General features: G+C 47.7%; 38 protein-coding genes across 38 annotated transcripts; 23 read left to right on the top strand and 15 right to left on the bottom strand.

The window, feature by feature from the left end:
* The first annotated feature begins 4557 nt into the window (after nucleotides 1-4557).
* On the top strand, nucleotides 4558-7699 carry F5891DRAFT_1098830 (condensin complex subunit 2/barren). The gene is made up of 8 exons (XM_041363548.1): nucleotides 4558-5131; nucleotides 5186-5750; nucleotides 5801-6328; nucleotides 6381-6667; nucleotides 6720-6843; nucleotides 6898-7187; nucleotides 7236-7493; nucleotides 7545-7699. The coding sequence occupies exons 1-8, from the start codon at nucleotides 4697-4699 to the stop codon at nucleotides 7578-7580; spliced, it is 2523 nt and encodes an 840-aa protein (XP_041233286.1). The 5' UTR covers nucleotides 4558-4696; the 3' UTR covers nucleotides 7581-7699.
* On the bottom strand, nucleotides 7700-8735 carry F5891DRAFT_996666 (uncharacterized protein). The gene is made up of 2 exons (XM_041378390.1): nucleotides 8258-8735; nucleotides 7700-8202 (listed from the first exon to the last, which is right to left on the bottom strand). Exons 1-2 carry the CDS (start codon nucleotides 8322-8324, stop codon nucleotides 7934-7936), a joined length of 336 nt encoding a protein of 111 aa, XP_041233285.1. The 5' UTR covers nucleotides 8325-8735; the 3' UTR covers nucleotides 7700-7933.
* Nucleotides 8736-9121: 386 nt separating this feature from the next.
* On the bottom strand, nucleotides 9122-10284 carry F5891DRAFT_974371 (uncharacterized protein; the record flags this gene model as incomplete). The annotated part of the gene is made up of 6 exons (XM_041376451.1): nucleotides 9122-9295; nucleotides 9349-9471; nucleotides 9526-9834; nucleotides 9887-9957; nucleotides 10017-10116; nucleotides 10171-10284. The coding sequence occupies 6 exons, from the start codon at nucleotides 10282-10284 to the stop codon at nucleotides 9122-9124; spliced, it is 891 nt and encodes a 296-aa protein (XP_041233284.1).
* A 2115-nt stretch (nucleotides 10285-12399) lies between these two features.
* F5891DRAFT_938595 (uncharacterized protein) lies at nucleotides 12400-13117 on the bottom strand (the record flags this gene model as incomplete). The annotated part of the gene is made up of 3 exons (XM_041374177.1): nucleotides 12400-12603; nucleotides 12659-12781; nucleotides 12833-13117. The coding sequence occupies 3 exons, from the start codon at nucleotides 13115-13117 to the stop codon at nucleotides 12400-12402; spliced, it is 612 nt and encodes a 203-aa protein (XP_041233283.1).
* A 1924-nt stretch (nucleotides 13118-15041) lies between these two features.
* On the bottom strand, nucleotides 15042-15756 carry F5891DRAFT_938791 (uncharacterized protein; the record flags this gene model as incomplete). Its single annotated transcript, XM_041374193.1, has 3 exons — nucleotides 15042-15242; nucleotides 15298-15420; nucleotides 15472-15756. 3 exons carry the CDS (start codon nucleotides 15754-15756, stop codon nucleotides 15042-15044), a joined length of 609 nt encoding a protein of 202 aa, XP_041233282.1.
* A 1980-nt stretch (nucleotides 15757-17736) lies between these two features.
* On the bottom strand, nucleotides 17737-18456 carry F5891DRAFT_939444 (uncharacterized protein; the record flags this gene model as incomplete). The annotated part of the gene is made up of 2 exons (XM_041374223.1): nucleotides 17737-17860; nucleotides 17912-18456. Coding segments are annotated over 2 exons (669 nt in total), but the record flags the coding sequence as incomplete, so codon positions are not given.
* A 366-nt stretch (nucleotides 18457-18822) lies between these two features.
* F5891DRAFT_1124569 (uncharacterized protein) lies at nucleotides 18823-24904 on the bottom strand (the record flags this gene model as incomplete). Its single annotated transcript, XM_041363902.1, has 22 exons — nucleotides 18823-18936; nucleotides 18986-19077; nucleotides 19102-19126; nucleotides 19166-19627; nucleotides 20224-20243; nucleotides 20438-20468; nucleotides 20694-20948; nucleotides 21102-21122; nucleotides 21176-21337; nucleotides 21387-21589; nucleotides 21814-21878; nucleotides 21991-22195; nucleotides 22268-22396; nucleotides 22449-22752; nucleotides 22802-23018; nucleotides 23073-23488; nucleotides 23544-23678; nucleotides 23772-23843; nucleotides 23930-24124; nucleotides 24175-24263; nucleotides 24314-24802; nucleotides 24874-24904. The coding sequence occupies 22 exons, from the start codon at nucleotides 24902-24904 to the stop codon at nucleotides 18823-18825; spliced, it is 3732 nt and encodes a 1243-aa protein (XP_041233280.1).
* A 155-nt stretch (nucleotides 24905-25059) lies between these two features.
* On the top strand, nucleotides 25060-25878 carry F5891DRAFT_938938 (uncharacterized protein; the record flags this gene model as incomplete). The annotated part of the gene is made up of 3 exons (XM_041374201.1): nucleotides 25060-25239; nucleotides 25290-25427; nucleotides 25453-25878. 3 exons carry the CDS (start codon nucleotides 25060-25062, stop codon nucleotides 25876-25878), a joined length of 744 nt encoding a protein of 247 aa, XP_041233279.1.
* Nucleotides 25879-26405: 527 nt separating this feature from the next.
* F5891DRAFT_210453 (Leo1-like protein-domain-containing protein) lies at nucleotides 26406-28556 on the top strand. The gene is made up of 4 exons (XM_041370915.1): nucleotides 26406-26786; nucleotides 26841-27024; nucleotides 27080-27274; nucleotides 27332-28556. The coding sequence occupies exons 1-4, from the start codon at nucleotides 26521-26523 to the stop codon at nucleotides 28316-28318; spliced, it is 1632 nt and encodes a 543-aa protein (XP_041233278.1). The 5' UTR covers nucleotides 26406-26520; the 3' UTR covers nucleotides 28319-28556.
* On the bottom strand, nucleotides 28401-30480 carry F5891DRAFT_939159 (spinocerebellar ataxia type 10 protein domain-containing protein; the record flags this gene model as incomplete). Its single annotated transcript, XM_041374214.1, has 10 exons — nucleotides 28401-28546; nucleotides 28604-28852; nucleotides 28936-29306; nucleotides 29360-29425; nucleotides 29475-29591; nucleotides 29647-29733; nucleotides 29797-29917; nucleotides 29977-30047; nucleotides 30105-30284; nucleotides 30335-30480. The coding sequence occupies 10 exons, from the start codon at nucleotides 30478-30480 to the stop codon at nucleotides 28401-28403; spliced, it is 1554 nt and encodes a 517-aa protein (XP_041233277.1).
* Nucleotides 30481-30537: 57 nt separating this feature from the next.
* On the top strand, nucleotides 30538-32891 carry F5891DRAFT_996625 (uncharacterized protein). The gene is made up of 5 exons (XM_041378389.1): nucleotides 30538-30907; nucleotides 30966-31242; nucleotides 31296-31401; nucleotides 31450-31667; nucleotides 31721-32891. The coding sequence occupies exons 1-5, from the start codon at nucleotides 30640-30642 to the stop codon at nucleotides 32709-32711; spliced, it is 1860 nt and encodes a 619-aa protein (XP_041233276.1). The 5' UTR covers nucleotides 30538-30639; the 3' UTR covers nucleotides 32712-32891.
* A 380-nt stretch (nucleotides 32892-33271) lies between these two features.
* Nucleotides 33272-33712, bottom strand: F5891DRAFT_938786 (uncharacterized protein; the record flags this gene model as incomplete). The annotated part of the gene is made up of 1 exon (XM_041374192.1): nucleotides 33272-33712. One exon carries the CDS (start codon nucleotides 33710-33712, stop codon nucleotides 33272-33274), a length of 441 nt encoding a protein of 146 aa, XP_041233275.1.
* A 503-nt stretch (nucleotides 33713-34215) lies between these two features.
* Nucleotides 34216-35036, top strand: F5891DRAFT_1180726 (uncharacterized protein; the record flags this gene model as incomplete). The annotated part of the gene is made up of 3 exons (XM_041365973.1): nucleotides 34216-34552; nucleotides 34606-34616; nucleotides 34668-35036. 3 exons carry the CDS (start codon nucleotides 34216-34218, stop codon nucleotides 35034-35036), a joined length of 717 nt encoding a protein of 238 aa, XP_041233274.1.
* Nucleotides 35037-35674: 638 nt separating this feature from the next.
* On the bottom strand, nucleotides 35675-38311 carry F5891DRAFT_996621 (uncharacterized protein). Its single transcript, XM_041378388.1, has 8 exons — nucleotides 38115-38311; nucleotides 37898-38059; nucleotides 37787-37846; nucleotides 37280-37729; nucleotides 36670-37231; nucleotides 36252-36618; nucleotides 36165-36203; nucleotides 35675-36107 (listed from the first exon to the last, which is right to left on the bottom strand). Exons 1-8 carry the CDS (start codon nucleotides 38224-38226, stop codon nucleotides 35928-35930), a joined length of 1932 nt encoding a protein of 643 aa, XP_041233273.1. The 5' UTR covers nucleotides 38227-38311; the 3' UTR covers nucleotides 35675-35927.
* A 1296-nt stretch (nucleotides 38312-39607) lies between these two features.
* On the top strand, nucleotides 39608-40718 carry F5891DRAFT_996614 (uncharacterized protein; the record flags this gene model as incomplete). The annotated part of the gene is made up of 2 exons (XM_041378387.1): nucleotides 39608-40475; nucleotides 40522-40718. Exons 1-2 carry the CDS (start codon nucleotides 39807-39809, stop codon nucleotides 40714-40716), a joined length of 864 nt encoding a protein of 287 aa, XP_041233272.1. The 5' UTR covers nucleotides 39608-39806.
* On the top strand, nucleotides 40664-42747 carry F5891DRAFT_210246 (uncharacterized protein). Its single transcript, XM_041370914.1, has one exon. It carries the CDS (start codon nucleotides 40737-40739, stop codon nucleotides 42597-42599), a length of 1863 nt encoding a protein of 620 aa, XP_041233271.1. The 5' UTR covers nucleotides 40664-40736; the 3' UTR covers nucleotides 42600-42747.
* Nucleotides 42593-44484, bottom strand: F5891DRAFT_996605 (uncharacterized protein). Its single transcript, XM_041378386.1, has 7 exons — nucleotides 44242-44484; nucleotides 44080-44183; nucleotides 43973-44017; nucleotides 43415-43924; nucleotides 43132-43359; nucleotides 43035-43080; nucleotides 42593-42972 (listed from the first exon to the last, which is right to left on the bottom strand). Exons 1-7 carry the CDS (start codon nucleotides 44297-44299, stop codon nucleotides 42896-42898), a joined length of 1068 nt encoding a protein of 355 aa, XP_041233270.1. The 5' UTR covers nucleotides 44300-44484; the 3' UTR covers nucleotides 42593-42895.
* Nucleotides 44485-50548: 6064 nt separating this feature from the next.
* F5891DRAFT_974358 (uncharacterized protein) lies at nucleotides 50549-54548 on the top strand (the record flags this gene model as incomplete). The annotated part of the gene is made up of 13 exons (XM_041376450.1): nucleotides 50549-50765; nucleotides 50834-50926; nucleotides 51013-51094; nucleotides 51299-51301; nucleotides 51410-51449; nucleotides 52119-52322; nucleotides 52422-52665; nucleotides 52729-52794; nucleotides 52909-52946; nucleotides 53163-53283; nucleotides 53361-53537; nucleotides 54310-54363; nucleotides 54424-54548. 13 exons carry the CDS (start codon nucleotides 50549-50551, stop codon nucleotides 54546-54548), a joined length of 1464 nt encoding a protein of 487 aa, XP_041233269.1.
* A 9628-nt stretch (nucleotides 54549-64176) lies between these two features.
* Nucleotides 64177-65835, top strand: F5891DRAFT_1168949 (uncharacterized protein; the record flags this gene model as incomplete). The annotated part of the gene is made up of 10 exons (XM_041365475.1): nucleotides 64177-64326; nucleotides 64457-64501; nucleotides 64523-64615; nucleotides 64736-64764; nucleotides 64804-64847; nucleotides 64937-65043; nucleotides 65106-65193; nucleotides 65251-65375; nucleotides 65417-65452; nucleotides 65476-65835. The coding sequence occupies 10 exons, from the start codon at nucleotides 64177-64179 to the stop codon at nucleotides 65524-65526; spliced, it is 768 nt and encodes a 255-aa protein (XP_041233268.1). The 3' UTR covers nucleotides 65527-65835.
* A 289-nt stretch (nucleotides 65836-66124) lies between these two features.
* On the top strand, nucleotides 66125-68383 carry F5891DRAFT_209989 (WD40-repeat-containing domain protein). The gene is made up of 7 exons (XM_041370913.1): nucleotides 66125-66398; nucleotides 66449-66562; nucleotides 66618-66751; nucleotides 66800-66947; nucleotides 67000-67259; nucleotides 67317-67644; nucleotides 67702-68383. The coding sequence occupies exons 1-7, from the start codon at nucleotides 66168-66170 to the stop codon at nucleotides 68038-68040; spliced, it is 1554 nt and encodes a 517-aa protein (XP_041233267.1). The 5' UTR covers nucleotides 66125-66167; the 3' UTR covers nucleotides 68041-68383.
* A 992-nt stretch (nucleotides 68384-69375) lies between these two features.
* Nucleotides 69376-72005, top strand: F5891DRAFT_209975 (cytochrome P450). Its single transcript, XM_041370912.1, has 12 exons — nucleotides 69376-69385; nucleotides 69446-69989; nucleotides 70042-70366; nucleotides 70413-70561; nucleotides 70609-70724; nucleotides 70772-70894; nucleotides 70960-71149; nucleotides 71206-71287; nucleotides 71337-71462; nucleotides 71516-71526; nucleotides 71596-71725; nucleotides 71782-72005. The coding sequence occupies exons 2-12, from the start codon at nucleotides 69791-69793 to the stop codon at nucleotides 71861-71863; spliced, it is 1533 nt and encodes a 510-aa protein (XP_041233266.1). The 5' UTR covers nucleotides 69376-69385; nucleotides 69446-69790; the 3' UTR covers nucleotides 71864-72005.
* Nucleotides 72006-73492: 1487 nt separating this feature from the next.
* F5891DRAFT_209932 (cytochrome P450) lies at nucleotides 73493-75814 on the top strand. Its single transcript, XM_041370911.1, has 11 exons — nucleotides 73493-73842; nucleotides 73896-74220; nucleotides 74268-74416; nucleotides 74464-74579; nucleotides 74627-74749; nucleotides 74815-75004; nucleotides 75061-75142; nucleotides 75196-75321; nucleotides 75371-75381; nucleotides 75442-75571; nucleotides 75626-75814. Exons 1-11 carry the CDS (start codon nucleotides 73647-73649, stop codon nucleotides 75705-75707), a joined length of 1530 nt encoding a protein of 509 aa, XP_041233265.1. The 5' UTR covers nucleotides 73493-73646; the 3' UTR covers nucleotides 75708-75814.
* Nucleotides 75815-76305: 491 nt separating this feature from the next.
* On the bottom strand, nucleotides 76306-77443 carry F5891DRAFT_1160788 (NUDIX hydrolase domain-like protein; the record flags this gene model as incomplete). Its single annotated transcript, XM_041365240.1, has 7 exons — nucleotides 77170-77443; nucleotides 76956-77133; nucleotides 76881-76905; nucleotides 76699-76836; nucleotides 76642-76647; nucleotides 76538-76606; nucleotides 76306-76464 (listed from the first exon to the last, which is right to left on the bottom strand). The coding sequence occupies exons 1-7, from the start codon at nucleotides 77198-77200 to the stop codon at nucleotides 76306-76308; spliced, it is 606 nt and encodes a 201-aa protein (XP_041233264.1). The 5' UTR covers nucleotides 77201-77443.
* A 150-nt stretch (nucleotides 77444-77593) lies between these two features.
* Nucleotides 77594-81234, bottom strand: F5891DRAFT_996569 (uncharacterized protein). Its single transcript, XM_041378385.1, has 10 exons — nucleotides 80696-81234; nucleotides 80188-80644; nucleotides 79856-80139; nucleotides 79680-79805; nucleotides 79592-79627; nucleotides 79440-79544; nucleotides 79189-79384; nucleotides 78854-79137; nucleotides 78034-78805; nucleotides 77594-77984 (listed from the first exon to the last, which is right to left on the bottom strand). Exons 1-10 carry the CDS (start codon nucleotides 81043-81045, stop codon nucleotides 77706-77708), a joined length of 2889 nt encoding a protein of 962 aa, XP_041233263.1. The 5' UTR covers nucleotides 81046-81234; the 3' UTR covers nucleotides 77594-77705.
* Nucleotides 81235-84508: 3274 nt separating this feature from the next.
* Nucleotides 84509-85728, top strand: F5891DRAFT_209703 (uncharacterized protein). The gene is made up of 6 exons (XM_041370910.1): nucleotides 84509-84516; nucleotides 84569-84734; nucleotides 84789-84861; nucleotides 84908-85239; nucleotides 85287-85549; nucleotides 85649-85728. Coding segments are annotated over exons 2-5 (660 nt in total). The 5' UTR covers nucleotides 84509-84516; nucleotides 84569-84732; the 3' UTR covers nucleotides 85540-85549; nucleotides 85649-85728.
* A 617-nt stretch (nucleotides 85729-86345) lies between these two features.
* Nucleotides 86346-88152, bottom strand: F5891DRAFT_1180711 (uncharacterized protein; the record flags this gene model as incomplete). The annotated part of the gene is made up of 5 exons (XM_041365972.1): nucleotides 86346-86768; nucleotides 86823-86927; nucleotides 86975-87633; nucleotides 87689-87962; nucleotides 88018-88152. 5 exons carry the CDS (start codon nucleotides 88150-88152, stop codon nucleotides 86346-86348), a joined length of 1596 nt encoding a protein of 531 aa, XP_041233261.1.
* A 451-nt stretch (nucleotides 88153-88603) lies between these two features.
* On the top strand, nucleotides 88604-89665 carry F5891DRAFT_996548 (NADH-ubiquinone oxidoreductase complex I, 21 kDa subunit-domain-containing protein). Its single transcript, XM_041378384.1, has 5 exons — nucleotides 88604-88820; nucleotides 88887-88988; nucleotides 89042-89206; nucleotides 89268-89280; nucleotides 89336-89665. The coding sequence occupies exons 1-5, from the start codon at nucleotides 88676-88678 to the stop codon at nucleotides 89412-89414; spliced, it is 504 nt and encodes a 167-aa protein (XP_041233260.1). The 5' UTR covers nucleotides 88604-88675; the 3' UTR covers nucleotides 89415-89665.
* A 703-nt stretch (nucleotides 89666-90368) lies between these two features.
* On the top strand, nucleotides 90369-91765 carry F5891DRAFT_996544 (Alpha/Beta hydrolase protein). Its single transcript, XM_041378383.1, has 2 exons — nucleotides 90369-91198; nucleotides 91249-91765. The coding sequence occupies exons 1-2, from the start codon at nucleotides 90528-90530 to the stop codon at nucleotides 91499-91501; spliced, it is 924 nt and encodes a 307-aa protein (XP_041233259.1). The 5' UTR covers nucleotides 90369-90527; the 3' UTR covers nucleotides 91502-91765.
* A 273-nt stretch (nucleotides 91766-92038) lies between these two features.
* F5891DRAFT_1219780 (uncharacterized protein) lies at nucleotides 92039-92927 on the top strand (the record flags this gene model as incomplete). Its single annotated transcript, XM_041369389.1, has 5 exons — nucleotides 92039-92099; nucleotides 92153-92277; nucleotides 92328-92372; nucleotides 92439-92705; nucleotides 92765-92927. 5 exons carry the CDS (start codon nucleotides 92039-92041, stop codon nucleotides 92819-92821), a joined length of 555 nt encoding a protein of 184 aa, XP_041233258.1. The 3' UTR covers nucleotides 92822-92927.
* Nucleotides 92802-93814, bottom strand: F5891DRAFT_209589 (Oxo-4-hydroxy-4-carboxy-5-ureidoimidazoline decarboxylase). The gene has a single exon (XM_041370909.1). It carries the CDS (start codon nucleotides 93685-93687, stop codon nucleotides 93082-93084), a length of 606 nt encoding a protein of 201 aa, XP_041233257.1. The 5' UTR covers nucleotides 93688-93814; the 3' UTR covers nucleotides 92802-93081.
* Nucleotides 93815-93884: 70 nt separating this feature from the next.
* F5891DRAFT_996540 (uncharacterized protein) lies at nucleotides 93885-95605 on the top strand. The gene is made up of 8 exons (XM_041378382.1): nucleotides 93885-94093; nucleotides 94150-94172; nucleotides 94226-94370; nucleotides 94422-94443; nucleotides 94497-94763; nucleotides 94817-94877; nucleotides 94932-94953; nucleotides 95002-95605. The coding sequence occupies exons 1-8, from the start codon at nucleotides 93932-93934 to the stop codon at nucleotides 95491-95493; spliced, it is 1194 nt and encodes a 397-aa protein (XP_041233256.1). The 5' UTR covers nucleotides 93885-93931; the 3' UTR covers nucleotides 95494-95605.
* Nucleotides 95606-95749: 144 nt separating this feature from the next.
* F5891DRAFT_1180705 (uncharacterized protein) lies at nucleotides 95750-96443 on the top strand (the record flags this gene model as incomplete). Its single annotated transcript, XM_041365971.1, has 2 exons — nucleotides 95750-96247; nucleotides 96303-96443. 2 exons carry the CDS (start codon nucleotides 95750-95752, stop codon nucleotides 96441-96443), a joined length of 639 nt encoding a protein of 212 aa, XP_041233255.1.
* Nucleotides 96444-97881: 1438 nt separating this feature from the next.
* On the top strand, nucleotides 97882-99232 carry F5891DRAFT_996523 (Shr3 amino acid permease chaperone). Its single transcript, XM_041378381.1, has 6 exons — nucleotides 97882-98026; nucleotides 98083-98150; nucleotides 98204-98325; nucleotides 98378-98477; nucleotides 98528-98700; nucleotides 98876-99232. Exons 2-6 carry the CDS (start codon nucleotides 98102-98104, stop codon nucleotides 98984-98986), a joined length of 555 nt encoding a protein of 184 aa, XP_041233254.1. The 5' UTR covers nucleotides 97882-98026; nucleotides 98083-98101; the 3' UTR covers nucleotides 98987-99232.
* Nucleotides 99233-99244: 12 nt separating this feature from the next.
* F5891DRAFT_996522 (uncharacterized protein) lies at nucleotides 99245-99822 on the top strand. Its single transcript, XM_041378380.1, has 4 exons — nucleotides 99245-99368; nucleotides 99422-99453; nucleotides 99506-99654; nucleotides 99714-99822. The coding sequence occupies exons 1-3, from the start codon at nucleotides 99268-99270 to the stop codon at nucleotides 99619-99621; spliced, it is 249 nt and encodes an 82-aa protein (XP_041233253.1). The 5' UTR covers nucleotides 99245-99267; the 3' UTR covers nucleotides 99622-99654; nucleotides 99714-99822.
* Nucleotides 99823-101028: 1206 nt separating this feature from the next.
* F5891DRAFT_996520 (uncharacterized protein) lies at nucleotides 101029-102378 on the bottom strand. The gene is made up of 2 exons (XM_041378379.1): nucleotides 101320-102378; nucleotides 101029-101262 (listed from the first exon to the last, which is right to left on the bottom strand). Exons 1-2 carry the CDS (start codon nucleotides 101921-101923, stop codon nucleotides 101204-101206), a joined length of 663 nt encoding a protein of 220 aa, XP_041233252.1. The 5' UTR covers nucleotides 101924-102378; the 3' UTR covers nucleotides 101029-101203.
* Nucleotides 102379-102680: 302 nt separating this feature from the next.
* On the top strand, nucleotides 102681-105179 carry F5891DRAFT_938954 (uncharacterized protein; the record flags this gene model as incomplete). Its single annotated transcript, XM_041374203.1, has 4 exons — nucleotides 102681-102876; nucleotides 103139-103262; nucleotides 103574-103874; nucleotides 104916-105179. The coding sequence occupies 4 exons, from the start codon at nucleotides 102681-102683 to the stop codon at nucleotides 105177-105179; spliced, it is 885 nt and encodes a 294-aa protein (XP_041233251.1).
* Nucleotides 105180-105636: 457 nt separating this feature from the next.
* Nucleotides 105637-109237, top strand: F5891DRAFT_209239 (uncharacterized protein). Its single transcript, XM_041370908.1, has 7 exons — nucleotides 105637-105921; nucleotides 106088-106583; nucleotides 106635-107294; nucleotides 107362-107517; nucleotides 107586-107734; nucleotides 108652-108821; nucleotides 108875-109237. Exons 1-6 carry the CDS (start codon nucleotides 105796-105798, stop codon nucleotides 108781-108783), a joined length of 1719 nt encoding a protein of 572 aa, XP_041233250.1. The 5' UTR covers nucleotides 105637-105795; the 3' UTR covers nucleotides 108784-108821; nucleotides 108875-109237.
* Nucleotides 109238-110522: 1285 nt separating this feature from the next.
* F5891DRAFT_996479 (uncharacterized protein) lies at nucleotides 110523-112160 on the top strand. Its single transcript, XM_041378378.1, has 2 exons — nucleotides 110523-110694; nucleotides 110747-112160. Exons 1-2 carry the CDS (start codon nucleotides 110656-110658, stop codon nucleotides 111731-111733), a joined length of 1026 nt encoding a protein of 341 aa, XP_041233249.1. The 5' UTR covers nucleotides 110523-110655; the 3' UTR covers nucleotides 111734-112160.
* Nucleotides 112161-115118: the final 2958 nt, after the last annotated feature.

Below are 115118 nucleotides of genomic sequence, written 5' to 3'. Positions count from 1 at the left end.
CGATTCACCTACATTCGCCAAGAGTCAGGACAGCGCAGAGGCTCGGCCTTGGTGGTCTGGGTTTGGCAAGTCGATTCAATCCAATCAGACACAGTTTTTCGCACCATTCCTCAATGCAACAACCTTTCGGCTCATGTGTTGGTTTTATGGCGGTTCAAACATGAAGTCACTCACGGAGTTGGACCGTCTTGTCAAAGAAGTTATTCTTGCAGATGATTTTGATAAAGCTCATCTTGTAAACTTCCGTGGTGTCAAAGAGGCTAACCGTCTCGATAGTTATCAAGGTAATCCTCAAGATGTACGATCTTCGTTCTCCGCAGGAGATGGATGGATGGAAACGACAGTCAAGATCCGCCTCCCTGCTGATGGAGTCAAGCATGATTCGGAGTCTATGGCCCCAGAACTTGAGGTTCCTGGCCTTTTTTACCGGCGACCACTTGAAGTCATTAAGGCAGCATTCCGTGAAACTACCGCTGAACGATTCCATCTTACCCCCTTCAAGATGTTCTATCAGCCATCGGATGACGAGCCACCTGAACGTGTCTACGGGGAAATTTACAATTCACCTGCAATGCTTGAGGAGCATGACCGAATCCGCTCACAACCACGGGAAGGTGGCTGCACACTTGAGACAGTGGTCGCAGCAGTTATGCTGTGGTCTGACTCTACTCACTTGGCAAGTTTCGGAACGGCTTCCCTATGGCCCATTTATCTGTTTCTTGGTAACCAGTCAAAGTATGTGCGAGGAAAGCCAGCAGCTTTTGCTGCGCACCATCTCGCTTACATTCCCAAGGTACGATCATGATATACCTATTACCCTCGATATGTTCTGATAGTTCATGGATTCGAAGCTATCCGATACCCTCCAAGATTTCTATCGGAGTTGTTTCAATAGACCTGCTACTTCTGAAATCCTCACATTCTGTCGGCATGAGCTCATGCATGCTATCTAGCTTCTCCTCATGGATGATGAGTTCGTGCATGCGTACGAGTTCAGTATTGTGATAGAGTTCCTCGACGGTGTTTCTCGCAGAGTATTTCCTCGATTTTTTACATACTCAGCCGATTATCCTGAGAAGTCCATCAAAATGCTATCATTTTTTATGTATTGATTGATTTATGTTGCAGAACTCTTCTCGCATCAATTAAATTCCTTGCACAATGTCCATGTCCTAGATGCCTGATCCCGAAGATGAAAATCGGAGGCATTGGGACAAAGGCTGACCGACGTTGGCGCGAGAACGAAATTCGCGAAGATGGGAATGTAGTCTGGAGTATCATCAAGCGAGTTCGCGAGTGGTTATATGTTCAAGGTACAAACATCACAAGTGTGTATGTCAAGCGAATGCTTGCTCCGCAATCCCTTGTTCCAACATTGGTGTGTGTATGTCTGTACTGTGCGATTGATTCTTTTAACAAAGTGATTTAGAATGCATTCTCAACTCGACTTTCTCGCTTCGGCTTCAACTTTTACTCGATGTTTGTTCCTGATTTACTTCATGAGTTCGAGCTCGGAGTTTGGAAGGCAGTGTTCATACATCTTCTGCGAGTACTGTATGCGCACGGTAACGACACCATTCAGTCATTAAACCGACGGCGAGTTGCTTTTGTTGTAGAATATATCTCTTGCTCATACTATCAGAAGATATCGGCAAGTCCCTACCTTTGGTCGAGGTACCATTCGAAAGTTCAGCAACAATGCATCTGGAATGAAGAAGCTTGCTGCACGCGATTTCGAGGACCTTTTGCAAGTAAGTGTTTACTTGTACCAATTATTTGATTGACATGATCTAATCTCTCATACTACTATAGTGTTCCATTCCCGTTTTTGAAGACCTTCTTCCAGCAACAATAAATGTTCTCGTTCTCGATCTTCTATTCGAGCTTGCCACTTGGCAAGGACTGGCTAAACTACGCATCCACACTGACTCTACATTGTCCTTCCTCGACTCGTCAACAACCCGGATTGGCAAAGTTTTACGCCGCTTTGTCAGCGAGACAGAGAAGGAGTACGACACATATGACCTACCCAGTGAAGAGGCTGCTCGTGGACGTTATAAGGCACGCAAAGCAGCACAGGGACGATCCGATAGTGACATTCGTGAGAAATCTACTGTGGGATTCTCAAAATGTCGCAGACGTTTTAATTTTCAAACTTATAAACTTCATGCACTCGGTGATTATGTCAATACAATCCGGCGATTCGGTACTACTGACAACTACTCGACTATGCTGGTATGTGACAGATTCTCATGATTTTATTCGTTATACTGATCTATGCCAGGGCGAGCTTGAACATCGACGTGTAAAACGCTTCTACCCACGAGTCAACAAGTCCCAATTCACATCCGGCATTGCAAAGCAACAACGTCGCGAGAGGATCCTGTTCCGGATGGGAAATAGATCAACAGGCCATAAAAAAGGCGAAGGAAAGCATCAGACTCAGAAAACAGTTTCTTCCGATGCTCCATCATTACGCTTTGAGGACTCCGATCAACTGCCTTTCACTGACCCTCGTGCACATTACCACATTTCTACTGGAGTGCGGCACTACCTGAATATTTCTCAGTGGCTCAGAAAGAACGCAAATGATCCTGCCTTTACAGTGAATTTTTCCTTACTTGACATTGATGATGCTTACTAGAACGATCAGGACTTTCTTCCACGACTCAAGGACCACATTATCTCGCGATTGAGAGAATATGACTATGACGGCGATGAAATTTCCTTCACACCCGCTGAACGTAATCACCTCATATTGATCAATGACCGAATCTATCGACATAAAGTACTTCGTGTCAACTACACGTCATATGATCTGCAACGAGCACAGGATTCTCTCAATCCCCGCACTCATGCTGATATCATGGTCCTGTCCCACGAAAACGACAAGGTCGATGTACATCCTTACTGGTATGCTCGGATCATTGGTGTATTTCACACATTTGTTGTTTTCAATGACACTGCTGCGGGTACGTCGTCGCATGAGTCAAAGCAGATTGATTTTGTTTGGGTGCGTTGGTTTGGTCGTGATCTCGAGCATCGAGCAGGCTGGCGAGCAAAACGGCTGCATCGGGTTGGTTTCATTCCAAGCAGTGACGCTGGAGCATTTGGATTTATCGACCCCAAACAAATCATTCGTGGAGTCCACCTGATACCTGCCTTCGCGAAGGGTCACACGACAGACTTACTACCACCATCTATCATACGGCATCCAAGCGAGAACGACGAAGACTGGGTCTATTACTATGTCAATGCGTGAGTCCCCTTTACATAAATTGATTTTCATCGCTGACATGACTAGTTTCGTTGACCGCGATATGTTTATGAGATTTCGTGGTGGTGGCATGGGACATCGCACAACTCGCGAAGCAACACAGTGCTTCTTCCATGATCGTGATCCGCTTGATAACATTGGGCCGAACAGCGGAGGCACCGGGAATGACGATGACGACGAGATCGATGAGCCTGGCACTGGCTCCTCTACTACTGACAATGCCCTGGAGCCAGAGAATGATGAACTGGAGTATGATGACTATGGTTACTCCGGAATTGAGCAAAGAGAAGAGGGTGAGGACAATGACGAGGATGGTGACGAGGATGGTGACCAAGCAGACGAGAAGGAGAACATCGACGGGGATGATGACGTTGTGGATGATGAGCTGGGCGCGGAGGATGGCGAAAATGGTGATGAGGAGCTAGAAGGATTCGACGAGTTCTGACTTAATGCATACTTGGACTCTGGCCGATGGCAGACGTCATCACACTTCCAACCTCTTCATGTACCTCTGATCGTGCATCCTTCTGTCAATCGTTATACAAACTATGCACATTTTAACCCTGAAACTTCTCATTCCCCACATATCTGTGACTACTTGTATAGGACATACAACTATTTCATGCATACCTCCGCAATTATGTTAGTACCTCACAAGCTTCGCACATTTCTTGTACCAGTTTTCATTTTGTATATTTTTGCTATGACTAGCATACAGGCTACAATCTCATGCACGCCTTCACACTCCTGTTAGTTTCTTTGCAAGCTTCACGCATTTCGTGTATGAGCCCTACATTTTACACACGTCTGTTAGGATTTATATACAAGCTACAATCTCAATCATACCTCCACACTTCTGTCTGTCACTATAGCAGCTTCGCACACTACCGGTACAAGCTTTACATTTCACACATGTCTGTCACTACTTGTATATGTACTACAATCTCATACATATTATCTACCAGTCTGCTCCGGGTTTGTAACCTCTACAAGGCAGTAACCGGCCATACATGCAAGCGGAAGTTCGCATACTTGCCTTACATTTTGCACAAGACTTGTATACAGGCTATAATCTCATGCATACCTTCACACTCCTGTTTTTTACAGTACAAGCTTCACACACTTCCGGTAGAAGCTTTACATTTTCCACATGTCTGTTACTACTTACATATGAACTACAACGTACTACAATCTCGTACATACCAACTACAAGGGTTTGTAAGCCATAAAAGGCAGTACCCGGCCATACACGCAAACTGCTCTTTTGTTGATGATACACCAGCACGTGTCACGTGCTTTGAGAACATTTTGTTGAACGCAGAACGCGTTACGCGACAATCAACAGTTAGTAATCAAACGGTAACAGCGAGCTCATTTTACGACAGTGTCAAGGACGATCGACACAAAACTCAACGGGGGATGAATACCAGGCGTGCCAGGATTGCCAGGATTGCAGATACAGATCATCATGACTCGGACTCAGGCGGCGACACTGAACCAGATACACCAAGACCGACACTTCGACAGGGCAGCAAGAAACGGATCAGCGACATGTACGGAGGTGAGAGTGAAGCACACTCTGACACTGGACGCCTTCCACTAAGGGCGGTCAACATCAATGACGACGCGGCTGAGAAGCGCCGGCGAAGGAAGAGCAATAAACTAGCTGTCATAGAAAACGCGGAAGCTGGGCCTTCGACAGAGCGTCAAGATCAGGCAGAATCTTCCAAGGCTGCGCAGGCGAAGCTGAAGCAACAGCAGCTCAACTCTGTGGCCCCACCTCCTGTCATCAACGTACCCCTAGACGTCATGAGCTCCAACTTTGAGGAATGGATGAAAATGGCGACAGACAACGTGCGTGCATTAGTGTATAATCTAGATCTTGCTACTTATCATAATGATCGCCAGAAAATCAATGCTGCGAACTCATGGAACTTCGCGCTGATCGATTACTTCCATGATATGTCGCTGCTCCGAAATAATATCGACAACTCCATCAACTTCCAGCGCGCTTCATGTACCCTTGATGGCTGCGTCAAAATTTGGACCAGTCGCGTCGACTCTGTTGGCACAGAAACAGGCAAGCTGCTCAGCAACCTCGCCAACGAAGGCATGATCGGCGCCGAAGACGATGACGCGCTGTCGGACAATCCTGATAGTCAAGACGCGACACAGGCGAAGAAAAAGAAAAAATCGCACCGACCCGACTCGACGCTCGCTAAAGACGCCTCACAGCTTCACAGCAAGAAGCTGGAACTTGACCTCGGCATTGACCCCCTTTTCCGCAAAACTTGCGAAGATTTTGATGAGGGCGGCGCACAGGGTCTGCTCATGAACCACCTTAGTTTGGGGGTTGGAAGTGATGGTGGCATGCGCGTCGTCTTTGACGCGAGTGATTCCATGGGCCGAGTGGCGGAAGATGAAGAAGATGAGGAGGAGCAGGAAGAATATGTGGACATAAGTTACCTACGAGGTATGTTGCAAAAGTCCTCTTGGATGATAAAATACTCATCCTTGTGTCAGGTCAATTTTTTCCTGACTTAGATGTTCTTGACGACAAGGCGATCTCCCATTCACTGGCCGACTTCTCATTCGCCAAAGACAGTAATCACACATTTGACGACTCTCTTTACCGTGATGATACAGTTAACAATCAAGCTGGCGACGAAGATGATGATGATCCGGGCTTCGGAGACTACGGCGCAAATGATGCACCCATGAATGTGGATGGTGATCGTGATGGCCAAGATTTCTTCCAGGGCGATCAAGCTGTTGATGATGATTATGATGGTGGGGACGCCTTTGGAGGGGGCGACTATGGGGGTGATGAGAATGGGTCCGTCGGCGCCGAAGGTGATCAACGGCATGCGGTACGACCAGGAGGCGCACTTGTCCCTTTCGACCCACGACATGCACCAAACAAGCCAGATCGTGTGATAGCCATTACAGACGCGGACGGAGAAAACGCGATGATGGGTTACTTTGATAAGAACCTCATGAAAAACTGGGCGGGTCCTGAACACTGGAAGTTGAGGAAAGTCATTCGGAAACGTGAGTCCTTCAGTTCAGTCGGATATGCTATATCACTGATGTCGCGCTACAGCAGAGGCTGATGCCCCCAAACCCCGGCGGGAAAAGAAGGAAGCATTCAAGATCGACTTCCTGACGCCCGCCGAGAAAGATATCAAGACGATTGCAAACGAAATGTTTGCGAAAGTCACGCGGGGGGTTGGTATCACTTTGCCCAGCTACGGAGGTTCAAAGACTGGGAAAAAGGGTCGGGGCGGCCGCAAAGCGAAGGAGGAGAAGCGTGATGAACATACTCTCCCTGATGACATGCACTTCTCAAGCAGGCAACTTGTTACTCTTTTCCTGAAGCCCAAATTCTCGGTAAGCGCAATCATTTTTGTGACGACTTGAATTGACATCTGTACACTTCCAGTTAAAGATGCGTGGGCAACCTGTCAGGTTTAATGAGAATGGCGACGGAGAGGTCGACGAGCAATTTTGGGCACAGGCTGCGGCGGACCAAGCTGCAGAACGTGCTGCAGCTGAAAATGATGAAAGTAAGAATATTTTGTATTCACGCTCTATATGTTTTAAACTCATTGCTCCGCAAGCCGGTGATGGACTAAATATACCATTCAATACCCAGTTCTTCGACAATGACTACGATGACGGCCCGGGCTTTGATGATGGTTTTGATGGCGACGGTGCAGCGCTGCAGGATGCTGGAGAGCAGGATCTCTTGGCTGCCACGCAAGGTCAGACGCGGCGGGTTCGACCAGAATTTGTCAATTATGCCAAGCGTGCCAAACGGGTAGATGTGAGGAAACTGAAAGAGAATATTTGGAAAGGCTTGGATATCAAGGTTGGGAAGACGAAGGAGGGTGAAGAAGACGACGATATGGTTTGTCTCTTTTGAATTGCCCCTCCTTCTCTGCTCACTTGCTTCCAGGATGTTGATGACACATCTCTTACTAACCCCGAAGAACATAGAGTTTTCAGCTCCGTGATTTCTGGACTACAGAAATCGTATCCGAAGGACAAGATGGAAGAGATCAGCACGAGCTTCTGCTTCATATGTCTACTGCATCTTGCCAATGAGCAGGGACTGAAGCTACAGACTTCTCCCGGCGGCCAACTAGACCAGGAGGTGAATGAAGTCGTGGACTCTGAAGACAGAGATAAAGTGGGAGATATATGGAGTTTAAAAGTGCGCCCACTGCTTCTTTCATTGATCATCGCTGACCCTTTGCGCCCATAGGTATTTAGGGACCCAGATGCTACCTCGGCTGCTTAGTTGCAAACCGATGTAGTTCCTGGATTGTGGTCGACTTATCGATATTTTTATTTTCATATGCTACTAGACCATTTCTGTGTTCTTGCTTTCTCTTATTTTTTCTACTAGTAATCTGTTGTATACCGCGGAATGAGCGAGAAGTTTTAAAATTCTACCAAGTTACAATTTTGTATCCAGGTACTAAGGCTACAGTGTGACAGTGTGTATCATAATGTGAGGTGGTATCTAGTTCTAGCTACAATTCAGGATGGGAAGATGATAAAGTGTTAAAAATACAAGTAATTCCGTGTGGTCTTGCTCAGCTGACCACAGCACGCAAAATAAATCGACGTCTTCCATAGAACGGACCATATTCAGCGCAACTTGGCTTTCCAAGCACGCCACAAATTCTCCTGTTTCTTCTGATGCTTGGCTTTGAGTTGCAGGAACTCCTGGTATTCTTGTCCAGGTAGTTCAATCATGTCCGTGGTGGTAGTGCGAAACGGGAAGACGGTAAGAAGATCTGAGGGGGCGATGCGCGCCTGAGGGACAGATGAAGCTAGGAACAGGTGGTCGCCAAAGGGCGTATAAGTGTACACATCTAACCACCGGTCGCTGCGACGGTGAGAGTGGCCCGATGTGGCTGTGTAGGGGATTTTTAAGAGATTTGTTCTTGAGCAGTTTCAGTGGGTACGTACCTTGTACGAGTTGTATGATCATCACTTGGTGTTGCACAACAGCGATGGCGACTGTTCCGCGATTCATTATGGGCAGCGGTGAAAGATAATTGATACAATGGCAAATAATACAGCAAAAGAGACGGCTCTCTGGTAGTAAACAGAGCCTCGATGATTGAGACTTGGGAACGCTTGGGATATAAACTTGCTGAGATACCCCGAGCTATATGAGCATTTCTGTCGCAGGTCAATCATGACATGTACAAGTGTCTGTCAATTCAGTGGCCCTTGTCATACATACAACATTCGATTTCTTGTCCAGTGAAGAATAAAAACACGAGCAACCTTGTCGCCCGCCAAAGTAGTACAACACGTGACGGACAACAAGCTAATGACCAAAAGGGTTTGCTCCTTCTGAAGTTACTCTTGAAAAGAAAGTACAACGGCGTAGAACTTTAGAAGAACGCTGACTCGGAGGTTACGGGGTCGAAAATTGGGCGATAAGGATATTAATTACACATTTTGGAGTTTGACTTTCATTGAAACCGAAGATCCTCTTTCAAGAACTTTGTTGTCAAGTTCAGAATTGCAGAATAAGAATTCGGGTATGGTCCGATGGGTAGCTACGAAAACAAGACGCGGAAAGCATGATGCATAACATTGAATATGAAGGAAGAGGAAAGTGTAAATCTGCACGCGAGTAGTGGCTGCCGTTGGCAAAGTTGGAAAGAAATATTGGTCCTGTGACGGAAGCACATGAGATTGCGCAAGAGATAAGAAATCGAACTCTCGGCAGCGAGAGTTAAGTGAACTCTCCAAGTGAGCCTGAGAAATTTGAATTAGACACTGTCTCCCACCCCAAAAATGAAACGGACCTTAGGATTGTCAAGCTCTGCTGGATGCACCCCGCATCTGTCGCCGAAGTTGTAACTTGGGCTGCCAACTTCCTTGCGACACATGAATTAAACTGATGAGTATGAGATCTTCAAATTTTATGTGACGGGGACTAATCCTCCACATAGGGTCAGAGTCGGCCTCCATGCGGTGAATCGCCATTTTCTGAAGAAAAAAATCGTCAAAAGAAATGATTAGAGACAAACGCGAAGTGTCACCTCAATAAATTTGCGTATGCAGGTTGCAAGTTTCTTTGCAAGTTTGGCTTTGGTGATGGGCCCTCGTATCTTGCGACAGTCTCTGGTAGGGAGCTGATAACTCCAGGGAGGATAACCGGGCCACTGTCATTCAAGCAATCAGTTCATAAGGTCCGTATCGCCATGTTCTTGACAGACCTCTAATCTCACTGAGATAAATTGGCCGCCCCCTTCGAACACCGGGTCATCCCTATCGCTGAGACATCTCGAATTTTTGAGAATCTCTTCCAAGGCTACACCCAGCTCATGTGACTTCTCTGCGCAGAAGAGGATAGGCAAAGATAAATTCGCTGCTTGCACGTATTTCTCTCGCTCAGTTTCTCCTCGCGGCTGATACAATCTTTGAGGAATACAAGCAGAAGTAGCGGTTTCAATGGGGACTATGGCAAGCTGGAGTTCCTGTTCCGAATCGTCGACACGTTCATTGAGACTACTTTCCGCGGTATCCTTGTGCAATTTCGGTAAGAGCTCACTGAATCAAACAAGACAAAAAACTTACCCGGCTCTCCAATGGAGGCAACTGGCTGGTCTCATCGAGATCATTCACATAGTCTCCGTATACTACACGATCTGTGGTGCCGGAATCAGCTGCTGCACTTCACAATCACACTTCGATAGTGGGATGCAACCTTCGAAAGCCCTCATGAGGGTTGAAAAGGCATCCCAATCCAGCAAAGGTTCCGAAGTAGGCGGCGGAGACTGTTCCAGAAATCCTGCAGAGCGTGGTGACTTCGAGGATAGTTGGTTCGAAGATCTGACATTTCAAGAAAAGAGGCAACTGACATTACCAGCCAATGTACGATTGTCTGGCGAAGCCAGCCAAACCGTCCCGCCATTCAACGATCTGGGTACTTCAGGGTGGGCAAAAGAAAATGTATTGGCGTTGTGAAAGGACATGGATGAAGAATACTGTACGTCTGATGGTCACTTCTATGATTCCTTATGAATCTCGTCGGTCAACTTTTGTACCGACACGGAGGATTGAGTAACCGATTGAATATTCCAGATCCAGCGCACACCAAAATAGTCAGTCTCCTTGGGAGACCATAAGCTGTAAGTTGCTGTAAAAACTTCTACAGCTCATGGGATGTCGGGTATAATGGCGACCTGAAGTGACACCCTTGAAGCTGAACTTAGAAACTTAGGTAGCACGGTGATCCCAGGTCTGCCTTTGTGGATGACTCTACATATCAATTAGCTCAGACTGTAAACACATGATGTATAATTTTTTTTTTCTTACGAGTGTAATTTACGAGAAAATTGAGGTTAGCAGGGTTTCTTCACCCCTCCACTGGCGCGAAAGCCCCCACGCCAGGATAGAATCCTTTGCTGGAACTCCAGTCTTATTCTGGCATGTTATCCGATTGCCGGCACAAGACTTGAGGTTTCCTGCATACGTGACTTGGCAGGAAGGCAGTGTGCCGTGGTTATTCCGCCGAGTGACACAAATTCCGGAACAGAATCCGCAAGATGATGGGTGTATGGTGAATAGGGGCCCTGCCATTCAGCTCCACAACGGACATGAAACTATAAATGATATAATTAAGCCGCTAAGCTGTAGTAGGTGAACCATCGGAGTCGGATAAGTACCATTAGATATTCCTATTAGAGCAATTTTACTCTTGATGCTGCGGGGGTATACTCAATCGACCAAGAAAATGGGTCGCACTCCGTTCAATTTCTCGAGCGACTGGGCGGGGAAGCGGCCCGGGGAAGGTGATATCCAAGCAAGGTTTGAACAGGTCAATGTATCAGATGGCAGTACACTGTCTGGTTTCATACCTAATGAATTTGGCCGGCGTAGAGGGCCCAGGGTGCGATGTGAGTATGTGCATTAGCCACAGACTATAACCTGACAACGCGAACCACGCAATTTACACGCAGTTCTGAGCCTTGGGGGATATACACGGTAAGAGGTTACAATATGTCATTTGAATATCCATGGCTATCGGAGTTGCATCTGCCAGGCAGGGCGAAAAGAATGAGTAAGCCTTAGAATCAAAGAGGATGGGGAACGTTGCTACACAGCAAAAAGGTAAGATGTGACGATGCAATCAGACCGTCTGCACTGTCTGCATTTCACAGTCACATTCCTGGCTTGACTTTAGACGGTTTTTTATATCTTTTATTCTGACATCGGGGGGGCCTAATTAAGAAGGAACATTGTGTGCAAGACTCGGATACTGTGTCTTTAAGCGGAGTTGGAAGACAGCTGCCCATAACCTGATGATGCCCGCGCTTCCCCAACGGCGTCTTCGATATATGTGTAGGCGTGCGCCACCCAAACCATGCCTGGGGTCAGTAAGCTCACTTCTTCTTATTTCCTCCCCAGTATTCAGTGACTGGTTGTTCATGTGCATCTCTGGCATTGCACCGCTGTGATGGCGCTGTCTCTTGATCTATTGAAATGCCGACCAACTCCGAGTCAATGATCACGGTGAGCTACACTTTATTACTTTCATGTCAATATTTAATGGTTGCAAGAGCATAAAAGTTGTATTCGCACCACGTGAAAAGCCTAAATGCAAAATTTCATTCAATGTCATACACGACGAGCACGAGTGCGGCAGGAGATGGTGTATATCATGATGCATGATTCCTTGTTCGGGAGGTATCAGCAGCTTCAAACTCCGCAATAATTGAGATGCTTAGGGGCATGCAGAAATCCAGATGTGCTTCAACGTCCACGTATAAACCAATGAGCGTATATACTACACTGCATGACGGGCTATACATTAATTACAGCATAGAATGATTGTTGCACAATAATACTTGAGACAAAAAAGTCAGCCCCATCGTGAACCTCAAAGTCCGGGCATTAGTATCAACTCAAATCAAGTAGCCTGAGAGGCCCGTGCAAAACACATCTCGCGTACTCCTATAGCGGTGCAACACTCCATAGAACATTTTGAGGAAACATCGAAAGCAAAGAAATATATGAAGCGAGTTTTAATGCCTGAGCCGAACCGTAGGTCATGGTATCATCCTGGTAGGGTATTCCGTGCTTCAGTGCTATGCGATGGAAAGTGGGGCTTGAGGTTGAAGGCGCCGGAGTTGAATGTCACCTAGTGCAGTGCGTAGACGTAGCTGAGGCTGCCAACTGCCCTTAGAGATGTGGTGCAAGGACACCAAGATAAGGTCCTCCATTCTGATGTAGCGTGTTCCAACCCTCCACCTGCGGTCTGCCTCCATTTCCATACGTTCCATTTCCTTCTCCTGGAATCAATGTGAGATTGATTTACAGACGATACACAAGGATCGTGAAACATACTTCGATGAATCGTTTCACGCAGTTGGCGATAGTTTTAGCCAACTTAGCTCTGGTGATAGGACCTTTCGGACTTTTGAAGTCCATCGTGGGGATCTGCCTGGTCCATGCACGGTATCCGGGCCACTAAAGGCGTGAATGTGAGGAAACAGTCGAGCCATGGAAGAATTAGCATACCTGAAGCCGGATAGACACAGAGGGCCCGCAGTTCTCGAGCATCTTGTCATCTTTATCGAGAAGGTTTTTCATCTTAGCTTTCAGGGCGTCATCGAGTGCTATGCCCCACTGGTCAGGATGTGCTGTCTTAAAGATGACGGGCTCCTTGAGATCGGCTTTCTCGATGTAGCGCACACGATCCGCCTCTGTGTATGGTTGATATATCGACTGAGGGATGTAGATAGTGGTGCCTGTGACGGTAATCGCTTGATCGCGAATGGCCTTCCACTTTACGACATGTTCCATGGTTTGAGGCGCGTCTTCCTGTACCCATTCGCCTTAAACAACGTGTACATCAATCGAATCAATGGGTACGAACCTCGTCATCGTTGAAAGCTTGCAACAAAGACCACTCGTCAGAGCTACCCATGGCGGCGGGCGAATGAGGTGACATTGGGGAGAGAATAGGAGACAGGCCCTTCGACTTCTGACGCATAGATTGTGAGTGATTCGTATGATTGGTTCATCGAGACATACTAAATGTGAAATTGCAGGAAATTGAATATTTGAAGGAGATAATAGAGTCCCTAGGGGTGCATGGACGTGAAGGCGACCATCTGCCCAAGAGTAAGGAGTCTGGGGCATCATCAACCCTGCTGGAGTCGTCGAAGAATCAGATACTATCGATAACCGCGGCAGAGCAGCCTTCGTATCAATGCGAGGAAGCCCGTTCCTAGTAGAATCTTGACTGGGTGAAGAGAACGGTACATTGAACCCGGACTGTAGCTGTCCAGAAAATTCAACATGACCTGAATAGAAAGGACCCTCGTGAGTGGCAGTGGTACAACGTGGTAATCGAACAATAGCTGACCATGAAAGTCGTGACCTCCATTCGTGTGGCCGGTTTTCTGCATGATGAGGTGGTGAGCGAGGCAACTACCATACAGGGGAACGCGCACAGGAGTAACAGATTGTGGGGGATCTGGCAGCTGTTGTTGCTGCCCGGAATGACTGTGATCATCAGCATTGCAAAGGTCTGGAAAAGCGTCGGATGGAGGTGCGTCACTCATAGTGGGGAATGGTCTTGGATGGGAAAGAGGCAGGTCAATGAAGATATACCTAGCTAGTGGCACAGTTGTGTATAGATACTCACATGATGGCAGATTCGGATCAGCAAATCAAATGATCAGCCACATCAAAACATCATGATGTATCTATCTGGCCCCTGTGCAAAGTTCAGGATGTGGCATGGCATCGACTGCACCATGCGATGATGATTTAGTGTAGCGCGCAAGTTTTGCATCGGTTTTGCATCAGAGTTGGCAGTTGCTAAGGACCAGGGTGTCACCTTACCCGGGTCAAAACTCTTGGCTAATGATGATCTTATCACCTGGTGTGACCCAGACAGACGCCTAAGAGTGTTGAGAGGATGAAAGGTGCACGTTAGAGGGATGATTGGCAGTGTACCCTGGGTGAGAGTGATGTGAACCATGCGGCCTCAGATCGATAATAATTGAGATGGCAGAAGGGTCATCAGAGCTCCTGTGTTAGATGCATGACTACAGAACAAAAAAGCGATTCGTTTGTTAAGCCTATGAGACGGAGGCTGAGCAGATAAGTGTACTTCTATTCGATGTTTCTCGTCGCTTGAAAAGTTAAAACAGCGACACATGATGTACATGATACGCACCATATATAAATATCCTGTGACTCATACGTGCACGTGGTACCGAAATATTGACTCAGTTCTACTCTTCGGCGAGAGAATCAAGCACACAAATTTGTAGTATAGTCCTGTTGTGCAGGGTATATGAATCGATGTAGAAGGCTAGTACTAGTATTGTCCTATCGTTTTGAAGTCATTTGAATAGCTATCGAAATAGTTACAAAGCAGCAAGAAAAGACAGAATAAAGCCTATAGCGGAATTGTCACACTATACAGCAAACGGCACGGTGAGCGAGTAAGAACGAAACCTGAAAGCCCGGCGTTAAAAAGATATAAGTCTAACGGCAATGAGAGGCTCGCGCAAAGCGTATCTAAAACGTGAAACTCCATAAACGACCAGCACATTTTGATCAAAGAGCAAAAGGCACATAGAGAAATGGAGCGAATACCAAAGACTCGAACGGAACAGGCAAGAGCATGGTATCATCCAGATGGCACCCAGGCTATTCACCGCATACTATGCATTGTAATTGGCGAGATCTTTACCTCTGAATAGCTGTGGGTCTATGCGGAAGGCGGAGCTGGAGTTTGAAGGCGCCGGAGTTGAATGTCACCTAGTGCAGTGCGTAGACGTAACTGAGGCTGCCAACTGCCCTTAGAGATGTGGTGCAGGGACACCAAGATGAGGTCGTCCATTCTGATGTAGCGTGTTCCAACCCTCCACCTGCGGTCTGCCTCCATCTCCATACGTTCCTTTTCCTTCTCCTGGAATCAATGTGAGATCGATTTACAGACGATACACAAGGATCGTGAAACATACTTCGATGAATCGTTTTACGCAGTTTGCGATATTTTTAGCCAATTTAGCTCTGGTGATAGGACCTTTCGGACTTTTGAAGTCCATCGTGGGGATCTGCTTGGTCCATGCACGATACCCGGGCCACTAAAGGCGTGAATGTGAGGAAACAGTAGAGCCAGGGAAGAATTAGCATACCTGAAGCCGGATAGACACAGAGGGCCCGCAGTTCTCGAACATGTTGTCATCTTTATCGAGAAGATCTTTCATCTTAGCTTTCAGGGCGTCATCGAGTGGTATGCCCCACTGGTCAGGATGCGCTGTCTTAAAGATGATGGGCTCCTTAAGATCGGCTTTCTCGATGTAGCGCACACGATCTGCCTCAGTATATGGTTGATATATCGACTGAGGAATGTAGATGGTGGTGCCTGTGACGGTAATCGCTTGATCGCGAATAGCTTTCCATTTTACGACATGTTCCATTGGTTGAGGCGCGTCTTCCTGTATTCATCTATCTTTTAACAACATGTACATCAATCGGATCAATTGCTACGAACCTCATCGTCGTCGTAAGCCTGCAAAAAAGACCCCTCGTCAGAGCTACCCATGGCAGCGGGCGAATGAGGTGACATTGGTGAGGGAATAGGAGATAGGCCTTTCGGCTTCTGACACATCGATTGTCAATGATTAGTGTGATTGGTTCATCGAGACATACCGAAGGTGAGAATGTAGCATACTGAGTATTTGAAGGAGATAATGGGGTTCCTAGGGGTGCATGGACGTGAAGGTGACCATCTGCCCAAGAATAAGGAGTCTGGGGCATCATCGACCCTGCTGAAGCCGTTGAAGAATCAGATATCGATAACCGGGGCGCAAGAGCTTTTGTATCAATGCGAGGAAGCCCATTCCTATTAGCATCTTGAAGGAGTGAAGGGAACGGTTCATGGAACCCGGGCTGTAGCTGGCCAGAATATTCAACATAACGTGGATAGTTATAATCCATTTGACCCATTTGCTGTATGCTGGTGGTGAGCGAAGCGACAAGCATACAAAAAGATACACACAGGAGTAAGAGGGTACGAAGCTCTTGATATTTGTTGTTGCTGCTGTCCCTCAAAACCCAAACTTCCCCATACATCATTTTCAATGAAGACGCTGGCGAAGCCATTGTATGAGGGTGTATCAGTCATGGGTGGATGATGTCAAGAAAGATAGGGTTCCCCCGTTGAGAGCTCCATTTATATGACATAGAATGGGTAAATAATACAGCTAGTTGCTGTGCTGAGCCAAGGGGGGGTGGCTGATTTTGCGGCCGGGGCGCCCATTCCAAAGAGATTGTCGGGATAACGAAATTTGTCTAGTGGATCGTAGTCAGTGAAACGGGGCCTATACCAATACCACTAAGCAGTACAATTGCAAGTATACTGATCATGGAGTCAGGTTATATTATACTATGGGGGAACATAGAGGTGAGATTAAATTCCGCGATCACCTTAAGCGCGCTGGCGAGGCGTAGTTTCCAAACGAAACGTCCACACAGAAATGGGCAAGCTTCGATAAACGGCCAAGTGACAGTAGCATTCCAGATAGGTCCAAGTGACCAAGTCACGGAACATCTAGGAACGGAACCAGGCCATGGCTGAGCGCTGCGGGAAGATCACCGAAATAAGTTTGTTTGTCACAACAAATGGCAGCATGGCTAGAGAACCGCCCCGTGGCGTGAATGAGATTTACTCTCTCCAGTATAGTCGCTGGTGCTTGATAGCACAGCATTTTGAACTGCCTCTGCCACATGTCAATGCCCCAAATAACCAGCTCGTGCCAATTGAATGATTCGTCTTGTTTGGGAGATTGGGAGTAAAGATGGACGTATTGATGATATTGAACATGTATCAACGTTCGAAAGTGTGCAGACACGTACTACTACACGGCAAACCCACCATTTTGTAAATCTGGTGTCAAAAATAGAAATTATATATCCAATATCTCACACGCATCATCCATAGGGTTTTCGCGCGACATACCACGTAAATCATAAATATATATGCGATTATGTTCAAAAATATTTGATTGCCCGGTCTCTGTGCGACTTCTGTAGGATATAAATTAATTATTTAGGTGATATCTGTCCTAAGATAAGATGTTCGTATCTATGGAAATTGTCAGTTTAATGGTCGCCCGCAGATGTAAATGAGGTGTATTGATTGAGACATACAGATTATGTTTTCACCTGCATATCTGAGGCAGCATGTCCAAGTAGGTATGAATGACGAATGTCATGATACATCCGCTATACATGGCGGATATCTCTCTCGGTGATCGGCCAGTAATGCACCACGGTGGTACTCAGACTCGTATACAAAACACGACGAGACACCATGCATTCAACGAAAGTAGACAATTTATATAATGATTAATTGATTATAATTAAATGAGGACTACGAATGAATGAGCGCGCAAACTTTACCATAACAACTTTTTCTGAATTGTTTCCTGCCATACAGGCTGTGAACCTTTCACAAGAGATAGAGCCTTGCGGCGACCAGGGAACTCCTGCAGGTCGAGCTGGAGAAACTCGACCATTGCCCTATTCATTAGTCAGTAAGGTGAATAAACGGTGTACAGAGATATCACGTACTTGCGGTACGCATCTTCATACCCAGCAGTCTGACCTCCTGATTGCTCACGCGCACTTTTGCGAAGCTGCTCCAGCATTGCATCAACATAGTTCCAAAATTTTTGTTTGTTCCATTTTTTGAAGCCACCGTCGAGTCCAAAGCCAGATGTCGCACAATCAGGAGTACCAAAAGACTCGTCAGGGATTTCATTCGCATCCGCATCTGTAAAGGGACCTTCGATTGCAGTTGGATCAGCCTGGCGGTCCTCTTCGTCAACCAGATTGTTGGTGACTGCCGCTGCGGTGGAGCTCGCATCATGGCTGGTAGGATCGTTGAGGCTTTCATAGGCACCAGAGCGTTCTTCTTGATCCGCAGATCCCTGGCCTGGGTGATACTCCGAAAATTCATCCGCCAACTGAACCATATCAACATTGAGCGTTTTCTCAATATGCTCTACAAGATCTTGATGGAGCGAGGGGATGAGGTAGGGGGAGAAGGCTTCCTTGAGGGTGAGCTTTTCATGATCACAAACACCGATCAGGAAGATGCGAAGACAACGGCGCTGTCTCAAATTCAGTAAAAACAATCTGGATGCCTGAAGAAACCCACCAAAAATGCAAATCTAGTCCAATGCGAGGAGTCAACCTCCATGCCACTATGTATAAGTGGTTTGAGGGCATCCATGATACTCAATCTCTTGCTGACTGACATGGTAAGCTGCGGATAGAATGATCGCTGTGAACACTTTCTATCTTCATTCATTGAGAAAATACGTACTGTGCTTTTGATTTGGCCACGGATGGTTGACAAAAGCCGTGTGACCAATCTGCCGAGTTGTGAGCGCAACTCAGCGTCTTCAAAGAGTCCCTCAGCGATCTTGAAAAGATCATTGTGCGCTTGGATAAACTCCTGCGGTATGAACAATGAGCATTTAAGGCAATAAGAAGTAAATCCGAACTACCATCACATGTTGATGCGTATCAGTGATATAAGCAGTCAGGTTTGGAGATAGCATACATGCGGTAAGGCGGCTCTTCAGTGCACTCTGCAAATAGTCAGTTATGGAATAGATGAGAACAATCAATCAGTCGCACCTCGAAATCCTTAGAAGTCAGTAGTTTCTCGAGTTCTTGTAAAGTATTTATTTCGATCCCTTCTTCTCGTTCAAGCTGACCAGCCCTTAATTCTAGAAGCATGACGAACAAATCACCATTCTTGGTGAAATTAAGATGAAACTTAATCAAAATAATAAAGGAAGGTAGAATAGATCGTACCTCGATAAATGCCAGCAACTTCTTCAAAGGTATTCCACGTTCAGTAGCAAGCTGTTGTGCATATGTTTTGAGTCGCTTGGTGCGTCTTGGAGTGAGACAGGCTGCATTGGTGCTGGAATCCCTCCGACGCCGAACGCCTGCGCTAATAGGCGCATTGAGATCAGACGATCCACTTGGAGAACCTGGGCGTGAAGGACCGGTCAGAACAATTGAGGCATCTGGAAGAGGATTCAAAGACTGTGATTGAGAGCCTGAGCTGGTAGGCTGCCTGCGAACAACAGGAGCAGAGTGGGTTGAGAGTCCCGCGTCAGACCCAAGCAGTGAGCGAGCACGATGTCTACCATCCCGGGGTGGGGCCAAGCCCTGCACTCGTGGTCCAGGACCGATGCTATTTGCTCTCTGGGAGCCCCCAGATGTTGAGCGAAGTGGAAAGCGATTGAGCATCATCTTGGGAGGTCCTTCCTTGAGTTCTCAGTGAACACCCGGTGAACACGTTCAAGTTGCGCTTCAACATTTCCAACAAAACTTCCCACGCACATGAGCTAAGTTCAGCCACAATTCAAGTACTCAGAGTCGAGCGATGATCTGGATTATGCTATTAAAAATGTGCATTCCTACTACTGATAAAAGCGTGACGCACAGATTGGTGCCTGGCGGATGATTAGCTGCGGGACATTAATCGCTGTCAGGACCTGAGGAGTCTGCTTGGTCTGTTTTCTGTCAATAAATGCTTGCAAACCACTACAATTCGACAGTGAGCAGAAAGCTCAATATCTATTGGATCTGCCGTGAGCTTCTTCAGGGATACCTGGAGGATTCCGCGGGTCGGGGCTGACCCATCCACTCGGGGTTTGTTAGACATGTTGACTTTGAAGGTAGAGATAGATCAGTTAGACCGCTGTGTCATTGTAGTAAGAGTGAAGCTTACCTTCGTATTGAAAGTATATCATGTCCTCGTCGGCAGCTTGGGTGAGCTTCGGGGATACCTGGAGGATTCCGCGGGTCGGGGCTGACCCATCCACTCGGGGTTTGTTAGACATGTTGACTTCGAACTTAACCAAAGGTGTGCAATGTGCGACTGACCATGTCATCAAATCAAAAATGATATTAAAAATCACTAGGGGTGAAAATATTGACGAGAAGTGTCATAAGGTTGGGGGAAATGATAAGGATGTAACTGATGTGAGTTAGCTTCGAAGGCTGTAGAATACAGGGGATTATGCGCGGGTACTTGAATGGGTGGAGCAGGGTGGGTTAGAGATGAAAACTGACTATGGCCGGAAGATATTGAAAAGGAAGGCACCTGAGATGCCCAATGAGACATTTCTGGGGGTGGCGCAAACCCTGGCGGCGGGAGACGCCATTGGTGTACTGAGGATTGAGGGAATGATGAACTTGAATGACCAGGTGCTTGAGGGGGATTGGGGAGATGTGCAGTGTATTGCTGAGCGGCAGGTTGATGAAAATGAGGATGCGGTTGAAGGGGGCGGTGCAGAATATCTGGGGCATTTGACATGGATGCCTCGACAGGCTGCTGCTGCTTCGTCGAATTCGTAGACTTCACTTGCTTCCTGGATGTGGTCTTGGGCTGTTTCTTAGCTGCGCAATCAAATGCAGGACGGACACCATCGTCATCTTGGGGCACGCTCACTGCCTCGCCTCCGAGCTTTTTCGCCAGCCTCTTTCCCTGCATTTGTCTCACAGCAGCTCTTCGGACAGCTCCAGGATCTGAAACGCGCAATGGTGTCTCGGAGAGGGATTCCGGGAGAAGAGAACAGAGATGCTGGTAGTTATGGATGGAGAACATGTTAAGGAGATACTGTGGCGATATTTGGTGTTTCACGACACTTGCTGTTCGGTCAGTTTGGGTCCGCTCTTGCCACAGATGCTTGGTAGTTAACTCTGTGCATTTTGCATCGAGACAATTGTGCTGAACATTGGCGATACATATGATATCCTAAAATGCGACTTGAATTGAATGCAACAAAAATAAGACGTAGTAAGGCTCACCGTTCCTGACACAATGAGTTCCTCGTCAGTGAGGAGGAGACATGGCAGATGGAGCAAAGGGTGGCGTGCAGGCATGAAGGAAAATGTCTGAAGAGCAACAAATGCGACAGAGTGCCCAGGCGCTGTTGCAATTAATATCTCACGGATGCGTCCAATACGAGTCTGTTTGATAGTAAGTAAACTAGAAGTGACATAGTGGGGAAAGACGCACCTTCTCAAGCGCGTCTCGAAATATGACATGCCCACCCAATTGCGAAGTTTCATGCTCACTAGTCACTACCGAAGTTCCCTGGTAGTACTCGGAAGAAGGAGGACTTTTGAGACCGTTCTTCTTGAATATGTCTGCGCAGCGCGTCGCTTGCCACAGAACGGCTTCGTGCTTAGACTGGTCAGTCACTATAATTCTCCCTGTGCCTATCATAGCACTGTCAGTCTGTGAATGAATTGCAGGATTTGCCATACCTGGATCAGCTAGTTTTTGGTCAGGAATTCCAAGCAGACGAGCTTGTTCAGGATGGTGTTCAAGGTAGGTGAGAACCTGTGGGCCACCATGAACCCATCGTTCTGTATGGGTGTCATACCAATAACCGCCAGTAGCGATGTGCTTGGCAGTGTCGTTGCGAACAAATGTCATGCACGTGTCGCGACTTGGAGCTCGTCGATTGTTGTAAATGCATGTAAGACGGAATACATGATTAAACGACTCATAACGCTCAGTCGAAAAAATAATAGCAGGTCCAAAACGTCGAATGTAAGCTGGGAGGTGAACTAAAAAATGGAATTTCGGTTTGCTGATCAAGATACTGGGTGCGCACTGCGCAGTCACATTGAGAAAATCGCTTATCGTTCGAGCTAGCTTTGCCAAGTAGTGTTCGGTGTTGTCGATTTTCGTATGCCAAATGAGAACGACTAACTCTCCAATTAAGGTCCATCCATCAAGAACACTTTTCGGAACGAGATCGTAGACGACAAACGGCATAACTTGCGCGAGACTCTTGAAGTGCTTTCCGATTAAGCCTCCTTTATAGTGGCAAATGTAGTCGGCATTCAGGGATGGCGCATTCAGGCCATCTCTATCCAGTGAGTCGAGACGTGTCTGAAAACGAGTGAGTAGTTTAGCTTTCTCGAGCACAAACGCAGTCTGTCCCCAAAAGTATTTCACAACGCCGAGTAGAACCGTGTGAAGGATCTCAGTAGGAGTATCCATGTGAACATTTATATCTATGTACCAGTGTGAATTCAACAACCCGCATCAAAATCTGAGAACGCTCACTATTCATCCCTAGAAGGGGATTGATTGCGTCCCGGTGTGTCCTACCTTGCAATATATCCAAAAGCTCTTCCTCCAGCTTTGCACGAACTTCAGATTCCGGTAATGCTGGCTGTCCTACATCTCGTTTTCGTAGCTTCTTGCCCATTTCAACAAGCGTATTGATGATGGAAGATGAAGTAGAGTCCCGGATTCCAGTGGTTGATACGGCGGCCACAACCTTCCCTGTGGCTCCTGAACATAATGCGGTCTCGAACTGCTTGAGGACCTGTGATGTCGTTTCTTCGGGTGTTCGGGGTGTTCCTTCCTGTCTCACTCTTAAGATCAATCTATAGTGTTCATATTGAATAACACACCGTAAAAAGACTAACATATCCAGCCTCAGACTCTTTGTATTCCTTTGTCCCGCCAACATGACAAGTCCTGCAAAAGTAATTACAATTCAGCCCTGCGTGGCTGCATTCCTCGGCCTGCATTGGATTGTCCCCTGCAAGAAATAAACCTTCAGGAACGAGCATGACCTCCTCGTCAAATTTGCAGTCCCACGCAAAGATTCCTGAGTCTGCGGCTGCGCTAATCAATGCTTGAGTTGACTAAATGTGGGCAGCATAGCAGCATAGAACGCACCTGATAGACTCCTTCATCGCATGCATCAATTCCATCGGCGCAGCGTGTGGTGATGATGTTACGAATCGAACACAAAACTCTTTCTCCAGCATCTCACGTGGTAGGTTAGCATTCGACATGTAAATCGCGTGATGTTTATTCCACTGCTTTGAAACATTTCCGGAAACGTCGTCCATGAATATAATGAGAGGGACTGAATAGACCATCCGGCCCTTTGACTTTTCGCGTAGAGGATGTGGTGTGAGCTTCAGGTATTTTTCAGATGACACTAGGATTATGCTAAGTAGAGTCGCCTGTAGCTCAAACATGTACTTACTGGTAACCCCGCATGCAAGCTTGTCCACGAGATCCTCAAAGGAATGTCTGAAGTTTGAAACCGGAACGATCTCTTGTTCATCACTGACGATGAAACCGGCCTATTCAACCTGTCAGTATCTGTCATGATATCTACGAGACAGAGTTAGTACATACGTCTGTGTATTGTACCGCACGGCCCATAGCATATGTTTTGTTCTCCTGGCACGAATCCTGTGAGTCCCTGCCATTCACTGGTGCATACGAGGCAGTGAAGAAGCGTTCTGGGACAAAAAAGCCTCCTGAGCATTCCTGCAGAAGTTCGTTGACGAAATATATTTTGCCGTCCACACGAGCCGCCGGAGGTGACGGCAGTTCTAGCAGCATCTTCTGTCCATTGAAAACCTGCGACATTCCATCTCCTCCATCCTCTGGATAATCTTGCATGGAAAAGCGGGTGAGTGGATTCGCGTAGTCCTAAATGACATGGTTAGCATAGGATAGTCTGAGCGCCTGTAGTTTACCTTTGCAATTGCATGCCAAATATCGTTGATGTAAAAAACGTTGCCGGACGCTGAAGTTACTTTCCGCATTGGATTGCCGACAAGTTCACAGATGTGCTCGTTTGACTCCTTGACAGCCTTGAGAGACGGGACATCATGGGCACCCAGCTCCTTGGCCCAGCTGAGTACGGCTTTCTTCTGCACATCCGAAAATGGTAGTCGTGCAGAGCTAAACAATAACGCAGTCAAGAAGTGCTTTGGAAGCACAATGAGCATCCTCGAATCCTGTCAGAATATACACTTACCGCCTTCGACAACCAAGGATAGTAGGCGTCGCCCGGATTAACTTTCATATTTGCCTTTGTCTTCATACTAGAATCCACAGGAATTTCGTCTATGATTGCGTCAATAGCACGAATGAACACAGTAATGCTAAAAACTTACCCAGTAGTTCAATGCCAAAATAATCGTCATCTTGCATTCCAATCTCGTCTTCGAGAGCAGCTATGGGCGTTGCGATGATCTTATCGCCCTCGAGTAGCGAAGCTTCAAGTTCGTTGAAAAGCTCTCGCCCACCACCGATCTCGTATACATGGTGGTCTAATGCAATGTCCCACAGCGTAGACAGCGGCATTTCTTCTTCGACAGGTGCAGAGATAGATGTTGTCGGTTTGTTGTAAGCGTCGTCGTGACAGTCAGCAACCATGTCAGAGGCGTCCGAGTCAATATCGGATTCACAGTCGGTCGTCTGTGTGGGTCGTCGAGATTCTGGAGGGAAGGGGTTTTTGGACACCGATATTCTCCCAGAACGCTTCATTAATAGGTGTCGGATATGCACGGCAGTGTTGCAGTGACTTTGGATATGTCTGCGCATCATCGTCCGCAATTTACCCTTGAGCTGAGGGCAGACTGTGCAGACGACAGAAGTCCGCGCTGGATTACAGTATTGTAAAACTATAAATACAAGAATTTTTAATAACTCAATGACTCTTAAAAGTACTCACCTGTCCCATCAACAAGTTGTGATTCACCCATATTGATATTGACAGCGCTGGCTGCTGGTCGAGACTCGCCAAAATGATAAGTCCAATTGATCACGTGTCTGCTTCGAGTCACAGTTGTGACGGTCACCAAACGTTCAACATTCACTCAACACTCAACGACCAATCAACCTGCAAATTGTCGATAATATGGATCAGTGCCATTTTCCAACCACCTGTACTAATACTGCACCATCCTACACAGTTCAAACTTCAACGTTCTACCCACCGATCCGCACGCGGAATACAGAAGATGTGTTGTTGCAACCTTTGTGCATCGGAATATGTTTTTCAGGTGATCTTCCGAGACACCTTATTCGCGGTGTCGTTGTACTTCTCCTTCCTTCCCCTTCGAAATAATTCCTGATAAACCTTTTTAGCCAATCCAAATATCAGTTTCAATCGCAGAGGAGTATAGACCATATATGACTCCTGTCGTGGAAGCTCTCACTTTGGATGGATATCCCTATTCCGAATGTTCCTCGACTTTTGACGATGTAAGTGGGCAACTTTCTCATGTCGGGATCAATCTAAAAATTCTAGGCCCTTGATTCGAGCGAAAAGGGACACGAACTATCTTACAACAATGTCGATGTCGATATACCCATACCGTTCCTCCCGTTGCCGTCGAAATTCAATCCCGTGGATTCCTTTCATTGGTTGCAGCTGTCAGAGAAGATTCAGCATTGGCTGGTCACCATACCGGCAGCGTCGCAGCATTGGACATGGGGCCGTGATGCATTCTGGCTGGCCTTTGTAGGTGCTTGCCCAGATTTTCCACGCGGCCAGTGGCCAATGTGGGACCCAAGGATTCCCCTCGAGGGACAGTTCATTGAACATTGGCTTGACGCTGACAATTTGGGTGGAGATCAAATTGGGGAAAACTTACTAGATCACATATGGACCGAGTTCTGTGCTCACGCGATGCTTTTTCACCCCGACCCTTTGGTATCAGTTGGTTCGGAATAAATATTTCATCGTGTTTAACTTGTCGCGTTATATAGTGTAGATTTACTGGCGCTGTGGTTCAACTTGACAATATTGTTATTTGATACTTTGGTTAATGTGACTTGTTGTTTTGACTTGCCCAGCTGAATCCTGGCACGTGTACTTTGAGTCTTTGACCGTTGCGAATATTTTATGAGTGTTTTCATGCGCAGTTATTATGAATATATCGTGAATACGTCGTAAATTCGTGAGGCTTACATCCAATAGACGTGCAGCTCGAGATATCATCCTTACAAGTGGGATTACATCCGACTGATGACCCAAAACTGACGTGTTGATGATCTCCAAATGAGCTAATCATGATATTAGTACGATTTCTTAGTAACATTTTTCTCGCGACACTGAAATGACACTTAGAAAGTGATGCGAGATGATATATTTTGATTTTGTACGAAATTGGCTCAGAATACCCAAGCTTTATGTCTGACGTACACCCGAGTTATCCTTTTTGCACTATATTCGGATTACAAATTACAGGGTTTGCCGTGTACATAGCAGTGCACGCGATTTCCTTTTTGAGAACAAGTTTCTGTGGGGCTCGTTGAACTCACGCTCGAAGGGAGGGATTAGTACTTGGTCTAACAAGTCAAACCCAAACCTAGTATGTCATCTCTCGCTGGTGCCCTGTACCAGCCCGCAAGCTACAGTCATGGTTTCTCTACCGGACTACCACCTGCAAACCCAGGAGGATTCAATGACCGGGATGTGGACATGAAACCTCCGAGCACTGACGTTCTTCCGAAGGAGGAAGAGGACACTGCGGCAATTTCGGGGGTGCTTGACGACGGAGCACATGAGGAAGAAATGGAAGACCTCTTTGGAAACGAAGCAGACGAAAAACACGATGCCGCAGATACGAAATCAGACAGGTGAATACACTATGTTCGAGGACTCTTTGACGAGTACAACTGCTATCATCCTAGTGCTCCTGCCGTTACCCCTGCCGAATCAGGATTTGAGTCAGACGATCTCTCACAAACGGAGAAAGAGCATCGACAAGCACTAGAATATCTGGAACCTGAAGAGCCAGGTATCGTTGTGGAACAAGTCCGGGAGGCTGATGTGCGCATTCCCAATATTCCCGTTCCAAAGAGCTCAGACGGCGATGTATGTAATATTGTCTCATTATTATTTCTGTATGCTGAAGGCCATATTTCCATAGCACTGGGTAATTAGGATGCCAACCTTTGTAAAAATGGACTCAAAGCCTTTTCATCCGGACACATACATTGGCCCAGAGCACGACGAGGATGATGGCCACCACAATGAGAATATCCGTGAGAAGAGCATGTCTATTAAGCTCAAAGTCGAAAACACTGTACGTTGGCGATGGACAAAAGATGAATTTGGCCAAGATGTAAGTGATGTAAACTCAAATCCCACAAGCCTCTGACGCCTAACCTCCTTATCACAGAAAAGACAATCAAATAGTCGCGTGATCCGTTGGTCCGACGGCTCTCTCAGCCTGAGACTAGGAAAGGAGCTGTTTGATATTACGAAGACTGTTGACACATCTGGTGGTATCGTACGCCAATCGTTGGGAGGTACTCAGTCGTCGCAACCATCACAGAGCCAGCCAGCATCACAAGGTCTGCTTTCTAGCTCAAGATCTCAAGGTTTAACATATCTTGTCGCACAACACAAACGGTCAGAGGTACTGCAAGCCGAAGCTGTAGTCACAGGGTATATGACACTGCGACCGACGGGCATGCAATCCGAAACACATCGTATGCTGGTGCGTGCGGTGGGTCAGAAACATAACAAGGTGGCTCGATTACGTATGGCCCCTGATCCAACCATGGACCCCGAGCGCGAGAAGATGGAATTAATGAAGCAATCGGCTCGAAAATCCAAAAAGAAAATCGACGACACTGGATTTGGCGTACGTAAAAAGAGGTATGGCCAATCGAGGAAAAGGCAGGGACGCGATATCTGGTCAGAAGACGAAGAAGAACCAGAATATGAGGGTTCAGAAGATGATGATGATTTGGGTGCCTCCAAACGTAAAGCAGATGAACAAAAGAAAAGGGGTCCCGGCGAATATCAGGAGGACGATTTCGTGGTTGCGGATGAGTCAGATGACGATGCGGAGTTTGATGGTGAGGCTGGGTCCAGGAAGAAACGGAAACGTCGAGAGCAGGAGGAGGAGGATCCTCTGGACCAGCTTGATGCTAAAATTATTCAACGCCAGCAAGATGACCGGAAACGGAAACACCATGACATCGGGATCGATGGGGGCACAACAGAAACTGCGGAAGATGGCGCAGAAGCAGGTGAAGATGATGGTGACCAAGACATGGATATCGAAAGCGAGGAAGAGGAAGAGGAGCATAGGGTTCGGAAAGCCGGGTCTGGCGCACGGAAAAAGAGAACGATGGCGCTTGACGATGACGAAGAATAATCTTGTGGCCACCTATCTTCATTCATTGTTGTTCTATGTAGAATTACACATGGTCTGATGCTTTGACAGCTGTTGGTCGTATCTATCTCAACGTAGCTCCGACTTTCTCGCGCAACGTGCCCTCCTCATCCCAATATCCCGATGGTTGAATGCTGTTCACTTCATCCTGATTTTCCTTGTTGCTGTCCAACAGGTTCCGAAGTGCTAATATAGCATGTTCCCGAAGGTCTAGAAATTCAGCGTCATGAAGTCTCGTACACTCTCACAGACGAAAGTTTGACATACACGGGTTGCGTTCGTCCACAACACACATATTCATAATAACAGGAATGCCCCCGCATACCCTAATGCGGTCCTGGAATGTCTTATCTCGATGGCAAAGCACCCCGACTAAACGCACAAGATCGCGTTTCAAATACGAGAATCCATTGGCTCCTGCGACAGACGATGGGATGCTTTGATCTGTCGCAGGATTCAAGACGGGCTTGCCAAAGTAAATGCGTGGAAGAAACGCGTCAAGAAGCCGCAAGAGTTCTGGATAAACATGGTCAGGTGATATGTTCTGATCTAGCTTGACAGCCTAGACTTGCCTATAATGCTCTCGGCGGTGCACTGACCGTCAGTTGAGCAGGCATCTCGAAAGATCGCTCGTAATTCTACAGCGGATGGATCCATAGTCCGTCGGTCCTCGGATAGTAATGAGATTTTGACGATACATTGAGTTGCTAATACGAGTGCCTCGCATGATTTTGGCAATAATAAATCAAGTTCTTGCAGGTGTTCAATGGAACTATCCAAATTTGGCTCCAAATTGATGGGATTGATAGCTCGCTTGATAGCTGACTGAGAATATGACGAGAGCGAGAGGAAAATTTCCGACAGCATAGGGCACATATCGCAGTGTACAGGACAGGTTTGAGACGATTGTAGGTATGAGTCGAGGAGTTTCAGAAGAGTAGTTTGGTGCTGCGCGATTACCTCCCCTTCACTGCCTCAGAGCATGAGTACTTTGTCTGCGTGAAATAAGAGTATTCCACGTACACAGACAATGAGCTGTACAGATCTGGTGCAAAGCCGCCGTCAAATAAGTGGGCGAACAAATGATACCTATCAAAGAGAGTCGTTATGGAGTTTTACAACACACAGTTACAGTTACCCATAGTCAAACGCTTTTGCGCCGTCGGTGGATTCCTCCGCGTCGTACAATAGGACCATGCGGTCCAAAAGCGTTATGCATATTCGGGCTCCTCCGCGTGACTTCGTGAGTAAAGAACTGGATGCAAAAGGAACCGGTCAAGGGTTAACAGAGTAACCGAAACGTTACGTACCGACGCTCTGTACTATCGTGAATGCAATTTACCATAAGTACCAGAAGTGATAGGATAGTCTTATGGTCAGGGGAGCCGAGCAAGCGACTGGATTTGTTCCAAAGAAACAAGTCAACTCCTGTAGCTCAGCAAGTAGCTGTGGTGGCTTACATGAGAATAGCCCGTTCCTCAGGCAGAGTGAGATAAGTACTCCAAAGGCGGGATGTGAGATCCTCGTTAGTAGTAACAATGTTCGAGAGTGCTTGAACGGCCATCCTAGTAGCCGGAAAAGCTGTAGATGAAAGGCACCCTATTTGAATTGACATGTGTGTTGCAAGATGGGTGACTCACAATCCGTAAGTTGAAACGCAGACCAGGAGCTGTACAAAAGCAGAACACGGCGAAGAGCTGGCTCGACTCCACTTGAAACTCGCCGGGCCGTTAGGATATCAGTACCAACTAACATGTTTTAGACTCACAATGCATTCTGCTGGTTCACTGCAACGCCTGCGACAATATTCCTAGTAAATCTGGCGACGCTTATTATGAGGACGCGCAACTCTGCGACATCTGCATCTGCTGAAGGATACCCAGCAAGGAAATCCCACAACTGTTGGAGGGACAGCCATATCGAAGGGTTTTCGGACCCCATACGAATCCTGATTTCTATTTATTTCGAATTCATATGGAAGGTGGCTTACGGTCTCACCTCAGCTCCCCGCTCCTTGCAAGATCATCAGCGATCGTATCAAGTACCCTTGTTAGAGATGGGACACTGTCCTTGCCGTTCTTGCTGAGAAAACCAGCACAGATCTCGCAAAAGCGGACGTTGAGCGAATTTTGGTCGGAGCCCATCTGGATGAGGAACAAGCTTTGTTGAAGGGTGGAGTGGCGGTGATCACAAGTGATTCCGCGACACTCAGCCGACTACCGATAGCGCCTGAGCCGCGGCGCTCGTGCACGCTGCCGCATCTTACATTACGCGCTCATGGGCTCCTCTCGAAAGCCCACAGTATGTTAAACGGCTATCATATCCGACTTGAATTGTACAGAAAGATTATTGATGATTCACTGTCGCATCCTGACACTGTCGACACTTTCACGCCGAAGGCTTTATTTCAAAGCTTACCGTCACATCGCCCCAAATCAACTATCAGGAGGAACGCTTTATTCAACTCAGCTCACAAGGATTACAGATTTGGTCCAATAAGACTCGACTGGATTGATTTTGAGGGTTCGAATTCTGCTATGTATGCTGGTAAAGAGAAACAAGCAGGGCGAGGTGCGAGTAATCATATATTGTACGAACAAGAGTTCAAGCCGTCTGTTTGATGTCTCAGGCCCCTCTACAGCAGAGTTTATCCCTAATAGGACAACGAAGTCTGGCTCGACAAATTTGCCCGAGGGCACAGTTCACGTATACCGCCAATGTAGCGAACGGCGACATAACGGTGTGGACGAGTCTAATGAACCCTCTGCCGCAAGTGCAAGCGAGACCGTCCCAGAAGATGGCCCCATGCTTGGTGTATTAGCAGTTCCTGCGTGGATGACACCTTCAGACTTTCTCGCTTTCGTGGCACCCGCTGCGGAGGGTATGGCTCATCTTCGCCTCATTCGGTGTGCACTTACATCCAATTATTCACATCCTGAGGCTTATAGTATATTTTAAGAGATTCCCTTCCGAATCGCTCTATCGCTATTATCAAGTTCCGGCAGGCCGATCAAGCCCTTGAATTTGCAGAAGCATACAACGGTAAACCATTCAATTCTATGGACGCAAGTGGTTCAACGCTTCTCTTAGCTTGACACTGAGTGTTATCACAGGCCGAGACGTGTCATATTGTGCGTGTCCTATCTGTCGAGATAGAATCAGACACATCAGTTTCCTTCGCTACTGCTGCGCGTTTGCCTCAGTCGGTTTACGAACTCCCGACCTGTCCTGTATGTCTGGAAAGGATGGATTCGGGTGTCACTGGTCTCATCACAGTCCCTTGCTCGCATACATTCCATTGCATGTGTCTTAGTAAATGGGGCGACAGCCGGTATGCTGCAGTTCATGGCAGTTCCTCATTTAGTGACTTATGATTGTCACCAGATGTCCCGTTTGTCGATATTCGCAAACACTTCTTTCCTCACATCCCACGTCGTCAACCTCGCGTTCACGACCCATCCCATTTGCAAATGCTGCCACCACCTCTCTTTCTACGTGCGCCGACTGTTCCTCCACCGCGAACTTGTGGATCTGTCTGATATGTGGCAATATCGGCTGCGGGCGCTATGGCCGTGCTCATGCACACGCACATTACGAAAAGACAACTCATCTCTATGCTCTCGAGCTTGAAACACAACGCGTATGGGATTATGCGGGCGATGGTTATGTTCATCGTCTCATTCAGAACAAAGCGGATGGTAAACTCGTCGAGCTTCCTTCCGCTGCGTCCTCGATGGGTGTCAACTCCCGGGATGACGGCACGTTAGGTCCAAGCCACGCAGACTCTCTCAGTGCTGAGAAGATCGAGGCGATTGGAATTGAGTATTCCTATCTGCTCACATCGCAGTTGGATTCGCAGCGATTATTTTACGAGGAACAGACAACTGAACTGAAGACACAGGTGGAAGAGCTGCGAAACATGGTAGAAAAGCTGAGTCTAGACCTAGCAAAGGACAAGACTGAAGCGAAGGAACGCGAAGCACAATGTCATCGAGAAGAGGAAGAAAGATTAAACGAGGTTTACAAGGATAAGATCAAGGCAGAGAAGAAAGCGGAACGCATCGCAGAAATCGCAAGGAAGTTTGAAAAAGAATTGAAGGAAGAGAAGGCCGTTAGTGAGGGACTTTTGAAGAATCTAACCAAAATGAAGGAGACAAACGCACAATCGGAGGTGCAGCGTCAAGAATACCAGGCTAAGATCGATGATCTTCAGGATCAGGTCAGAGATGTGATGTTCTTCTTAGAAGCTCGGGCGAAGATCGAGCAGGAGGACGGTGCGAGTGCTGAAGCGGCAGGAGGCACTGTTGAATTGCCACCTGCCTCCAGCGCGAGTAGTGGCACGGGGAATAGAAAAAGGAAGACAAAGAAGGGCTGATGACTCATTGGGTTGGTACTGGTGCTGTACGACTCTCGGCCGACTCATACTCCGCAGCACATATACTAGGCGTATGACTCCTTTTTGATATCGACCCAGCCAATATCTTTATAATGTTACTCAATACTGCCTATTTGCTCCACAGCATGGCACATACGAAGGCGCTGTTAACTTCACAGGATGACATGTGAGATACTGTCGCACTACACTCGCCCGCCGAGATAAGAGTGAGTGACGGAGGATCTCGTGTCACTCGTGCAAACTATCGTGAGGAATGAGAGCAGGTTGAACTAGGCGTTGGCGTAATGCAGAGTGATGAGGGTCTGTGCTGGAAGAAGCTGCAGTGGCATCCACTATGTCAGCTTTATCAGAGTCTTTCACGAGCTTCTCGTTCCTCGATAGTATGCGCGGAGCATGTTCTGTTTTCGTGTTTGATTGGCGAGAGTCCCATATCATGAACAGTATAATTTCTGCAAGGGCAACAACGAGAGCAACAGATGTTGCGAACAAAACTCTCTGCATAGACATGTATGAGTATCAGATAACACCCAGCGGATTATTCATACCCATTCAAGGCGCAGGCCCGTACGTTCACTTGCCCACCATGTTGCAAAACCGGTTCCTGCAACGCTGAGGACGCCATTAACGATCGTAGATACTGCCTTCTTGTCATTTGCTGCCTGCCGGCGCTCTGTTTCTGGGTCCTTTGCTACGTATGCTGGAAACTTCTTTTCTGGTGATGTTCGCGTGCCAGCAAGCAGAGAGACCATGGAATAAGACTGAGGATCCAGCGAAGAGCTCTGCAGTGTTTTGAGACCTGCTGGTGAGCGAGACCATTGGGATATCTTGAGGAGAATGTAGTACGGAATGACAGTGCTTGATGGTGTTATGAAGGCTGACAATTCGACAGCCAGGTCGTCGGGTAAAATAGTCGGAAGAGCATTTAGAACTTCTAGAAGATGATCCTCTAGAGATATGTCTAATTCATGTGTTCGGTTCATGCCTACGTTCAACGTTGTGGGCAAAATATCCCAGAATGTCAGAGATTTGGCCAGCCTGGATGGGACAACTTGAGTTACTGGGACCGGAGTTCGAACCTCACGACGTTTTCCAATGCTAGTCAAATATTGGCTAGTCATCCCACTGACTTGAACGCGCCCGCTGCTGCCCAACGTTCAACCATCAATTCCACCTCAACTCTAGCCGCTCATCCACCGCTTGTCTAGGACCTTTCCTACCCACTGCCCTTTTTTTTCGTGCCCGGACCTCGATGTTGCAACATCTTGAAGGCTCTTCGACAGTCACCTGTTGCTCAACCGCCCCTCCCAAACTCGCAGCGACTTGATTACCGCTGCTACGTTTCCAAAGACTATCATCTCCTGGATATTTTCTTCGTGCCATCCCTGATAGATCTCACTATCGAGGTTCATCCTGCCAGCTTTCCCGATGTCTCATTCATCTCACCTTTTGCCATCTTTTCGGTTAAATGTACCACGAACTCATCATGGCCACTGTGTCAAATGTCAATATGAGCCTTCCTCATCTTCAGACGCTTCATTGCGATCAATTCAGCCAAGTAGCGATCACTTTCGTCGCATGGCACCCATCACTGACCGAACTGGACATCAGTATCCCGAGTGGCCTTCCATACAATCTTCCACAATTTCCGCATCCTACTCTCCCCAGGCTACCACCCTTTGCCCAGATCAAAAGCTTTGGTATAAATTCCGTTCGTCTGACTACCATCAGTGCATTTATTAAGGCGATCCAATCATCTCCTTCTCACTTGCGTATTGCGACAAGCCAGGCGTCGTCACCTGAAGATTTAGAGGGATTTTTCAGTATCTTGTCAAATCAATGGAAACATGATTTTCTTCAAATTCTTCAACTGAAGTCCTCTCCCGGGTGCACCTATTGATATAAACACCATCAAAGCCTCTACTTCACTTCTCAAAGTTGCGAGAACTTCACCTCTTGACGGGAAACCCCATCCGGGTGTTCTCTACTATGGGCGATTCTTGGCCTGACCTCGAAGTCATCAACCTCAATGACGGATATGCGGAGGCGGACCCACCCACGACCACTCTGCGTGGCCTCATCTTACTGGTAAATAAGTGCTCTCTTTTGAGGAGGGCTCACCTAGCGATCAACATGAATGTGTTGGAGGAAATAGAGGAGCGTCCCGTACCCATACTTGGTGCAAAGTATCTCGTGCTTGCGAACACCGTTGTTAAAAATCCGAGAGCTGTCGCTTTCGTATTTTCTCTAGTGTTCCCGAAGGTGAAGAAAGTGGATGGCGTAGATTCAGACATTTGGACAAGGTGATTCAATGAGCACTCGAGATGTCCAGATCGGTCTCATAGAAGTCGTTGGAGTCCTTGGACTGATTTTGTCGATACGTGCAAGTTAGTTTTTATCACCTGGGATATCGGTTGAATGGGTTATTAGCGTAGAATTATGTTGTTGGTGTTGTTACGTCCGAGAAATGTCTAGATCTACAATTGAATCAGTAGCCGATTGCAAGTCCAGCATATGAAACGCAGTGCAAATAAAATGTGCTAAGAAAAAAGAGCAATAAATATTGAGACCCGTAGGTCTACCACTCCGGGAAAGCGTGTCATCCTTGTGCAGGGGCCATGCTAATCTTCTCTGTATCGTTCCAATTTTTCGTATGTCACCCCGAAGGGGACAATCCTTAGTAAGAGGCGAAAGTCGATGTCAACAAAAAATTGCATTTGTGATGGAGGCCGGGTTCGCAAGTTACCTAAAATGGCATGCACTGGAAAGACATTTCATCAATCTCTCGTTCCTTTGCATACAAAACCGATATCGATTCGATCACTCGACTTGCGACGACTGTGTATGTTTCTACCTGACAGGTAAGGTTGGGGAACCTAATTGTCAATCATTCGGGTGTGCACATCTGTGACACCACATTCCTTGCATGTTCATGCGAGTTCCACTCAATCGATTGCTAGATATGATTGCGTCATTGGCAGATAAGAGGGCGACAAAGTATGACCATGCGTTATATGTAAGTATGTGTAGGTATTAAAAATGATGAAGAGCGTCGCGGACGAACGAACCAAAGAAAAAAAGCATCACGATCAGATCAACCACAAAGCACCCCAATAAGGAACCAAGAATGAGAAAATATCAGTAGTGAAGGATGGAATAATGTACATGAGAAGTCATTGTCAGTTTGTGGTAGGGACATTATATGACACCACTTCTATGTTGCACAGGGAAGGCAGAGGACATTGGTGAAACCTGATTTTGGTTCGCACCTTCAGTGTCGAGGGAGACGGAAGGTCCACTGCTAAGTGCGGGGGCGGAGCTCGTACTTGGCGTTGGTGGCACCGTGCCAGGGGTAGGCACTTTGCCAATGAACCATGACTGGTAAGGACAAGGATGGTTAGTGGAGCTCTACAGGTACGAAAAACGTAAACGCACAGGTACCCATCCTCGATCACCACCATCTTCTTTGACAGCCTGCATAACAGGTGAGCTGGATATCACAAACGGTAAACTATAACTTACATATGACCAGTGATTGTATTTCTTGAACACCCTTAGCGCATCATCTTTCACTAGATCCAACTCCTCTTCCCCTTTCTTCTTGTAGTCCATAAGAGCTATTCCTGGGAAACTCGTCGATATGATGCTCAAGGGGAGGATGGGCGTCTTAGAATCAGCTGCTAATGGCAATTCGGAGGATCCTGCTGCCTTCGAAAGTGCGGTAGCCTCTGCAATAGCAGATGCAACCGGGACATTGGTCTCAAGCAGGCAACCTGCAGGTACCCAGCCCTGCTTTGAGGTGTCGGTGTCGACCACACCCGAACCTGTCGGGTCCCGTTGCACCACCCACCACCCTCGTGCGCGCGATAAAATGACGAATGTATCACCACTAGATGAGACTTGAGTATAGCTAACGCTAGTCAGTAGTAAAAACACTTACACAACCACGTCAAACTCATCTTCCTGCTCAGCCATATACGGGTATATTGCAACCGCGTATGATACTCCAGACATTGGTGGAGGCATCTCCCTCCTTGCTGTGTCTGCATCAGCGGTGCTCGTGCTCCTTGTTTTTGGAACCTCTATGGTGCTCGTATGGCCAACGAGTGTCGTCGAAGTTGAACATGTGTCTCGGTTATTCACAACTTCCTGTTCTTGCTTCTCCAGTACTGGCGACATAACCTCTGGCCATCCAGCTTGTGGTGTTGTGCCTGTTAACAGGGGTGCAGGAGGTGTGATGTCGTTAACTTCCAACCTCGGTGGCCGTGTGGCTGCTCTGCCCTGTCCTGATGATGAAGACTTATTGTTCGATTGGCCAGATGATGACTCCGATGCAACGGACGCCTTGCGCAACGCGTGTTTTTGCTGTGCAACAGCGATAGGAGAACGGATGTCTTTGATGTGCTTGAGCATGAAAACAGGGTTTTTCTTCGCGTCTTTGAGCTTTTGGAAGAGTAGAAGAGGCTTTTCATCGTAACTGAGACACCGCTCGATGCGGTTTCCTGCAGACCAAATAAGACATTTCTGATCGTAGAAACTGTCCTGCTTACCAGGGGAGCCGTAACATATGAACATGGCATAATTCTGCCAATGATCGTTGTTGATCTTGTACTTCTTGAGGGCAGCGGGAAGCACTTTCCACGTCGGGTCCTCTAGACTGACCTTGAAACTCTTGAGATTGTCGGTGCTGTCTTGCCGGCTTGGTCTCGATGATGACGAAGGTGACGGCTGTACAGGTGATTCTACAGGTGCTGGTGGATGCTTGTGGGATGAATTTTGTTGGATCCCGCGACTATGAGAAATATCAGGTTCCACTTGTTGGGGTGAAGGATGGGGAGATTCAGCGTCGGGTTTGGTTGGTGACTTGGTAGGGTTGACATACTGAGCCCACTTGAAAGAGGGCTGTCGCTTCAGTGGAGTATGGCTGATCTCTTCGACAAGCAGTTGAAACCTTTCGTTCAGACGTTTGTTGTCTTCCTCAAGTGAATGAACTTTTTGTGCTGGTGCATGGAATAATCTTAGTACAGTGCTATGATGTGGAAAGGCTGATGACAGACCTTGTTCCCTGACGAGGTCGTGTAGTTTCTCCACCGTTACATTGCGTTCCTGCACTTCGGCTAGAGATAAAAGTCAATTTTTGAAGTAGTAGCCATCACAGAAGTGCGCACAAGGAGGAATGTAGTGGTCGGCTTCGACAGGCACATGGTGGGCGAGCTTAGCCTGATAGACGGCTTTAAGGATGGCCAATCTCTGACCCACTGTGCTTATCCCGATTGCCTTGAGATCCTCCGCATCTAGCATGCAAAGGACATCACCAGATATATTGTGCTCTAATATATGGGATGTATTCAACATTTGAACATTCGGAGATGACATGAGCAGCACCTTTGATCTGAGCTTCATACTGCGCAAAACCAAGACTTGAAAGCCATCGGTGGACATGGTCTTCATCCCAATCCAATATGTTACGTTCACCGTTTGGAATATCCATGGCCATGGCGAAGACAGCCGCGACTGAATGCTAAGGGGGATCAGACAAGGGCAACTTGAGAGAAGACCTGACACCGCCAGTCAATTCTTATTTACCAGGTGCAAAATGGATCAAGCACTTCCACACAATTCCACATGCCATTTTTGGTACGAATCACATGACTTTATTACTATTATAGAAGGTGCATATTGCCACTGTCTCTATTTAAAAGATTCATTGGCAGCGACCTTATACATTAGAAAGTGAGGACCTGCACTCTAACATGCTCTCCTTCAATACGTGCTTAGCCATTACAGTCAGGCTGAAACCGTCCAAATTTTTTGTGGATTCAGGGACAACCCCACCGGCTGAGTATATCGTCACGGTGGGGTTGATTGAATTTAAACGCAGGCTGTCTTCGATATTCTTAGCGACTGGCATGGAAAAGCAAAGCCCAAGCCAGAATATCCAGCAAAGAATCGCGAGACAGACCACGTCCTTAGGTTCCCGCTGCAGACACACATGTCCTAGGATAAAGATCTGTTAGCTGGGATAAGAGGGATGCTAGGGTGGCGGGGACGGTAGCGGTTTTGAACCTGCGGAAGTTCTTGTCGACCGCGCCAACTTTTTCCTTCTGTTTAGAACTGATATCACTAACCCTATATACCCAGTGGGAGTAAAAGTTCCGAGGCACGACTTATTAGTACAACCGCACCCTATGGCCGGCTAGCTACATACGGTAACTGTGACCCACCGAGAGGGTGGTTTACGGCTGGATGAGGGCTAGTGGGTGAAGGGGAAGCTTCATATCACAGATCTGGGCCTTTAGCTCAAACTGGATCCTAATCCCACTTGCCAAGGTACTGCGGCGGCCGTTTCCGGTTCGCGTCCTCCACGCAGAGACGATGGATAGTGCACAGCGAATGCTAAAATAGAGTTCTTGCTTCAATAAATTCTGCGGGGTTTGGTTGCGGTTCTCACCGTATACGATCGGCCGAGCACAGATAGCTCTCATGAAGCTCCGTATGAAAACATATGGAAGCCAGTTGATTACACCAATCCCGACCTGATGGGAATCCACTGCAGCGCATACGGTGCATCATCATGATAAGGGACCGCCACGTGTGATGGGCGACGTTCTAGACCCAAGGTCAACAAGCGGGACGTTGCACGATGATTGATGTAGAGTTGATCGGGCTCCCATGAATCCACGAACACACTCGAGTACTTGACGCAACGACACCGCCGATGGTACCGAAGTCCTTGTTCAGATCGATCCCAGCTTGACCTTCAAAAGGATAGATCGCCATCATAAACATGCGGCTGAGGTCGAACAACCCGATACTGAGCGCTGAGCAACCAGCCAATTTGCACGATCTCGACCTGTCATGACAGTGATGGTACAAGAACGAATATTAATATTCCCACGCGACCCCCCACAACTTGGGTCATGCAACTTTCACTTGAAGTGTTTGAGTTTGACATTCTTTTAGGGTAAGGGTATGTATAGCTGCATCCTGGACAAACTAGAGTCTGCCCAATATCGCGAGTGAACGGCTGAAACATTCTTCTTCAGTGGCAGCCTGAACAGGTTCAACTTACTTGCTATGAACAACCCTTGGGCCACAACCTGGGAGCAGCCAGACAATCAGCCAAACAATCGCAAGACACCCATCCCGACACCGTCCTGGAACTATACCATTGGAAATAAAACTCAGGATCAAGAGGAAGATATAGGACTTCCATCATGGTCCGCAAGCAACGATGCACAATGGCCAGAATCATCTCACACCAGCGACGCTCTCTGGACCTCTTCCATCGATGACAGTGGCGTGTGGGGCTCTTCGACGTACGCAAAGATAAACCTTTCTCGTCGGAGAATAACAGAAGCAGTTGTTGATTCAGAGACTCAAGATGAAGTCGTATGTCCCGTACCCGCAGCCAGCGAAGAAGACAACGTTGCAGGACCTGCTCCCCCAGATTCCGTAGAGCCTCACCTAGTGCCACCAACAATCGATCTTACTCCCCAAGTTCCAGACAGCCCTAATGTAGATGGTGATTTTGAAGCCAGCCCGTCTGTCAAAGGGGAAGATGAGGAAACTGAGGATGACAGTGAGGTATGGGCAGACCCAGTAAACCTCTCAATAGACGATGGTGATGAGTGGGGTGCCGCTTGGGTGGATACATCTGCATCGGAGGTATCTGTCGGTGCTGGAGAGCCACTAGATGAATGGGAATCGGCGCGACAAGAGAAAGAGAAGTTAAATCGTGCAGTGGTATGAATGGTATTTATGTGCGTGAATCTAACTTACTAGTGTTTAGCCTCCAGAAATGATGGCAGCTCTCGTTCAGAAGTGCCAGGAAGTCTCTGGTGAGCTCTGGCCAGGGACGGCCTTCGACTCGGATACTAGCAACTGGAGGACTGGTGTTGATGGACTTGAGAACATGTATGTACATAACCCGGTATTTCCCTACGGTGCAATTTACATACCTTTTACTTCAGTGCGGTTTTATTAAACGACTTAATCCCTGAGAACATGGTTTTGTCCCCTCCAACGCAGTTCTCACAGACAGCCACTGCAAAAGAGTTAAATAACGCGCTCAAGCTCACGAGGCATATGCCTTTGACACGTAAGAGCCCAATGGCCCTCCTCCTTAGTTCCAAAGGATCAACGGACTGGGAGAAATCAGTCAAAGCTAGGAAAGATATTCCTGTGGACGATGCTCCAGCGGGGTGGCGAATCCTAGAAAAAGACGAACGCGCTACTATTACTGATCCAAGTCATCCAAAGAAGCCTGGCGCAGGATTGCTTTCATTCTGGAACCGCAAGGCATCATCATCAATACTTTCTGCAGACGCAAAGGTCGAAAATGCGCGACCACCGTCTATACCTGCGCGTTCTAGCATCGATAACACAAAGCCCCAGGTGCCAGATAAACGTGATGTTTCTCCCGTTCGCACTCCAACTATTTTAGTACCTTCATCCCCAGTGGCCAGCTCATCCGCAGCTCCTGATGTCATGATTCCAACGGTCACACCTGCACCATCGGCCGTTTCGCGCTTTCTGAACCGTTTCTCACGTGCCAGAGGTACTGGATCTGAGCGCAAGTCTATTGCTCTGTCAACAGACGACCTTGATTTCCTTTCCGATATTGTGCCAAGTGCACATGACCCCGATGACGACACGGATGATGCCCCGCTGAAAGCGCTGTCGAGTTTGATAAATTCAAATCCAACACCATTGCCTACAAAGCTTCCACCCCCACTCGCACCACCACCAAAACCTCCATCTGTGAATGCCAGCCGACCCCCTTCCGTCGGTCTGAGTGGCTTGGGCATTACGCTGGAGCCTGCGCGTAGTTCTCCGCATCATGCTTCTGCTCGTGCTCTATCGCTGCCGCCACCATTGTCGCCAGTGACGTCAGAGATGTCGTTCTCGCGTCCGCATAGCCCGGCGGTACCTCCAAAACCATCTTCATCAATTAATACAACTTTTTCTGCTTACACCAACCCAATAATACCAGCTGCAACATCCTCGCCACCTCAACCATCTTCGAGAACGCACTCACCTCTTCAGCTTCCTCCGCCACCCAAGGCGCCTTCTGCACTTTCGATACCACCACTCCTGCCACCCCCTATCTCACCGCCGCAGACACCACGGCCCAGCGTGCATCCCATACCGGGAGCTACTCTCACATCATTCCCAAACACCGGCTGGGCAGCAGCCGCATTTCAGGATGATGACGATGACGATGACTCATTCTCCGCTTTCTCAAACCTCCCACGCGCAGTTCCCTTCCCAGCACCGCGCGAGTCCATAGACTCATCTCTCAATTCACCATCCTCTGCACAAGCACTGAACTCCAGCAAATCATCAAATTCGATGTCTTTCGACGACTTTGACGACTTTGTGACTTCATCGCAGATCCGTACGCCCTCCCCGCCGCCCGTCCCAGCCAAGCCCTCAAAGATGATTGGAGGAGCGGTAGCGGCAATGCCAAGCTCGCGGCCTGGCACGTCTATACACATACGCACGCAGAGTCTTCTCGAACATGCTGCCACACAGCGCGGGCAGTGGCCATCCCCACTGAATGCGCATTCCAGCCACCCCGTACTGCCACCACCATCTGCTTCTCCGTCATTTGGTCGGGATATGGATCTGTTGAGCGATGGTGGCGCAGTGCTGTCGGCGCCGAAGTTTGGGACACCGCCACCGAAGGTGCAGTCTACAATGGTACCTCAGTTGTCGCCGTCCCCGCCGCTTGCGCCGTTGCCCCAGCCGCTATTGTCATTTGCATCGTTGTCACCGTCATCGTCGCGAGCCGAGAGGCCGCCTGCGAAGCCGGTTCAGACGGGTGGGCTGACTGCACAAGATTTGTCTTTCTTTGAAGGGTTGTGAGCAGTGAGATTGAAGTATTGGTTTATCACGGCGCAGATATGTAATGATTAATGAAATTTGGAAAATTTTGTTGAGATAGTTAGTTCCTCCATTGTCAGCAGGCCTATTACATCAGTAAGACACGGCCGAGTTCTCCATAGGGAGGTAAGAAAATGGAACACAACATACAGTGGATGAAGGTACAAAATGAAAACATACAAATAACAAATATATCGCAGGAGTAAACAGAACCATAAGCAATCAGAATGAGTGGTCAGGTATGGAATAAAAGATAATTCCATCATCTTGATCGTAACTCACTTCCAGGAGTTCCACGCAGACCCACCCCGCGCATCGTCAACGCTATCGCGGCTCTTGTTCTTCTGACGATGTCCTGTGGAAGAAAAACACGACCGCGAGTCAGCGTTGGTGGACGCACGCAAACCGGATACGCACCAGGCGAATTCGGATCCGCATACTGCGATGCGTAAGGCGCCTGTGGCTGCATTGAGTGAGTATCATATGTGAGGTTAGGATCTTGGGGTTGCCTTACGTAGTTCCGGGACCTGGAATGAGCGTTCCGTAATGAGCGCGTAGATCCTGCAGCTGGCGGTGGGACATGAGCTTCATATGGTGGAGGGCCTTGACTTGGCGGCGGTGCAGCGATGGCACGATTGTTATGATGAGATGGGAGAGGGGGAGAGTTCGAGGGTTGCTCGGTTCCATTGATCAGGCGGCGCTCAGTACCATCCGGGAATGAGTAGGTGACATGCTCGTTGCCCTAATGAATAACGAATGATTGTTAAGATAGAGAAAAATAAATAAACATCACTGACATGTGAATCTCTACGAACAGCTTTGGTGTGAGTAACGCCGTTCACAGTAGAGGTTGTGTAGCTCTCAGAAACCCATCTAGAGCCATTCGAGCCACCAGCGTGTGCCCCACGGGAAGAAGAGCTGTATACATTTACGTTTCCCCCGGTGAGGAATCCAAATGGTGAACTCGTGATGGGAGACATGGACATTGGAGACATGAACCCTCGACCAAAACCATCATCCCAATGGCTGAATGGATTACCGAATGGATCCCTTGAAAATGCTTGGTGGAGATCTCCAAACATCCGATTGAAGAGTATGAAAGGGTCTGTGAAGTCCTGAAAGTGAGGATGACGTGAAGATGGGAAGAATGGGTCTGCTTGATGATTGCGACCGAAAAATGGATGTTGGGAAAAGGGGTCTTGAAAAAATGGATCTTGGAAGGGTTGTCTAGTAGGACGTTGCCAGTTGCCCTGAGTGTAACTCTCCTGGGCAGTCGGAGGAGGCCATACTCCGTACTGGTCATAGGTCTGAAAGATAATTAAAACAGAATATAAAACAGAACAATTGACACGAACCTTGCGGTTTTCTGGGTCGCTGAGGACTTCATAAGCGTTGTTAACCTAAAATATATGATGAGTTCAATCTGCTTCGAAGAAATGAGCGCCTTGCCTGCGAAAGTTACCTTACGGAACATTTCCTCTGATGCAGATTTCTGCGCTGGAGTAGCGCCTTGAGGCAAGCGGTCAGGATGAGTTTCTAAGGCTTTCTTCCTATAAGCCTTGCGAACTGCAGTAGGGTCGTTAATTGCAAGATTCGGCCTATGATTGTGTGTTTGACTACATACTCTGGTCTGGAGTAGCATCTCTGCTCAAGCCAAGTGTTTCGTAGAGGTTGGTGGCCATACTTGAAGAGTGTCTGGAACGTCAAGAGCAGTACAAATACAATGGTCGTCTGGGTAGACTAGCACGAGAAGTGGAGAAGCTTGACGTTCAACGGCAGAAGGAGCTCAGAGTCTATGACATTCTATTGCCTCCGAAGTCTCCCGGGGCCTCGAGGCATGACAATATTTGCCTTTTCCGGATTTCTGCCAAAGGTAGCCTGCAAACTCACGCGTGAACTTGGATGTACATTTTGAGTCTCAATGATATCCTAGGTGCGGTGATTTTTGCTGGTTCTGTAAGAATATCTACTATGTCATTGAACTCTGACTCTGACTCGGATATCTACAAGATCAAGTTCCTGAAGCGAGCGCAGCTCATATGATAATATTCAACAGTATGACCTTGCATGACGTTCATTTGGGAGCCCTCCGAGTCTACTCCAAGTACTTAGGTCCAGTTTGGACAATGACTCCGGGTTCAAAATTTCTGGCTCAAACCGCACGTGATGACCTGACTGCGTTAATAAGCATCTATTATCTAATAAAACAAAAGATACTCTAGTATCATCACAATGTCTGATAAATCAAGCGGCGGCTCTTCGCATTCCTTACGTTCCCGGGGTACTATAGATGTGACATCAGCTGCTGCATCTTGCGGAACGACCAGGAAGGCTCCTGCGGTGTGGACGAAGGCAGAAGAAACCACCTTTCTTGAGTTCCTTCTGCAGGCCCTTCCTGCATCAGGCGATGGGGGCTTCAAGGCGCCCACCTTCAATCAAGCATATGCGCACCTCAAGATAAAACACCCGCATCAAAGGGGCGCAGAAAAGGTTGGCACAGTTTGCAAAAATAAGTGGACATCGGTATGTTTCCAGTGAACTTTCAGCCGCCAGCAAATCAATGACATATATTTTTATAGTTAAAGAAAGCATACCAAAGTGTTGTTGAAATGAAGTGTACTTCTGGTTTTACTTGGAGTGATGATCATGGAGCGGGTATCACGGACAAAAAGGACGACATATGGGCACGCTTTATAAAGGTACGTCATCGCAAATAGACTGCATGCATACCCCTCTACTGATATTGTTTTCAGTCGCATCCTCACGCGAGGCCCTTCATGATGAAGGGCTTCGACCACTTCGATATCATGCAGCAGTTGATGCCAAGCAAGTCGAAAGGCTCTCACGTCTTCCGACCTACCACCGCCACCAATGCCACCACACCATCCTCCATCCCCACAGCCACAGACAACACACTTCCAGGGCCGCCACCATCCTCAGTGGGCCTGCCACCATCCTCAGTGGACCCGCCACCATCCTCAGTGTACCCGCCACCATCCTCAGTGTACCCGCCACCATCCTCAGTGGACCCTCCATCTACCTTTCTCGCTCCTTCCACGGAAGGGTCTACCTCTGCCGGTGGCTCGGCATGGACAAGTATAAGCCGGGGAAAGCGAAAACGCAGCGCGCTTTTGCCTGCGTCAGCTGCAGGCTCTCAGAAACGAGGCCAGCCACCATCTGCCACGCTATTGGCACAGCAGGAGGGCACCGAAACGATGAAAAGCCTCGTAGAAGTAGTACGTGAGATGCAGAAGACTCTTGTATTAGTGCCGGCGCTGCCGCCAGTGCAGCCACAGCCTCAGCCTTCCATGCATGTTGGAAGCGCCATTTCCCTCCTCAATAAATATACAGACCTCACGAGCAAAGAGCGCTTGGGCATTGCCAACTTTCTAGCTGAACACGAGAACCAGGCGATCATTTTCTACTCGTTGGATGAGGTGACGAGGCTTGAGTGGTTGGAAGAGAAGCGAGTCCTTTGCGGTGGTGCACCACGGCGATCAATTGACTCACAAGAATATATGATTGTATCGTAGCGGCGTACAGATCATTTCGTAGTACAAAATTCATGTATTACCTACAACTATGGCAATGGGAGTCCCCTTCGTGCATGTTCTGCGAGATAGTCAGTCCACATTGCTTGCGCGATTCCGTCCCTATGAGCATCTGCGCGTCTGCGCTCAGCAGCATCCGCCGGTCCCTCTGAATGTGCGCCAGATCCAACACCATCATCCTCTGCTAGATCGTGCCCGTACTCGAGGGCAAGATCAAATATATCACCGTTGTTTCTTCGCATGAAGTTGTGAATGGCGCAAAGTGCCGCTGGGATCCGGGACTGGATGTCCATGGAGTATTCAGGCGCGCATATTAAGATGCGCCATTGTCGTTTCATGACGCCGAATATCCGCTCGATGATGTTGCGAAGTGCAGCATGTCGCAAGTTGAACAACTCTTTCAGGTCTTTAGGCCTAGAAAAAAATTAATAGACAGACTGACAAAAGAAAAAAGGAACTCACGCGAGATTAGCTTGATGCCATTCCTTCAGGTGGTAGCGGACACCTCGATAAGGCACGAGAAGTGCGTCGCACGTACCAAAGCCAGCATCGGCTAGAAGATACTTGTCTTTGGGCACACGCAAATCATGAGAGCATGCGTCGTTCCAAAGGGAAGCATCGGCAACTGAGCCGTCCCACCCTGTGAGTGAGTAAATGAAAAAGAAGTCGAGGTCACAGATAAACAAGCAGTTCTGCGATAAAAAGCCTTTCCTGTTGCGCAGGACAACATGGTCTTCAAGCGGCGCAAAAACGCGGATGTGGGTGCCGTCAACAGCACCAATACAGTGGTCGAAGAATCGGAATCGAGGGTCAGCGTGAATTGCCACAGAAAGTGGGGTGTTTTGGTCCAGGAAGCGGACGTTCAAGGTGTAGAAGGGAGCCGATGAAAAGAACATGAGTAGGCGTTTAAAATATCTGCAGAAATCAGCACAACTTGAACAATAGTTATATCAAAAGTTAGGCACTTACCTTGTAATCGTATCGGGAGAGCGCTGGAACCTTTCTCCGACGTGGCGAGACGAAAGTCCAGTAACACACGTGTAGAGAAAAATGCCGAGTTGCTCTGACACGCTTACCCCATTCCGGGACTGGACAAAGCCGTGTCGGTTAAGAACCGCTAACAGCTCATCAAAAATTTGAAGGTCGACGCTGAAATTGTGTCTGATCCTGTCTGGATGACCACTGATCAGTTCATATACCCATGCTTGCCCAGTAAGTATGGATGTGTGGTAAGGAATTCTTTCAGCGCGGGATAAGAATAAAAGATGGTATAGATGTGTGACCTGGGCGACCACAATGGTGATGATAATGACCACGATTTTGTGTCGTCGATCGTGTTGCATTTGCGCTTCAATATCCATGGCAGTGATGGATATGACACGCATATATATGCCGATTATCTATCTATATACTTACACGCCATCTGGACCTATCACGTGCAATCATCACGTGCAGTTTGAATCAGAAATTTCGAACCCGGAGTCGTTGTCCAAACTGGACCTTACTCAGATCTCTAAGCTTAGTAAGTTACAGCCTGAACATCACCAAAATTACCGAATCCAGAGATCACATGATATATACAGTGTACGACCGATTACCGTCTGAGGCAGGTGACGCCGTCGGTGACACCTGTGACACGTGGCTAAGAAAGGAAGCGTCACCCATCCAGTACACATTCACCCCCAGGGAAAACTGGACATGGCCAAATCGGTTGAGATCAAGCAGAATATTGTTTAGACATATAATTTATGCTATAATATTGTGTAATCTTCAATGACACGATCGTCTATGCATCGTATCGTAAAAACATTACATCATTATCGATTTGATGCGCACACTGCGGCCATTGCATTGTTGATCACACTAAAGTTTGTCGAGCGCTCGCACGACACTCGCACGTGCACCGCACGCTGTAGAGACTCATGCCTCTCATGGCGTGACATGGCAGTTTCCACCAAGGAGTGCATAGCACGAACTTGTAGTGTCACTCTGTGCGCTACCCGCAGCTATCCCTATACGAGGCACAACTTTCCCGCGCAACGCGCGCTATGCGCGCACCATTCCCGCGCTTCGCGATGTATATGCGCGCGCGCGCGTTCCCGCGCTTGCGCGCCCTATAGCGCCAGCCATCCAGAAGCATTCATCCACTGTCCACCAAACCCTCTAGTGCGTATATGTCCATTTCTTTTATTAGCATATCATTCCACCTCTATTTTTATAATGGACCCTTACTTATATATATCTTTACATACCTACTCGGTAGCGCTTCGGCTCTGCATGACCGCGCTTAGGCGCGCTATATAAGCGCCGACACACAACTTTTCAACTTACTTTTCACCTTAACTTACTTTTCCGACCAGTCACTTACTACTTAGCAGAGTATAGTAGAAATCTATTTGTCCACACTTTGCATCTCTCTTCTCCTACCTTGCATCATATTATCACTTAAGCTTAGTCTTTATCAATTTCCGTATACCCGCGCGCGCTTTCCTGCGCTTCGCGCTTATACGCGCGCACCTGCGCTTTCTCGTGCTTCACTGAGGCGCATACCTCTAGAACTTTGCTGTACTCGCTTCCCCTTTAGGGTCGAACGCACTTGTCTCCTCAAGTAACGCAGACTAGGCAACGCGCGACCTTTCAACATTTATAGATACTGTCAGGAGCATCATTTGTTCCTAGCAGTATTGTTGTTTCTACAACGCACTTCTGCTATGCAATTCATCAACTACTTCACATCATGCTGCATCACATACATCGCACAATGGCTAGTACATACTCTTTTGTTTGCGCAGAGTTTGTGACATCATTCACCCCAAAGTTATAATTCGTTGGGGCAACCCTCTTTTTCCCACTTCTCCTCATAACATCATCTTCCTGCCAAGTCACCATCCTCCTACTGTCGCCAACTTCCTCAGCGGATTGTGTGAATCTTCGATTCAAGTATGTTATCACCATATGTATCATAACAAAGGTCATATGCTCAGTAAGTGGAACTCCTCTTTATGTTGTCCAGTCTAATGACTCCGAGACTCAGGCTGTTCCAAGTTCAAACTTGAAGCTGGCGCCTGTACCAAAACCACTACCATCCTCGATACCATACCCTTTCATTCTACTGACACTTCTGTCCACAGTCTTATGATAGGGAGGCTGGAGAACTTGTAAGTACAGCCTTGCTACTCATATTATCAAGTCGCTGAGACTTCTTAGGAAAAGCAGGGCGCTGGACGAAGAACAGCAAAGTCATTGATGGTCCCATGTATTAACTTGCCCAGCCCAAGCAAATATCCCCGCTGTTGCCTGCTCGCTTGTCTAACTCCTCTCCTGTCTACATCATTCCTGTCATCGCCTGCTGGTCGCTTTCAAATTACCTGTGCTTGCCTGTCTCACTCCACATCACTCCTGTTCCATTTTGCTATTGCCTGCCGGTTTCCTCCTGATTGTCTCCCTCGCCTGTCCACATCGCTCCTGTTCTTTTGCTGCCGTAGAGGTTGCCTGCTTCACACTGTTGTGCTAGTTCTATCACTATCATCCTATATCGTGTTTTCTGGTCACAGGTCGAAGCATTTGTATCAGTAGATTATACCATATTTCACCCGAATACAACCTATTTTGTCGTACCAGTGGAACTTGATTGAAATATGCTGAAATATGATATCAATATTCTTAACATATCCTACAACATTCGAGAAGATTGCAACAGATGTGAAATATTCTATTTGTCTCCACAGCGAGTCTCCTATAGTGAAATATGGTGCTTCTAAATTCGTCATATTCCGCTTGATCTCAACCGTTTTGGCCATGTCCAGTTTTCCCTGGGGTTCACCTACCACTTTCAGACGTGCTCTCAGCTGCTGTTCAGTCGCTTGTTTTGGTAAGTCCGTTTCTCTCTCACCGTTGTCGTCGTCATCGTCATCATCCTTATCGTCCCTCAACAACAGCAGGACATGCCGGCACCAGTGAGCCCCGCCGAACGAGCCTTCCCTGTCACCTGCCATTCAACAAACAAAACGACGCAGGACTGCGATGGCCTGACGTCCTTCAAAAACCCATCTGTTCTTCGTGCTACCTCTGTTCTTAGTCACTCCGCTGGTACTCTATCCCCCGCCAATAATTCGTAATTTTTATCATACATACGTGACTCTAATCTCCATCTCCTGTGTGTCAGACTCAAGCCCACACTGTCAGATCCCCACCGTGCTCAATATCGCGCATCTGCATGTGGGACTTGGGACTTGGGAAGTACAAAAACGCGACTTGCTCAGCGTGCAAGTACCCACCTGTGCTCAACCTCCTGGTAAGTCTTCCTCCTCTTTTCCTGCAGCTGATGTTGATGTTCGATGTTGGCATTGTTCTCTTTGTTTCGTTTCAGGTACCTTAGCCATGAGTTCTGACGCGAGTCACGCGACTGCGAAGATATGTCAAGATCACCCATCCAACCTCTCCGATGAACACCCTCTGAAGCGCCCATGTGTTCAACTGCGAGTTGGCCCAGACCCACATCGCACTCCTGCCCTCTCTTCGAGTGAGCACCTTGCTTCCAGGGCAAGACAGGAGTGCTGCGGTATTGGCACCTCTTTCTCTGCATCCGCTGCACCAGGTGTGTGTCTCTCTTGCGATGCTCGCATGTTTGCTGGCAGTTGCTGACCCTTCACTGCTGAATGCTAGGACTACTACTATGTGCCGAGCCTGTCGCATCATGCCCCACTGCTGCTCCTGCTCACCTTCCCATCCCTGATGGACTTATCGCCATGGACCCTGGTGAGATCTGCGTCAAGGACCCGTTGTAGAAACAACAATACAGAGAGGAACAATGATGCTCCTAACTGTATCTAAAAATGTTGTAGGTCAAGTGTTGCCTAGTCTGCTATTCTTGAGACGACAAGTGCGTTCGACCCTAGGGGAAGCGAGTGCAGCAAAGATCTACAGGTACGCGCTGAAGCGAAGCACGAGAAAGCGCAGGTGCGCGCAAGGCGCGGGAACACGCGCGCATATTAGCGCGAGGCGCGGGAAAGCGCGCGCGTGTATGCGGAAATTGATAAAGACTAAGCTTAAGTGATAATATGATGCAAGGTAGGAGAAGAGAGATGCAAAGTGTAGACAAATAGATTTCTACTATACTCTGCTAAGTAGTAAGTGAGTAGTAAGTAGTCAGTTGCAGGAAAAGTAAGTTGTAAAAATGGAAAGTTGAAAAGTAAGTGGAAAAACTCCCCCTCGTAGTATGTACTGCTGGCGCTTATATAGCGCGCCTAAGCGCGGTCATGCGGAGCCAAAGCGCTACCGAGTAGGTATGTAAGATATATATGGGTGAGAGTCCATGATAAAAATAAAGATGGAACAATATGCAGATGAGAGAAATAGAAATATACGCACTAGAGAATATGGTGGACGGTGGATGCATGCATCTGGATGGCTGGCGCTATAGGGCGCTCAAGCATGGGAACGCGCGCGCGCATATACATCGCGAAGCGCGGTGTAGGGATTCATTTCTGGCTGGGCTTGTAGAGACTGTTTTTACCTTACCTTATGTTGGCACTTTTGTAGCTTACATAAGCAATCAATCTTTTCACCAGTTACCAGTATGAGTCTGAGTGCTCAGTAGTTTTCTATGATATTTCCTCTCCTCTGAGCCTTGAGTCTGGTCCAGAAACCCTTTAGGGTCGAATAGCAGCTAGGTTCTGCAAGACCCAACACATTGTTCAGACTCACCATCTGAATTGTTGTACCTTCAGCGGGAATGGTGCGCGCATGGCACACATTGCACGGGAAAGTTGCGCCTCATATAGGGATAGCTGCGGGTAGCGCACGGAGTGACACTACAAGTTCGTGCTATGTACTCCTTGGTGGGAACTGCCATATCATGCCATGAGAGGCATGATTCTCTACACCGTCACCAGCTCCCTGTGCAGCCACACTTTTCGAGCCTGCTGCTGCCATCTCCAATGGCATGCAGTGCTCCCTCGATGCACTGGATGCGACCTCCCACAAAATTCGTCTCCGCCTCATGGCGGAGGAGTGCGCCGACAAGGGTACAAACGATGCATACGCATGCCACATCCACAATTATGTTGCCTACTGGGACCAATACCAGGCCGAGATGGTTGCCAACAACCCAACATGGACCTCTGTGCCTGCGCTGCCAATCTCGACAGCTAAGGTGCTTATATTTCTCAACCATGAGCGAACCTGAGAGAAGGTGTGTTCCTGAGCCTGATGGCTCGTTAATATGCTGATGGCTCCTTTTTTTTCCATCCAGTGGAAACTGGGGTCAAGTGACACCATCCCTGGATCGAATGTCGGCAAGTCTGTCATCCAGCAGGCCATTAGTGCCCTTGAGGACTGGCGGATGAGCCACCACCACCTCTACCTTGGAGTGCCTGAGGCTCAAGTTCGGCTGCGTGATGACAACCGCATCCAGAAAATCGAGTCTGCTGCAAAACACAATGAGCTGAAGCGTGCAGAGAGCTCTCAGGTGCTCAAAGCCTCTGGGACCACATCAGGTCAGTGTTTCCTTTGCTTGTGTCTGTTTGATGACTGATTGAATGTCTCTGCTCTTTTCCTAGATGCATATACTACCGAAGAGCTCACAAAGTGCTCAGGATGGTGTCTGAGCAAATTCTCAGGCACTTGTCAGGTGTTTGTTGGTCTCTGTGACTGCACCATGCTGCTATTTGGTGCCTCGACAGCATTGTGAGGCAAGGGCACCAGAATGTTGCAGCTGTCTGATCTTTTTCTCTCCGAAGTTTGCATAGATGACATTCAGTTGGGGTACACTGTCCTGGTGAGCTTCATGCAGTCTCGTGGTCAGTATTAGAATACCAGGGCTGATGCTGCTGTATGGTGTATGTAGGTGCTTGTGGCACTGGCTGACAATGCGAAGAGCAATCAACATGGCTGTCTTGATGAGCATGGCACCTTGTGACACTCTCATATGGAACTCTGCCCTGTTGGAGCCCTTGCCATGTTGTTTTTTGCATGTTTTCACATAGTCTCGTAGCCTGTCCCTGCATTTGCTCCTGAGTTCTCAAAGGCAGGATATGGTGAATTTGGCCACCAGTCATGGTACAACTTGTATGTCTTCTGGGGTGAAAGACCTGACAAGCAGATGTCATACAACAGTGGGTGTTTTTTTTTTCCTGTCTACACTCTTCTAGGTATGAAAATCGGATCACTGAACCTCCCCCCCCCCCTTCAGATCACTATGACCATGTCAAGCTCATACACAGCAAGAACGATATCAGCCTGACGAAGGCCACACATGCCACTCGACACTTCACAGCAAAGACTGCATGTTCGCACAGGGCATCTGGCAATGATGTGAAAGCCATTGGTTGCTGGAGTGTCAATGATGCCTTTGCCAACTGCTATGACTGTTGTAGAAACAACAATACTGTGAGGAACAAATGATGCTCCTGACTGTATCTAAAAAAATGTTGTAAGGTCGTGCGTTGCCTAGTCTGCGTTACTTGAGGAGACAAGTGCGTTCAACCCTAAAGGGGAAGCGAGTGCAGCCAAGATCTAGAGGTATGCACTGAAGTGAGGCACGGGAACATGCGCGCGTATTGGCGCGAAGCATGGGAAAGTGCGCGCATGTATGCGGAAATGAGAGAGTGTAAGAATAAGTTTGCTTAAGTGATGATATGATGCAAGATAAGAGAAGAGAGATGCAAGATGTAAAGGAATAGATTTCTACTGTAACTTTCTAGGTAGTAAGTAGTAGGTAAAGTTGGGTAAAGTAAGGTAAAAGTAGTACATGAGTAGTATGTACTGCTGGCGCTTATATAGCGCACCTAAGCGCTGTAATGCGGAGCCGAAGCGCTACCGAGTAGGTATGTAGAGATATATATAAGTAAGGGTCCATGATAAAAATAAAGTGGAACAATATACAAATGAGAGAAACGGAAATATACGCACTAGAGAACTTGGAGGACAGTGGATGGATGCATCTGGATGGCTGGTGCTATAGGGCACTCGAGCATGGGAAAGCGCGCGCGCATATACATCGTGAAGCGTGGGAATGGTGCGCGTTGCGCGGGAAAGCTGCGCCTCATATAGGGATAGCTATGGGTAGCGCACAGAGTGATGCTACAAGTTCATGGAGTCTCTACACCGTGCCCTCCCACTCGAAGGGCTGCTCGGTGCAGCCATGTTCAATGCAAGGAAGCCTGAGCAATACATCCTAGCTCAGGACCATCTTGGTAAGCCAATGTCCACTGTCTGATAGCTTGTCCTCTCACCTATTATCTGATTTGAATCAGAGCCTCCATCAGAGCTCCTCTTGCAGATTTTTCCATGGATCGAGCAGGAGAATGCTGCCCTGCAGCAGTGGGAGGCAACACTTGGCCGTGCAGGATGTGATATTGCCCTGAAGGGCTTCCTGTGACTCCTCACATGGCTGTGCTGGGTCCTTATACAGGATGCTGCTGTCCTGTTTGTGAAAGACCCAACATGCCCAATATTCATGTTTGCACCCTTCCGAAGTGATGTGTTCCGTGAGTTTGCAGCAAACTCGACAGCTGTGCTTGCCAGGGTTGACCACGAGGCTCGGTTGGCACTGCAACATCTCCCAGAGCAGTATGCCTGAAGCATGCAAGGATTTGTCACATCGTCACGCCTTCCACAGGAAGAAGCCAATTGGATGAATGCAGAACAGCTTGTGCTGCTTCATGAACAGGTTTCACAGCTGGAGATGGTAACTGAGTCTTGTCAATCACAATGCCGTCATCATCATGGTGAGTACAGTCAGCAGTTTTTCATTGTACATGAAGCAAAAAACTGATGATCAAAAGGTGCTCCACCTGCCACTGCAGTAGTAGTACCCCCAGTGCCAGCACTCAGCCCTGCAGTTCCTCCCCTCAAATCAACCTCCATGGCAGCATCAAGTGCAGTGTAGAGACTCATGCCTCTCATGGCGTGATATGGCAGTTTCCACCAAGGAACGCATAGCACGAACTTGTAGCATCACTCTGTGCGCTACCCGCAGCTATCCCTATACAAGGTGCAGCTTTCCCGCGCACCATTCCCACGCTTCATGATGTATATGCACGCACGCGTTCCCACGCTTGAGCGCCCTATAGCACCAGCCATCCAGATGCATCCATCCACTGTCCTCCAAGTTCTCTAGTGCGTATATTTCCGTTTCTCTCATTGTATATTATTCCACCTTATTTTTATCATGGACCCTTACTTATATATATCTCTACATACCTACTCAGTAGCGCTTCGGCTCCGCATTACAGTGCTTAGGTGCGCTATATAAGTGCCAGCAGTACATACTACTCCTCACCTTTTTACCTTACCTCACTTTACTTGACTTTTATTTGACTTAACTTTGCACCCACTTACTACTTAGTAGAACATAGTAGAAATCCATTTTGTCTACACTTCACATCTCTCTTCACTTATCTTGCATCATATTACCACTCAAGTCTAATCTCTCTATTGTTTCCGCATACGTGTGCGCGCTAATATGCGCGTGTGTTCCTGTGCCTTGCGCGCACCTGCGCGCTTTCTTGCGCCTCGCTTCAGCACGTACCTCTAGATCTTCGCTGCACTTGCTTCCCCTTTAGGGTCGAACGCACTTGTCTCCTCAAGTAACGCAGACTAGGTAATGCACGACCTTACAAACATTTATAGATACAGTCAGGAGCATCATTTGTTCCTCACAGTATTGTTGTTTCTACAGTGGGCCTGCAGACTGGTCTGTTTTCACCCTTCGTGCCCCCCCCCCCCCCCCCCCCCACCAACTTCTGTGGCTACCAGTGCTGCTACTACCATTACTACTGCAGACCTCGATGCTCGTCAGCAGCAGTGGACCTCACTGGTGGACTGATTCAGTGTTGAGCAGCTGCTGAAGCACAGCTGGGAGTGGGTATCAGGGGATTATCTTCCCCTGTACACCTTCCAGCCTGTCAACCACATCACAGAAGTTTGGGATGAGCATGCAGCTGGGTTGAATGGATTCCTTGCAGTCCATGACCTCGATGGTGCTGGCAGGCACACTGGAGATGGAACATCAACATTCTGCGAATGGAGAACTGCCGATGAAAAAAGATCACAGCCCTGGTTGAGACACTTGCACAAAAGCCCAACTGGAATATCAATCTGGCACTCTGTTTCCTGTGCAAGAGGTATGAGACTCACCCTGACCTCAAAAAGCCTCGTGTGTTCTGTGAGTACTTGCAAAAGGGGGGTGGGAGTGGCAACAAGGAAGTGCTCACAGCGGCCGCAAATTACCCTTGATTCATACATTCTCGGTGTTTGCTGATGGTCTCTTCCCTATCTTACGATACGAGTCTTGTTCTTCTGTACAGTGCAGAATCTATTTGATTTCAGCAAAAAACACACTATACAAACAAACTATGTACTACAGAGCACAGGACGAGAGGATGCTGGCAACTCCAAGCTCATTTGAGAACACTAGCCAATGCTGGAAACTTTGAGTTCGAGAACATGACCAGGAGCACAAGATGAGAACACTGACCAACACTGGAAACTTTGAGTTCGAGAATACGACAGAGCACAAGACGAGCACGCTGGCAACTTCAAGTTCGAGAATGGTGGCCAATGCTGGAAACTCTGAGTTCAAGAACACAACCAGAGCAGAAGACAGGAACACTGACCAATGCTGGAAACTGAGTTCGAGAACACTACAGGGCACAAGACTAGTGCACCAGCAACTCTGAGTTCAAGAACACAGGGAGGAGAGTCATTTGTGGTCGTCTTCCAAAACGGAGGGAGGACAGTCTGAGCAACTCTTGAGTTTCGAGGGAAGGGGAGAAGAAGCACAAGAAGTTAGAATGGAATTAGACACTGGGGATACCGAGGACTCATACCTTCACTGGTCCTATGGTGCACGTCACTTAGTCACCACTACTTTTGTGCAACATTTTTAGCACCTCAAAATTTCACCCAATTTTTTATCCCTCTGGCAAAAATGCTTGTTTTTGCCTAAAGAACAAAACCTCCAGATGAATTTTGATAATACTCAAATTTGAGGGAGTTTTTTTTCCTTCCAAGGTCAATTTGGCGCATCCCTACAAAATGTGGCTATACATGATCAAAGACCCTTGCTACTGTTCCAGGAACTCGTCTGTGTGATTTATAGCATGTAGAGCTGAATTGTTTGACCTGTAACTGAGCATCTCAGGTGATAAGTCCTGACCTGTACACCTCCATCCACTGAAAAATTCGATGCAACTGAAGTTTTTTTGGCTTGTCTGGCCATTATGGATGGTCCCTGTAACGAGGAATAGCTGATATATTATTTACATTCATGATCACTAGGTACTCCATGCAATGCATAGCTGTAACTTGACTGCAGCTACACTAATATCAAAGCTGCTCCTCCCACTCCAGCCTAATTTGGACTAGGGGTTAGGGTTGCGATTTTTTGGCCTCAATTTGGCACCTGCACAAAAGTAGTGGCAACTAAGTGACATGCACCATAGGGGAGTCGTTTGTGGTCGTCTGTGAAATGGACATCAGCAAAACCCTCCTGGGCTAAATTTTGTGTAATCTTGAAAGTTCATATAATTACTTGTGTTTAGAAACAAAGTTGATAACAATGGAGCAGCAATATGAAATTGTTTCACAACAGAAGAGAATTAGTAAGGATTATCTGAATATTGAAAAAGTATGTCTATCAATGTATGAGTTGACCCAAAACGTGTTACAGTCCTCAAGAACAGTCTCACTCATCCATTCTCGCGGAGCTGAGTCTCCAAACTTCGGTATAAGGTGGATACTGCACATGATATCACCCACTGGCACAATACTAACCACTCTGTCACTACCTCACATCAGTCTTGACAGTTTATAAAGTCCATTGTTTCGGTCTGGAGCAGATGGGAAGGGAGTGAACCATTCGATATATGTGAGGTGAGGAGAATGTTGACAGTGGGTGGAAAGAGCAATTGTAAAGACTTTGGGGGCAAGGAGAATATAACTTGAACTTGACCCACACTGAAACCTAATGAGTCAGTGAGCAGTGAGTCCTTGAGTAACAATCAGATGGCCGGCACCAAATCATGCACCTTTGAGATCATTTGTAACCAAGTCTTTGCCAAGGCTTACGACGTTGAAATTTTATTGAAGTTCGTCATTTGCACATATTTGTTTCGTTCATGTGACTGTTTGGTTGATATTGAAATTGAACCATTTACGTGTATTTGTTTGACTCACATGACTTGAGTTTGAAAACCTTTGAACTTTTGAACTTCCGATGTCGATCCCTCATTATGATTCCTCAATGTTGTCAGCCTCAACCATCAAGCTAATAGGTATGTCTTAGATATATAAAAAAGTTATGTTTAACAGTTCATAGTCGTCCTTTCGTGCTTGTTATTGCCCACTGTTCGCAGACCGAGTGTGTCGATTCTGCTTCGAGGTCGAGCCATGCTGATCAAAGTTGTCAGGGCCTGTCATTCGTGCTCACCGTTCGCAATTCATGAGTCTGTCTATCCTTGTTCGAGCAACAGCCACGCTAATCCAAGGCATTGCCCCCCGTTTGCAGGATGTAAGTCTGTTGATCCTCATTCAAGCAACAGGCATGCTGATCCAAGTCGTTGCCCGCCATTCACAGGATGTAAGTTCATTGATCCTACATGGACCTTCTCCTTTGAGCAAACCTCCAACATCTCCTCCACCTACTCTTACAGCAGAATGACACTACTGGAGTATATGATGCCCAGTAACTGTGTGTGGGGATATTCATGGTCAATTTGTGCATCCCTGTTTATTCTTGTAACCTGCTCTGTCAAAACAGTGACTTTGCTTGTGGCACTCAGGTTATGGAATCACGACTGCATTACAATTCTACAGGGAAACTGTGAGTCTCAGCAAATCACACAGGTGTACAGCTTATATGATGAGCGCTTGCAGAAATATCAAAACACTAATGGGTGGCGGTTCTTCACCGATTTGCCTTTGAACTGCTGGACCTCGATGGGATGAAGGAGGACTCAGATTAGTAGCGGCTATACTCCTTTCGTTTTGTGTACCTATTTGATTTGTCGAGAGTGCTGATTGATACAAGTGTCCATGTCGGTCATTACTAGTTACTAGCTGTGTTGCTACTTTACATACCATTTTCTAATAAAAAGACTAATTCATTCGTGTAATGTTGTCTGATGGTGTTTAGATTTGTGAGTGATGCTCTTCTAAGTTTGAATGGATGGTCTCTCAAATGCAGGACAAATTTGTCAAATAACTAATGATTGTAACTTCTGTCAAAATTATTTGGGGTAACATAATCCATGTGATCCTTCTAATCAGACATTTTTTGAGAAATTAGTGAATAATTTTTGATAATCATGTATATTTAGCCCAGGAGGGTTTTGCTGATGGAGGGAGGACGGTCTGAACAACTGGTTGAGTTTTGAGGGAGGGAAGGGAAGAAGAAGCACAAGTTAGAATGGAATTAGCCACTGAGAGTACTGAGGACTCGTACCTTCACTGGTCCTACTGCCCTTCTTAATGAATGTAAGTAGTAGCATGAATCTACCTCTACCGGCTAGAAGGACAAAGTCGAATTGAGAACATGGACAAGGGAAGGAAGGAGTACTAGAAGAAACATGAACTTGAGAAGTAGCTGTAGCCTGTCATGGTATCGGTCGGCGTGTATTCGGCAGGCAATGGCAGGCCTGGTTATCCTCCCTTGTCTATGTACTCCACCAAGACGGTGGTGTCACCCAAGCGTGTACCGGCGGGTGGCTTCGTGACACATGTTTGCCTTTTCGAGCGGAGTCACCCGTCACCTCGGTGGTGCACCAAAACCCTCATACATTGAATTTTCTGATGCCGCCAATTGTATATACCTGTGATATCCAACATTTGAAATATTGTAGCGATACAATGACATCAAACATACCATCTGTCAGACACAAGTCATCTAGTAGAGTAGCTGTCAGCCAGATATCAGACATATCCCGATACATCCAATGTATTATATAGAGTAATACAATGAAAAATGGGTGAAACTGAAGTAAAGTACCTAAAGGGCGCCAGAACCCTCCTCCATAAGTTTTTTATCATTGAATTCCTTGCCGTCGTCCGCCACAATCTCATCCTCGTGGAGAGTTCGCGCTGCAGCAGGGAAAGTGAGGGTACACTACAGCAAAATGTTTTGACTTTTGAATTTTTATATTTGGCTATCTACACTCACATAAGCTCAGGTAACTACATTCCTTGATGGCTCAACGTTGCAACTACCAATGACACAAATGTCCTGCGAATCCAGTCAAATGTTCAAAATTAAAGCAAAGCTCGCAAACTTGTTGGTAACAGGTACACATAGTGCTTGTATTGGTGGTATGAACGGACTGGTACTAACTGAAACTTAGAACTTTCCATAGATGACGGTCACATGACTGTGTTTATCAACACAAACAACACGTCAATAATGCTACACTCGATCTTTCCTTAATCTTTTGATTTTATCTTTCTTTCACCCACCATCATCATGGCATGTCATAAACACTCTAACTCAATTGCCTCATCAGGCTCATCAGTAAGTATCCTCACATAGTTCGAACTCAGTATCATCTGTGGCCCTTGTACCTCCAAAGAGGGCCTCAAATACCAAGCTCAATATTATCATCAAAAAGGTGAGTGTATGCACATATATGTATATATTATGTACTTATCTCATCCATCAGATGGATACAGCATCGTCTACTCGCATGGACTGAAATATCCTTCTAGCATGCTTTTTCTGTCTGATCAGAGATTTTCAGAGGACGCCGCCAAGTGAGTTTTTTTTTCGAAATTCACCTCACATCAATCTAACACTTCGCAGAGCATTCAGTGCAAAGGTTAACTTGACTGCATTCAGACTTCTCGCATGTCTATGGGCTGGAGACCCACCAGGTCAAGACTATGACAATGACCAGATGTGTTTGGTGGCTACTTGTTGGAGTGGGTGAGTGTTTTTTTTGGTATTGTTTTAGGTGTTATTGACCTACTCATAGATCACTTATATTCTTGTTTTAGTGTCCATTCTCGATTACCCACATTCGCATACATAAGCTCAGAACAATACACTCAATTGTACCTTACTGCTTTGTACTACCATTAATTTAATGCATCACATTGTTATATCCAAACACAATTGCAATGTCTGATGAATCTGAGCAAGATTTAAATGCATTATGTACATAGCAATGTTTGATATATCAGTACACTAACCTAATGCCAGACTATAGTCACATGGCAGTCGCAATGTCAGAATTTGAGTTTCCTAGCATTGCCTTACATTGAGACCTTGCGCCAGATACATATGGCAGGTATGGTGGCTCCGACATGGTAATATATGACCATCTCTGGATTCGGTAATTTTGGTGATGAACGTGCTGGAACAAAGGTCAACCATTTTTGGTATCTCATTCCCACCTCTCTGACCATCACCTACTCCCTAATGATAGCAGGAACCATCACTTACAATATTCTTCAAGTCAATTACCAAGTATCGCAGTCCATTAGACTGCAACATCTTGCAATCAGATCCAAGCAGTCTGTACTAGTCGGACACAATCTGCTACCAGTATCTCCTGCCGACTCGGATGTTGTAATCGAGAACGGGTGCTCCCAGTAACATTCCTAGTAGTTCAAAGTTCATTTGATCAAACAGAGTTCAAACCTACTTAAATATGGCTGCCGCAACAAGGCTGATTGGTTGCTGTGATATTATTACTAGGTATGAACCACATGGTGTACATATGCTTGGTTTTTCATCAGCGACACGTTCTGCTAGGTTCAAGTTGCTTGCATGGTAGCCAAATATTTTCTATCAAAACCTGTATTGGGCATCAGACTGATGAGTATATCCAGCAATTCATCATCAAGTAATAGAACAGGAAATTGAGCATAGCAAGAGTCGAGCCGATATAACGTTGCATTCTCATCATGTCAAGTAATTCCTATCGAACTTACCTCATCCAGCACTTCAAGCCTCATTTTATGTTAATGGAACGGGGACTTTGGTTCATGATCAGAGTCAATGACATGTTCTCATGAATGGTATGCCAGTTCTGAGCACATTCTTAATCTCACATAATTTTCAGCCAAACATACCGCTTCCTCTTCCTTCAATCACCATTGAATGGATTCGAAATACTCTGTCGACGCCATTACAGCTGCTAGGAGTCTTTAAGTCTTTACGGTAGATTTTCCTCTAGATAATGCAAACAGCCTCTGATGAAATCAATCACTTCTAGTTCATATACAGTATGTTTCTTCGATGATCAGCAAATTGCGTCTGCTAAGCGGCAGTTCAGCATTGATGGCTACATTTTGGGTATGATCGTCCCCATCTTCTTACTCTTGTATTCATCTTCGATTCCTATCTAGACATATAACTATGCCTGCTTGATGAGTGAGGAGGTGACAGATCATTTGCAAGATCAACTTCCTATCCTCACAATGCACCCTTTCAAAGGAAATTTTTGCTTTATTCCAACTGGAACAGGGTAAAAATGTTGTATGTTGTGATATGATATGTGCCTTTCCTTCTTTTTTCTGTGCACCTGTATTGTAAGTCCTTAATTTCAATGAGTCTAAGATAACATATTGAAAGACTGTTGCAAGTGAACTTTGTCCCAAATGAGACCTCCAACATACATTGGCTCATACTAGATAGTAAGAGCCCTGCTTACCTGAGGGCCAATCTAGATGTGCCAATTTATCAACAATATTTGCTCAAGTGCATCAAATTACATGTCGAAAATACGAGTCTCTGACCTTCCCCCCTACAGCTTTTAGCCTGATATCTAGCATCTGCTCAGAATGTAGTAATTGCTCTATTATCTTTATCATGAGCATAGGGTCTTGATTCCTCCAGGCTTCTTCATCCTCAGGACTTATGCACTGTGGAATAATGATAAGGTTGTTTTGGCAGCTATGCTATCAACTTTTGCAGTGAGTTATGTGCAATGGTGTGGCTTTTTGATATGAATGCAGCATCAGGCCGTAATTGTGGGGTCCATGGTTGCCCTCTTTACTGCCACTGCCACTGCGCCGTGTATGAATTACTCTCTTTCCCTGCCTGGAAATTCTGACCCAGTTTTCATCTCACAGTTGAGACCAGTGCAATTCCAGGCATCACAGGCTGTTACCAGTCCTCAGGAAGTGCCAGGCTTTTTGTCCCCTTCCTTCTTTTGTTTGGATTAGAATTGAGTACGTTGATGAGAATTGATCCATGAACGCCTTTTGACTTATGCTTGATACAGTGCTGATTTCCCTCATGCTCACATGTGCCATACTGAAATTGGCGTACAAATAACAGCAGTTTGTATGTTGTTATATTGAAACACAGTGTGTTATATTATGCATGTGGTCTATGTAAGTAAGAGTGTGGAGTGGTTAATTCTTGCTCATCTTTCCCACAGTTTTCTCAACTGTGAATGTTCTGACATCGCTGCTGCTTGATGTATGTCATCCGTCTACTACAAAATTTACTTGTAACTGAGATCTCATGCAGTATGTGTATAGTGGCATGTTCCAAGAGTACATCTTTGCCGAGGTTTACTGGCAAGCAACACTTATAACTTGAATCCTCAATCATGTGTTTAGTTTCCAATTTATCATTCATGCCATATTCGCCACTCGAATGCACCTCTATCTATGGCATGCCGACTACAATCGTGATTGTAATGCCTCGGATCTAATCTCTCTCTCCCAGTTGGTACTCGCACCCCATATCGAGTCAGCCTAAGTATTAGCATATTTGCTCTCACAGAGTGGTCTGGAAAGAAGGGAAGATTGTGATTGACTGCTACAGTTGGTTTGCCCGGCGAGAACATATCATCACTTGTGATGCTGTAACAGGGAAACTTACGCATGCATCCGAAGTGGCTCCTGGAAGGCCACAAATGATTCTCATTGGATGGCCCATTGGGATCGGTGGAGGTCTTTGAATCAGTGCAAATTTACTGTATAATAAGTACAATACTGTTTATGATGCGCACTCCTTTGTATGAGCATGCAAATATCTATGAGTGGAATTTGTCCTCTCTATGAACGCCCAGAGACAGTGTCATATACACTTGTGTAGGGTGTGGCGTCTCTCTGGCAGACCAGGCGGTGAAGATATTGAGTTTCACGAGGGGCCAAGCGCCCCTCAGCGCTCAGCAGTTGTCAATGTTCCGTATGTTAAGGGCAAATGTGTATGTCATCTTTGTCCTTTCTCAAATATCCAACTCATCTCATATCACGTTGTAGAAACAACAATACTGAGAGGAACAAAAGATGCTCCTGACAGTATCTATAAATGTTGAAAGGTCGCGCATTGCCTAGTCTGTGTTACTTGAGGAGACAAGTGCATTCGACCCTAAAGGGGAAGTGAGTACAGCAAAGATCTAGAGGTATGCGCGGGAACGCGAAGCGCGAGAAAGTGCAGATGCGCGCAAGGCGCGGGAACACACGCGCGTATTAGCGCGAAGCGTGGGAAAGCACGTGCGTGTATGCGGAAACAATAGAGAAGTTAGACTCAAGTGATAATATGATATAAGATAAGAGAAGAGTGATGCAAAGTGTAGACAAATATATTTCTACTATGTTCTGCTAAGTAGTAAGTGGGTGATAACTAGTAATTGGGAGGTAAAGTAAGTCAGTAATAGTATGTACTGCTGGCGCTTATATAGCGCGCCTAAGCGCAGTCATGCGGAGCCGAAGCGCTACCGAGTAGGTATGTAAGGATATATATGGGTGAGAGTCCATGATAAAAATAAAGGTGGAACACTATGCTAATAAAGGAAATGGAAATATATGCACTAGGGAGCTTGGTGGACGGTGGATGGATGCATCTGGATGGCTGGCACTATAGGGCGCGCAAGCGTGGGAACGTGCGCGCGCGCGCGTATACATCGCGAAGCACGGGAATGGTGCGCGCATGGCGCGCGTTGCGTGGGAAAGCTGCGCCTCATATAGGAATTGCTGTGGACAGTACACAGAGTGGTGCTGCGAGTTGGTGCTGTATACTCCCTTAGTGGAAACTGCCATATCACGCCATGAGAGGCATGATTCTCTACAACGTAAAGGGATGCATCAACAAGAGAAAAATAGATGAAAATCATTCCATTGAAACCCAGAAAGCCTGCCGCAAGCACTGTATGTCCTCCCAATAGCAATGCCACAGCACACTCTAATGGTGCAGCTCAAGCAAAATCTTCGCAAGCACAAACTGCGGCTGTCTCTATCTCTGCCTGCACTTCCTGTAAGTTGGACGAGTACTACTATCCCTTCCACTGCAATCAGCACCCCACAGAAGTCAGCAGTCACGCAAATGTCACTGTGAGTCATGATATGTCATGTAGGCCAATTTTAAAGTCAGTTTGGCAGTCAAGCAAGTGGGCAAGGTCAATTAGTATTCGTTCGAATGAGCAAGTATAGTATTGAATAATAGATATACCTAAGTACGAGGGCGACTGTTATTAGTGCCGTAGTTGTAAAATCGAGGTGGATATATAGGGAGACCATGTGCATTGTAATATGACAAAACACAACTCACATTCTGTTCTTTTGCTGCAGTATAACCCATTTGCAATTCTCTGAATTGAAACCTGAATGCGTGGCTCATATGTCGGGTCTGACGAAGCTCGCAGCTTTCCTCGTCTACCGCTGCTAACTTAAACTTGCGAATGCGGACGCGCAGCGCTGCACCAGTCGGCACTTCCAAAGTGGGGGTGCAATTTGAAACTCCGTCATGGCATGTATCGGCAGGTGACATTTCTGCGTGACTTCGGCACTTTCGACTATCTCACTCAATTCTGCTTTAATCGTGGTCGTTCAACCTCGTAATGAGTTGTATTAGAGAGAGAATGATACAGATATCAAGAATTTTGTGTTTAAGTAGCTAGAAATACGAGTTTTGTGAAAGTGCCGACTTCTGTGGGGTGCCGATTGCAGTGGAAGGGATAGTATGACTAACACGTCCAGTTATCATTCCCACGGCTGCTACTGATTGAAACTTTGAATTGACCGTGACGCATCAACATCCCCGAAATTTATGATTCTGCAAGAAGTGGTACTATGTGCCACTGCACCCCAGGCCCTCGGTTCTGGCTCAGGTGCAATCGTTCTCCATGACGTACAGACTGGTACGTCGCTCGCATCCTTCAAGCAATCCAGCTCTGCACCGCACTGCACGTCATTCGTCGAAACGCGGGATGGCCAAGGAGGGTTTATCCTCGCGGCACAACAAGACAAATCCATTCTAAATGTCTACAACTTCCAAAAGGTAGGTCTTATGTTTCTGATATGGCTTTCATCTTTCTCAGTGCATCATAGGACCAACTTGCTTTCAAAATAGTCCTTCCTGAGAGGCTTTCGTGTATTGCGCTGGATAACGCGGGAAGCTTCTGCGCTGGAGGGACGGCCCAAGGTCGAATATATTTGTGGGAGGCGCGTCAGAGAATATAATATGTCAGGTGGACCCCAGCTCAATTTCTGACAGTAGGTCGCGTCAGGCATCTTGTACAACTCTTGGGACGCCCACTATCGTCACGTTAATGTCCTGAAATTCACCCATGACGGTGCTGCCCTTATTTCAGGTAGTGATGACTCTGGTGTTAGTGTTTGGTCTGTAGCAAGGTCCGTTGTGAATTTCTTGTCCTTGTCGTGTCGTTGACAGCAATGTAGACTTGTCGACAATGACACCCAAAATGAACTTCCGACTCCATATTGTACACTATCAGACCACACCCTACCAGTGAAAGATATCATTTGTGGCCTTGGTGCATTCCCTACTTGTCGTGTCCTTACCGCGTCCCTCGATCATAGTGTAAAAGTGAGCTCGTCTTTCTAGCTGCGGTTGCTTTTTATTCACCTCGGATACGAAGATCTGGGATATATCTTCTCAGTCGTTGTTGACTACCTTCCACTTCCCTAAACCCATATCATCAGCAGTTTGGGACATCACCGAACGCTCATTTTTCGCTGCCTCACCGGATGGCTCCATATACCAAGTCAACCTTTTTCGCCAGCGAACTGAAAAACACGCTGGTCAGACGATCGAAGCTGTTGGAGGTGCAGGCGTCAGCGATATCATTCGTGTCGCCGACGAAGACAGCAACAGTCGAAAACGACTCATATCAGTCGAGTATGCCTTTCTCGTACATTCCCTAGCGTGTGACTAGCTGACGCATCTCGAATATAGTCAACCAATAACAGTTCTCACCATCTCCCTCACAAGCTCGCTTCTTCTTGTGGGCACCGCCACGGGGCTCATCCACATCTACGACATTGCCTCCCACCAGCTCCTTCGCACCATCTCGACGCACAAGGGCATGTCAATATCCCATCTCACGACTATGCTCAAGCCGCCTGACCTTGTTGGACACATTAGCTTGTCCCTCAACCTTGGAAGTCCCGCCGATGCAAAAGACATCATTCCTATCCGCCCTGTGGTCCCGTTTCACCGCATGAAAGACTCAAAGGCAAGGGAGGCGCACGAGGTGGCGATGATGCTTCCCGTGCAGGACGAGGTAGGCTTTCTTCTGTTGAAATGGGTACTCTGCTTATGTTGATATTCGCCCCTTAAGACCCCTGGAGGCATACCAAGCGCTTACGACTACCCCGAAGCCGATTTTCAACGAGACCATGCATTTTTCGTACAACCGAACGCGATTGGCACCTCTGAGGCATCGAGTGCGCGCGTTGCTGAGCTTGAAGCTGAGGTAGAGAACTTGAGAGAACAACTTGGGAAGGCAAAGGGGATCAACGATGTGATGTGGGAGACGGTTGTGCAGAAGATCATGACACAGGAAAAACAAAAGGCAGCTGTGGAAGGCCAGAATGCCACTGTACCAGGTGAAGGCGAGGATGAAAATGATGTAGAGAGGCCGAGAAAGAAAGGCAAGAAGACGGAAAGCAAGAAGTAAATGATCTTCCTACACAAATAAAGATTCTAATTTTCTTCAAGTTAACACAGGAAGGATTTCCTGATGAGGTCACGCAGTCTTCCGATGGCCACGGTGATTTTTTGCCGTGGGGTTTCGAAACAGAGCGACACACTGTCTATCAGTCCCTGACTCACCGTGCCAACCGACGTTTATCTATCTACTGTTTTCCCGCGCCCAGTCACCTATCAGCCCCTATAGGTTGATTGTAGTATTTCGGACAGTGTAATGGAGCCATACGCGAAGTTCGACTATAACATGAGGACTCATCTTTTCTGTTCTTTCATCACTCAGCTTCCTTCTTGTTTATTCTCTTCTGCTGGGTCGTGTTGACGCTCTGAATCAACGTCACTTGGCTGGACCCGTGTCTTGCTGGTATCAGAGTATATCTGCTCGATCATGTGTTGAACAAGAATCCTGCATGATGCCCCCAGGCCCCCGTGAGTGGCCTCTCGTTGGGAACATATGAGACATGTCAATCCTCGGCTCACCTTTGCAGGGTGAGTGTCTCCTGTTGTTCCAAGATAGATCCATTCCAACTCTGTGCCTTCCAAATGCTATGCCGTATTCAGCGGACAAAGTACGACCTTCCAGGAGATTCGAGGTAAAAGGAATCAAGACAATGCCACTATCCTGTAAAATGTTCAACTCATGATTGCAACACCACAAATATCTGTTACCATTTGATCCTGGACAAATTTGTATGGTGCATCAATCATCTCGTCGACGCACAAGGTCGATAAACTCACAGTATTTGCCCAGGTATGACCAACCCAGAAGGTGTCGATTAACACACCCCTCTGAGTCGCTTATTTTTGATTAGATCAGTATTCATCTCGACCCGGATATCTACCACGATGTTACTCGCCATTTTTGACATCTCCAAGACCGTTGAGAATGGCGCTGGAATCACCCCGAGCTTAACCCTTCATCAGGTATGTTTTATATCTTATCTCGTCTAGATAAAAACACTTTAAGGACTCTATCAAGCTTCGCTCTGCGAAAGCCATTGCGCTCATTCAACAGGATGCTAATTACTAAGCACCCAAGGATCACATACACGTACGGATTTACCTATGGGTAGCCGTTTTTTTACACCGACACCTAGATCAGTCACACTATTCGTATTTCACATCACAGGGCAAAAACTGTGGCGCCACGTATCGAGATATCCTACATTGTCATTGGAATGACTCACGATACACATTCTCGTATGAAAAGCGTATCAGCGTACTGCCCATTGGTCATGATCGCGCTCCTCTTCCGTTCAAGGCTTTGCGCATGCTGACACCCTCGACTACTTCTCCCTCAGCTCCCATATCAGTTTGTAAGCCCTTTTCCTATAGTTACAGTCTCCATGCCTTGTTATTAACGCTATTGGCTGCAGCCTACGATTACATCGTGCCTTCCCTCGCTAAATTCTCCCTGCAATAACCATAAAAATTCTAGGGCTGTCGCAATATTGCTGTTGGTTTGCAGTCAGCCGGTCACAAATGACCGAACAAAATAATGGCCATTAATCACTGTGCCAAATAACTTTGTCCGCCTTCTTGAACTTTGGATCGTTCCTTGATTTTTTAGCATGGAGATCGGTACTTGTATTCATCTAGTCACATATAGGTTGATCACACGTAGGCAGCCTAGCTGCCTACACATATAATGTCCAGGAAAGGACTCCTCTTACCAATATCTCATCGCTCACTACACGATCTCTCGCTCTGCCTCAGCTAGCATGCTGATATTCACCAATATCACTTGGCTGGACCTATGTCTTGCTAGTGCCGGAGTGTATCTGGTCAAGCAAGCATTCAGCAAGAAGAACCCTGCACCATATCCGCCTGGACCTCCGGGGTGGCCTCTCGTTGGGAACGTCGCAGACATGCCTCACACCAAGGCCTGGCTCACTTTTGCCCAGTGGGGCAAGAAATATGGTGAGTGCTCCATGTTTCCCAACACAATACACTTCAATTCCATGCCGTGCAGGTGACATCTCGCATGTAGAAGTTCTGGGTCGGCACATCATTGTACTGAATTCTGTCAAGGCAGCGATAGAATTGCTAGACAAAAAAAGCGCTGTGTACTCTGACCGTCCGGTTCTTACAATGGGTGGTGAACTTGTTGGCTGGAAGTACTGTATGGGTCTTCTCTCTTATGGTGACCGTTTTCGCTATTACCGCAAGAACATTCACCGCGTCATTGGCAATCGCGCTGCTATGGATATCTACGAACCAATCGAGGAGATCGAGACCCGCCGATTACTGAAGCGCATATTTGCAAAACCCGAGCAACTGCAAGCACATATTCGACAGTATGTGGTATTTGTCATTGCATGATTGGGGCCTTGATTTTGATAGCACCGCTGGCGCTATCATTCTGCGAATCTCTTATGGATATGAGGTGAAGGAGAACAATGATCCCTTCATTGACGTTGCAGACCGCGCTATGGACCAATTATCGCGGTCCACCGATACTGGTGCCTTCATGGTTGACATCATCCCGTGGCGTAAGACTACGGCATTCTGATATTTGCAATGACCTGACTATCTCTAGTAGCCAAGGTTCCCGAGTGGTTTCCTGGTGCTGGATTCAAGTGCTTGGCCCGTGAATGGCGTCAGACCCTCGAAGAGATGGTTGATGCGCCATACAAATTCGTCAAGGATCAGATGGTAACCAACATATACAGTTCGGCGATCATGAGTTGAACATATCACAGGCTGCCGGAGTTGCCCCAGTATCTTTCACCTCGAATCTGTTGCAAGGCCGTACTTTGTCCACGGAAGAAGATCACATGGTGAAATGGTCTGCTCTATCCCTATACTCCGGTGGCGCCGACACGGTGAGCTCTTCCCTTCATATCACAGATTAATTGTTATATCTTGAAACTAACGCCTGTCTCCACAGACAGTTTCTACAATCTATTCGATTTTCCTGGCGATGACACTGTTCCCTGATGTGCAGAAGAAGGCTCAGGCTGAAATAGATGCTGTTGTTGGCACTGATCGGCTTCCCTCCTTCGCAGACCGCAACTCCCTCCCCTATATCGAGGCCCTTGTGAAGGAAGCCCTGCGCTGGAATGTTGTCACCCCTACAGGTATGCGTTTATTGTATTCTTTTTATTGCCGAACGATAGTAATCGCTTCAAGACAGGTATCATCCACTGTGCCTCTGAGGACGATATCCATGACGGGTACTACATTCCGAAAGGATCCTTGATCATGGCTAATATTTGGTTAGTGCCCACATTTATCTAGATTCGACATGCTAGAATTGCATGCCAGGTTCATGCTCAATGATCCGCAGAGATATGCTAACCCCTCGCAATTCAAGCCTGAACGCTTCTTAGACAACGACGGAAATGATCCCGAACGCGAGCCTCGCACGATCTGCTTCGGCTTTGGTAGACGGTACGATGCCATGGAGTTGATTTTGAGTGGAATGCTGACTTTCTGTTCCGCAGTATCTGCCCCGGTATGCCCAACTCACAGAAGTACCCTCAATAAGACACTATTGTGATGTTTGCTTGCTTTTGATGTACAGGTCTCCACCTCGCTGATGCTTCCATCTGGTTGTCTACGGTGATGTCACTCGCTGTGTTTGATATTTCCAAGATCGTCGAGAACGGCGTTGAGCACACCCCTGAGGTTGACTCCTCATCAGGCACGATCAGGTATGTCGTGCATCCTATCGTATTCGCGGTGCTAGTTTGGATAGACGTACTCCCAGCCATCCCAAACCCTTCAAGTGCTGTATTAAGCCTCGCTCTGCGAAAGCTATTGCACTCATTCAGGAGGATGTTAACTATTAAGGCCACGAAGATTATCCTTGTTTGTCATGCATTCCGATATCATACATATCTTGTTGTATCGATGCTACTCATGATGACCTGGTCCACATATAATACACACATATCTGGCACCTTGATGGCACCTCCCGGGGACCCAACAAGGAGCAGGCTCACGTACTTAAGATCTCCTGTCGATGGCCAACACCTTTATGCATGGCAACCATCCTCGACTCAACCGTACTCTTCTCCCGTGCCCAGTCACCTATCAGCTCCAATAGGTTGACTCCAATGGTTCCAATAATATAATGAAGCACTACGCAAAGTTCGAGTGTAACATCGCATTCTTTAATTGCCGAGCGGTATCGATCTGGTTATCCCCTATTGCGTCACCGAGGACAATATCCATGATGGTACTACATTCCGAAAGGATCTTGATCATACCTAACATCTGATTGGTGCTCGTATTTATTTGTCTGGAATCGACATCATAGATTGGTATGCCATGTTCATGGCCGATGACTCGCGGACATATGCTGGCCCCTCGCAATTCAACCCTGGACACTTCTTGGCTGAGGGTGGAACTGAGGAACCTGAGACTGACCCTCGCAATATCTGGTTTGGCTTTGGGAGACGGTGACCCTGGGATTATTTTCGAGCCAAATGTCCCGCAGTATTTGCCCAGGTATGACCAGCCCAGAAGGTGTCAATCAACATAGTCCTCTGACTCGCTTGTTTTGTTTTGGATAGGAGTTCATCTCGCCGATGCCTCGACCTGTATATCTACTGTAATATTACTCGCTGTTCTTCTTGCATCTCCAAGGTCGTCGAGAACGGTGTTGAGATCACCTCCGAGCTTGACTCTTCATCATGTTCTCATCTAGATAAATACACTTTCAAAAACACTTCAAGTGCTCTAGCAAGCCTCGCTCTGCGAAAGCCATTGCGCTTATTTAGCAGGATGTTCATTACGAAACGGATAAGGAGGGATTTATTCGCTGTGAGTGGCCGATCTCACATCTGACACTTAGATCCATCACATGATTTGTATTCTATATCACAGGGCAAAGACTGTATCGAGATATCGTAGCGACATTGCCATCGAAATGATGATTTACAATACACATTCTGGTATGTCATAAAAGCGTTCACGGTCTACCTAACGAGCCTGATCAGCGTACCTGGCTCCTGCCCATATTATGCTCTTCTTCCGTTCGAGGCTCTGCGCAAATCCACCCTGAACTACTTCCCCAACAGCTCGCGAACAACTTCTCGTCCTGAGTGCGGTATCTCACATGTACACATGGTCTTCGTTTCTTGTTGTCGTCGCTCATTTGAGAGGCTAAGGCACGTGCGTCATCCATCTGTAAGTACACTGGCTTAGTAGAGTTTCTATCATCTACAGAAATCCTGTCCGCGATACTGAAACACAAGCTTTAAATTTCAGTGTCACTACCTTTCGGCGCTTGACTACTTACGTCATCTTATAATATAATCCCATCCTCCCAAATCGGTTTGGACCCTTTCCTATATGTAGGCCTATAGTTACTGTCTCCGTGTCTTTTCATTAACGCTATCAGCCGCAGCCTACGATTACATCGTATCTTTCCTCGCTAAATTCCGCCTGCGATAACATAAATATTCCAGGGCCACCACAACATTCATATTGCTCTTTGACCGTCCATCAATCACCTTCTTGAACTTTGCATCGTTCCCTCATTTTCTAGGGTGGAGAGCGGGATTTGTATTCGTCATCTGACTCGGACTCATCGCTCACTACACGATCTTTTGCTCTTCCTCAGCTAGCATGCTGATATTCACCAATATCACTTGGCTGGACCTATGTCTTGCTGGTGCCGGAGTGTATCTGGTCAAGCAGGCATTCAGAAAGAACCCTGCACCATATCCCCCTGGACCTCCGGGGTGGCCTCTCATTGGGAACGTCGCAGACATGCCCCACAACAGGGCTTGGCTCACCTTTGCCAAGTGGCGCAAAAAATATGGTGTGCCTCATGTTTCCCAACACGATATATTTCAATTACACAGTGGTTTGCAGGTGACATCTCGCATGTCGAAGTTCTAGGTCGGCACATCACTGTGCTGAATTCTGTCGAGGCAGCGATGGCATTGCTAGACAAAAAAAGCGCTGTGTACTCTGACCGTCCGGTTCTTACAATGGGTGGTGAACTTGTTGGCTGGAAGTACTGTATGGGTCTTCTCTCTTATGGTGACCGTTTTCGCTATTACCGCAAGAACATTCACCGCATAATTGGCAGTCGCGCTGCTATGGCTGTCTACGAACAGATCGAGGAGATTGAGACCCGCCGGTTCCTGAAGCGTGTGTTTGTGAAACCCGAGCAACTGCAAGCACATATTCGACAGTATGTGGTATTTGTCATTGCATGAATTGGGCCTTGATTTTGTATAGCACTGCTGGCGCTATCATTCTGCGAATCTCTCATGGATATGAGGTGAAGGAGAACAATGATCACTTCGTCGACCTTGCAGACCACGCTATGGACCAATTATCGCGGTCCACCGATACTGGTGCCTTCATGGTTGACATCATGCCATGGCGTAAGATTACGACATTCTGACATTTGCAGTAACTTGACTATCTCTAGTGGCCAAGGTTCCCGAGTGGTTTCCTGGTGCTGGATTTAAACGCTTAGCCCGTGAATGGCGCCAGACCCTCGAAGAGTTGGTTGAAGCACCACACAAATTCGTCAAGGATCAGATGGTAACCAACATATACAGTTCGGCGATCGCGAGTTGAACACATCACAGGCTGCCGGAGTTGCCCCAGTATCTTTCACCTCAAATCTGTTGAAAGGCCGAACTTTGTCTGCGGAAGAGGATAACATGGTGAAATGGTCTGCTGTATCCCTATACACCGGTGGCGCCGACACGGTTAGCTCTTCCCTTTATATTACAGATTGATTATCATATTTTGAGACTAACATCTGTCTCCACAGACAGTTTCTACAATATATTCGATTTTCCTGGCGATGACATTGTTCCCTGATGTGCAGAAGAAGGCTCAGGCTGAAATAGATGCTGTTGTTGGCACTGATCGTCTTCCCTCTTTTGCAGACCGCAACTCCCTCCCCTATATCGAGGCCCTTGTGAAGGAAGCCCTGCGCTGGAATGTTGTCGTCCCTATAGGTATGTGTTTATTGTATTCTTTTCGTTGCCGAGCGGTATCAATCGCCTAAAGACAGGGATCCCCCACTGTGTCTCTGAGGACGATATCTATGACGGGTATTACATCCCGAAAGGATCCTTGATCATACCTAACATCTGGTTAGTGCTCGCATTTTTCTGGATTCAACATGATAGATACAATTGCATGCCAGGTTCATGCTCAATGACCCTCAGAGATATGCTAACCCCTCGCAATTCAAGCCTGAACGCTTCTTAGACAATGACGGAAATGATCCCGAACGCGAGCCTCGCACGATCTGCTTCGGCTTTGGTAGACGGTACGCATGGACTTGATTTGGAGTGGAATGCTAACTTTCTGCTCCGCAGGATCTGCCCTGGTATGCAGAAGTACCCTCAATAAAACAGTATTGTGATATTTGCTTGCTTTTGATGTACAGGCCTCCACCTCGCTGATGCTTCCGTCTGGCTGTCTACCGTGATGTCGCTCGCCGTGTTTGATATTTCCAAGATCGTCGAGAACGGCGTTGAGCACACCCCTGAGGTTAACCCCTCATCAGGCGCGATCAGGTATGTGTTGTATCCTATCGCGTTCGCGGTGCTAGTTTGAATACGTAGTCCCAGCCATCCCAAACCCTTCAAGTGCTGTATTAAGCCTCGCTCTGCGAAAGCTATTGCGCTCATTCAGGAAGATGTTAACTATTAAGGGCACGAATATTATGCTTGTTGTCTCAATCTGTCATGCATTCCGATATCGTACATATCTACAAATGTTTCATCTTGTTGAATCGATGCTACTCATGATGACCTGGTCCACATACAATACACATCTGGCACCTACCTTACCACTACCCGGGGACCCAACAGGTAGCAGCTCACGTACTTAAGATCTCCTGTCGATGGCCAACACCTTTACGCGTGGCAACTATCCTCGACTCAACCGTGGAGCTCCAAGCCATGTGAACACATTCACCTCGTGATCTGTCCCCCAACATTAAGAGTTCTGCCGGCGCTGATACGAAGAATGCCATTACTGCGTGTCCTGTTGTGCCATTCCACTACAAGAAGGCGTGGGGAGGCACACAAGATGGTGGTGGTGCTTCATGTACAGGATGGCACAGGTATTTCATTGCTCACATGTAAGGCAGTTGTCGTCCACCGTAGGTCGGACGTAAAACGAAAGTGCCCGTGTTTCAGCTTGCGGCTGGTCATTGAATGGTGCTTCTGAATGAACACAAGACAATGTGTTTTCCAAGGATGATCTCAAAGACCCCCGCATATATCACCACATGATAATCTTTTATTCAAGTGTATACCTTTAAAATTCGCATGAGCAATATCACGTACCAACCTGTCAAACCCCATACTTCTAAACGTCCCTCCTTCCCACCACTCACTTCCGAGTGTCCCGATGGATCGTTTACTCCCTCGAACCCCTCCACAAGGTCAAAGACATCAATGGCCTAATATGGGCTGGTAGCGCGGGACATGTCAGGCCTGATACGCGCAGGGGATGTAAATGCGGAGAGGGGAAACGGTCGCTACCTCGGCCTGAGATATGGTGAGTGAGGAAAGCGAGATGGAGGGTAAGGGATCATCAGGGATCTGGTATCTGTGCCATGACTGCCACGTGGGTATACGAAGCCCTGCGCACCGAATTCAAGTCAAAACAAAACTAGTGAGTAGAATAAACGTACGACATAGAGCCATACTCTGAGACCCATGAGACTTCGCTCAGGCGGGCCAAATTGGCCAAGAATGTCGATCTGCCGATGATCTAGACCTACTTCTTCTTGTGTTTCTCTGAGCGCAGCAGCAAGAAACGATGCATCTGCCTACGGGTATGATGAGGAAGTACACAGGTTCTGAATAGACTCACTGGGTCGACCCTTCCACCAGGGAAACTAGTGATCATGAGCGCCGAGATGCTTGACATTTGGGGGGTTGAATATACCTGACTTCGCCAGCATGGGACCTCAGTTTACCGCCTCGCAGTTCGAGTAGCACGCCGGGTACACCGTCGACGTTACACAACGGAACAAGGACCGCTGCGTTGACTTCTCCTGGGGTCACTGGAGTCTTGGACGTTGTTGCACGCGTACTAATAATGGCGGTTTGGAGTGCGTAAAGAGCTGCGGGTGAAGGGGGAGGTTAGGGATATGATGGACGTGGAAAGTTGGATGTGGAGGGTTGAAGCATGTGCTGCGGCTATTATGAGTATTCAGGACAACATGTCTCCGTGATACTAAAGAAACAGAGAGGCGCGAATACTAATAATATTCCTTTGTAGCCAGGTCGCTCTATGGGAAAATATTATGGGGTCAGCTTGGAAGCTTTCAATGTGGCAGCGCTCGTGCGGCGCGTGAAACTAGACTCGTAACCAGTCTGACTATGCGTTAATTGGGGATGGTGAGAATTTATTGATGGCTACACCACTTGTGCAACCGTGGTAGTATACGCCAGGCTGGTCACGAGCCTAGTCACCCCCCTCAAGAAACCTGACGTGGCGAACCCGTACCAGACTGCGAATCCTGTAAAGATGCCCACTAGGAAGCCTCCCACGAGGCGCTTGCGCCCTCCAGCACAGAAAAACACTCAGCCTGTCTTTGTCACGCCAAATGAGTAGTTCTGGCGAATTGAAGATATTCTCATGGAACTGATGCATGGACAGACACTGCCAGCATCTCATATAATAACTTGATTTTCAATCTCTACTTCCTTTCTGCACCACCTCCTGTGCGGCCCCTTGCTCTAATCTTGTCCTCGCAGCCGCTGATCTTTCGTCTTCCCGTTGTGACAACTTGGACCACTGCAACTCAGAGTGAACTTGGTTCACATGTATAATCTCGAGCTGCTTCTCTAACAAACAGCGGAGGTGCAGGCCGTGACGTGCGAGGCGCGGCAGAACAGAGACGAACTGCAGTGCCTGAAAAGGGTCCCTGATGTCGTAGTGCCGGACATTGCGTTCCATTATGTAGATTTGCTGCATCGCTCGTGAGCTCATTCGGAGATAGTAACAGATGAGCACATACATTGTTTTTCTTCCACGCCATCGTAATCGCGCCAAGTGCGCCATTGACAACGAGCCCGAACACAGGGTGGTCTGTGATACCGAGCTCAGAGAGGAAGGTCACTGCCGAAACCAGGAAGGTCTTCGTCTGGTTCATAGCTGTTGAAATGCTTGACTGGTCTCTTTTCTTGTACTCGGCCAACAGCACTGGGAGAAATAGGTCTTGCTTCCTAGGTTCATCACTATAGATATCCATATCTGTTATTTTTTCTTCCTGCGGTGCTTTATCGTCATCGGGAGAACAATGAAATGGGTTCTGCAACTGAGCATGGTCATCGATGCGTTTGGTTTCCATGGACGTGATCTTTTGGCTGTGACCAACGCTCTGGGATGTACTCGCATCGAGCTTATCCGCCTTTGGACCCTGCACTAGCATGAAAGATTTTGAGAACTTTTCTGGCTCGATAGTACCGCATATGCGCTGGAGCACCGTAGTAGCAGCACCAGGACATGGAATGACGAGGATGGCGTTGCATTTTCCAGTGACCGGATCCTTAGAGGAGTGAGACCCAATCACTTCAGTAAGCACCTTGCAGCGTTTGATATCATCGGCGAATTTGTTGGCCTGATCTCGCGCTGCTATGGCCTGCTTGAAAGAGTTATCGTTGCTACCCACACTCTGGTATTGGTCAAGACATAGGCGCGTGTATTCATCAACAGCCTCAATGGCTTGTGTTGAGGAGAAAGTGTCGTCAGCGCCAAAATTACGAGCCAAATTCAACGGTCGCTCTAACCTAAATGAACAATCAGAATGTAAATAGCTGGACTTAGGGACTACACACAACACATCTCCTTGCTCGGCAGTAGTTTGATAAAAATTCATGAGTAACGAATCCCATTCATGGCGCCGATCAGCTTCGTTGGCGCCATACAATTTTGCGACAGTATCACAGATGCGGGCGCCTTGTACAGCATGCAACAATGCTGAAATCCGGGACGAAATGAACTGGATATCCTCAGACAAGTGGACAACAATCGTGTTGGACTGGGAGCTAGGACGGTGATTCGTGGCGCATAGTTCTGCCCTCATATCCAACAGACAGCTATCAAGGGCAGCGCTCGAGAGCTGCGTGTGATGTAATGAGGATTGGTAGTAAGAGAAACCATGCGGACTCACTTCGGCTTTGATGGCATCTGACCAGCAAAACACCGTCATTTTATCATACTTTTCAATCATTTCATTGATTCCGGCGGTCTTCTCCAGCTCCTTGGAGGTGATTGGAATACGACCAACTGTAAACGCACGGCGTTCAAACAGCCAGTTGGACATAGACAGCCCGTCAACAAGGCCGTTGTCAGGCAAAGCAGCCATTCTGGAGACAAGGAATGGTCATTGAACAGTAGTCGGACAAGAAGCAGGCTCCATGCCGTGAGTTTAAATATGATTCAGAACACAATGAGGTAGAACCCTTAGCCTTTGCTGGTAATCGACCGTGCCTCTTCAAAGAACCCGATGGTTGTGACCCCCCGCCTCTGCAGAGACGATAAGATCATGAATCAAGTAACTGAAGCAAACTTACCGTGTCGTGTTCTTTAAGTGGGTCCCATAGAACAGCCTAAAGCATCAAGTTAGTTGTGTGTTGATAGGTGCAACATAGGTCGAATCACTTTGGAACATCGACTGGTTCATCCTCGGAGATCATAGAAAGGTCAGAAGCCATGGTATCGTATGATACAAGTGCAGTGTCCAAGAGCGGGGATGGAGTACGAGGGGTAGATGAGGATGACGTCTCACTGAAAGACCATTATGATTCGGACTTGGCATTAAATATAGAAATCCATACCTGGAACTGGTCTGCACGTGTACCTCGTGGATCCAGGATACCACTCGTTCATCCGACTGCCCCCCAAATTGAGTTTCAAAATCAGGTAAATCGGATCTCCAGCGCAACGGACTCAGAGAATTGACTGCTTCTATCGATATGGCGCCCTTGATATCTTGAGAATGTGTACGCAATCTCAAAACAAATTGCGCAAGGCTGATGGAAGAGTGGGCGTCTGCGAAATCAAACACACCCATGGAGGGATCTAAGCCAACATCGGCTGCTAAAGCGAGGTGCGGTGTAGGCTTCAGGAAGGGTCAATATGGAAAAATATGCATTGATTTGGGACTTACCATGGGGCATTCCTCTGATTGATCGGAGTCGAGCCACCCGAAGATTGCCGTGACAATCGTACCCGTGCTGGAACAGCACAGGCCTACCACAGGCTGACAAATCCCCCACACACGTCTCTGGTAAAGAGCACTGCAAAGTAGGGGAACGATATTCCGGGAGTCGGCGACTAGTAAGATTGGCACCACAGCCAAAAGGCATCTCCCTCGACCCGGAAGCATGTGAGCTTGCAAGGGCAGGTCGAGTGAATCGACTGAACCATTGCAAGAGTCTGAGTCTGCAGAATGCATCGATTCATCCTCATCTTGCTCGTTTCGCAAGCTAGTCATGGAGGTATCTGAATAATTTCTAGGTGCAGGAAAGATGGTATGGGCAGCAAGAAGAGTCGCACGTCCGTCAATGAGATTTGACGGCTGACTGGCGTTCTGAGCCCGTGGCATGATGAACGGTGCATCTTCACTGTCGGGAGATTCGAATCCTGGTTTAATGCGCAATGATAATATCACTCACATAATCAGAACATCTGAGGACAGTGTGTTTGCCAATGCATGGACAAGCTGAGACCAAAGAGGAACAGTAGGTCTCTCGCCGCCGTAGCGAGGAAGCTCAGCAAGTCTACACAACCCTACGGCTGTTGAATGAATTAAGATGTCAAAATCCTTTGCAGTGTATGATCCAGGTGCAGGTACTTCATTGGAAGTGAGTGGCTCCGAGAATGTCGAGGCTGACGCACTATCAAGACGCTCATTACTTGGCTTGTCGGGACAGTGGAACGGGGACAACAAGGAAGCAACACCGCGCACTGGTTCAGGCCAGCCCATAGGCTGGGTCACGTAGTGGGCAATCTCGCCAAAAGTCATTATAAGGTAAGGGGTGTGGTGGCGAGCACTTGGTGGTTAGATTACAGTTACCTTGCGGAGCAAGGTCTTTCGGGATGGAGCGTGGCAAACAGCACAAAATACGCACGTGATTTTCCACCACAGCATCCGAATATTATAATAAATATCAGTTAGCAACTAGGCGCCGTCGCCGGCGATGACCTTGCTTTCGTTTGTAATTGGAAAGACGAAGGGAACGAGCGCAGTTGAAACAGTATTTTGGAAGGACAGAGACTGCTCACAATCGTAGCAAATGTTACGAACAGAGAACGCGGAAAATGCCGTTATTTGGGACGATTCGCAGAATTAACGGGTTGGCATGTGACCTTGCAAGCAAGTGATGGATTCTTATAGATGTCCGATCTGTCATCGATTCATCCTTTGCAGGACCCTCACTTCTACAATACAGGATAGAACTTCGTAAAGAGAACGTGAGCCTTGGGACCGTAGATGGTGAAAGTCCGTGGTATTGGTGCACTTAAGACTCCAAAAAAGGTCAGAATGCAAGGAATACAAGGACTGGAGGACACTTACCGAAGCATATGCGATGCCCTTGTATCCCAGGGCAGAATCAAAGGAGCGAAGCTCTGAAGAATGGTCAAAGCGGAAAGGATAGCCAAAGTGAAAGACACATACCAGATTGAATGAAAGCAGATAGGTAGAAAATGACATGTGTGCAGATGTTCAGAACGACAAATTCACAAGCAAGAAGACATCATTCGGTGATGGAGGCGTGCGAGCTCCACCTATTTACACCGTTCGCCACCCAGCTACACCAAAGGCAGTTACTAAGTGAGGAGGGTAGAGCTACAAGCACCGTCTGACATACTCGAAGTCTGGAACCAAGAAAAGAAGCTAAATCCAGAAGGTGAGAGATCGGAATCGTATGGTGGATGAAAGTCCGATCGATCGTGGTTCACCATGACCGGCAGAACACTGCCAGAAGTACTTGTGATAATACCGTCTGACCGTGACTTTGTGAGCGTAAGGAGTGGGCGCACGCTCGACTCCATGATTCGTTTGGAGGACAAGGATTTGGGAGGTTCCAGTGACTAGTAGTAAGTGTAATTGATGCGCACTCAGCGCTCAAGCGCTCACTATTTGGAGCAGCGCAGCAGTTGGTCGCGGCAGTTGCCGCAGCATTTTCACGATGCCCGTCACACTTGTGACCTCGGCATTACTACAACGGTCTGCAACCTACAACCGTTTTCATCGCTTCAAGTCCTTGAGGACGAGCGCTTGAGCTGTGGTGCGAATCGAGATCTGTGTGAGATCTGGTGTGCCCACAGTTCATCGCCCTTCAAGGCGTGTTCCACCATTCACATTCAATCCTGCTGTATACATGGGTCCACGACTCTGCTATTGATCAGTACACCTCCAGGTAAGACACCACTTTACATATTCAGGGTATACTGAGCAGCGCGTGTCTGATATGGATATGTAAAAGGGTGTAGTGCTGTAGCCAAGTCGTTGGTACTAGTGCTGCTGTGGTTCGGTCCAGAACCACGGTCCGAACCTGACCAACGGTCAGGTTCTTCCTTGGTTCGGTCCGTGGTCCAAGAATTGGGGCGGACAGGACCTGAGTGAGGTTCGCGGTCCACCATTGCCCGAACGGTTCTGTGTTGCCAAGTTCGAACCTTCCCCGAACCGCAAGACGTGGGAGCCCTGTTCTCACTACGAGCATTGCATTAGTCTCTCTCTCTTCCCTATTCTGTTTCACGCCATGGCTTCATTCTATTCCACTCAGGTACGATTTCAAAACTTAGGAATCCTTATAGTAACAATCTCCGTTCCCTCCTCAGCCACCCAAAGCATGTCCCCCACCTTCTCCGCTACGTCGCAGAAACAAGCAGACTGGAAAGAGTTTGGTGATGAGGCATCATTCCAGATTATATTGATAGAATTCGTGTCACTGGTACGTTAGGGCCACTATTTCTATTCTTAGGCTAATATCTTTTTAGATGTGACAAGCCTGCAGATCAATTTTGGACGATGACCTCTCCGCCTCTATCACTGCTTGCTATCAATTGTCCGTTTCGTGATACTGCCAATGCCTGCACGGCATTACGATGCCCCTCCATCTTCTTCAACACACGTTCGAGTCCATAACCATCCGTCGTTTATCGAGGAAAATGGTGCTGGCCAGCGCTGTTCCATTGGGAGAAAAATCCAGTGAGTCGATCCTGTTAGAATGGGCTTTAATGGATTGGGTGAGTGATTCTCCAGTTTCTCCATGCCAGACGATGACCTCCTCGTCAGCATCACCGCTTGCTACCAATTGCCCATCTCGTGATACTGCCAATCTCCACACCTCAGTGTGATGCCCCTCCATCTCCTTCAACGCAACACCTGTCTACTTGCTTCCAGGCGTGCAGAATCGAAGCACTCGAGTGCTACCGATCGTCCATCTCCTCTATCTCGTTCTCCTCCTTGTCTTCTTCCCTTCTCCTGCTCTCGTCCATCGTCCGTATTCGTCTGAGCCACGTCAGCAGTTGCTGACGTGTGCTGGGCGTTTGCGCATGGTGTTCGTGGTTTTGGGAACGGCATGGTGGAGCTCGGACATTGATTACAGCAATTCAGCACGTCGATACTGCGTCACCTCTTTTGCACGCATCACACGGGAGCGTATAGGAACAGGCACCTTTCTGCTGCAGCTTCGTTGGATATGTAGCTATCAGTACAAGTACTTCTACTACCGGACCGAACCGGACCACGGCAGCACTAGTTGGTACCAGCATTTTTATTTGCTGCCTCGTGGATCAAGCACCTGCCGTTTCACTCCGTAGCTTTATATTTCAGCTTGGAGACATTCAAGTTACTGATCGTTTCTCCTCCCTACACCCTACCATGTCTACCGCAGTTGTAACAGACCCAATTTTGGTGTCGCAAGCAGCTGCCAAGCTTACCGGCACAGACAAGACATTATTGAATAAAACTACTGCCATCCCTTGCCCCAGATTCCCGCCTCCTAGACCCAGTCATCCATGACCGAACTCTCTCCAACAATCAATGGGCCAAGCGGTTCCGCCGAGATGCTGCTTACGATGCAAAACGTTGGAAAGACAATGTTCCCACCTACCATATGAAGGGTGTCTGGCTCGAAGACTTCATACGGGGCCCCAAGAATACCGTGACAGCCAAGGGCATGGCTGAACGTACTATGCGAGAGATGTCTACCTGGGAAAGTGACGGAGCTTCGGGGATATTCCTCGATGAACATGATCAGCCCTTGGTGGCTTATTTTGCCCGAAGGCGTGCTGGGCCTTCTCCAAAATTGGTGAGTTGACATCGGCAAGAAATGACTTATAGTTTTAATCACCAATCTTACAGAGCCACTTTGCTTACAATTACTACATTCCTGGGCCCAAAGCTCCTTCGTCTATGGGAAGATCCTCTGATGATTTAGATCGGGCAGCTCAAGAGGGTGAAACGGTATACTTTGATGGTATCAAGGTGAGTTTTCAGTAATTCTGTTAGATGACAGGCAACTTACTGCAGAGGATAGGATAGCGTGCTTGCCAAGACCGCAGTGGCCACACAAACCCTCCACCACCACATAGATGTCCATAAAAGCCCCCGGGATGGACGCCATGACAAGGAAGACCACCTCCTGCGATACGTTAAGGTTGACAGCACCAAGGACTCGGAAGACCTACGTGAAGATGGCATATGTAGGAGCTTCATCTATGCGGGTGCTGAATACGTCTATGAAGACCGCACCTTAGGCTTGCATCTGAGCGCACCGGTACCAGACACCTAGTACATGCATGGCCAGATCAGGGCAGTGATCCTACCGTCGTATGTATAATCTATTCTGCCTCTATATTACTTACACATTTTCTAGCACGGACTTCATCCCTCAGCTGACATGGTCTCTAACGCTAGTGGAGCCCTACATGTCCAAGCATATTTTGATGATACCCAGGAGTTGGCCATTCTGTTGGGAGAAATGTTCCGGGTATCATTTCCGGCTTTCTACACCAAATATGAAGCTGCCTTCCTGGCCGGCCGTTGGACGGTAACTGATCCAGGGCCCCTCCTTGGAAGAGTCCTGGTGTGGAAACTGCAGGTGATGCCCCATCAGGACGGCTTAGATGCGGGTCCATCTATCATCTTCAACATGGGTAAATTTACAGGCGGAGAATGTTACATAACCGATCTTAAGCTCAAACTCTTGTAAGCCTTTCACTTTGTATATAGTTTATTGGACTCATTCGTTCTAGATACCGTCCTCGGGATGTCATAATTCTCATGGGTGGAGCCCTCTACCATGGGATAGGACCGTGGAAGCCACTCCCTGGCATTACTGAAGATGGCATTACACCAGGACGAGTATCTAACGTTTGGTTCTTCCCTCACTCCTCCTTCCAAGTCTTGGAAAACAAAGAGCCTGGCTGGGCACTCAAGTCTGCTGGAGGTTTGAGAGGAACTGGCTCAGAGTTGGATTCTAGCAACTGGGACTCAGAGTCAGACTAGAATCTCAAAGGTATCACCGTTCTCCCTTTGTCATAGTACTCGACCGAATTTTTCTGATGCTCATTCCAAACTTACGCTTTAACATCGATAACATGGACATACTACATAGGATTACATATTTGTCCATAGAAGCATTGTTCCGGTACTAGAGCAACAGGCTGTCTATTCTATTGAGTTGGCACACTCCAGCGCTCCTCCCTCACCGAGCCCCCGAGTGCTTCGGCACCCTCTGCGTCTCCGGGCGTTTCACGCTGCCCTACGCCTTCGCCTTCGCCAATTCTAGCACCAGACAGTACCACTCAACCTGTCGCCTCGCACAACATGAGTGTGGGGATGGGGGCAGGCGCAGGAATGGTGGGTACGGGTATGGGAGGTAGCAGCAAGTTGATGGGTGCGCTGGGTGACACCTATGTGTATAACCCCTTCCCCCACGCTCACCCACTGCCAGCTTACCCGAACCATACTCTGCCAGGTAATACCCCACGCAGCCTGCAAATGCGCCTCTCAAGCCTCATAAAGCACCACCGCAATGGGTCTTGGCCTCCGAAGCTTCGACGCAGCCGTCTTTGAAAAACCTCCCATCAGGTTTACTGAGGAGCGCCGTGAGTTGCCTGCACTTCCGGTGATGATCACTTATTCGTTGATGTCGTTTGCTCAGTTCCCTGCATTTCGGCACACGACCTGCAGTCTCCATACGTTTGCCGTTTTTGTTGTCAAGAAGTAGGCTTCTGTTTCCAAGACGAGTGGCAATGAAATACACTATACATGCAGTGCCACCCATGATGGATATTCCTCTTCCGCAAGGTTCAATTCGTTATCTCTTGGCGGTGAATGAATTCGGTAGCGGGCACCTCAGACATTGGTTTGGCTCCAAATGCAGTCTTCATCGGCAAGGCCAGAGATGGAGTATGCGAGAACGGTGTAGGGCTCGGCGTAGTGAGTGACGAAGGGGTATCTTCGACGACAATCTCGGCAGGCCGCGTAAAGACTGAAGATTTGTGCTGAACCATCTCAACACCCTCCGCCTCTTCCACGGAAAGCACGACGGGAGTAGGTTTCGCGGTCTTTTGCTTCTTTGTAGGACTTTCGTCCTGGTCTGAGACTTCTCCGGCAGTAACCATTGGCTTTGCGCTATGACCATTGGTCTTCGGGATATATGTGTCCTGAGCTTCGCGAGTCGGTTTCTCTGGCCTCTCCATATCTGGCGGAGGCCTTGCGCGCTTACTTCCCTATTATCAACATCAGTCCAGCCCCTAAACTTGAATCACAGTTTCCCCACTGACCTTCGGCACTATGGCTTCAATAATCGCCTGCGCGGTGACTTCTGGCTCCTTCTGCTGTTTCTCTTTTTTCTCTGCTGGCGGGCGCAAGCGTCTCGTGGGAGGCTCCTAGTGGGCATCTTTACAGGATTCGCAGTCTGGTACGGGTTCGCCACGTCAGGTTTCTTGAGGGGGGTGACTTCCTTAATGAGCCCCGTCATATAGTTTGCAGCACGCGTGGGTCGTGCTGGAGGTTGTGGCGGTGAATCATTCTGCTTCCACGTTTGTCGTAAAGGTGAGGGTACAACCGGGGTCGTGGGTTTTACAGAAAGACCCGCAGTGCGTAAACGAGGCGTAGCTGCTCCGTTCACCTTTGGCGTAACAACAGCTGCCGGAGCCAATGTCGGTGCATACACTGGTGGAACTAGAGTTTTCTCATTGATTGCAGGTGTAGAACGGGTTGGAGAAGTAGTGTTTGAGGTCGGAAAACCGATGCTAGACATCGACGATGGGGGCGCAGATTTCTGTGCAGTCGAAGACTCGGCTTCATTGCCCACACGGCGACGTTTTGCATCAGTTGCAGAAGGTGTCCGTATGGGAGATAGCTCGATACGAGGGCCTTGAGGCCGAGATCCAAACCCAGGCGATCGATAACGGTTTCGTGGGCATGCGCTACCCGCACCCTGCCAGCGTAATACGCCATTGGGATTGCGTGAAAGTATCTTTTTCGGAGCGTGTGTATCACTTGATACACTATTTGATGTCCCGAGCCCAAGGTTAGGAGGGGATCCACGCGACGGAGATGTCGAGAATCGGAAGGGTTCCGGCTTGTCTGCTGTTTGAGCATAGATACATGCTTACACAGCATGCTGGGAGCAGGAAATTCGTACCTTGTACGTTCTTTTGAATGTAGTCCACTATGCCAGCTGCCTCGAATTCGTTAAGAGGCCGCCCTGCTTTTTCGACAAGGAATCGAGTGACAGGCTCGAGGTTCTTAGCAAGTGACGGACTTTGCTGCAGATAGAGGGGAACATTGGTTTGGCGAGGTGGTGTATTTAAACTGTAGAAAGGCTGTCGTGCGGGAGTGATGGGTTGGGATGCCCCATTGGAAGGTCCTGGTTGTTGGGCATCCCAAGCAGGCGGGTAAACTAGTTCCTGGGAAGGCTACTCTTCGTGAATCAAAGTTACCAGACCAGACAATACTTAATGGACTACAAACCTCGTGCCCTGGCGGTACATCACCAGGAGGAAGAGGAAGTACAAATTCAGGCGCAGAGTTCCGATCAAGTTGAACTTGACGAGCGGGAATATGAGGGCCCCTCCTGTTCCTGAACCTGCAAATCCTCGTCCTCATCGTTATTGGAGGACGAGGCACCTGAGCGCACCAGATCCTCAGTTCGATCATCCTCCTCGGTGCCACTGAATCGTAAGAAGCTCATTAAACCGGAAATGCTCCATAGCTTAGACATACAATGTCAGGCAAAGTTTCAGGTAGAAGACAATAACATGAATCATGTGCTCATCGATTTTTTCGTTGGGACTGGCTTTGTTGGTCGAGCGTAAGGAGATGAATGGGCAGTCCTCTTCGCCCGACGGTCATTCCGTCTGTCCACGTTCACTCTCCCTCAATGATTCTATAGACGTGCCAGCGAGTTAAGGAATTGCAGGCCGCTTTGCGCTCGTTGTAGAACGGACGATCAGCGACTAGAAACAGAGAACAGAGGACGTTGAGGACAAGTTATAATCACAGGACTGACTTGGTGAGCAGGCCTGGCACATCCCGGTTTAGGGCCGGTCATTGTTCGCGACGAACCGTAACTTTGTCTTCCTGCACACAACGACGACAGCAGTTCATTCTTTTGTCAACATTTGTCGCCATGCCGAACAAGGTCGTCACGACACCATACCCGCTCATCGACGCTGACCCACACGCTTTCCGTGTTGTGCGTTATTTCCGTTCGTCAGACTATGCAACCTGGGCTGCAGGAACAGCCGCATTCCCGGCTGCTTTGTATTTCTGGGGTATGCATCCCTGTTTCAGTCACAACGCTTTGTATCAGGCTTATATGAATTTATCCTTGTCCTCAGATATGGCTGACCCTGCAAAAGTTCGTCTGCGGACCAGCTTTCGGCTCGGAGGTTTCCTTGGCTTCGTTGGTGGTTTCTTGCTGGCATACCAACGCTCAAGTTGTGAGTTACTCTGGTTGTGCAAGACGTGAGCAGTCTCATTGTTTTTTTGACAGTCCGATTCTGGGGCTGGTCAGAGAACAAACGAGAGGAGGACTTGGATTTGGCCGAGCTTTCCCAAAGGGCAGCTGAGGGTAAGCCTTTGTATGGTACATCCAGCCAGCCAGAGTGGGTACAGGGCACTGCATACAGAAACTCTGCATGGTCTCAGTTGAAATTCCGTGAGTATCACTGGAATATGTTAATCAGCGTCTTTCCTGCTAAATCCTTGAATTTTTGCAGACGCATTCCCCATGTACGAACATATGTTACCATAATGTGCAGTCCCAGACTCATAGTAATTATTCTAGGTTCAACTTCGTCAACCATCAACATCATGGCACCGACGCTGCAAAATATGGTGTGAAGGAAAAGGAACTATCAGATTAGATATTCTCCTGCCGATTGTACTGTCGTTGGCTTAGCAGGATGACGCCATGCACTTGCAAAGGGGATTATTTCCCTGTCTACGGAATGAATAAACATACCTGCTTTGGCTCTAGAATATAATGACCGCATCGTAATCAAAGAAGTTATGACAACACATGTTAGCCGGAGCATCTCCGACCGTTCTATTGCATCTAGTGCAATGTGCTGCAGTGCAGTTATGTCGGACTCGAGTGTGAAATTACCTTGCAATTCCTAAACACAAAGCATTAATGGCATTCGATAATAAAAGACATGCGTTGGAGTCAGCTGGCCTATAAGGATACCTACAATCACAGAACTGCAGTTACCGGGTATATTCTCGGACACTTTCTCCTAAATAAGCCTATCTTGCTTGTGGAAGATGCAGTATGCAGATCAGCTTGCCATCCGAGTCCGCCTAGGACAGACATGTATGCCTCGCGAATGGTAGGATCGATCCGAATCGCACCCTTGGCAATAGATGTAGGCTCATCAAGCACTGCGTACTAGTAAATTAGGTTGGTGTCAAAGCTCTTTACTAGTGACTTGAAAGCATGTAATGTCTGATGTAGTGACGTGTATAATATGCGCGAGAGGATATTGATGGCAATACTTGATCGCAAGAACAAGCCGCGATATATTCAAGCTCTGCAAAAAGATCATTTGTGGGTGTTTAAAAAGTCAGAACCCATGTGCGCCACCCCCCACGATTGATGCCAGATGGGATAACAGTCTTGATCTAGGTCCAACTACGTACCACCAAAAAGGACGATATACCAAGCCATTTAGAATGTTTCATGTCACTCTGACAAACTGCGACGTGGACATCGGATGGCGATTGATTCGGATCAAACATTGCAGCGTGGCCGACACCAAATGTTCTCATAAGAAGTTTGAGGAATCTAAAGCTCAAGCTTGACTATATCAACGAGCAGAATGGGCGCATCATGATGAATATCACCATCATGATGCGGTTATAAATACCTTCTCTCATGCTAGACCCATCATAAGATAAATGTCAATGCCCACTGGAATCATCATCCACCTAACGAAACCCACTCACCATCGCTTAGAAGCCAAAAACCATAGAAAACCATGTCGTCACTTAAAGTTAGGGAAGGCGAAGCCGATTTCAACGTTCCTGATGCGGTCAAGCCCTGCAAGACTTGGTACAAGGTGTATGGTACTCTGCCCCACCCATACAACCCACCTCTTGTAGTACTTCACGGCGGTCCCGGTTCAACCCACGAATACCTCGACATCCTCTCCGAGCTTACACGTCTCTTCGACGTACCCGTTATACTTTATGATCAAATCGGCAATGGACGCTCCACGCATCTCCCAGAGAAGAACGGAAACGTGGACTTCTGGATTGTGCAGCTCTTCGTCGACGAGTTGCACAACCTCCTGAACCACTTAAACATCCACGACAACTATAACGTACTTGGGCAGAGCTGGGGAGGGATGCTGGCATCAGAGTTTGCAACGCGCCAACCAAAAGGCCTCGGGAAACTGGTGATTGCTGACTCGCCAGCGAGTATGGCGCTGTTTGTCAAGGCTGCAAACGATTTGAGGAAGGGGTTACCGCAGGAAGTCCAGGATGCGTTGAATAAGCACGAGGCAGCGGATACAACAACGGATCCAGAGTATATTGCTGCAATGAATGAATTTTACAAGCGGCATTCGTGTAGGCTCGACCCAGTGCCTCAGTCCCTGGTGGATGGGCTTGCATGGATGGAAAAGGATCCGACTGTATACTCAACCATGTAGGTGTTTAGTCCATTTGTGTCACGCATCTTCAATCCTTGAGGGACAGGAATGGACCAAACGAATTTAATATCACTGGCTATCTAAAGACGTGGAACGTGATTGACCGGCTGCACAATATTCAGGCGACGACATTGCTCATCAACGGGAGGTACGATATAACCCACGACATAGTTGTGGAGCCCTTCTTTCAGCATATCCCGAAAGTCCGATGGGTGCAATTTGCGGACTCAGCGCATGTCCCGCATCTGGAAGAGACGGAAAGGTTTATGCAGGTGGTGTGGGCCTTCTTGCGTGGCTGAAGCGACTGGGAGTGTAGAGGCAGCAGAAAAGAAATGGTGACGGGGTGCACAGTCACGGTGTATGATACAAGTCATAAGTGCAAGGTGTAGTAATATCGATAGATTGACACTGCAAGGCCTCCAACCGCAAATCCATTGCATCAGTTCAGTATTTGATCTATTGAGCGCTCACCATTCCCGCGGATCTCGACTCAACAGACAAAATTTTCACATGACACGCCTACGTCGCCTAGTATCTGGTGCAAGTTTGCAAAGTTCAAACATGAATCCTGTGAACAGAAGTACTCATCACGTGAGATATGTACGCGGTCGCGTGTCATCAATTTGGTGACGGGCGTCCAAACAAGGTTCAACGTTCAAGTTTGAAATTCTCAGAAGTTGCTTCGAATTCAAAATCCGTTCTGCAACCCCTGCTTGACTACTAGTATCTGTTGCTCGCAGTCCTCATTTCTTGTTTACTGCGGTCCAAAAACCTGTCGATCTGCCCGCGAGGCAAGCTTGAATCGATAAACTTGTTCGAATAGCATCTGCCCATCCATGGTAGGACTCACGCTGTATGACGTCCTTGCGATTGCAACTACCGCTTCTACGGATGATGGTTCGCACTAATCTAATCTACTTCGTCGTTCTGATCTTGACTTCCAATCGCAGTGAGGAGGGCATACAAACAGAAAGCTCTTGAAACGCACCCTGACAAGCTCGAACCTACCTGTATCGGAGCAAGAGCGCCGGGCTGCAGAGGGAAGGTTCAGAAATGTATGGGTGGTCTGAGCTTGGTGCGAATGATTGCTTGATGCTGATGCTGATGGTATGATTTTGTTGCAAGGTATGCGAGGCATTTGAGGTGCTAAGTGATCCAGTGAAAAAGAAGGTGTGTCTTTAATCATGCTTATGCCTCTGTTCGAATGATGGGTACCAACATATTTCATTGTCTTAGGCCTACGATGACCGTATTCAGCTTGCTCAGAAGAACAAGAAACACTGGGATGAGCAGCACGACAAGCGAGTCAAGACGCGCGAAGAGTGGGCGCGTCAAGTCAAGGAACGCAGCGAGGCTCGTATGAAAGAACGTGCAGATTTCTATGAAAACCTCAAGCGTATAAAAGAGGAAAAGCAGCGATACGTGGAAATGGTTGAGCTATTCTATCAAGAACTGCGCGACTGCCACCCAGAGTGGGAATCGAGGAGGCAGGCTGCGCTACAGGTACATCTCATTTATTTTTGCAAGCATCTCTCAATTCGATGGATTAATTTTATATACAGTGGAAAGAAATGGCGGACAAAGGCCAAATACCACGACGACACACGACTCGCATTTAGCGAGGCGAACTCAAACGAATAGTTTGTTCATTTCAGAGCGTATTTTGCTTTATTTATCTCCCAGCGCTGGAGTTTTTATTCGCGATACTGTTGTACTTCTATGCTTCGCTTCCTTCTGCGATCCCTTGTTGTTCGGTTCGTGTTCGTGTTCGTGTTTATTTGTTCATTGATCTGCCCGTGATTATGTTTGCTATAGTCTCCCTGGACATTGTAATGGCAGAATGTACATACGGAACTCCGATCTTATATTCTCGATGTCATCACAACCCCAATGACTTCTGTCTACTCTTAGCAATTTTCCCTACATCATCTACCGCTCGTGTCAGCTCGTGCAACCAATCCTCACTGTTCTTCGCGACACAGATCATGCTTTCTGCCGTAGGCTCGTTCAGCGGAGGCCCATCTGGATAGCTCTCTAAAGGATGCCCGAGCTGTAGCTTGTCCTCCATCTCCCTCGCAATTGCGGCCCTAGTTCTCCCGTTCACGAATGTGATGTACCTCAGTCCAGAGTACACACGCTCGTAACACGCGTTAAGGTGTTCTAGCCGTTTCAACACTTCCGGGGGTGCCTGCAACCTTGTGGTAGCGGAGAGGCCACCACTTTGCTCTTTGGCACTCAACGCAGAGAGCTGTTTGATTTCCCCGATCCTTGGATGTGCAGCGATGAATTCTGCTTGTTCATGTGCATTCCATGCGTGAATGATAGCGATAGCGCGTTCGATGAGCGCGTTAGTGGGATCTGTGGTCTCAAGAGGTGTATTCCTGATGGATTGGAAGAGCTCCGGGGCGAGTTTGGTTATCAAGATATCCGAATGCTCGAATAGCTGGGGGAGGGTGCTCGCTATGACATCCTGAGTTTCGTACATGTCGCGAACAGAGCGTGTCAAAAATCGGGGATAATGGATGATAGATGATCCCTCAGTGACAACCCGTGGCGGATGATACGGTCAGACGTGTGGATGAGTTGTGCATGTGAAAGGCACCAGGTGCGATGGATTGGGTTCTAATTTTACCACATTAATGCAGCGGACTGCAGTGACTAAGTCGGGCCGAACCCCTAATCAGCTGATCATCGTCGTGACTTGGACCACCATTGCAAAGGCATATATAATGCCAATAGAACGCATCTACATTGGTTATACTAACCCGCCTCAATACATCCCTGCATTCACAGGATATCATTATTCCGCCCCACAGCCAGTCATGACCAAACCGTTCGTTCTTCGCTGGGGCATTATCTCAACTGGCAGGATAGCCAATTGTTTCGTAACAGTGCGTTGAACATATCCGCCTATTTCTCTTTCTAATTGATAAGTGTGGTTTACTAGGATCTTCTTGTTGATCCCGAAACGTCAGCGCCATTCTGCTGTCCGTCGTGAAATAAAATGACATTGTTAAATACAGCCGTGATGTCACTGATGTAGCGCACAAAGTGACTGCTGTTGGGTCGCGAAGCATCCAATCAGCAGAAAAGTTCATCGCCGAATATGCCAAGGGTGATAAGTCGATTCAAGCATATGGGAGCTATGCTGGTGTCTTTGCGGATCCGGTGAGTAGAATACCGTCAGAGCAGCAACCAACCTAACGAAACGTGGCGCAGAACGTCGATGCAGTTTACATTGGTTTGACTTAATTCCATATTTAGGTCAATCTCAACTTACAGAGCGTTGTGTAGCCACACCTCATACTCTTCACTATGAAAACGCACTCGACGCGATCAAGGCAAAGAAACACGTTCTTTGCGAAAAACCCGTGACATCAAATGCAGCTGAGCTTCGGTCGCTTCTTGCAGCTGCAAAAGAGCATGGAGTGTTCTTCATGGAAGCTCTTTGGACACGCTTCCAGCCTCTTACACTCGAGGTCAAGAAAATTTCGGAAAGTGGTGTATTGGGTGCACCATTGGCTCTCCAAGCCGACTTGTCAGATGACTTTAAGCTTGACGGTGAGTGATGTTGCATTGTGTTATGTGACATCAGATCTCACGGAGCACAACAGAAATTCCCAAGACTCACCGCGCCTTGGATCCTGCCCTTGGTGGTGGCGCGTTACTAGATTTGTGAGTACACAAGGTAAATCTTATAGCGGAGAATAGTAATCTGACCTATTGCAGGGGACCATATCCTCTTATTTGGGTAAGGCAACAATTATCTTTGTCTTTATTCCCTTAATGACAGTAACAGGCCATTCTCGCCCTGTATGAGCACCCTTATAACCAAGGAGCTGCTCCCAGCAACGTCAGTGGGACAATGTTGAAAACCCCTCTGACAGGGGTTGACTGCAACACCTCCTTCACGGTCACCTTTGTCGAAAGGGAATTAGCTGCACAAGCCATTCTGTCATGCAACATGAACATAGCTTCCTATCATACCGGTGCCGTAATTCGATATGAGAAGGGTATGATCACAATTGCAGCGCCGATATACTGCCCGAAGAGTTTCACTGTGCAGTACCTCGAAGGCAGCAAAGTGACAAAGGAGGAGACAAGGCAATTTGAGTATGTTGGCACTGGATGGCATTTTCAGGCAGATGAGGTTGCACGGTGTGTGCGCGATAAAAAGAGTGAGAGTTCGCTCTGGGGACACGATAAAAGCCTGGTGGAGATGGATGTCTTCGACGAGGTCAGACGCCAGGGAAACTATAAGTTTCCCCCTGGTGTAGAGAAGGTGGTGTAAGGGATGTGGAAGCTTTGAACAATATTGATCTGCATATAGTTCGTTCGGAAGTGCACCTGTAATTTATACTGCGCGTCGTGTTGTTAAATTCGACTGGTCTGGTGAATGTGCTTTGATTTTGTGCACACGTGACGTGAGTCGCGCTGTACGCAACCAAACAAATATTCGGAACATACGAGTCAGAGCTTTATCAGTGCTCTTGAGAACTACCAGTTCAGTGAAAACATCGCGACTAAATTCTTCACATTTATCCATAATGAACGCTGCCTCTCTCATTTCTACTAGTGTCGCCCGAGTTATCATGACTGGCGTTCTTTCGGCAGTCCTATTCAACAAAACCGTGGTTCGTTACACTCGCCATGCCCTGAAGGAAGCAGAACAGGCTTCTCCACAACTCGCCGTTGTTACTTTATGCATTTCTACCCTAGCGCTCCTCCACGCGTCCGACAGAATCGCTTGCGACGTTCTGGGGCTTGCAGAAACATGTACACCGACCACTAGTAGTGAAGAGTATTCCTTGGCAACCGCTCGTGATGATGCTCGCTCTCCTGCTTTCTCACACGACGATACCGATGACTTCACGACTCCTTTGTCATCGCCATCCATCTCATCTCCTGGGAACAGCTTAGACAGTATCGTGACCCTCACTTCCTCCTCAACCGTTTCCAAGCTTGGCAATGTCTTCAGAGATATTACGCCCAGTCCTCCAGCGGTCGTTACTGGTGATAGTGACAACGACGTAGTGCTGCGCAAGGTATGATTATTCCTCTTTTGAACTAGAGGTCCTGGTAACATTATTTTCTTCTCAGTGGACAATGGAGACGGCGCCAGAGTTCAGCACCCCAACGACTCGCACTCCTGAAAATATTCTTAATTCAATCATCAAGCGAATGAGATACCTCTCACTCTCAGACAGTCGTTCTTTCCCCTCAACCCCGACCCGAGCTTGAGACCCCAAGCTACCATCGAAGCATCCCACCTCTCAGCACCTTGTTACTCCTTTATTCTTTAACTTCCCGCACAAACTAGCCCGTGATACCGACCTGCATCCACCCTTTCACAGAACTACGCATCAAGGCTGCCTCACGCCTCTTTACCTTCAAATTCCTAGCATGAGGATGCGATTGTAGTACCGAAATAGCATGCAGCCAGCTTCTCGTCTGGATATGCAGGGAAGTTTCATGTCCTCTTAACTCCTCCTGTCTTAAAACTTGATTATGTATCACACGACACTTGCCACGCCTGTACTGTTCCACTTTGTCGATCATCAATGATCATGGTATCATTGATCGTGATCCATCAAAATTGCTTCGGCAGCCCCTAGATTCGCGAGTAAATATTAAGGCAGACAAGAGTAGGGCAGGGCGTTTACTCGTATAATTGCCAACAATGGTCTAATATTATAGCGATGGTAGACTTACCAGCTGGTGTTCATCCCTTGGACACCAGAGGGCAAGTGTACAGTCGGATAAAATACAAAGATAAGAATCGGGCGCTAGGGTGACGGCACCCACTATGATGTGTCTGGAACGTCCTAGTCTCCCGTAGTTAGATCATCAGATCTCAGAAGTGGACAATTTCTTCTTACTGATAGGAACGCCCTAGACCTACGACGAACTAAAAAATGATATGCAACGTCGGTAGGATTCTGAATCTACCTTCATTGACTCCAGCCTTGTCTGTCAATCGAGTGAGAATCTTGCTACGTCTTCTCTTCTTCGCTAATGGACATTGCAGCAATTCATGCGCAACTTGGGATAACGAGTACATTAATCGCAGGTATGCAGGTTATGATCAAACCTCCAAGGGTCTCCGGATATGCAGCGGCAAGGAGGCGATGGATGACAATACAGTGCTGCTGCTGCCTGTAAATAGCGTGGTGAGTTGGTGGTAAGTATAGGGAATATGTGTGTGGGAGGTGCTATTGATCATCATTCTACACTCAGCTTGAACTTAAACACCGTGGATCTGAACTTTGTATACAAGGTTCAAAGGGGAACCCCTCATCAAGTTGCAAACTTGCACATACATGGATATATGACTTTACTTATCGTTGGGTTCGATGAGCACCTGGCTGGTCGATAACGCATTAGCCTAGAGATCGTCGCTTCCTAGACAGAATCCCTGGCTGGAGGTGATCCGATGTACCCTGACGAGAGAAGATGCTACTACTAGGTAGTAGCTGGATGAGTGGGTTCCTTCGATTGAATAACGCGCACCTGCCATGATCAAGCCAGATCCTGCTAGATAGTATCATGCACATAACGCGCAAGTCTCTCACATATGATGAGAATGAATCACCCTCAAAGTACTCATTAATGAAGTATCAAGTTGCGAGACTCACGGACTTGCCAAGGGTAAGGCACACGAAAGTCGGGGTCATTGCTTACATAATAGAGTTGGTGGGGACTCCCGGCACCAGACGTAACTAACCGTGACTTATCTCTTCGTTTCTGGCCGGGGATTCCGCAGAATACATAGGTCTTCCTGAATCCGAGGTCCCTACGAACTCAATATCTTGATCCGAGTTCTGGTGAGCCCGTCCACTCCAGTCTTGAACACAAGTTACTTACGCCGCAGTACTAATAGTGACATAGCAACCCTGAAGATGGGATTCAGACAAGGCGCTGTCCTTGCTTCGTGCTCTTTTTTTCTTGGTGAGACTTCAACTCATGTTTCCGATGGATCTAACTCCGTATTTCTGTGACAGGAGTCCTCTTCATATGCTTCTTCGTTGATTACCGCATTCTGCATCAGGAATTGACAGAGGAGACTATTGAAGACGGCTTCCAATTTTATACGACTTTCTTTAATGCACCACCCGCAATCAAGGTCTGTCCCTTTGCGGGCAGCAATGTCAGGAGGATGTCACTCATTATTACAGGCCGTGCTACATGGCTTCATGGGGGTTGGTATTTTAGGACTTGTTGCAAAATTGCATAAATATGATGAGAGTGCCATCTTCTTTGATGGATCAAGTCTGGGTAGGAGTCGATTTGACTTGCTTCGATACATTGCTCAATAATATCATTAGTGGGATACATTTTTTCAGCAGCCGTCTACCTTGCAGTATCAGTTCCATCCTTGCGAACCATCGTCACCCCCGCTGATGTCGATACACGTGCGGACCGTATCGAAGCCTTGCGGATACTCTCAGCAGGTAACACCATTATGATGGTGGTCCTTGGTGCCATTCTAGTCCTCCAGGTAATCATCAAACAATTCTCTCTTCCAACATTCGCTTTCTTAGTCCACCCTAATTTTTTCAGCTCTATTTGAAACATTTATCTATCACATTTCCTGCCCGAAGGGTGCATCGCAGAACTCTGTTTTATTTCTTATGTTACCCGCTCAATATTCATTTCTGACTTCGTTCCAACAGGGCGGACAGGAATACGCACGCCGTGTAGAGGCGAGAGAGCTGGCCAAGATGGAGGAGGAGCTTAAGGCCAAAGGGAGTCAGGCTAGTGCTGGGAAAGATAAGAAAGAGTAGATGCTCTGCTGGCATGCGAAGCGGGAGGTCAGACGTTACTCAGTCAAGGCATTCCCTGACTATGGACATCAGTGTCTAAATTCCGCATCTCGGTTCAAGCTTGGCGTCGGGGCATCTAGTAACATTTAAATCAATGATACTTAGTAGTATGATGAATTATTAGCGCCGAGTACTAAGTACTAGTAGTGCTTGTTGAAGTTTTGATTAGTTTGTGTGCACTAATTAAATTTCAAAAATGACTACTAATAACGGATTGTGAGCACCCTTAGCATGTGATAGCCATGTCGTTCAATGATTTCGGAACCGCCATAGCCTGGGGCGATCCTGAGCATCAACCTGGCGACATAGTAAAGGATGCGATACGGAAGGAGAGGATTTTGAAGTCAGTTTATCCTTTGACTTTCTAACCACTAGCTTCTGATTGGCACCCTACAGAGAGATTGCAGCTGCACAGGGCGATTTGCAAGGTACTTGCTTCCTGAATATCAGTTTATACAGTCACCAATCTCGCATCTTCAGCACTTGTTGCACGAGTGCACAGCGTCCAGTCAGACGTCGACAAACTTACGTCCGAGAATTCGACTTTGCAGATGTACATCGACAACTTAACCATGCAGATGGCAAAGAGGAAGTAATTCTTTCCAATAATGTTTGCTATCTATGTATATGTAAGTCATGATCGAGCTCTTATGCATCACCTGCGGTTGAACGTTCAACTTTTCATCAGACTACCATCATGCGGGTTCACGATTGGTTTCCTCTTGCACGTCTATATTGCAGAATACGGTACCCTCGAGTTTCTTGGCCTGAATTAGAACTTCTTTTTTTGCTGTCTAGCATGGGTTAGTCAGATTTGTGGGACATGCTCAAATTCGGAACAAGTCAAATGTCATCCGACAAGCTGTAGACCCGCACTGCTTCGACCAAAACGCCGTGACGAAGAAGTCATCTATCATGGCTGTGCATAGTCAAACCCAAGCTTCCTGACAGGATGATCCTACGTGATTGACACATTCATTCAAACAGGACAGCGATGTGGATACGTACACGTTCTCGTAGGCACCATCCGCAAGCCGTACCGTTTCCATCCAGAAGCCGTTCACGATCGACCGGTTTTCTCGTGCGCAGCAGTGACATTGACAGCTGAGATAACCCTCGATTGAAATCAAGTGACCGACTCAAGTCCTCGTGGCTTGTCACAATGATTTGACGATCTAAATGCCCGGCCAAATACAGCGTTTGCTCCATCGGCCAGATGTAGATTCACGTCACCCTTGGAGATACCATTATGTTGGCACGATTGCGCTTTGATACCAGGTCCGAGATCAGGCATGGTTCTATCAGTGCCGTCCTTATCGTTACTCCGCAGGCGAGGAATCTGATGCCTGACTCTTTAGTCTGATGGCGAGGTTGTTTCTTGAGGCTGTGTAAGACTACCACTTATCTGTTCGAGCGGCGCTCTCGCTGGTAGCCTGACATGTCTTCTCCGACGTTTCGACTGCATCTGATACGAAAATAAACCCCTGTTTTGACAGATGGCGCCGGTTTCTTCCCGCAGATACGAACATTTTTCGAAGCCATTAGTGGTTGGCACTAAATGCTATTCTATTTCCTCAGGAACACGCCCAGGAAATAGCTTGTAGCCCTATTCACTGCCAGTAACATCATGGAAGGTGAACGGATAGGTGAAAACAAACGTAACCATCATTCCCCTTTCACGCCGTTACCTGGTGCTGTTTGGGAGTTACTTGGAAACTCATTCGGTGTTCCTTGATGAGAATGGGACCGTCAGGGGTTAAGCACGGCTGCCATGAGTCTTGATGTATTGATGGATCACCTCAGTTTCTTTTGGGGCGCTCGGGCAAATTAACCGACTTATTTTGTTTCCTGCTAGCTTCAGCGTGTGCTGAGTATAGTCTTTCCCTCGCAGCATTGTGGGAAGTTGAGCCTTAAGACTTTGTTCTTCGTTATGCATCCCGTCTTCGGGTTGTCCTCGTGTTGGAGCAGTGGTGGACTTGAGAGCACTATGACAGAGCTTCGAATGCAAAGGCAAAGTATTATTGGCAAAGTTCATGTGTTACCGAAGAAAATATACAATGAGACAAGTCATCTTCATCTTCTTTTTGTAAACTCCGTGATAACAACTGACTGTGCTGAACAACACCAAATCCATAACGGTACGTCAAAATTTCGTAGAGCTTGCCTTCTCCGCGTCTCTCATCCACTCTCGCAATCTCCACCCCTTCCTTTGCTTTCTAACACCATCCCGTTAGCATCTAAAATCTCCATAATTAGTTCTGCGTCCTACACACTTCTATTTATTTTTCCTTTACCTCGATACCAAATTACGCGTTTCCGCTTCGGATAGCCGCGCCGCCATATGTCCTTTGCTACTCCGGTGGGAAGCAAGTCCAAAATGCTCGAATACTCGAACGCTTTGTGGGAACAAGGGCGCGTGATATTCACCAAGTAGGCACTACCGACCTCTCCGTGCCCACAACAGATATCCGTGGGACTTGGATAAACTTGTGTGAATCGGTCTCGGACTTGATTATTTCCATCCTTGTGTCTTATGGGAAGATCAGGTAGAGTAGCGATGATATATTTCGATGACAAATTAGCATACAAAACGACATTGCGACATTTGTCCTTGCTGAACGAAACAAGTACCCAATGATGGGAATCAGCTCCCAGACGTGCAATGTGATTCATTGGCCGAGATCTGAGGCTCCAAGCGAGTGACACTCGATCCAGTAGTTGCGCCACCCTAGAACACATCGACAGATACGGTTCGTGACTGCGTCGCCAGTATCCGAGGTCCAAGCCCTTAGGGATAAACATTTCGCGTTCTTGTTCCAGATGTTTTTCCTCTTCCGAAAGGATTTCAAGCCCTTTAAGCCATGAAGTAGAAGAGAATCCCAAGATGAACGGCGTCATCAGCAATAAAATGAAAATCTTTTAGCCAAGGGAAGATTGACTGAAGTCCATCACCTGTGGAGGTATCCGTTGGGACCAAGCAGGCACGCATACAAGCACATTCGGCTCTTGACGGAACTGCCATTCTGTCAAGATTCAAGAACTAAGTTAGCGTCACCCTGCAGCGCTTCGCGAACGGCATCCTCGGACTCGGAGTTGGACAGGAATGCCTCACGGCGAGTCTGAAGATAAAAATCATATGAGGCAGATGAATTCCACGGCCGTCATTGGACATGCCAGTGATGCCAGTAGCCCATGTCCATGGATGAGTTGACGACTCCAGAGGATCGTGAATGATCGTAAATGTGTGGCGAGCCTTGATATGTTCGGAATATTCCTTAGGCTTAGCACAAGGTTAGCGGTCTTCTCGATTCTTGAATTCTTCTCAAAGGCCTGTGGCAAAGCGGCAGAAGGAGTTGTTGTGCTAAGTACAAAAGCAGACATAACCGACAGACTTAGCAGGTTCGGCGGGGGCAGGCGGCGGAGATTCCCTGGAAAACATTGCCACAAAGCCCAAACAAAGCCTTCGATTAAGCGACTGCCAGTACGGCAACTTCCTCAAATCATCCACCTCCAAGCAGAAAAGTGGCAGCGGCAGCTCTGCAGGCCTCCATTGCTGTCTGATCCCCTCACATCAAATTACCAGCAACCACATCACTGCTATCCGACACCGATTTCCAGTATCATTCTGGGGACACTTTGCATTCGTCGCCTCAGGATGTCGTTATCCAGAGTTAAAATTCTTCTCACTTGGTGCAATGAAAATGGCATCCAAATCGATCCCAGAATACAAGTTCGGGAAAGTAGAAACCATCAAGAGTTAGCCGATAGGACGGAAAGTTCCTGCAATTCCTCGCGCGCTCGCGGAATCAGCGTGTACTCACTCGAAGACTTCATTGATTGTTCCCGTCCCCGTGAGTGCTTAGTTTGCATACACTGGATGGTTGCAATTCCCAAACTACCGCTTGGCTGCAAGCCAAGATGCTCTTACGGTGTAAACCATCTGTCAGTATTTGTTCTCGTGGGCACGGGTAGTAACCCGCCTTCTAGCGCAGACGAGTCAAACGAGAACCAAGATGTGACACAGGCTCATACGTAGGCAGAAAAGAACGATGTTATTTCTTTTGAAACAATTTTGTCGATCCTTCATTCTGACTCGCTTTATTATTGATATAGTTGTACGCATTCCGAAGGCAGCTATTCTCTCAACCAGGTCATGCTTCCTCTCTCAGGACATTACCTGTGCTCCATATGGCCATGCTGCACATCTCGCACTGGCTCTCGCCTTGTATGGTGAGATGTACGTATTTTCCATGCTTCTACTACTTTGTCTTCAACTTTTAGCTCACTCGCGTATTCTGCTCCGCTCCTTCACCCTGATTCGCCTCATTCCCACACTGCTCTCTGCTGCCGCTTCTTGTGCTCTCACAACCTTCCGCAACTATACTTGATGCAAAAAATGACACCTGATCAAACGAACTAACCGGTTCCATGTCGTGTGACATTTTGTGACATTCCCTGGCTCTTTGATCTGAACTACTCCTGTCTGGATCCACCGACTTACGCTATTTTATGGTTCATTGTGTGCCGAAACCGCCTTTTTGCGCCTAGTTTGCGAGGCCAAGATTCCAAGTGGTTCGGATACCTCCAGAGCCTGCCGCGGGAAACTGTGGACACAGCTATATTCTGGGGTGCCAAGGACGTTATTGACTTCAGATCCTGTGTATGCTCAAGCCGCGGAGAGACAATTCCTTCGCACAGTGCCAATGGAGATGATGCTGGCAACGTTGGAGCGGCTTGCTCCAATACGGAATTCCCCGAGTGTGCTCCATGCCTACAATACCTCGATAGTAAGCGAGCTCGGATGTGGCTTTCCTGTACAGAGGCTGTAAAAGAGCTGGACGGTCTAATGGTAAGTACGTTGTATCCGTAAACTTAATGTTTTGATATGCGCTTTGTGTCGTGGACGATACTCTTCGTTTCGAAAGCTGGTTTATTCATTGGTCTTCTGCTCCACTTTCCATGTTTGCTTCTTTTTCAATTGATGCGTTATCCTTGTGAGACGAGATTGACTTGTGCGATGATGATCGATTCCGGGATGATCCATGATGTTATTGCCCAGTGGGGAAGCCAATTGAGAAGGGTAACACAGAATTGGACCAGCGTGGCACGCTACATCATCCGGGTACACCCATGATTAGTGATTGATGGGTGTAGTGCCATCTCGAGGCGGCCATGCTCTCCATATTTGGACATGTACATTTGGCGGCTTGGCCGACTGATGCGCGTGCTCTACACGAGCTCGCTAGGTCATCATTTCCATTACCCTCCACCTTCGTGGATCACCCGCCGATGATCGGTGCCATTTTCCACGACCACTTATCCCTTTCGCTTCCATTCTCCCATATGGCGACGCATGTTTTTTCCCGTCTTTGCTAACTTTATGAATTTGCCTTATCTTCTGTGCCAACTACCTTGCCAACACGCCTTCTCCTCGTGTACTTGAAAAAGTATGTTTTGGCTCGATGCCACTTCTAGTGATATCTACTTGCTAAATTTTTGTCGAGACTTCACTTCTGTCTCTTTAAGTCCTCAGATCTGCGACTCATAGAAGAGTCCTTCGCCTCGGACATGATCCATGGCGCCCAGACAGAACCTTGTTGCTTCTTGGCAAAATTAGTTCTTCAACTCTACTTGATATCTGGTTCTGCTGATATTGGGGTACCATTCCAACGGCGTTGCGCTTTGTCATGCCGGTTTTTCATAGCCTGTATGGCTATTCTAGCTTTGCTAAATGCGTCTATCAGACCCTTTGCTTCTTGCAGTCGACTCCCCTCAATCCCTCTTCGCGTTCTTTGATTATCATGATGTATTCTTCCATTCTATTTCGGGCCTACAAATTTCACTCGGTCACACTCGAACTCCCTGGTAACTGATCACATTGACCCGGTAGGATGAAATACGTCAATACTACGTCTCCGTCGTGGAACCCACGCTACACGCAGCCTTTGGCAGACTTCGGCAAGCGGAGGCCGAGCGCAATGTCAGTGAGGTATTAGGGGGTGAGATTCCACGTCTCGATGAATGCAGCAATGAGTTAAACTCAGTGGAGCCCTCGCTTCCTGGGTTTTGTCACGCATACTCCCTCGTGTCCTCTCGCGCGTTTTTGGCGGATGCGTATCATGGCCTTGCGATGGTGCCCGTTGCTGATGCGTGAGTGACTTCAAAGTTCATCTTACTTTTTGAGCCTAGTTCCGTTTTCGATGAATGAATGAGATCATGCATCGCGGAAATCCCCTTCACATTGCACCCATAATAGTGGTAGAGCTTCATGGAGTTATAGTTTCGTCAGATGCAACTTCTCCTGTTAGGTACTTCCTTACCATTAGGTTGATCGTGGCTTCACTCTCTCCCACCAGTGGCCCAGTGTCATGCTTCTGATAGGCTTCGCGTGCCCCGCATCGTGTTGTCCTCCGGAAGCGCATCAACGACGATGCTTCTATCCGAGTTTCACCGTTATTTTGTTCATTCGCCTATTTATGATATGGGAGTGCTTGTCACTAGTCCACAGGCCTCCACCCGACGTCGGTGCAGTCAGCCCTAGCTTGCTTTGGTTGACGTTTTTGTCTCTCGCAACATCCCGGCGGCAAGTAGTAATATGCTGGCACAACTATAGTTTAGACTGGATCTTGCTTACTGCCGGCGGCTCCTTACTAGGCCTCACAAGCTCACACTATAGCGAGTGTCAGACCAGGACCTAGTAGTACTAGTACAGGAGCTAAAAGTCACGGAAGACTTTAGTTGTTTGGGTTGGTCCCACGTGTAGCTTCTGCATGCCATTCACCATGCTACTTTTCTCAAACTTATCTTCTTTCGGTCTGGTTCACATTTTTGCTTCCTCCACTAACAACGTTCTCCATAGCTTCAATCACACCAACGAGAATCATGTGCATATGGAGGTGGGTCTATCAACATTTGGGGCATGGACTTAGAAAATCCGTTCCATCTTGATCCGACATATCAAGGACGCGGTTGTGGGCCGCGTGGCACTGTCGTCTTGCTAACGCCTATTCTTCAGCATTTCATTTTTCGCAAGGGATGCAAGCTGACATGTTTGTTTTTTAGAGTGACTTTGATGTTTGTGCCGAATGTGGATCTCTAGCGGAGTGCGACCACGATCGCGAAACTCTCACTGCCGTTCCTTCCCGAGGAGGGGCCTGTTCGCTTCCTGGAGTGTCCAAATCTGATTTGGCGCTAGAGATTGATACCCTTGACATGTGTTCTGTTAAACCCATTCTACCTCATTCTGAAGTATTCAACACATATGGATCGCTTTCAAACGCCGAGCTCATTTCCAGGTACGGCTTCACCCTGCCGGAGAACGAATACGATATCGTTAGTTTGGGTTACGGCTCCTTCTCCGCCTTCATCAACAACCTCATAGATGTGGTACACTCTTCCGCCGACGGTGGTAACGATGCCGACATGCAGGGGCGCTTACAGATCCGAGTCAGGTACGGGAACAAGCGAATAGATATGGTGGATGAGCGGTCATGTTTTAATTCCAGAAACTTAAGTCTACCTACGGACTTCCGCGTATTGGGTGACGAACGCGAGATAGGTGAGTACGTTGTAGAACGGCATGCTCCGTATGTTTACCGCATCCGCGTAGCAGACGACTTTACGATCCGATTCTTACGAATATACTCGCATTTTGCCAGACATTGGACGACAGAACCCAGATGGGACGAGATGGGTGACGATGGAATAGTTTATAATTCTCCGTCGATCTCGTCACCACGGTCTCCACGAGATGATCCAGATTCTGCCCTTCCCGAAGCCTTTAACATTAACAGCGAGGGAAAGATGACGCATACCCTGTGGCTTTTCTGCGTTCTATTTGCCACCTGCATATGTTCGCCGGGAGTCATGACAAATCTTGCTCACCTGATGTTTCCGGATGACAATGAGCCGCGTCAATCGTTTGTGGAAGATGTGAAACGGTACCTTGTGGATGTACAGGATCATATCGACAACGCCAGGGAAACGGGGGATGATGACGAAGAAGTCTTTGTCTCTACATGGTCGGACCCTCCCTCGGATACTCGGGACGATTCCTATTTCCATGTCCCCCAAAGCCATTTGACGGCCGAGACCGAAACCGACATTGGCGGAATATCCAAAGACGAAAACAATGTTCTTGCCAGCGCAAAAGATAGTGCCTGTTTCATATCTAGTCTCCAACCAACCAGTAGTTCTCTGGGTCTCGACCTTCCCATTGAGATTAGACCCGACGGAGACGCATGCATCCTTGCCCATACTTGCACCACAAGTAAGTTAACGTCTCCGTTATACGATGCCCATGCCGTATTACCTCGAGCTCAAACGTTGTTTACTAGAAATGCCTTCGGCACCTTCAAGCGCCTCACAAGCGGTGGTCTGGAAGGGCCTTCGGAGAAGATCTAATGTGGAAGAAGAGCGGCCCCAAAAACGTATGCGGCACACCAGTCCCCATGCTGTGGATAGCCAGGAGGATCTTCCCTTCGATATATTTGGTAAGTCAAGGCGTACAGCCGCTCCGGGTGAAGAATAGTCAGCACTGGAAATTCAACTGCTATCACAGGGTGTGGAGAGGCGACAAACGCCCATCAGGTAGCACAGACGCTTGCTCTTATCGTGGTACATCTTTGCCAGCACAGGGTCGATCCTGCGCACGTATCCGATGTGAACGCAGGAAATTTGACTGCAGCGGAACTCGGAGAGCTCCTAGATGTAAGTTCCAAAACATCTTCTTGGATTCTTAGCTCATGTGGGGGCACGCCTCGTGAACTATTGGCACGCTGCCCCGTGTGGGTTCGCAAGTCATGGGGCTCGCCCTGATGATTTCTTGGCAGCGTCCGGGGGAGTTGATTGCGGAGAACGGCGCGTCAGAGAAGCGGCTTTTTATCTTGTGTTGCGTCGTCATGGTCTCTCTGATTTGCGAGGATGGACGGCATGACAATCGAGACATGAGCTGGCGAGCTTCTCTTCATGTTTTTGTTTCCGTTTCCGTTTCATATTATGGTTGGCACGGCGAATCCGTCTTCGCACGGTCAGACCAATGCATGACTTGAAGCCTTATACTCTGCTCATTTGGGCAGGGTAGCCTATTACTTCCATTCTACCAAGAATTTGGCTCGAGCACCGCGCGTATTTGCCCCTTTTATCTGCAGGGAAACCCCTTCCTGTGTGTGTGTGAGTTCCTCTCTCGGAGAGGACCTTGATCGGCGTTCTCTCATCTTTCACTTCCTGTGGAGCTGTGGAGCGCGGCACAAATTTTGGGATACCCTGGATGTACTCCCGCCGTTCTCTTTCTGGCTGCTCAAACTTTCATGACATGAGCCATATGACGCGGCGGCCGACTTATTTTTGGTTCCCACCCTCCAAGCACGAAGCGTTCTACTCTTATATTTTTGTATTGATGAACATGACGTCGCTGAATCTTATTCAAACATTACTTCCCCATTGTTGTCCCAGAATATACTACTCTCAAAGAGGTTTACTTCTCGTTCTTGCATTGGTCGCTGAGGATGCTGGACCCTCTGCGGACCTACGTTATGTACTCAGCGCATCGCTTTATAGCCTACTTCTCGCCCTCTTTGCCGTTAAAAGACGAGATGCTAAACCCCTGTCCTTTTGTCCTCAATTAGGTAACACCAATGCATATGCATCGGACCCGAGTGGCAATGCTACTAGCGCTGAACGAGAAGTCTATTCTGGAGAGCTGCGCATCCACTTGGGGTGCTGTCCTGAAGAACATTCATGATATCAACAAGGAATGACCACACAAGCTCCAGCGGACCATACAGTTGACGATAAGGTACGTGTTGCAACAACTATCAATGATATACTATCACGCTGAGCCTGATCCAGTCATTAGGAAGCTTCTGTGCGGGCAAGTACGTCCGCATGGATGTATTTGGCAAGAGAGGTGCATGATAGGACGATATCTGTGACCCGCTGGAGATAATACGGCGGGAGCGCAAATTCTAATGCAACCTTGACATGATGAACTCCCTACGCGATGCACTAGAACCAAAAAAGTTGATCAGATCTGCGCATGGATGACAAGTTCAGCATGATCATCCGACGGAAGAAGCCAGCCTTGAACGGACGTACGACCTATGTGCGCCTGTTCAATAAGAGCGTCGGAACCGGAAGTAAGATCGTAACGTCTTGTTAGGGTCTTCGGAGTGTTCTACTGAGCAATTCTATTAGCTGACGCATCTGTTGATCGAAAGTAAGGCCCTGGCTATACTTACAGAGAACGTAAGGAGCTTAGCGAATGAGCTAATAGGTCACCCGACGATCAAACAATAGTCACAAACTCTCGTATCATATCACACCACTAACTTCTCGTAGCATAGCAATGAAATAGAGTCACATCATGAAGTGGGATTGTGACTCAGAGCCAAGATTGGCCACACATATAATAATATGGGTGGGAAGACAAGGATACGTATAGGGTTATATGGCGCTGTTGTGGGCTTATAGAGATCAATGGCGTCCCTAGCGCCACTTGGAAATGTATTTGGCTTTGGGGGTTGGAAGAGCATCATGGCTTGATGTGGCGGCGTGTTGATGGGGGTGGCAGACGAGTAACTGAAATGATGTGTGTGTCTGTGAACATGCCGTATCTACATCAGTGGCTCATTCCGGCGGTCAATGAAGAAAGCTTCAAGGAAGAAGTCAGGTCGAGTAATAGATCTATGTTTGTCGACTTGGGAAGGTGGCGGCGGCAGTGGGAGAAAGAAAGTCACACGGAGAAGGGAGGTTGATGATGACCCAGGATACGTATTGGTAGGATAAGGGCGGGAGCGCAAATGAAGGGGGGACCTTCTTTTCATGAAGTGCAGTGCCAGAGGATACGTGCATGAAATGATTGCGCGTGTTTGGAATGAGTGAGGAAGCGAGAGCATTTGGGGTTAAACTCAAACCTTGCTGCTAGCTGCCATCAAGGGTGCATACCAAATGCAACGCGTATGACCAAAAACACTTTGTAAGTTCTACGTGTACAACGTTGTTTTATCTAGAGAGTTGGGTGGAGCGAGACTCGTCCGAGTTGAACTAGGTTCCGCCACAGATACGGCAAAGAGCTAACCCCAAGGTTCCTGTCACAGGTCAGGGTGCTGAGATGACTACTTGTTACGGGGCTTTGTTCGTTTCCCTATAGCCGGTGCCGGGATGGTCGTACCTGTGATGGCATGGTCTTTGTTTTCTGTATTCTGGCTTGTCCTACTCGTAGGAGGGAGGAGGAGTCGAGGATTTGGTTGAACTGGGAGAAAGAGGACCTCACCGGTCACTCAATGGGCGCCGGGGAGTGCCGACTGGAAGTGATTCCACGATAGTTTTCTTATCTTCGTTGAAAGCGCACAGAGTCACTGAGAAGAAATCATAATCAAATTCTTTTCTTCAAATTTGACAAAAACAAAATAAACAACTAAAATAATTACTTTAATTAACTCGTTTAATAAACACCAGATCTCGATCCCATTTCCAAATTGCGTCGTGAACGAAAGAAGGGACCTTATAAGAACGTTCACAAGAAATGAGGGGAAGCAGTTTGCTTTGCCTTGCCCTACTCAGAACTCAAGTCCTCCCCAGAGCTCAGCTCAACTCTCCTCTTCTTCCTCTTTTTTCACAACTTTCAAGGGATGGACGTCGACTGGTGTCTTTCGTGTGATCGCAGAATCGTAATTATCAACTTTCTCCCTTCTACTCGATCATATCTAACTCCAACTACAGGATGGTGTAACATCTGCCTCTGGTCCATATTGTTCCCCAGAGTGTCTTTCCTATGCTCAACCAGCATCCTCTTCCCCCAAGCTCGCTGCCCAAGTAGCTGCCACCCCTGCACCCAATACTCACCGCATCCACCAATGGGCTGCGGCTATCCCGCCTCACGTTCCTGCTGGCGCACCCTCCTGCCCCTTCGCAGAGGCTTTTGAGCCCACATCAGCATCGACCCAGTTTTCTCGTCGTTCCCCTTCACCTCGTGCTCGTTCTCAGGCAACGCCCAAATTGATCGAGCGTACCTCTGCTACAGCAGCTGTCCCCACTCTCTGTGTATCATCACCAGCACAAGTTCGGCCTCTTCCCCCCGCACGCAGCACGCACTGCGCTTACATTAATGGCAATACGGCGTCCAACACCACTGCCAGCATGAGCGAAGCAAGCACATCCCTTACTAGCCTCTTGAGTGAGCCGCTCGTGGCTACTCCTGACGAAGATTCCCCTTTCGGTATCGGTGCTTTCGTTCGCTCCTGGGTTCACCGCGATCGCGAACATGCCAAGTCGAGTAATGAAGAAGTCGTAGAGGATATTAAAACATATTTTCCCCCTTATTTATGCGCCAAGACATCTCCTCCCCGCTCAAAAAAAGCCAAGAATCACCCTCCTACGCCTCCACCCATTGCACGACCAAAATTCCCCGTTATGAAAGCTGCAATTTTTAATGACCGTGACCGATCAACGCCCACCGACTCCCACACACCTACACCTGTCGTCTTCCCTTCTTGCCGTGCTGCTGAGCTTGACTGGGATGATGACGACGACGATAGTTTCGTCCCACAGGCTCAGTATCAGCACTTCCAGCAGGGATATGAGTCCAAAGCGCGTTCTGTGTCGTTTTCCCCTTCTGCGTCCTCCGGTACCGGTTCCTCTATCCTCCTGATGGCACCGAAGCGATTGGATGTCCGAGGTCGTCGTGGCGGTCGTGCTATCGCGCCATGAGGTGCTGCGCGTCTTTTTCATTCCCACTATCTCCCCCTTCCTCAGCATATTCGCAAAATCGCCTCGTGCCAATAGGCGCTTCATTCACGCAATTGACTTATGGACTTCGATATCCCCCAAAATCACCACATGGTTGTTCGCTATAACTCCTTTCAAAACCCCAGGAACACTCCGTGTATCTTGTACACCACTTTTTCCTCTCGACGTTGTTTGACAGCGCCCGCACTCACAATCTTTCAAATTCCTCGTTGTTCTGTTCGCACACGCTCGTTCTCACTCCTCATACATTGTATATACATGCATATACACATAGATAGCTCGTTGCACTTGCATACACACGTCTCATTCGTGCCCACCTGGATATCGTATTGATTTATTGTACAATAGAGTTGGTGCAAGTCGAGTGGAATTCATCGTTTGAACCAAATTTGCTTGTTGGAGCCGTATACGTGGCGAGTGATTTGATTCTCGATTGTGTGATCTGCAGTTTCTGCCAGCGGAACATCCGAATTTGTCTCATACGAACGCGGGAGAGTTCATTAACATTGGTCAAGTGTCCTGTCTAGCTGTCATGGTGCACAGCTTGTAGAAAAATTTCATTCAAGTCTAAATTGAACAACCGGCCCTGGAGCTTGTTGAAGCATCCTGCGGGTTCTTGCCCTTGACAGTGACAGTAGCATCGCTCTTCGCGGGAGAGGCCAGTTCCCGGGGGCATAACCGCGTGGGCCCATGTTGTACAAACGCGGGGTTTCGCTGTCAACGAGACAAGCGAGGAAATCGCCGTTAAGGTGTGAGCGGTGGTTTTAGCCAAGGCTTGCCATAGTGTATCGAGCTACGAGGGAGAAGATTGATGAACGGCTGTGGTCAAGCGCGTGGGCCGGTCTAGGCCTACGTGAAAATCGGGCCTTGCGTTACTGATGACGGGTTTTTGGTGTACGTATGTTGCTGGCATGAAGGTGCGAGGGAGACGCAAGTGAGCTGACAGACTGCGGCAGGGCGAGTGTGACATGGAGGGCCATCTTGGCTTCTTTTCGTAAGATGATCTGAGTACCGGTGAAGACGCGGATGGTAAAGTGACTCGATGATTTACTCGCCACGCTGCTCATTAATAATAATAATTAAATGTGAAGTTGTGCTGCGTCAGCTGTGCCATAGCTAGTCGCTCTACTCCGAGTCGCTCTGCTGGCAATTTCGGAATTCTCCGCCAAGAAGTCCATTCAAACCCTCAAACATGTTCTCGAAAACTATTCATATCTGGTCACCGAGATCTGTTCTTGTACTTTGTGAGTATTGACCGCGTGGTTAATCTGCGCGTTATGACTCTGCATACACGGCAAGTTACGCTTCGCCAAAGTACCTGCGTTTATTTATCGACATCGCGGTGATACGGTGCCAGGTCTTGCAATGTATCGGTGGCAATCCTCGATGGTCGATGATGACCCATATGAGTTTATTTTGGGGACCATTGGTCGTAGCTAGCCCGGGAAGATTCCGAGGGCTTTCATTGAGTTTTTATATTAATGAAACTTAACCGAGTTAGCGTCTCGCTATTTCACAGACTCTCTCTCTCACTCCTTGCTTTGAGTTTCAACTCTCTCTCGCTTTTCTGATTGCCAGCATGCTACACTGATATTCTTGGAAAATTTAGCCGATAGACCGAGACAGCTAGTATGCACCACGCTGCACGTGCATCAAACCAAGGCTCCAAAGCCATCTTCTCCCACACAGGACTGCGCATAGAAACCAAATCTGCACTGGTTAGCCCATCCCATTCTACCACTAGGTGTCATCGGCCCGTTAGGAACTCGGTCTACTCGGAAATGCACACTGCGGGCCGTCCTCACCTGGTTTAAAGCGCCCTCCCGTACCGCCTTGCGTATGAAGGAATTTCACGCCGTTCATAACGCTCGACGAACGCAGATCTGCAGATCAGGCTTTTCCGACTCGCTCGAGTACTTATCGATTATCTCTGGGGTTCGTCATACACGTTCGATTTGAGTTTGTGCAAATTAGGAAGATTCTTCGCCGATGGCGGGATCGCAGGCTTTTCACTGAGCCGAGCAAGGATGTTGTCATCGCGCATGTTTCTGAAGAATGGAAACTTTTGACAGGTGAGCACGGCATGCATATTTATTGCTCATAATGTAGATCACAAGCGCTGCCGCCCGGGATCGGTGACCGTCAAAGGTTAATTGCGAGGCTACTTGATCTGAAGGGTTAGCTAAGTCTGAGAATGCTCCCGCTCGTGATGCGCAGCTAGCACCAAAGTTAGTGTCCCGCCAACCGGTGGCGTCGGGGGCGGGACAACTGGATCTTATTTCAGTATTATTGGAGTACCCCTGGCTTACACCGAGGCGCTCAGATCTTTGTTCCTACCATATTGGGTTCGAGGGCTAACTGAATGTTAGAACATGCTAGAAACGCTAAGAACATTCAAATTCGTAAGTCTCGTTGTAGGGCGCTACTACGACGTTATCATGTCGCAATATGTATTGACAGTTGGACTGTAGGTGGCATAACGGGATTGGACGACATCAGCGGTGGAACATTCTTGATCTCGTCGTCAATCAAATATTGCAATAACCTCCATCGCCGAGTGTCTGGTGTGGGATCCGGGATATCTACGCCAATCCTTTTGATGACTCTGGAGTCAGCAGATAAGCAGCCGCGGGCTTATTGTATATGGCCTAAATGATGTCACGACATATGATCGCACGACCAAGGCACCAGCGACAGTTCAGCACAATTGTTGTTTGGGGCGGAGTTTATCCGTTTCCTGTGCAAGCTCCGGCCTGCCGAGCAAAGATTTGCGCCAGCTGGCCCGCAGCAACATGTCCGACAATCAGGGCTTGGACATGAGTTCAGGGAAGGATACCTATAGACTCGTATCCTCGCACGTCATATCCACCTCTTATCACACGTTCTTACGCGACCCGCACTAAACGACTTTGTGGTGCCTTGAAACTTCATGACGCTCGTTAACAACGTTTAACACGTGTAGAGTCAGTAATGGCAGATTATACATGTGTATAAGGTTAAGCACGCCTGTGCGGAACATTCGATGCTGAACACACTAGCCCTACCTTGAGAGTCGGGGGCTATAACATGTCGCACGCGGACCTTGGTCAAAGATATTGATTATCAGATAAGATAGGCAATAGTCAGGATACGCGGCGCATCAAGCTGCTCCAGCCACATGACAAGTAAATTGCGCCTCTGATCGCACCTACACAACCATGACCCACTTCATTCAACATAAATAAACATCAGCCGACAGTGCGATTGATGCGCAGCATTCTTCTGACCCGACGGCAGGAGGCCCGGAGCTTGCTCGAGAAAAAGTTCTCTAACACAGCATGTTAAGTCTCAACCTAAAATTCAAAGA

Source organism: Suillus fuscotomentosus, assembly GCF_016647785.1.
Source record: "Suillus fuscotomentosus strain FC203 chromosome Unknown F5891scaffold_2, whole genome shotgun sequence".
In the NCBI taxonomy this organism is placed as follows: domain Eukaryota; kingdom Fungi; phylum Basidiomycota; class Agaricomycetes; order Boletales; family Suillaceae; genus Suillus; species Suillus fuscotomentosus.
Note: the sequence above shows the minus strand (reverse complement) of the source record. Positions and strands in the feature narration are given on the sequence as shown.

Coding starts and splice junctions, on each gene's coding strand:
- F5891DRAFT_1098830 (XM_041363548.1), top strand. CDS start 4,697: ATGAATACCAGGCGTGCCAGGATTGCCAGGATTGCAGATACAGATCAT. Junction 5,132..5,185: donor TGAAAATGGCGACAGACAAC/GTGCGTGCATTA, acceptor AATGATCGCCAG/AAAATCAATGCTGCGAACTC. Junction 6,668..6,719: donor TCCTGAAGCCCAAATTCTCG/GTAAGCGCAATC, acceptor GTACACTTCCAG/TTAAAGATGCGTGGGCAACC.
- F5891DRAFT_996666 (XM_041378390.1), bottom strand. CDS start 8,324: ATGAATCGCGGAACAGTCGCCATCGCTGTTGTGCAACACCAAGTGATG. Junction 8,203..8,257: donor GATCATACAACTCGTACAAG/GTACGTACCCAC, acceptor TCCCCTACACAG/CCACATCGGGCCACTCTCAC.
- F5891DRAFT_210453 (XM_041370915.1), top strand. CDS start 26,521: ATGTCATCTCTCGCTGGTGCCCTGTACCAGCCCGCAAGCTACAGTCAT. Junction 27,025..27,079: donor CAAAGAGCTCAGACGGCGAT/GTATGTAATATT, acceptor ATATTTCCATAG/CACTGGGTAATTAGGATGCC. Junction 27,275..27,331: donor AAGATGAATTTGGCCAAGAT/GTAAGTGATGTA, acceptor TCCTTATCACAG/AAAAGACAATCAAATAGTCG.
- F5891DRAFT_996625 (XM_041378389.1), top strand. CDS start 30,640: ATGTTAAACGGCTATCATATCCGACTTGAATTGTACAGAAAGATTATT. Junction 31,243..31,295: donor GCTCATCTTCGCCTCATTCG/GTGTGCACTTAC, acceptor GTATATTTTAAG/AGATTCCCTTCCGAATCGCT. Junction 31,402..31,449: donor AACCATTCAATTCTATGGAC/GCAAGTGGTTCA, acceptor GTGTTATCACAG/GCCGAGACGTGTCATATTGT.
- F5891DRAFT_996621 (XM_041378388.1), bottom strand. CDS start 38,226: ATGGCCATGGATATTCCAAACGGTGAACGTAACATATTGGATTGGGAT. Junction 36,619..36,669: donor GATGAGTTTGACGTGGTTGT/GTAAGTGTTTTT, acceptor AGTCTCATCTAG/TGGTGATACATTCGTCATTT. Junction 36,204..36,251: donor AATACAATCACTGGTCATAT/GTAAGTTATAGT, acceptor CCTGTTATGCAG/GCTGTCAAAGAAGATGGTGG.
- F5891DRAFT_210246 (XM_041370914.1), top strand. CDS start 40,737: ATGGTTTTGTCCCCTCCAACGCAGTTCTCACAGACAGCCACTGCAAAA.
- F5891DRAFT_996605 (XM_041378386.1), bottom strand. CDS start 44,299: ATGGCCACCAACCTCTACGAAACACTTGGCTTGAGCAGAGATGCTACT. Junction 44,184..44,241: donor AGATGCTACTCCAGACCAGA/GTATGTAGTCAA, acceptor ACCCTACTGCAG/TTCGCAAGGCTTATAGGAAG. Junction 42,973..43,034: donor TGCGGATCCGAATTCGCCTG/GTGCGTATCCGG, acceptor TTTCTTCCACAG/GACATCGTCAGAAGAACAAG.
- F5891DRAFT_209989 (XM_041370913.1), top strand. CDS start 66,168: ATGATTCTGCAAGAAGTGGTACTATGTGCCACTGCACCCCAGGCCCTC. Junction 66,563..66,617: donor GTCGAATATATTTGTGGGAG/GCGCGTCAGAGA, acceptor TTCTGACAGTAG/GTCGCGTCAGGCATCTTGTA. Junction 67,260..67,316: donor AAACGACTCATATCAGTCGA/GTATGCCTTTCT, acceptor TCTCGAATATAG/TCAACCAATAACAGTTCTCA.
- F5891DRAFT_209975 (XM_041370912.1), top strand. CDS start 69,791: ATGCTGATATTCACCAATATCACTTGGCTGGACCTATGTCTTGCTAGT. Junction 69,990..70,041: donor CCAGTGGGGCAAGAAATATG/GTGAGTGCTCCA, acceptor CATGCCGTGCAG/GTGACATCTCGCATGTAGAA. Junction 71,150..71,205: donor GAATGTTGTCACCCCTACAG/GTATGCGTTTAT, acceptor GCTTCAAGACAG/GTATCATCCACTGTGCCTCT.
- F5891DRAFT_209932 (XM_041370911.1), top strand. CDS start 73,647: ATGCTGATATTCACCAATATCACTTGGCTGGACCTATGTCTTGCTGGT. Junction 74,221..74,267: donor CTGCAAGCACATATTCGACA/GTATGTGGTATT, acceptor GATTTTGTATAG/CACTGCTGGCGCTATCATTC. Junction 74,580..74,626: donor AATTCGTCAAGGATCAGATG/GTAACCAACATA, acceptor AACACATCACAG/GCTGCCGGAGTTGCCCCAGT.
- F5891DRAFT_996569 (XM_041378385.1), bottom strand. CDS start 81,045: ATGACTTTTGGCGAGATTGCCCACTACGTGACCCAGCCTATGGGCTGG. Junction 80,645..80,695: donor TCCTCAGATGTTCTGATTAT/GTGAGTGATATT, acceptor ATCTCCCGACAG/TGAAGATGCACCGTTCATCA. Junction 79,806..79,855: donor CACGTGCAGACCAGTTCCAG/GTATGGATTTCT, acceptor ATGGTCTTTCAG/TGAGACGTCATCCTCATCTA.
- F5891DRAFT_209703 (XM_041370910.1), top strand. Junction 84,862..84,907: donor AGGGCAGTGATCCTACCGTC/GTATGTATAATC, acceptor CACATTTTCTAG/CACGGACTTCATCCCTCAGC. Junction 85,240..85,286: donor GATCTTAAGCTCAAACTCTT/GTAAGCCTTTCA, acceptor CATTCGTTCTAG/ATACCGTCCTCGGGATGTCA.
- F5891DRAFT_996548 (XM_041378384.1), top strand. CDS start 88,676: ATGCCGAACAAGGTCGTCACGACACCATACCCGCTCATCGACGCTGAC. Junction 88,821..88,886: donor GGCTGCTTTGTATTTCTGGG/GTATGCATCCCT, acceptor CCTTGTCCTCAG/ATATGGCTGACCCTGCAAAA. Junction 88,989..89,041: donor GGCATACCAACGCTCAAGTT/GTGAGTTACTCT, acceptor TTTTTTTGACAG/TCCGATTCTGGGGCTGGTCA.
- F5891DRAFT_996544 (XM_041378383.1), top strand. CDS start 90,528: ATGTCGTCACTTAAAGTTAGGGAAGGCGAAGCCGATTTCAACGTTCCT. Junction 91,199..91,248: donor CCGACTGTATACTCAACCAT/GTAGGTGTTTAG, acceptor CTTGAGGGACAG/GAATGGACCAAACGAATTTA.
- F5891DRAFT_209589 (XM_041370909.1), bottom strand. CDS start 93,687: ATGTACGAAACTCAGGATGTCATAGCGAGCACCCTCCCCCAGCTATTC.
- F5891DRAFT_996540 (XM_041378382.1), top strand. CDS start 93,932: ATGCCAATAGAACGCATCTACATTGGTTATACTAACCCGCCTCAATAC. Junction 94,444..94,496: donor CGTCGATGCAGTTTACATTG/GTTTGACTTAAT, acceptor AGCGTTGTGTAG/CCACACCTCATACTCTTCAC. Junction 94,878..94,931: donor GGTGGCGCGTTACTAGATTT/GTGAGTACACAA, acceptor GACCTATTGCAG/GGGACCATATCCTCTTATTT.
- F5891DRAFT_996523 (XM_041378381.1), top strand. CDS start 98,102: ATGGGATTCAGACAAGGCGCTGTCCTTGCTTCGTGCTCTTTTTTTCTT. Junction 98,151..98,203: donor TTCGTGCTCTTTTTTTCTTG/GTGAGACTTCAA, acceptor TTTCTGTGACAG/GAGTCCTCTTCATATGCTTC. Junction 98,701..98,875: donor GTGCCATTCTAGTCCTCCAG/GTAATCATCAAA, acceptor TCGTTCCAACAG/GGCGGACAGGAATACGCACG.
- F5891DRAFT_996522 (XM_041378380.1), top strand. CDS start 99,268: ATGTCGTTCAATGATTTCGGAACCGCCATAGCCTGGGGCGATCCTGAG. Junction 99,369..99,421: donor CGGAAGGAGAGGATTTTGAA/GTCAGTTTATCC, acceptor GGCACCCTACAG/AGAGATTGCAGCTGCACAGG. Junction 99,454..99,505: donor TGCACAGGGCGATTTGCAAG/GTACTTGCTTCC, acceptor TCGCATCTTCAG/CACTTGTTGCACGAGTGCAC.
- F5891DRAFT_996520 (XM_041378379.1), bottom strand. CDS start 101,923: ATGACGCCGTTCATCTTGGGATTCTCTTCTACTTCATGGCTTAAAGGG. Junction 101,263..101,319: donor ACGCGTAATTTGGTATCGAG/GTAAAGGAAAAA, acceptor TGGAGATTTTAG/ATGCTAACGGGATGGTGTTA.
- F5891DRAFT_209239 (XM_041370908.1), top strand. CDS start 105,796: ATGCCATTCACCATGCTACTTTTCTCAAACTTATCTTCTTTCGGTCTG. Junction 106,584..106,634: donor GGGTGACGAACGCGAGATAG/GTGAGTACGTTG, acceptor GCATCCGCGTAG/CAGACGACTTTACGATCCGA. Junction 107,735..108,651: donor AACTCGGAGAGCTCCTAGAT/GTAAGTTCCAAA, acceptor GTCCTCAATTAG/GTAACACCAATGCATATGCA.
- F5891DRAFT_996479 (XM_041378378.1), top strand. CDS start 110,656: ATGGACGTCGACTGGTGTCTTTCGTGTGATCGCAGAATC. Junction 110,695..110,746: donor TTTCGTGTGATCGCAGAATC/GTAATTATCAAC, acceptor CTCCAACTACAG/GATGGTGTAACATCTGCCTC.